At 45.6% G+C, this 140,211-nt stretch overlaps 13 protein-coding genes and 1 long non-coding RNA gene across 26 annotated transcripts in view; 5 read left to right on the plus strand and 9 right to left on the minus strand.

Moving 5' to 3' along the window:
- Window positions 1-4,458, minus strand: part of LOC8060838 (LEAF RUST 10 DISEASE-RESISTANCE LOCUS RECEPTOR-LIKE PROTEIN KINASE-like 2.1) — a 4,502-nt gene extending 44 nt beyond the window's left edge. The window contains exons 1-4 of the mRNA XM_021456912.1: window positions 3,561-4,458; window positions 1,558-1,596; window positions 194-1,262; window positions 1-103 (exon numbers count right to left, since the gene is read on the minus strand). The exon at window positions 1-103 is cut by the window's left edge and continues 44 nt beyond it. Of these exons, the coding sequence (XP_021312587.1) occupies window positions 1-103; window positions 194-1,262; window positions 1,558-1,596; window positions 3,561-4,353 (2,004 nt within the window). The 5' untranslated portion in view covers window positions 4,354-4,458. The remainder of the gene's footprint in view (window positions 104-193; window positions 1,263-1,557; window positions 1,597-3,560) is intronic.
- Window positions 4,595-6,594, minus strand: LOC110433895. The gene is made up of 3 exons (XM_021456914.1): window positions 5,472-6,594; window positions 5,333-5,386; window positions 4,595-5,244 (listed from the first exon to the last, which is right to left on the minus strand). The coding sequence occupies exons 1-3, from the start codon at window positions 5,747-5,749 to the stop codon at window positions 5,037-5,039; spliced, it is 540 nt and encodes a 179-aa protein (XP_021312589.1). The 5' UTR covers window positions 5,750-6,594; the 3' UTR covers window positions 4,595-5,036.
- On the minus strand, window positions 11,091-24,172 carry LOC110433608. The gene is made up of 8 exons (XM_021456085.1): window positions 22,415-24,172; window positions 20,298-21,389; window positions 16,903-16,983; window positions 15,377-16,254; window positions 13,023-13,058; window positions 11,804-12,869; window positions 11,577-11,722; window positions 11,091-11,500 (listed from the first exon to the last, which is right to left on the minus strand). The coding sequence occupies exons 1-7, from the start codon at window positions 23,194-23,196 to the stop codon at window positions 11,581-11,583; spliced, it is 4,077 nt and encodes a 1,358-aa protein (XP_021311760.1). The 5' UTR covers window positions 23,197-24,172; the 3' UTR covers window positions 11,091-11,500; window positions 11,577-11,580.
- Window positions 27,894-29,627, minus strand: LOC110433894 (LEAF RUST 10 DISEASE-RESISTANCE LOCUS RECEPTOR-LIKE PROTEIN KINASE-like 1.2). The gene has a single exon (XM_021456913.1). The coding sequence runs from the start codon at window positions 29,317-29,319 to the stop codon at window positions 28,501-28,503; it is 819 nt and encodes a 272-aa protein (XP_021312588.1). The 5' UTR covers window positions 29,320-29,627; the 3' UTR covers window positions 27,894-28,500.
- Window positions 36,547-39,131, plus strand: LOC8060841 (putative receptor protein kinase ZmPK1). The gene has a single exon (XM_002455185.2). The coding sequence runs from the start codon at window positions 36,547-36,549 to the stop codon at window positions 39,007-39,009; it is 2,463 nt and encodes an 820-aa protein (XP_002455230.2). The 3' UTR covers window positions 39,010-39,131.
- Window positions 42,251-51,625, minus strand: LOC8073335 (LEAF RUST 10 DISEASE-RESISTANCE LOCUS RECEPTOR-LIKE PROTEIN KINASE-like 2.4). 4 transcript variants are annotated; one of them, XM_021458039.1, is made up of 6 exons: window positions 50,887-51,625; window positions 50,715-50,718; window positions 49,424-49,463; window positions 47,024-47,655; window positions 43,219-44,306; window positions 42,729-43,125 (listed from the first exon to the last, which is right to left on the minus strand). In XM_021458039.1, exons 1-6 carry the CDS (start codon window positions 51,561-51,563, stop codon window positions 42,984-42,986), a joined length of 2,583 nt encoding a protein of 860 aa, XP_021313714.1. In that variant the 5' UTR covers window positions 51,564-51,625; the 3' UTR covers window positions 42,729-42,983. The 4 variants fall into 4 exon arrangements, with proteins under 4 accessions (XP_021313713.1, XP_021313712.1, XP_021313714.1 ...); XM_021458038.1 differs by lacking the exons at window positions 49,424-49,463; window positions 50,715-50,718; window positions 50,887-51,625 and adding exons at window positions 42,251-42,635; window positions 44,631-44,666 and having other exon boundaries at window positions 42,944-43,125; window positions 43,219-44,278; window positions 47,035-48,021; XM_021458037.1 differs by lacking the exons at window positions 49,424-49,463; window positions 50,715-50,718; window positions 50,887-51,625 and adding exons at window positions 42,251-42,645; window positions 44,631-44,666 and having other exon boundaries at window positions 42,944-43,125; window positions 43,219-44,278; window positions 47,035-48,021.
- On the minus strand, window positions 57,483-59,199 carry LOC110434215. Its single transcript, XR_002451692.1, has 4 exons — window positions 59,111-59,199; window positions 58,901-58,973; window positions 57,893-58,011; window positions 57,483-57,616 (listed from the first exon to the last, which is right to left on the minus strand). It is a non-coding gene; the product is annotated as an uncharacterized LOC110434215 (long non-coding RNA).
- Window positions 66,594-69,173, minus strand: LOC8060843 (LEAF RUST 10 DISEASE-RESISTANCE LOCUS RECEPTOR-LIKE PROTEIN KINASE-like 2.5). The gene is made up of 3 exons (XM_021458040.1): window positions 68,330-69,173; window positions 68,179-68,211; window positions 66,594-68,041 (listed from the first exon to the last, which is right to left on the minus strand). Exons 1-3 carry the CDS (start codon window positions 69,126-69,128, stop codon window positions 66,942-66,944), a joined length of 1,932 nt encoding a protein of 643 aa, XP_021313715.1. The 5' UTR covers window positions 69,129-69,173; the 3' UTR covers window positions 66,594-66,941.
- Window positions 72,284-82,228, minus strand: LOC8061344 (transcription factor TGA2.3). 5 transcript variants are annotated; one of them, XM_021457142.1, is made up of 10 exons: window positions 81,935-82,228; window positions 80,946-81,387; window positions 80,594-80,732; window positions 75,293-75,370; window positions 75,157-75,216; window positions 73,976-74,053; window positions 73,841-73,892; window positions 73,463-73,734; window positions 73,067-73,312; window positions 72,284-72,714 (listed from the first exon to the last, which is right to left on the minus strand). In XM_021457142.1, the coding sequence occupies exons 3-10, from the start codon at window positions 80,651-80,653 to the stop codon at window positions 72,589-72,591; spliced, it is 972 nt and encodes a 323-aa protein (XP_021312817.1). In that variant the 5' UTR covers window positions 80,654-80,732; window positions 80,946-81,387; window positions 81,935-82,228; the 3' UTR covers window positions 72,284-72,588. The 5 variants fall into 5 exon arrangements, with proteins under 5 accessions (XP_021312817.1, XP_021312815.1, XP_021312816.1 ...); XM_021457140.1 differs by having other exon boundaries at window positions 72,284-72,735; window positions 81,935-82,226; XM_021457141.1 differs by having other exon boundaries at window positions 72,284-72,735; window positions 80,935-81,387; window positions 81,935-82,226.
- On the plus strand, window positions 90,677-94,978 carry LOC8061345 (LEAF RUST 10 DISEASE-RESISTANCE LOCUS RECEPTOR-LIKE PROTEIN KINASE-like 1.2). Its single transcript, XM_021455234.1, has 4 exons — window positions 90,677-91,580; window positions 93,216-93,251; window positions 93,418-93,681; window positions 93,801-94,978. Exons 1-4 carry the CDS (start codon window positions 90,788-90,790, stop codon window positions 94,772-94,774), a joined length of 2,067 nt encoding a protein of 688 aa, XP_021310909.1. The 5' UTR covers window positions 90,677-90,787; the 3' UTR covers window positions 94,775-94,978.
- LOC8073336 (LEAF RUST 10 DISEASE-RESISTANCE LOCUS RECEPTOR-LIKE PROTEIN KINASE-like 2.1) lies at window positions 95,372-96,828 on the plus strand. The gene is made up of 2 exons (XM_021457590.1): window positions 95,372-96,364; window positions 96,472-96,828. The coding sequence occupies exons 1-2, from the start codon at window positions 95,383-95,385 to the stop codon at window positions 96,525-96,527; spliced, it is 1,038 nt and encodes a 345-aa protein (XP_021313265.1). The 5' UTR covers window positions 95,372-95,382; the 3' UTR covers window positions 96,528-96,828.
- Window positions 99,521-127,330, plus strand: LOC8073340 (LEAF RUST 10 DISEASE-RESISTANCE LOCUS RECEPTOR-LIKE PROTEIN KINASE-like 1.2). Of its 6 annotated transcripts, none has more exons than XM_021457587.1 (4): window positions 99,521-100,296; window positions 125,271-125,306; window positions 125,456-125,707; window positions 125,875-127,273. In XM_021457587.1, exons 1-4 carry the CDS (start codon window positions 99,531-99,533, stop codon window positions 126,813-126,815), a joined length of 1,995 nt encoding a protein of 664 aa, XP_021313262.1. In that variant the 5' UTR covers window positions 99,521-99,530; the 3' UTR covers window positions 126,816-127,273. The 6 variants fall into 6 exon arrangements, with proteins under 6 accessions (XP_021313262.1, XP_021313261.1, XP_002455236.2 ...); XM_021457586.1 differs by lacking the exon at window positions 99,521-100,296 and adding an exon at window positions 103,023-104,044; XM_002455191.2 differs by lacking the exon at window positions 99,521-100,296 and adding an exon at window positions 112,574-113,602.
- On the plus strand, window positions 128,667-129,932 carry LOC8073341. The gene has a single exon (XM_021457773.1). It carries the CDS (start codon window positions 128,871-128,873, stop codon window positions 129,288-129,290), a length of 420 nt encoding a protein of 139 aa, XP_021313448.1. The 5' UTR covers window positions 128,667-128,870; the 3' UTR covers window positions 129,291-129,932.
- LOC8073342 (16.9 kDa class I heat shock protein 1) lies at window positions 132,340-133,210 on the minus strand. The gene has a single exon (XM_002457366.2). The coding sequence runs from the start codon at window positions 133,035-133,037 to the stop codon at window positions 132,579-132,581; it is 459 nt and encodes a 152-aa protein (XP_002457411.1). The 5' UTR covers window positions 133,038-133,210; the 3' UTR covers window positions 132,340-132,578.

Genomic DNA, 140,211 nt, shown 5'->3' on the forward strand with positions numbered 1-140,211 from the left:
AAGGCTTATCTCTTTGGCCTTTAGCGTGTCACTATAAGCTTGTATTGTCGTAGTACTGCTGGGACTTGTGCTTTCTGCATTCATATTGTAAGCTAGGTCTTCGCTGAAAAAGAAAAAAAAAGGAAAGTAGTTGAATGTATCAATATGAAAATGGCGGACAGGTACATAAGTGAGTAGTGAAAAATTATCTTACAGCACTTGACTGAAGTTTTGCTTCGATGGCATCTCCAATTCATCTGAGCCACTTTCGAACATTTCTAAAACTTTGGTTATTGTAGGGCGATGCATAGGTAATATCTGTATGCACCACAGGCCAATCAAAATCATTTTTCTTGCGATTTCCTCATCTTCCTGTGCAACTTCACAAGCTACTAACCCATCATTTTGAGCATAGTGATCATAGATCCAATCTGGAAAATATTTCTGACTTGACTTTTCAACCATTACTTTTACATTTTTCCTGCCCCCGACCATCTCTAGCAACAACATTCCATAACTATAAACATCTGATTTTGTCGAAGCCACTCCAAATGTTCGTGAATGCACTTCAGGAGCTATAAATCCAATTGTTCCTCTAGCACCAGTCACTGAAAGCTTGCTCTCCTTGGTACGACACAATTTAGCTAAACCAAAATCAGCAATCTTGGGGCAAAAATCGTGATCAAGAAGGATATTTTGAGGCTTGATGTCAAAATGGACAATACGTGTGTTACAGCTATGGTGCAAATATTCTAGTCCGCGAGCAATCCCAATTGCTATTGCATAAAGCCTTTCCCATCCTAAAATTTGTTTAGGGTTCTCTGAGTAGATGTACTTATCCAAAGAACCATTGGCCATGTACTCATATATAAGAGCTTGTTTTGACCCCTCCAAACAAAACCCATATAAGCTAACAATGTTCACATGTGAGGTCCTGCCAATGCTCATAACCTCATTCACAAATTCCTCCCCCTTTGCTTTGGAGTCATGCAAGAATTTCACTGCAACTAGGCGACCATCATTTAGTCTTCCTTTGAAAACAACACCATAACCACCTTCTCCAAGCTTATTATTATTTATAGAAGATGTTATTTTTGTTGCTTCCGAGTACTTATATCTTTTTGGAGCTAGTGATCCATGCGATGATATTAAGACCTCAATGTTCCTTTCGTTTTTCCTGATAGTCATTTTACCAATGAGAAAACATGGTTTTTGCCCCTTTCTCTGACATATCAGCAGATAAATACATGGAGGAAGCAAGGTTCCAGCCACTGCCATCAATACTGAATTAAAGTACGTGTTATTTGTTATATTATGGACGGTTAAACTTCAATCATGAGAGTAAAATTTTTAAAATGCAAGACCTCAAAATTAGTATTAGCAAAGCTCCAAATTCACCAATCTTTTATCCAAAGGCATAAAGGTTGCTTCTTCTAAATTATAACATTAACTTTAATGTGGCACTTCTATGATCTTGCATTGCAGAAATTGAACTTTCAAAGTAATTTATAATATATAGAAAAAATTTGTCACAATATATGGTTAAATATAAAAATATGGCTGAACATAATTAATTACCTATCAGCATTATCCTTCTGCTGCCAGTCCTCTTATTACCTGGAAAAACACATAATATTAATCAACAAAAAAAACACATAATATTCAGTTAACTCCAGAAATTGACTCAATTTTGTAAAAAGGACTAATATTTATGACACAAAATTAGTACATCACGAAGTGTATTTTCGTACTATACTTGTTTTTGTCATAGATGTTAATACTTTTTGTATAAAATTAGTCAAACTTAAAAAAGATTGATATATGAAACTTATAAAAAGTTGGTTTATTTTGAGTCATAGAGAGCACAATGTTAATCATGGATTTTTTGTAGACACCATACAAATTTTGAAAACTGGTGTTGACATTATGATGTAATAATGGACAAAGGATCCTATATATTGCTAAAAAGAGGATCACCTAGCCAGGAGGCGCTAGATAAATTTGCACACAGAATGAAGGGTTGTTATGCATAAATAATCACTATAATCATAGTGCACAAATACCGGGATGCATTAGTTCATTAGCTGTAAGTTCGTCATAGTATTTGGTCTCTTTGCGGTTTGTATAGCAAAGAGAGCCATGCATTCTAGGAGCAACTTTAGCATACCACAGGCACCGAATCCAAAATTTAAAGGCTTAGGTAAAAAACATAATTCCAACATGATCTCTACTCAGGCCTCCAAAAGTAAACCCCCTATTTTTCAGTTTCAGTTGTGTATCACTCCGTCCCATTTGGACCAACTCTTACTCAAGCCTGGCACGTCACCGCCCGATGCTCCACCCAACACACCGCAGGCCAACACTCGACCACCTTCATATGGCCTCCTCCGTCAGCGTGGGCCACCTTCTCTGGTTGTTCCCTAAGTGGCTTTGCCTTTGCCTTGTTTTCTCCCGGCGTCTCCCTATTGGCTTTGCCTCCGTCCGGCCTGCTCGCCTCTTCGTTCGAGCAGAGGTGGTCTCCTCCTAGTGGTGCCCAACCTTTTCCCCCAATGGGAACCGTCGTCTAGCTCCTCCCCGGTGGCTCTGAATCCACTCGGTTTGGATCCTCACCAATGGCTACTACTCTTGGTTGGGTCTGACACCCGACCTCCTTGCGAGTGGGTTGGGCACATAGCTTAGTCAATGAGAGCGAGGAAGAGAGAAAATAGGGAATGGCAAGTGTGTCTATTATATTAGTGACTACTGGAATGGATTTGGGAGCCTTGATTTAAAGGCTCTTGCTCAAGTGGATAAAAAAACTAGTCCTCAGAAGTAAAAGAAGCCCTCGAATTGAAAGTAATTAAGGACATTGATTCGAGGGCTATTGCTGGAGTGGCTTTAATGCTCAACTTTAAGGAGCAAACTAAATGAAGTTGTGTGTGTGAGAGAGAGAGAGAGCACTCAAATTCTGAAAAGTCTTGACCAATAACCACTTGATTGTTAACACTCCCCCCCACCCCACCCCACCACACACACACATTTAATTAATGAGCTTTTCAGGTTAGTGGAACCCACAATATCAGCACCTAGTCAAAGTCTCCTGTACTCTGCTTAGGGCAGTCTCAATGCATAGTTTCATGACATACTTACCAAAACTATAAACTAGGTAACCGAGCCACAGGAGTTTCATGGGAATGAAACTCCTCTCTCATCTGATGAAACTCCTTCATTTAATGACCCTGCCAAGTCAGCAATTTTGCTTATGTGGCATTCTATTTAATGTGCATGACACTCTCATGAAACATGTATTGAGACTGGCCTTAATGCCATGTGAACAGAGCTAAGGTAGACAGGTCCCCTGTTTGCCTGCATGGAGACTTGCACCATGACACCATCAAACATGATCTGATGGTTTGCAATTTTGCGTCACCGCATGATAGGTGGTGACAGACCTAGGAAATGTTTTACTACGGAATCATGCTTGCTAGTTAATAAGAACCATCACTTGACTTGATTCTTCCTACCGTCTCCAAAATTAAGAAACGTATCGACTGATGACCCATACATGGAGCGTAGCGTAATTTGAACCAACTTGTACTCACCGCAATTCACTGGGTAATGTATGCCGTCGGGGCAATTGCAGGAGAAACCCAGGCCGTTGTCAGGGTACATGCATTCGCCGCCGCTTGCCGTGCACTTGGAGCAATCCCCTGAGACCACCGTCCACTCCAGCAGAAACCCATTCCTCATGCTCCCGACGTAGTTGTGCCTGCTGTCCCGATCTGTCGCCGGGAGAGTAGGCACGACAGAGACAAGGCAGCCCGGCGGCGGTGTTGCCCCGCCGTGTTCTCTGCCGCCGCCGTGGCTTCCGAACCGCCGTCTAAACCCGACGAACGAGTCGTTGTCACAAGGCATGCGCTGAAACCCAGGCACGACCTCCGGCACAGGATCGTCGCACCGGGAGAGGAACCGCAGCTCGCTGTTGGCTCTGCTGATGGCGAGCTCCGGCATGTACCCCATGCTGAGCGTGAGGTTGAAGCACGGCGCCGGGCAACCGTCGGCGAGCGGGAGGTTCTCGTCCACCACGTGCAGGGAGCTGTTCTGGTAGAAGATGTTCACCACCCGGTACGCCTGGAACATGGAGCGGCTCAGGAACGCGCCGCTGCTGTTGCACTTGAGCTGGAACGACGGCGACCCGCACGGCGGCTGCCCTCCTCCTGGCTCCTCCACCCAGAATGGGTACGAGATGTTCAGGCTCCCGCATGCCTTGGGCGAGCTGCAGCCTTGTTGTTCAGGCGGCTCTGTTGTTTGGGAAGCAGCTATTCTTGGTAGCTGTAGTAACAAGAAGGCTACAGTGTGGAGAACAAGTGATGGCAAGATCAACTGCGCAGTCATGTGTGTGTTGCTAGTCGTCGGTGTTGGGAGAGATCATGGATCGAATGGGGTCACCTCACCTGGCTATTTCATGGAGGCCACCACAACTATCTTTTGTTGTTGCCGTGCTGGATGGTGTGTTGAAGCGGTCAGATAAGTCCCCGCTTTTGTCTCCAGCACTGATCAGTAGTGGTCGCTCCGATTTGACCCCTTTTTTCCACATGTAATTAGTCTCTATTCGCTTGTCTTATAAGCCTTATTTCCAGCAATGTTTTTCGCTTACAATAAATCAGCGAACAGTATTTTTCAACTATGACAGATTCATCTCCATACTTTCATTTCAATATTACAACATCAACCGTTCAGGAAAAGACAAAAAAATTGGCTATCCTGCGCGTGCCCGACAATCCTGCACGCTTCTTAGAATCTACTGTCTCTGTCCTAAAAAATTTGCTTTGGCTGTTCAATTTGCATGTCGCCGTCGTCTTGGCACCATCCTACGTGGGAGGCACGGCGCCCTCCTTGCTGCCACTATGTGGTCGTCACGTCATGGCCAATGGTGTCGTGTGGTGTCGATGTCGGTTTAGATGGCCAACCGGGCTGCCCGGCACAGCACAGGCATGGGCACGGCCAGGCACGGGCACTATGCGGCACGGCGGCCCAGGCACGGGCCTATCAGGGTTGGAGTGTGTCATGCCGTGCCATCAGGCACGGTGGCACGCCAGTGCCCGTGCCGGCCCAGGCACTAAGCCATCTTCGGCCATGTCGTCGTCGTCGGAGTTTCCTCGGAGGTCGCAGATCCTCTCCATCTCTTCTTCCATGGCAGTGGCACTAGCCTCCACCGTGTCTTCGGAGACAGAGGGCGGAGGCCGGGGCATCACCCTCGCTTCAGCTTGACCTGGCCTCAATCGGCTTCCAAAAGAAGAGCAACATCAGTAAAGAACTAGAGATTGAAGAAGATGAGTCAAGAACATAGAAAATTGGAGCTAGGGTTTCGTACCTAGACAACGCCGACGATGTAGAAGGAGCTCTGGCCAGCACCAGCTCAGCAGATCTGAAGAAAATGGTGACGACAAGTTAGAGAAGAAGAAGAGCTTCGAGAAGAAGAGTCATGGCTGGCGGCGAGTTAAGTTTCTAACATTGTTCGTCGAAGCTCCTGAGCATCTGGTGGACGAGAAGAAGAGGTGGGGCCGGCGGCGAGCCGCTGTCGCCCGCCCCCATTGGAGGCATCGTCGCCCTTCGCCATCGTCGTTGGAGCGGGAGGCAGAGAGGAGAGGAGTGAGCGGCTACGGCTGAGGCACTGAGCGAAGCGGCTGCGGGAGCAAGGGGGAAATGATTTAGGGTTCGGGGTCGTGGCAGAGGCCGACCGACTTATATACAACGCAATACAATGGTCATATCCAACAGCTCTTATCATCCCGAACCCTAGATCGAATGGCTGCCATCCCCGAATGTCGTGCCGATAGTGGGCTAGGCCGTTTTGTCGTGCCGTGCCCGTGCTGGCCCATGGGCCAGAATGGCGGCCCAGGCATGGGCACAGTGGCGGGCCGTGCGAGGCACGAGCATGGAGGGGCCGTGGTTTCTCGGGCCGTGCTCGGGCCAACCCACCGTGCTCGGCCTAGTTGGAAATCTATAGATGTCAACATCGGCTAAGGGTGAAGAGATGGGTCAGCGGCGCTCCATGCCGGCACCAGAGCCAGCTCCGGAGACCTAGTTTGTTGCCACTTCGTCTGGTTGTGATCTTTTGTATATACAGTTTACCGGTATATATACATGTATACTGCACACAAGCAGCTCAATCAGTAACAACGTTGGCAGCAGCGTAACGGTCTTCCTGCGAGGTTTGACCTGTGGTTATTTGCGGATCTGCTAGCCAACCGCACAAATGGGGAAGGTTCGACCCGTGAACCGCTTTTGGCATGCATGGAGCGAGGGTCATGATTAGGAGCAGTCCGAATCGCACTGTTTGCAGGGCTACCTCGTCGACTGATTTTGGTATATGCAGTCAACATTATTTTTCTCTCATAATAAATCAACAAACACTACTTTTAACTATAACTTTTCAAACAAGCCTCTGTCCCTCATTTCTAAACAATCTTCAAATAAATCTGTCCATCCGCGTTCACACAAGCTGCCGCCTGTTGCAGCAAGTACGGGTGTGAGACTCACCGGCGCATGTTGACCCGAGCTGCCGGCCGAGCAGACTGCACTATGCGGTGTGCTGTAGCCTTGCAAGTTGCATGTGGTGAGTGACCGTGCACCACGATCTTGTCCACTCGTCAATGTCACCACCAGTTGGGCAGTCCCTGGCCGGCCAGGATTTTGGGCAAGGCACGTCTCAGAGCTACTACGCACAACACAAATGGGGGGCAGGAAACAGAGACCAAATGATGAAGTCTTCATGGGATTGAGACACAAATGAAGAGAGCTACACGACGCCAGTGGTGCACCACAGAGAATGACAAGAGGCATGCATGTCTCAATCCGCGTGCTGCAGTGGGTCAACAAAGTCTTTGCATGCGCTGTTCGACTTTGCCGCCCCGCGTTCACACAGCCTGACTGCTGTAGCAGTGCGTGGCATTTCCGCTTGGGCAAGTCCGGCATTTGTCGTACTGGCATGTTCATGTCCTCGACCTCGAGCCCTGGCTGGTGCTGGTGCCGGCGCGCTGTGAACAAACGGTTTCGGCCGCTGCGGCAGCACGAGCGGAGGAAGCGTTCGCGCTATCGATGGCATGAGTAACCAGTGAGTGCCGCTGAAGGCGCGCGTGTACCTGAACTGCTATAACCAGTGATTTGCTAGTTGTTGTACGCGTCGAGCAACCTGATAAGTGCCTTGTTTGATGCAAAACACAATCTACATTTGCCTCATCAGTAAGCTCTCATATCTCAACATTTCATCACTCCAGTAGTAGCTAATAATTTTATGCTGCTTGGCTGCACTTGGGAGCTGTTTGGTTATAGCAGCAGTAACGCAAATGTAATGAAATCAAAGCTATGGACATTACCGCCAACCATACACTTCTGGAAACCGACTCTTTGCCTAATGCTAGAGACTTTACCGAGTGCCAACGTCGAGCACTCGGTAAAGCCATTCTTCGCCGAGTGTCCAGTACTCGGCAAAGACAGACACTTGGCAAAGATTTTCTGTACCGAGTGCCGTGCACTCGTCAAAAGTGGCCGTAGGTGACGGCCGTCTTTCTTTGATACCGTGTGGCACTCGGCAAGTTTATTTTTAATATATTCTTTGCCGAGTGTCCTAGCTCCGGCACTTGGTAGAGAATTTTTTTAATATATTCATTGCTGAGTGCCCTGGCTCCGGCACTCGGCAAAGATTTTTTTAGTATATTCTTTGCCGAGTGCCCTAACTCCGGCACTCGGCAAAGAATTTTTTATATTTTTAATATATTCTTTGCCGGGTGCCATGGCTCCGCCACTCGGCAAAGAAGTTTTTTATTTTTTTAATATATTTTTTTGCTGAGCGCCCTGGCTTCGGCACTCGGCAATTTTTTTTTTATTTTTTTAATATATTCTTTTTCGAGTGACCTGGCTTCGGCACTCGACAAAGAAATTTAGTCTTTACTTTTTTTCATCCAAATTTTTTGAATAACCTTACCACAATACCTGGTACTGTAACTATATATTCAAATTTGGTATAATTTTTTTTTTACTTTTTAGTATATTTCTTGTATTAATTTCATTTCATTGAATTATTTCAGAAAATAAAAATTTGAAATGTACATGCATCGAATAATGAATCTAGAGATTTTGAAAAGTTATATTAAAGTTAGTGAGTGTCGTGTGAGGCCGTATCTAGAAATTGGATGGAAATTTCTAACATCTTGTTCACGAAACATGAATGTCGGGCGGTCATCAAAGGAACCTGAGCTCCTTCTACCCTGGAGCACTCACTCGAGGGGGCGAGGGGGAGCAGGAGGAGGAGGAGGAGGACCAGGAAGACTAGGAGAAGCCCATCTCCTGCCACGACCCCGGTCGAGGACGAGCAGGAGGATGAGGCGGAGGCCATGGACGAGAGGGAGCATGAGGCGGAGGCCATGGACGAGAGGGAGCATGAGGCGGTCGAGGAGGAGCAGTCTCCAGACGAGAGGGAGGTGGAGGCGGGCGAGGGCGAGGACGAGGACGAGGACGAGGACGAGACGAGAGGTTCCGCATCCTCTGGTACGTCGAGTGTCTACTTGTGAGGTCCCGTGACCCTCCCTCTACGACCGCATCCTCTTCAACGCCCAGTGATTCGGCCCGATGGGCAAAGGTAAGTTATTTACATGTTATCACTAGTACTTCATATAATATTTTTAAAATTTCATATTAGAAACTAATATGTTTTCTTAATCACTTGTGTAGGAGCTGGAAGGTTGTGTTGGGGAGTGCGGAACCCGCCATGTCAATGGCATCCTTGGTCTCCTATACAAGACACACTTCCCTGGCTTGGTCTAGTATGTGAGGAAGCTTGAGCCGGCCTTCACTTTTGCCCACTATGAGGCTGCCTCTGATATGGAAGCTGGCAACAAGGTGTTGCTTATCATTCGGGAGTTTTGGGTAAGTCTTCCTCGCACAACATGGCTCAATACAACGTATTGATTGGATTTATTTTAAAATAATTAATAGATACATCGTGTTTGTTTGCAGGAGTACTACAAACTCGAGGAGGGATTTGAGGGCACGGCGAACGTGGTGGCCGTCAGAACTTATAGAAAACACGTGGTGGACATCCATTACGAGGCGCGTGTCGAGGCATCATAAATTACTATGGGACAAAGCTTGGACAGAAGGTCACTAAGACGGAGGCAAGACAGATGACGCTGACCAAACCCGAGTTTCTTGAGATGGCCAAAGAACATTAATATTAATTTCTTTTAAGATTAGGTTTATTTTGATATTCTTATATGTTAAATACTTGATAACGTGTAGATGAGGCCATGGTGGCGCGCCGCGTACCCCGCGGCTTAGGAGGCGATGGTGGAGAGGTGGTTGGCCCTCGAGTGGGCCAAGGCGCACGAAGCTGCCCGACAACGGCATTTGCTAACACCGGGTGTACCACACCATCAAGGCAACCGTAGCCTCACCGTCCAAGCATGGGTATATGTTCATGTTTCTATTCTAGTGTTCAATTATACCTTATTTGTAATCATCTTATTGTCTTTCTCGCAGTCGGCGTCACATGGTGGCCAAGAGTGCTCTCAGTTTGCTGCATATACCATGGCCCACAAGGGCAAGGCAACGTCTAACGTCTCCTTCAATCTGGACGACCCACCCGAGGCATACACTAATAAGAACGTCTACGATCGCGTCAGTGACTACACACCGGCAACACCGTCGATCCATGGGCTAGACTATTGTCCGAGCACCAACGATATTGATGGAGAGACTGTCATGAGGATTGGAGGATGCAAGAAGCATGGACACTTCTGGCTTGGTGATGGCGTCATCGACACGGCCTCTACTCCTACACTCTCCTAGATCCAAGCACGGAGCTCAAGCACGTCCTCAGGCCCGTCCATATGCGTACGGCACGAAACTGCGGTGCACCGGGTCGACACACTATAGGTTATTCATGTTTTACTTGTTGTACATTGATATTTACATAACTTTATTTCCTTTTTCATTATTGAAACATTACCTTTGCATTATTTTAGGCCCAGTTAGAAGTGGCAGAAAAAAGGAGCGAGGAGCTGGAGGCCGAGCAGCAGAGGATGCTTTTCCAAATGGAGGCCGAACGGGCCCAGCAGGAGGCCGAGCGGAAGTCCCAGGAGAAGAAGTTTATGGACATGCTTCAGTTCATGCAGGCTCTTGGGGCCCATACAGGTGTAGTTGTGCCACTTGGGCTAATGGCTCCACCTCTACCTCCCCCTCATGCAAATGCTACTCCTATGAGTAAATCTCACACATACAAGTAATTCGTAGATTAGTTCTCTTTGTGCATCCTCCACCAGCAGGTTCGAATATTCCGTTTCACGGCACTCCTTTGTCAGGAGCATGAGGGCAATGGCCTCCTTAGTGAGTCGTTGTATTTTCATGTCTTGTTCACTTAGTGTTGCACTTGGATTTCAAATGAACTTGTTGTGATGCGCTTGTGTTATTTGAACAATTGTGATGGATTTGTTCAGAGTAATGGATCAAATTATTGGGTTATATGTGATATATATGCTGATGGATGTAATATTTATGATATATATGGTGATGGATGTGATATATATGGTGATGGATATGATATCTCATGTTTATATCGATGGAATGTAAAAAACAAAAAAACATGTTTAGGTCGATTTGCCGAGTGCATGTACCTTGGCACTCGGCAAAGTTGGGTAAAAATTACAGAAATTTCCTAGCTTTGTCGAGTGCCAAAGATGTGGTACTCAGCAAAGATTTTTTTAAAAAATATTTTCTTTGCCGAGGGCCTTATTGGTAGGCACACAGCAAAGATTTTTCAAAAAAAAATATTTTCTTTGCCGAGTGTCCTGCTGGTAAGCACTCGATAAAGATTTTTCAAAAAAAATATTTTCTTTACGGAGTGCCATGCTGGTAGGCACTCGGCAAAGCCACTGTTAACGGCGGAATTGCCGTGACGGCGCCTTTTCTTTGCCGAGGGCCGTGGCGGCACTCGGCAAAAAGATCTTTGACGATATTTTTTTTTCCGAGTGCTGCAATTAGGCCTTTGCCGAGTGCCTGGGGCACTAAGCAAAGGCCCAGTCTCCGGTAGTGATAACTTTTAAACTATTATTTCCATTTATGTTACTGCCGTAAGAACCAAACAATTCGTTAGTTGCATCATTGCCGCCACTCTAATGTACATTTTGATGAATAGTACTTGACACCAATACACAAATGTGCTCACTACAATTTCAAAATTTTGGGTGACGTAAGACTACAAGGAGTATTTGGACAATATCCTTCCACCCCAGCTGGGCCCTTAATTAACTTATATATTTTTTTTTCAAGATCACGACTTCACGTGTTTTTCATTAAAAAGAAGAGCCGAAAGAAACGGCAGGTAACCGATACAAAGAGTTCGCAAGTAATCCAAGGATTACCATTGAAACCCAGAACACAAAAACTTATATACTTCAAATGCAACAATGCAGGACACTAGTAAGCTAGTACTCTTTTTCTTTCGGTGAGTGTATAGCTAACATCATATTAGAACTTTGTCGTCCTACAATAACGAAGGTTAACATTTAGATATAACAGTTACCATAAAATGCTTAATTCTTATGCTATGGGTAGATTACCTTTTCAAAGAGTTGGCAGCCGCTGTAGGTTTTTTGAATTCATAGTGCTTATTTGTTTAATCTTTAGAACTTCACTAAAAGCTTGAGTTTGCATAAAACTGCTGAAGCTTGTGGTTTCTGTATTTAGAATATGTAGTGATTCTTCGCTGAAAAAGAGAAAATATGCAACATGTATCATCTTCACCGAAAATTCTAATGGACATAAATATGTAGAGAAAATATCTTACGGTATCTGATTGAAGTCCTGCTTTGGTGGCATGTCTAATTCATCTAAGCCTCTTTCAAACATTTCCAAAACCTTCGTTATTGTAGGGCGACTTGTTGGTAATACTTGCACGCACCACAAACCAATTAAAATCATCTTTCTGGCAATTTCCTCCACTTCACATGTGACCTCACAAGCTTCTAACCCATCATCATGGGAAAAATGGTCATAAATCCAATCTGGAAAATATTTCTGACTTGACTTTTCAACTATTGATTTCACATTTTTCCTGCCTCCAATCATCTCTAGCAACATCATTCCATAACTATAAACATCTGATTTTGTTGAAACAACTCCAAAGGCCCGAGAGTGAACTTCTGGAGCAATGAATCCAATTGTTCCTCTGGTTTCAGTCATTGAAAACTTACTCTCCCTGGTATGACACAATTTAGCTAGACCAAAATCAGCAATCTTTGGGCAAAAATCTTGATCTAGAAGGATATTTTGGGGCTTGATATCAAAATGTACAATGCGTGTATTGCAGTTGTGGTGCAAATATTCTAGGCCACGAGCAATCCCAATTGCTATAATGTAGAGATTTTGCCATCCTAAAATGTCTTTGGGATTCTCACAATAGATGTACTGATCTAGAGACCCATTGGGCATGTATTCATATATAAGAGCCCGTTTTGAGCGCTCCAAACAAAACCCAAATAAGCTTACAATATTCACGTGAGATGTCCTACCAATGCTCATAACCTCATTTACGAACTCATCCCCTTGTCCTTTGCAGTCATGCAAAAATTTCACAGCAACTAGACGGCCATCAAGTAGCCTCCCTTTGTAAACCATTCCGTAACCACCTTCCCCGAGCTTATGATTGAGAAAGGAAGTTATCTTCATTAGCTCTGAGTAGTTGTATCTCTTTGGAGCTAAGGATCCATAAGATTCTATGAGAGCCTCAATGTTCCTTTCAGTGCTGCTGCTACCCTTTCTTCCTAGGAGAAACCATAGTCTTTGCCCCCTTTGATGAAATACCAGTAGATAAATACATGGAAAGAGCAAGCTTGCAGTTGCTGTCATCAAAACTGAGATTAAAGCACATGTTATTTTTTTTCTTTAAACATAAATGTATATTCCTTTTCTGTAAAGAAGTCATATTTTTATCCAGATGAAATAGTCATGTAGAAGATCATTCCTAGCCTATTTTTTAGTTAGGTGCTAATGTATGAATTATTTACCTATTAGTATTGTCTTCCCGTGACTCCTCTTGCCTCCTGTAATAGCACATATGCTCCTTTAACATGCGTAAGAGTAATGTTGAAATTACAATATTTTGTCTTTGCAAGCAAATTAATGTATATAAAAGAAGCATATGTTTGGAACTTAAATGTTTCAGAGATAACAAGAACTATAAAAGCGAACAAGAGTACAGGCTTTAGGCTCAAGTCCATTTTCCAACCTCCAACTTGTTGCATGACAAACTGGATACCATCATACCGGACGTCCTCTAGATTTGAAAACTGAAGAAATTTGATCCTGTAGTTGGTTTCAGAAGTGTTTTTCTATCTTGATAAAAATAATAAAATCATAATAAATTTATTTTGAATTTTTGTTTGTAGTCATGTTCATTTTTTATTTAAATATCGTTTGAAGTATATCATTGGCAAAAGGATCTAGCATGCTATAAGTACGTAGAAATATGTCAAGACTACAAGAAACACTAGGTCTTGCATGGCTAGCGCTTTACTTTATGTTAATTGACCTATTAGGTTATAGGTTTCAAACAAGGGAATGCCCCAAACATCATGTAATCAACCAGTCATGTAACTAATATAAATTGGAGCACAAAACAATATTTAAATAAATAACAGGACTGACTATACAATCAGTAAAACACTAGGAATATGAATAAATAATATCCAACTAACTCCAGGTAGAGCAACAACAACTAGATAATATATTTTTTTAAAAAATCATGCTAGTTCAATATTTTCTGTTTAAGACAACTTAGTTATGAATTTTTAAAGGTTAAACCAAATTTTATTATTTTTAGGAAAAAATAAATTCACCTTTAAAACCAGTTAGAGGACGAAACTTATCCAGTTTTAAGAGTTATGGGTTCGGAATCCAATTTAATAGTTCACCTTAAAAATTAGACTAATATCCAACTACAGATAGAGCAATAACAATTAGATAATATCTTTTTTCAAAAAATCATGCTAGTTCAATATTTTCTGGTTTAAGATAATTTAGTTATGAATTTTTAAAGGTTAAACCAGATTTTATTATTTTTAGGAAAAATAAATTCACCTTTAAAACCAGTTAGAGGACGAAACTTATCCAGTTTTAAGAGTTCTGGGTTCGGAATCTAGTTTAATAGTTTACCTTAAAAATTAGGCTATTGCTAGCCTGTTCACTTGTCTGAAAAGTCATGACTAAAAATACTGTTCGCTGATTTATTGTAAGAGAAAAAATACTGTTGGGTGACAGAAAAAATACGGCTTATAAAACAAGCGAACGAAGCCGCACGCAAGTTGGAGACTGAAACATGAATTTTAACTAGACATTGCTGGTGATCTCTAGCATCAACCAATGCAACTGTGTGATTTGTCTTGTTTTACTGAGCTATTACTAATCTTGTACTCCCTCCATCTCAAATTAATTCTAAATTATAAGTCATTCTAAGATTTTTAGAGAGTCGCTTGTGATGATTTCGTCAATCTCGAGATTTATCGATCCAACTCAGTTCTTCAGAGGTACTCATAGGGGTAGAATGTGCGTGTGCGTTTATAGGGATTAGTATGCGCTCGTGTTTAGGAGCATCTGCATTTGTAGCTGGGTCTCGTAAAAAATATTAAACTTAGGCCTTGTTTAGTTCCGAATTTTTTTTGGTTTTAGGTATTGTATTGTCTAATTATATACTAATAACTAAACTCAAAAGATTCATCTCACAATTTTACAAGTAAAATTTGCAATTAGTTTTTATTTTTGTCTATATTTAGTGCTTCATGCATGCGCCGCAAGATTCGATGTGACGAAAAATCTTGAAAAATTTTAGTTTTTAGGGTGGACTAAACAAGGCATTAACCAAATTTATAGCAGTCTATGGAAGACAACTTTAGCAGTCTAGCTGCCGCTGGCCAAAGGTACCGGTGGATCGAGGGAAAGCAGCTGCCAAGGTCACTCAGGGTGAGATGAGAGCTACTCCTGAAGTCCTGCGTGCAAGCGTGCAAATGGAGACCTAATTCCATGGGGCCTACGAAGGATATGACAATGAGCTCATCTCACTTCTATGTCAGCCCTCTTCGAAGCTGAGCTGATAGATAAGATAGATTCTGTATAATACTAGGTCTCATTTAGTTTAATTTTTTTTAGATTTAGTTACTGTAACATTTTTATTTTATTTGATAATTAATATATAATTATAGACTAATTAGACTTAAAAGATTCGTCTTGCGATTTATAGATAAACTGTATAATTATTTTTTGTTTTCGTCTACATTTAATATTTTATACATATGTCTAAAGATTCAAGGTGATGAATGAAAAATTTTAGGTGGAAAACTCTATAGTTCCAAGAGCGCGAAGTTACCTGGTGGTGGCGGTGGCAGCGGCAGCGGCAGCGGCGGCGGCGACCACTGCCATGTCGCGAGGAAGCCATCCATGACGAGTTGTTCGTAGTCGCTAGCGTTCACCTTCTTGCCAGACACCCCGAGCACCGGTACCGTGGTAGCGATGCAGTCCTCCAATAAGTAGCTGCCTGCTGACTCGTCGGAACGCCCATCGGCAGCACGAACATAGGTGTTGTTGTGGCACACCGTCTCCACGAGCCCTGCGCCTTGCGGCGGCGGCTTGGTGCAGTTGTAGAAGATGAGGTTCTGATTGGCGGGACTATTCGAGAGCGGAGGAGCAAGTACGGGGATGTTGTCGGCCGTCGGGATTCGGCACCCACCGGTGCTAGAGCTAGTATTGAAATATGGATGCCAGTATCTACGCGGAGCGATGTGCAAGGAGCGGTTGTCGTAAAATATGCTGAGGATCTGCAGACTGATATCGCTCTGAGAGTATTCGAGGTATAGGGAGCTATTGTTATAGCAATGGACCTTGAACCCAATCCCGATATCGCCGCAGCTGGTCTGATTATCCAGGATGAGCCCAAACGGGAAGGAGACGGTCACGTTGCCACATAGCACGGGCGGACAGTGCTCTCCTCCTGGCCCAGGTGCTGCTGCCACAGGCTGTATCATCAGTGGTAAGGACGACAAGGCCACCCACACCGACGACGAGACTAGGAAGAGCAGCAGCGAGGATGGAACCAGCAGAGCCATGGCGGAAAGCTTCGACGACGGCATTAGCAGGACGAACAGAACAGGAACAGGTGTGGCTGAGTAAATAGTGAAGCTGAGTCCGCGCGTCGTGTGTGCCTGCGTAGTAGACCTCGGAAGACTTTGACTGGGGCATTCGGGCCGTCGTCGTCATCGGTGCACGGAATTCCGAGGTGCCCGATGGGCGGGGCAAGGCGACGACGACGACTGACGTGACCGTGGACACGCGCTCCCACAGTATAAGCAGGCACGCTCCTGCCGCCCGGCCAACGAGCTCCTCTCACTTTTGCCGGCCAAAGTGAGACTAGCTAGGCAGACATTTGGAAATGGTCGTCGCATTCACAATGCTCTATATAGATATGATTTTGGCTTGTTTGCAAAAGCTACCAAAGTAACAACAGCCTAGCTAGAGTACGTGTTTTTTTTAACGGAACTCATATACTCCTGATTTTGCACGGTTAATTTATGTCGATGCGTGGTTATTCCACAAACAAAACCTAACTCTATTTGAGCGATCGTTCATCGTTCACTCGATTTGGATTTGGTGAATGATTAGACCGCGACTTCACTGCCCGCGCGCTTTTTTATTGCTGTGACGTCACTGCTCACACAGGCTATAAAAAGCAAAATATTTATTTTAAAATATTATAACTTCTAAACTGTGTATTTATTTTTATTCCGTCTACATCAGACGCGACGAGACGAACAAACTAGACGTCATTCGTATATTCAAAGAATATTTTCTAGTAGCAATTTATATGTATTAACTTATAATATATAAGTTATAACTTACAACTTCATGTGCACGGCGGTGATGGTGACGGCTGGCTGGAGCCGGGCACAGGCAGCGGCCTGGTGGAGTAGGGTGTGGGCACTGGCAAGGTAGCAGGGGGCGGGCTTCGTGTACCAGAACGGTGGCGTAGGAGAGGTCGCCGATGTATAGCACTATGTCGCGCGAAAGGAGAATGCTCATTGGCGTGGCGGAGAGAAAATGCATTAGGGATTTAGGGGGGGGGGGGGGGTTGACCGAAGTGCACGGTTTTTTGCAAAATTTTTTAGATTTCCCGTCACATCGAATCTTTAGACGCATGCATGGAGTATTAAATATAGATAAAAATAAAAATTAATTACACAGTTTAGTTGGAGTTGACGAGACGGATTTTTTGAGCCTAGTTAGTCCATGATTGCACAATATTTGTCAAATACAAACGAAAGTGCTACAGTGTCGATTTTCCAAAAATTGCCTCAACATGAACATGTAGGCAAAGGTTAAGAAAGTAGTATATTAACAACAACTTGAGTTTTTTTTACTTTTTTATGGAACCAAATTACTACTGACTTTTGCAGGATGAGTTTAGACGTCTTTGTCACAAATTCTTTTTTGGAAAAAATGTTTCTGTCCATTTCCTAGCAGCGGAATCGGTGCCATTTGGCGGATAAGGGTGAAGATGCTCATGCTAGAAAAAAATATATCTAGTGGAATCTTGTCAGTGTCAGCCAAAGCAAACCTTTAACATTTCCACGGCATCCTTACTTGCCAGTGGAAAACAAATGCAAAACAACAACAACTGAAATATATATTTAGGTCCACTTGAGATTAGCAATAAGTATGCTACTAATAGGGCTGGGGACTGGGGAGTGCAGCCCTATTATTTTTGCTAGTTTCAGTCAAATTTTAAGAGAAATGTGAGCATTCCTAAACAGAGTGCTAGTTTAAAGGCATTATAACTACTCATCCTGCCAACAGCTTATTCGCCATACTCTGTTTGTGTGTGTTTAGTGGCCGTGGGAGGTACGCACATCTTCTTCTTGCTGTGAGAATACTGTAGCTTTTCACATCGAGTACAAATGTACAATATGTTCTCTTTTTAGTTGAATTTCCCTTTTCTCTTTTTGTTAGCATCGTGCATGGAAAATTGTTGAGATCAGACACTTCAAAGAATTTGATGGTTTGTCTCAAATGTAGAGACTTTAAAGTATGTTTTTTCACATCATCTCCTGCATTTGTAGGCGCCTGAAATCAGCCTTGATTTTCATGCCATGCCTTCCTATATATACACAGCAACTTAGGATTTAGGGGGGGATTAAGGGGATTGTGGATCATAGCCTTAGGCTAGTCTCAATGTATGTTTCATGAGAGTGTCATGCATATTAAATAGGGTGCCACATAAGTAAAATTGTTGACTTGGCAGAGTCATTAAATGAAGGAGTTTTATTAGATGAGAGGGGAGTTTCATCCCAATGAAACTCATGTGACTCGATTACCTAGTTTATAATCTTGGTAACTGTGCCATAAAACTATACATGAGACTGGCCTACAAAAGGGTTAAAGGGAGGCAGGCTTATCCGACGAAGGAGGCGGCTTGCCAGGGGCGGCGGTGAGGGTGCCACTCTCACCATCATTTGTCGTTGGTGGTCAAAAGACAACCGGTGGGCAGAGAATAGGTAGGGTGCACAGAGTCTAAGGCAATGACAAAGCTAGTTAGTGCGGCGGAGGTGGCAGCAGCGGACCTAGCGCCGGCAACACCGGGGATGGGTGGTGGAGGGCGGGAGGCGAGGGAACGTACACGGAAGAAAGAAAGAGGTAAGAAGCATCTATGACTCATGAGGGAGCAATCTGGCTTGAGAAAGAAGAAAAAAGCGAGCTATTAAATCTTGACCATATGACTCATATTCATCGTCTGATAAAACCTTTAATCAGGCATATGAATTTTAGCAACTTTGAACCGGTGAAATGGAAGGTCAAAAACCGAGTTCTTTATTGAAGGTTCTAATCTAGATGGAATTGATATATGTAACGTAAGTTTTGTTCTAGGATTTGGTTAGGGATAAGAGTAGTTGCGCTCATAGCAGTAAAATAGTAGATGTTTTTCTAAAGGCACTAACATTAATATGTAAAGAAAGTCTGGTGGGACATAAATATTTCCAACGAGTAAACCTACTTTCTTCATATAGAATTTAGATGTCGTTTTAGACAAAGTTTGAGTCAAATATTGAGAATATAAATCATCAATAACTTTTAAGTTATTGAGTTTGCAAATATAAAAATTATATAAATAGATTTGTCTTGAAAAATACTTTTATATAAGTATAAATATATTATTTTTTTTAAATATTTTTATAAAAATAAGAGGTCAAAGTAGTGTGTTTTGGATATCTTATCACTATTCTAAACGACTTGTCCGTAGAAAGTGCCTCCTACTTTGACCAGGAAGAAAATTAAAGCGGCAAATCGGTGGCCATTGTGTGTCCGTAGCCGTACGCCACTTTCTGCACCCACTTGCCACAAATGGACATGCAGCAAAGCAAAAAAAAAGTACTCAGGCCTTGTTTAGTTTCGAAAAGTGAAAAATTTCGGTACTGTAGCACTTTCGTTTGTTTGTGACAAATATTATCCAATCATAGACTAACTAGGATCAAAAGATTCGTCTCGTGAATTAATTAGTTTTTGTTTTTGTCTATATTTAATATTTTATGCATTTGCCACAAGATTCAATGTGACGGAGAATCTTGAAAACTTTTTGGTTTTTAGGTTGAACTAAACTAGGCCTCATATGCTTCCATCGATGCGTCAACCACTAATCATACGCACGATAACAGGACACGAGATTGCTAAATGATGGCAGCAGGTTGACGTGACGCCCCGCCCTCTCCCTTGTTGCTTGGCACAAATTTAGGCCAATAAAAATAGGAGTAGGTATCCAAAATTCCAAATCGAAAATGATGACCCTGATTTGGGGGGCTATTGTGGAGAAGTTGCTCTAAGGTTGTTAAAATTGTTATTCCTAATCGAATTAGAACTTAATGGCAGGATCAGAAATCATACTACTAGACTGTATCTAACAAAATCACAGAATTAACCCAACAAACTAAGATCACACGGGCATGAACACACGAGATAATAACCATGACTCCCAGCTGCCGCTGGCCAAAACTACCGGTGGATCGAGGGAACAGGGAAGGCATATCCAAGGGCACTCATGGTGAGATGAGAGCTACTCTGCAAATGGGTACCTTAATTTTTTTTATTGAACAATGGGTACCTTAATTCCATGGGCACTATGAAGGATATGACTATGAACTCCTCTCATTTCTATGTCAGCCAGCCCTGATTCGAAGCTATATAGACCAAAGCAATTATTCCTCTTCCTGCTAAGCTAATAGAGAGAGATTCGATATAATACTAGCTAGCTAATTCCAAGAGCGAAGTTACCTGACGACGGCGGCGGCGGCAACTGCCATGTCGCGAGGAAGCCGTCCCAGACGAGTTGCTGGTAGTTGCTAGCGTTCACCTCGCCAGACATTCCAAGAACCGGCACCATGGCAGCGGTGCAGCCTTCCAAAGAGTAGCTGCCTTCTGACGACTCGTCGGAACCCCCACCGTCGTCGGCGGCGGCACGAACAAACGTGTTGTTGTGGGCCTGGTGGCACACCGTCTCCACGAGGTCCACACCAGGCGACGACGGCGACGGCGGCGGCGGCGGCTTGTCGCAGTTGTAGAAGATGAGGTTCTGATTGACGGAGCTGATCGAGAAGGGACGAACAAGACGGGACGAGGTCTTGGCCGGGAAGGCGCGGCATCTTCCACGGCTACTTGTATTGAAATACGCAGGCCAGTGTCTGTCGGCGACGAGCAAGGACTGGTTGTGGTAGAAGATGCTGAGGATCTGCATGTCCTGCTCGCTCTGAAAGGATCCGAGGTAGGCGACGTTGCTGTCACTGCAACTGACCTCGAACCCGATCTCGGCGCCGCAGTCGGTCTGCGCGGCGCCGTCCGGGATGAGCCCGAACGGGAAGGAGATGGTCACGTTGCCGCATAGCTGTGGAGGACAGTGATCTCCGCCTTGCCCATCTGATGCCACCCACACCGACGACGAGACTAGTAGGAAGAGCAGCAACGAGGATGGAACCAGCTGAGCCATGGCGGAAAGCTTCGAAGATGGCGCCTTGCGCAGGACGAACACAGAAGGGTGATTATATATATTGTTGAACCGCTCACACTCTGGCCTCATCACAGGCGCACACACACACACAGAGGTGTGGCTGACTAAATAGTGAAGGTGATCAGTCCGCGTCGTCGTGTCGTGTGGCTGAGCTAGTGAGTAATAAATATAAATAGACGCAAAAACTTTGACTGAGGGGCATTCGGGCCGTCGTCGTGGACACACGGAACTTCCGAGGTGCCCATACGGGCCACGGCGACGACTGACGTGACCGCGAATGCGCGCTCCATCCCACACGGAGCCTGCATCCTGCCGGCCGGCCAACGAGCTCCTCTCACTTTTTTTTGCCAAACATATACACCAAGCCACCAAAATCTATTCTTATTTATAGATTTTCATCTGGCACTAACACGATGGGCCGGCCCGAACACGACACTAAAAAGTACGATCCAGGTACGGCACGCCCGATAGTAGTGCCGTGCCTGGACCGCAACTTCGGCCCGCAGTGTCTGTACGGGCACGGTACGGTTAATAGGCTGACACGACGCTGGCATGATTATTTTCATCGTCTGATGCTTTGATGATAGATCATGACCATTGAATGTATTTTGAGCCATGTATACAAACATCACATAACCCTTCCAAACCCTAACTCCCTAGTCGGCGGCGCAGACACATCCTTGCTGCGGCCACTCTTTCTCCCGCCTGACTATACGAGAGCGGTGGCGCTCGTCTTTTTCTTGAGGCAGGGCGTAGTGAGCTTCTCGACTTCTCCCGAAGCCATGGGCTGACACGGCCACGATGGGCCACCGTGCCTATCGGCACGGCACGGCACGGTTGCCTAAGCGGAGAGTTTGGCACGATGACCTGAGACGGCACGGCACGATAGACATAGTATCGCATAATGTCATATAGTGCCAGGGCCGGACCGCCGGTTTGGTTAAGTATATTCTTATTCGTACGTACGGCCGGGGAGACGAGCTAGCAGATTTTGGAAGTGGTCGACGCAGTAATATAATGCTCCGGGATATGGTTTTGGGCTTGTAGTTCCAACCTGAATGTGTTTGCAAAACTTACCAAAGTAACTACAGCCTAGCGTGCTTTTTTTTAACGGAACTCAACTGCTCATGACTTTGTGTAAAGGACAGCAAAAGCTTTGCCATAATTTTTTACTAAACGGAGAAAAAAGCAAACAAACTAGCTACTTAACCAAGCGTTTCAGTCTTGGTTGATGTCATCCTTGCACAAACTAGAAAGGTAGAAATAGCTACTTGCCGGATTGTGCCAGCATACTTTTTACTTGCGGGTGATTGTCACGGTCAGCCAAAGCAACAGCTCCAAGATTTTGTCGACAAACTTTACTTGCAAGTGCGCCAAGAGAAGTTACCTGGTAGTGGCGGCGGCAACGGCGGCAGTGGCAGCGGCGGCGGCGGCCATGTTGCGAGGAAGCCATCCCTGACGAGTTGCTCGTAGTCGCTAGCGTTCACCTTCTTGCCAGACACCCCGAGCACCGGTACCATGGTAAAGTTGCAGCCCTCCAATAAGTAGCTGCCTGCTGACTCGTCGGAACGCCCATCGGCAGCACGAACATAGGTGTTGTTGTGGCACACCGTCTCCACGAGCCCTGCGCCTTGCGGCGGCGGCTTGGTGCAGTTGTAGAAGATGAGGTTCTGATTGGCGGGACTATTCGAGAGCGGAGGAGCAAGTACGGGGATGGTGTCGGCCGTCGGGATTCGGCACCCACCGCTGCTAGAGCTAGTATTGAAATATGGATGCCAGTATCTACGCGGAGCGATGTGCAAGGAGCGGTTGTCGTAAAATATGCTGAGGATCTGCAGACTGATATCGCTCTGAGAGTATTCGAGGTATAGGGAGCTATTGTTATAGCAATGGACCTTGAACCCAATCCCGATATCGCCGCAGCTGGTCTGATTATCCAGGATGAGCCCAAACGGGAAGGAGACGGTCACGTTGCCACATAGCACGGGCGGACAGTGCTCTCCTCCTGGCCCAGGTGCTGCTGCCACAGGCTGTATCATCAGTGGTAAGGACGACAAGGCCACCCACACCGACGACGAGACTAGGAAGAGCAGCAGCGAGGATGGAACCAGCAGAGCCATGGCGGAAAGCTTCGACGACGGCATTAGCAGGACGAACAGAACAGGAACAGGTGTGGCTGAGTAAATAGTGAAGCTGAGTCCGCGCGTCGTGTGTGCCTGCGTAGTAGACCTCGGAAGACTTTGACTGGGGCATTCGGGCCGTCGTCGTCATCGGTGCACGGAATTCCGAGGTGCCCGATGGGCGGGGCAAGGCGACGACGACGACTGACGTGACCGTGGACACGCGCTCCCACAGTATAAGCAGGCACGCTCCTGCCGCCCGGCCAACGAGCTCCTCTCACTTTTGCCGGCCAAAGTGAGACTAGCTAGGCAGACATTTGGAAATGGTCGTCGCATTCACAATGCTCTATATAGATATGATTTTGGCTTGTTTGCAAAAGCTACCAAAGTAACAACAGCCTAGCTAGAGTACGTGTTTTTTTTAACGGAACTCATATACTCCTGATTTTGCACGGTTAATTTATGTCGATGCGTGGTTATTCCACAAACAAAACCTAACTCTATTTGAGCGATCGTTCATCGTTCACTCGATTTGGATTTGGTGAATGATTAGACCGCGACTTCACTGCCCGCGCGCTTTTTTATTGCTGTGACGTCACTGCTCACACAGGCTATAAAAAGCAAAATATTTATTTTAAAATATTATAACTTCTAAACTGTGTATTTATTTTTATTCCGTCTACATCAGACGCGACGAGACGAACAAACTAGACGTCATTCGTATATTCAAAGAATATTTTCTAGTAGCAATTTATATGTATTAACTTATAATATATAAGTTATAACTTACAACTTCATGTGCACGGCGGTGATGGTGACGGCTGGCTGGAGCCGGGCACAGGCAGCGGCCTGGTGGAGTAGGGTGTGGGCACTGGCAAGGTAGCAGGGGGCGGGCTTCGTGTACCAGAACGGTGGCGTAGGAGAGGTCGCCGATGTATAGCACTATGTCGCGCGAAAGGAGAATGCTCATTGGCGTGGCGGAGAGAAAATGCATTAGGGATTTAGGGGGGGGGGGGTTGACCGAAGTGCACGGTTTTTTGCGCGTTTAGGATGATTTTTCTAAGTGACAAAAGATTAGGACACAGAATTGTAAATTGTTGGAGATGGTTTTTTCTAACCTCAAAAAAAAATTTAGATTTAGAGATGCTCTAAGGGCAAGTATATTGCTACACGTCAACAGCCTCATATTTCGTCTCATGCAGTACCAAATTAAGACCCAATAGAAAGTGTGGACCGATCTAGCATGAAATGTGAAATTGACAAATTGCGTTTTGCCAGATGGATTCTTTAGAAAGATTCACCAATTTAATGTAAACGAGTTCACCCCGACTCCAGAAAGAAAGAACAATCTAGAAGCACAACGGAGGCTGAAGATTCGAGAGAGAGTGAATTGATTATGGTACGAAGCTAGGGTAGGATTTTTGCTAACGTGGAGGAAAGAGAGATGAAAGAGAGAAAAAGATATTGTTTTGCGAAACAACAACCTCATGAACTAAATTTAGGACTATAAGAAGTTTAACACACCAATGTACAAGTGCTTGTTGTCATGCAACTGACAAATATTCTATTATTGTATCTATAAATTAAGGACTCTAGAATTACTACAAGATAACTTAAAAACAATCCTTTTACTTGTTATTTCTTGAGTCTATCTCATAATTACGTGGCACTGCATGAGACTATGGAGACAGTATCAACGTAGGATCATCACTGGGAGAGGCAGCGGCTGCTGCGAAGGGCATATCCCAGCCAAAAATTAAGCAGGATTCCTCTCGTTCCTCTCATATTTCTAATCTCCTCGGTTCTTTATGTATTGGTACTGATGTCTGGATGGGAATGGTAGTACAACAGTGTTGCAACTCATGGTGTGGTCCGAATAGCTGATTCACTTAGTTTTTTTTTCTCGAATGCGCAAAAAATTTGTGTATCATTGCATTTAAGAAAAAGAAGTTTATCATACAAACGACGCGCATCAAGCGCGCTAGGTGGTCTAACATCTGGACCAACCTAGCAAACTGTTCCTAGCTTCAATATTACATAAATGGAACAACCAACATGCCTACATCGCAATGTACTACGAGGCTTTCGCGAAGAGCTCCTTAGAGACCCGGTTGAACTCTGAGAACAACGCGTCAAGAGCATCCACTTGGCTCAATGTCAAGTTTCCACTTCCAATGTTGTCGAGTGTTACCTTGGGCATAGGTGAAATCAGAGCTATCGTCGGCATGATACCCAACCTCTCCTTGAGGAGTGCCTCGCCTCGCTTGGAGGCCGGTATGTGTGCCAATGGTTAGGTGGCAATCCGTCTACTCTTGGCCCTGGCTGGTAGGGCCCTCATGGTTGCCGCCTTTTGCCGTGGTGGAGAGGCGAGCAAGGGCGGCCCTCGCCTGACCTGCACCTCATTCACAAACCGTGCGAGACGTCGAGCGATCTCGCCCGACATGGGTGACGCGTCACTAGGGCCAGGGGTATCTGGCCATGCGTCCTTCATCGGCGTAGAAGGGTTAGGTGAGCGGCAACCACCCCGTGTTGACGCAGGATCTGCAACGTGCGTCGCCTCATCCACGATAACGCTAGGTGCCGTCTAAGGAGGCATGCCCTGCACAAGCGACGATGGAGGCAGATCAGTCATGTCCTGAGCAACCGTTACCGGAGAACTGGTGTCCAATAGAGGTCGAGCCTCCTGATGTGAGACGATGAACTCCTCTTGCATTGGGTCAATCCACGTTGGTGGCACCGAGTCCGCACGTGACTCCAACACTAGCGGATCTAGCTCGGGGCAGTCAGCATCAATGGTAGGGGCAGTGCTATCGTAGCCACTAGCTATGATGATCCACGTCGTCGGCATACTTTGATGGCATCAGCAGCAACATCAATGGTGTCAGTGGCAGCGGGCACAACTGACATCCCCCATGGCCTTGTGAGCCGCCCCATCCTCATTGCATGATGCCTAGATGGCTAGAGGGTCGTGGCATGTTAGGTTGGCACCCATCGTCACCGTCTTCGCAAACCTTGGCCGCTTGCAATCCCTGGCGAGATGATAGTAGTCGTGGCAGCGTAGGCAACGTCATGGCAACCGGTAAGTTACGACACGATGTGAGTAGGAGAGACAGTTAAAGCATCTATCGTGGAGCTCTGGGCGGATCTGTTGGGCCTATAGGAGCTGCTTATGGTGAAGCTCAACTGCTGCGGTCGCAGGTTGTGTCTCCTGTCGTGGTAGGATCTCTCGCCACCCACTGGCACCGAAGGCGGAGACCCTACTGTGGCGACCAAGGCATTGACAGGCAGGGATACAGCCATCCAATGACCGAGCAAGAAGGTTGTGCACCAGCTGGGGGCGTGGTCGGCCGCATCCCTTTCGCCTTTGCCAAGGTCCATGTCATCCAACGTCCACCACGTCGCGGCTCCGAAACCCCAGACGAGTTCGAGCGCGTGGCAAGGATAGATGAGCCAGCGTAGCCAATGTGTCCCAATGAACAGCATCGAGGTAGGGGGTCATGGAGGTGGCATCCTCATCGGAGTCATCATCCACCCAACGACGTGCCTTGGAGCGACCCGCCACGCTACCTCCAGGATGGAAGGGGTGGCATGGGGGAAAGGGTGGACAACATGCTCGCAGCGGGGGCAGAGCCAACAAGGATGGCGTTGAGTTAAGAGGCAGCGGGGACGAGCAGGGGGCGGGGGAGTGCGGGCCGGGGGGTGAGCACAAGGAGAGAGGGAGGGGAGGGGCGGCGAAGGAGATGAAGGGATAGGGTTGAGATGCTCTAAATTTTCATTCCGGGGAGGAAGCCGACACCGCCGCCGGTAGCGGCGTAGGGGCAAACCGGGGGCAAGGTCGGGGTCGAGGGTTGAGATGCTCCGAATTTTCATTCCCAAAACTCCGTTGATTCGCTTAGTTACTTCTTTGCTATCGTGCTGCTGATGATTGGTTTTCTCTTTACTGTAAATAATAAGCTTCATCTTATATGTCAATTATGTGTAAAATATGGTGGTTGACATAATTTTTGCTTTGTCACTAAACAACTTAGCCTGCTATAGTTCTAATTAGCCTTTGGGAAAAGCTGCCGCTAAGAGGCTTGCGCCCGCCGGCTATTTTGAACATTGCAGAAAAGGAAGTTACTATTGAAATTATTTGAGAATTTGCAAGAATTCCTAAATATGAGGCTGCTATGTGTATGCGTGTTTTTTTTTGTGCAGTTGTAGAAGATGAGGTTCTGATTGGCGGCGGCGGCGGCTTTGTGCAGTTGTAGAAGATGAGGTTCTGATTGGCGGGACTATTCGAGAGCGGAGGAGCAAGTACGGGGATGGTGTCGGCCGTCGGGATTCGGCACCCACCGCTGCTAGAGCTAGTATTGAAATATGGATGCCAGTATCTACGCGGAAGAATGTGCAAGGAGCGGTTGTCGTAAAATATGCTGCGGATCTGCATACTGATATCGATCTGAGAGTATTCGAGGTATAGGGAGCTATTGTTGTAGCAACGAACCTTGGACCCAATCCCGACGTCGCTGCAGTTGGTCTGATCGGCGCCATCCGGGATGAGCCCAAACGGGAAGGAGATGGTCACGTTGCCGCATAGCTGTGGACGATGACAGTGCTCTCCTCCTTGCCCATCTGATGCTACCACAGGCTGTATCATCAGTGGTAAGGATAAGGCCACCAACACCGGCGACGAGACTAGCAAGAGCAGCAACAAGGACGGAGCCATAAGAGCACGAGAAGGTTCTCGCGCGCCTCTCGGCGACGGGAGTAGCTGGACGAACAGAAGGGGTGAACCGCACTAGAAGAATACAGGCATAGCAATCGACCATACGGTAAAGTGAGTCCGCTGCCCTGTATAGACTGTAGACTTTAATTAGCGGCTGAATCCTTCCCGGTGCATTCATCCGCGCTTGGGAATTTCCGCTCCCAGTTGCCCGGACGGGGCAATATTGCGACGACTGCCGCTGAGTCATTGGCGTGGTGACCGGATTGGAACGCTTGGTGCGTGCTTATATTCTTTCGTCGACGCGTCAGATAACTAGTTAGCCAGCACATTCATAAGCGAATTGAAGAGGAGAGACGAGATCAAGCTAAATAGTGACAGGTGAGGGTACGTGACGCCCCGCAAGACATGAAGTCCTGAACCGCACACGCGTTTACCCGGCGGGGCTCCGGCGTGTCCAGTGCGCGCCCACACACATTCTTGTCAAACTCGTCAACACCAAATGGCCAATGCGGGCATCAGTCCATTTGTCCGGACGTGTCAAAACAAGTTAGGCTACAGTAGCAGAGTACTCATTTGTCCGGACAGCCGGAATCGGCCGCTGGCATCAAAACAAGGTTAGATTACTCCGCTACTGTAGAAGTACCTACGTGTACTACGGAGGGCAGGTGAGACTCACCGGCGCATGTCGATCCCGCGCGCCTGCCGTCGGGGCAGAGGCACCAGAACTCCGCGGCGTCGTTGTCGTACCGGCACTGCCCGCCGCTGGCGTTGCAGGTCCGGCAGTCACCGACGGAGGCCACCTCCCAGTCCAGGACGAACCCGTCCTTGAGGAGCCGGCTGTAGTTGGCCGCCGTCATCACCGCCGCCTCAGACCCCAGCACCGGCATGTAGGCGTACGTGCATCCGCCCGTCGCGATCTCCGGCGGCGTGTCCCAGTAGTAAGGCCCGGCGAGGTACGCGTAGATGGGAGAGCTGCAGTTTGCTGTGGCGTTGGCGTACTCGGGGCCGCTCGAGGGCGCCGTGCCGTTGCGGCAGTGGTAGAGGAAGCACAGGGCACGGTTCTGCGGACTAAACGTGAACTGCAGGCTGAGCGCGATGCTGGAGGACACGTTGAAGTCAGCCTGGCACACGCCGTCGTCGCCGGCGACCCTGGAGTGGGAGGCGACGAAGGAGTTGTTGGTGTAGTCGATGCCCAGGACGTGGATGGAGGAGCCCTTCAGGGAGGCCTCGCGGCCGCCGTCGCCGCACCAGACCTCGAAGCCCGGGTGGCCACAGCTGGGAGAAGAAGGCGGATTGGTGCTGCTGCCGAGCCAGAACGGGTAGCTGAGGGTGAGGTTCCCGCATGCCGCCGGCTCGCAGTCTTCGGCGCTGGCGTGGCCATGGAATTGGAGGAGCAAGGAGACAAGGAGCGGGAGAAGCAGCAATGTCGGGCGGCGCATGTTAACTGATGAAGAGGGAATTGACCGCAAGGAGCGGGAGAAGCAGAGCAACCAGCAGGACGAGAACGTATAGTATAGCTGTGTAGTCGATGACTTTAAACAGTATGCTATTTGTTAGTCTTGTATCAAGTCTGTAAGCAAGAAAAGGTTGTATCAAGTCTCCGCTTAGCAACGAACGAGTCCAAGTGCACTCAATCTGACTAGTCGAAAACATTTGACTAGTCCAAATGCACTGCTATACTCATGTGTGTACCTCGATTGCAATCGTCACCCTCCTCGGCTATGGATAGCACTTGCCACTGTCCACCATCGTAGTTAATACCACTCGAACATGGATATGATGGCGAGGCTTATGTCGGATTATAAAATAATTTGATTGTTTATTTGGTTGATAAGTTATAATATAAAGTACTGTTAGTTGATTTATTGTCATAAAAAAATACTAGTAAATAGCTGACAGATTCGGTTGATAACCTCAAACGAACAGGTTTGATGCTTACCTAGAATGCTTTACTTGATATGACTGCCAAACAGCCCCGCATATCTTTGAGAGTCATGAGGCCATGCTTAGGTCACTCTAAAATTCAAAAACTTCTTAAAATTCTCTGTCACATTAAATCTTATGGCACATGTATGGAGCACTAAATATAGATAAAAAACAAAAACTAATTGCACTTGTCTATAATTTACGAGATGAATCTTTTAAGACTAGTTAGTCTATAGTTAGGTAATAATTATCAAATAAAAACGAAAATATTCCTGTGTCAAAAGTCAAAAGCTCTTTACAACTAAACAAAACCTCAGGAGAGACTATTCCCGTGTCAGATAAATCTTCAGGGGCCTGGCGGCGAGGGTGCGGCCACGGAGGAAGAAAAGTTTTTTTGGTCTCTCTTCATGTTGGTATATATATATTTAAAGTACTAAATGTAGATAAATAAAAAAAATAAATCATATAGCTCGTCTAGAAACTATGAGACAAATTTATTAAGTCTAATTAATTCATCATTAGCATATGTGGGTTACTGTAGTAGTTATGGCTAATAAGAACTAATTAGTCTTAAAAGATTTGTCTCGCGATGTACAACTAAATTGTGCAATTAGTTTTTGTTTTCGTTTATATTTAATACTCTATGTGTTTAAAGATTCGATGTGATGGATAAAAAGATTTTAGATGAGAAACTAAACAAGGCCAGGTGAGCTTAGCAAGAGGGACGACGCGTCGGGCTACTTCGGGAGAAAGGAAAAGACACGAGCGAATCATTATTTGTGTATAACAAGTGGTATGGTGAGTAATTTTCCTCAATTACATCAAACTTGGATTTAGTGGAGCATCCCCTATGCTGATGCTCCATCAATTTGGTGAATCTGATGCTGGATCCAAAACCGTTTGAGTAGAAAAATTAGATCTAGAACTGGTTAAGGTGAATCTGGAGCTGGTTGAGCTCTACTAAACATGTCTTTTTAAGGTACCGAATAGAATAAATAGATAATCAGTAGATGTGAGTTGATTATAGATCAACTGGTTGGGTTTCTTGTGGTGAAACTTGTCCACCTAAGTTGAAGTCCTTGTCTTGGTACTGGTGTTCGTATTTTTCTGAATTTATTTTAAAATTTAACGGTGGCTATACTTTTAATGATAGGCGACGTCCTAGGATTTTACTACGACTATGTTTTCAGTGGTAGATGACGTTCCAACAGTAAGATGTTGGTGGTAACTTCATGGTTCTCGAGATCTCTTGCATTAGTCCTTCAAAGGTGATCATAGGATAGAATTTACGTACTCCCTCCATATAGAATTTAGAAGTCATTTCGTACAAAGTTTGGATCAAACATTTGAAATATAAATCATTAATAACTTTTAAATTATTGAGTTTGTAAATATAAAAATTATATGAATAGATTTGTCTTGAAAAATACTTTCATAAAAATATACATATATCATTTTTTAAATATTTTTATAAAAATAAAAGGTTAAAGTTGTATTTTGAAGACCATGTCACTATTCTAAATGACTTTTGAATTCTATATAGAGGAAGTACGTGTATTTATACTGAGTTTATATATCCGTGTTGTGGTCATTAACGTTAAACTGTATAATTCTTAAAAAAAAATTAGCAGCGGGCCGGGTGAAGATTGAAGCTCTTTATTGGCTCGTTGCTATCGATAAATCTGCAGGAAGGCTACGGTATGAACAAATGATGGCAAAAGGGAAAATTTTTGAAAGAGTAGGGCGAAGGGTGGAAAAAGACATAGAACGCTGTCGTTATGCTTTTTTTTTTTAGAAATTCTCTATGCAGTTTCGGTACGGATGTGTCAGACTAGCCGGTTGTCTTCTTCAGGTTAGAGCATCTCCAACAGTTTGCTAAAACACTTGCTATCTCATAAATTATGGGTGTTAAAGTTTAATAAATATAGTAGTATTTTTGTTTTATTTAGTAATTAATATCTAATTACAAACTAATTTAATTTTAAAAATTTGTTTTTTAAATTATTCTTTAGCTGTGTTTTTTGTTTCGTAAATATGATATATTTAATACTTCATATATTTATCCAAACATTCGATAATAGACGATAAAGTTTAACGAGCCCAACCAAATAGGGCCTTAGTTCTTCGTTTAAATTTTTTTCACCAATCACATCGAATTTTTAAATATGTGCATAGAGCATTAAATGTATACGAAAATAAAAACTAATTATACAATTTGATTAAAATGAAAATACTAATTATTGAATCTAATAATTAAACACTAATTATTAAATAAAACAAAAATACTATAACAATCAAATAAAAAAATCGAAACAAAATCCCTTTCATATGAGACCAATTTTGACCGGTCCAAGGTAAGCACGCATTCCTAAGGCCATGTTTAGTTTCTGAGTGAAAAAATTTCGCGATGCTGTAGCTATTTCGTTTGTTTGTGGTAATTATTGTCCAACCATAGATGAAATAGGCTCAAAAGATTCGTCTCGTCAATTCCGACTAAACTGTGCAATTAATCTTTATTTTTGTCTATATTTAATACTCTATATATACGTCTAAAAATTTAATGAGATAGAAAAACTTAAAAAGTTTTAGATTTTTAGGTGGAAGTAAACAAAGCCGAATGCATGACTGGATGACCGAGAGGTAGACTCGGAGAAAAAGGACATTGACCTTGACCACCTCAAGTCTTACACGCGGGCGCGCACATCAGTGTAAAAATCTTGCAGGAAGGGCACGGTATGAACAAATGATGGCAAAAGGGAAAATTTTTGAAAGAGCAGGGCGAAGGGTGGAAAAAGACATGCAACGCTGTCGTTATGCAGTTTTTTTTTTTTGGAAATTCTCTATGCAGTTACGGTACGGATGTGCCACACTGGCCGTTTACCCAGGTCGGTTTTTATGGACTAATTAGGTTAAAAATTTTCATCAACACTAGTCAGTCGCTTTGTTTATGGGGTGTTTAGTTAGGGGTATTAAAGTTTAATAGGTATTGTAGTATTTTCGTTTTATTTAGTAATTAATATCCAATTATGGACTATAATTAGGCTTAAAAAATTCGTCTCGTAAATTATTCTTTAGCTATGTTTTTAGTTTCGTAAATAGTATATATTTGATACTATATGAATTTGTCCAAACATTCAATGTGATACATGGTAAAGTTTAACAGGCCCAACCAAATAGGGCCTTAATTCCTCGTTTAAATTTTTTTCACCAATCATATCAAATTTTTAGATACATGCATGAATCATTAAATGTATACGAAAATAAAAACTAATTACATAGTTTGATTGAAAATCACGAGACGAATCTTTTAAGCCTAATTAATCTATAATTATACACTAATTATGAAATAAAGTGAAAAATGCTACAGTAGTCAAATAAAAAAAATTCAAAACAAAATAAGGCATTTATGTATCCCTTTCATATGAGACCAATTTTGACCGGTCTTAAAAGTTGGAAACAAAAGGCCTTCTTTTTAAAAGTTGATCTTGCTAAAGCTTTTGATAGAATTGAATGGCATTTCATTGTTTACTGCTCTTAAAAGACAAGGCTTCAAGGATAACTTTATAAATTTAATTCACACCTGTATCTCAACAACTACTCTGTCTGTTATCATCAATGGAGATCCTACACCTACCTTTCATCCTCAACGTGGAGTAAGACAAGGTTGTCCTCTCTCACTATCTTTTTATTTTAGCTGTAAATGAATTATCCATCTGCCTGCAGCAACACTCTTCTAGTCATGATATAAATGGTATCAATCTTGGCCCTAATTGCCCACAGATTCACTCCCTTTTATTTGCGGATGACCTCATTATCTGTGGACAAGCGACTAAGGAGGAAGCAAGTAAGATCAATGCCATCCTTCGATGTTTCTATGATGTTTCAAGTCAAACACCAAATCTGGCTAAATTTTCAATTCTGTTCAGCAAAATGTTGATTATCAGAGTAAGTTGGAGGTAAAAAAATATTTTTCCGGTTTCAGATCTTATGCCCAACTCTATTTACCTTGGACATCTGCTTATTTTTAATCATAATGACCGAACAAAAGCTTATGACTTTATTATCAATAAATTTAGAGCTAAATTGACTAATCTCAAAGCACACAAGCTTAACCATGCTGGAATACTTGCTTACATTAACTCGGTCTTGGCCTCTATTCCTATATATTATATGTCCACAATTTTGTTCTCTAAAGAATTCATCTCGAAGATAACCTCAATTATCAGAAAGTTTTGGTGGACAGGAGTGCAAGAAGAAAATGCTACTTCTTCTTTCCATTTTAGGTCTTGGAATGACATATGCAGGCCTAAAAAGGAAGGCAGTCTAGGAGTGAGAGATTTACTTACTGTAAATAGGAGTCTGCTTCTAAATGCAGCTTCGAAGATTGCCATAGGTAAAAATGCTTTCCTTACAGATATTCTAAAATCTAAATATCATCCAAACTCTAGCTTTTGGTTGGCTGGTAATTGTTCCACTAAATCAGCTTTCTGGTCCTCCATCATGAGTGTCAAGGATATTTTAATCAACAACTGCACCATCCAAATTCAGAAAGGCAACTCTAGTATCTGGTTTACTCCTTGGTGTATCATTTGGAAACAAATTCATAGTCACCTAAAGTGGCCTATCACTGTACAAAGCCTCCCTAATAACATTTCTGATCTTTGGAATCCTGGCACCATTAATTGGAATTCAGATCTAATTAGCCAAATTTTTGATCGACAAGCAATACAGGCTATTCAGGAGATTATTATAGTTCCTTCTTCTAACAATGACACAGTCAAGTGGGAACCATCATCAAAAGGTGATTGCTCAACTAAAGATGCCTTTAGTTTTCTTAACAATCAAATGCAGGTTCATCCACCGCCACAAGGATCAAGAAGCATTTCACGAGGAGCCATGCACATTCTTCAAAGAGTTTGGGAAAACAAACTCATCCCCCCTAATATTAAAACTTTTGCTTGGAGGCTAATAAGGAAAGCGCTAGCAACAGGTGAAAGAGCAGGAAGTTGGACTAATAAAATAGACAAGAATTGTGCATACTGTGGAATGAATGAAAATGATTCTCACTTATTTTTTCATTGCAATTTTGCAAGGGTTGTCTGGTTCTCAGCCAAACCTCCCTTCAGATCATCTTTACTTCCTTTTGAACGGGATGGAGTACAGGAGGCTTTGGAGATTCTCATAACTCATGCTACCTCTGAGGACATCATGCTAAAGATCCTAACGACCTTATGGTTCATATGGAAGGATAGAAATGATATTCGCTTTAGACAAAGGAAATGGTCTGTTTTGCAGGTCCATTATGCTGCCCAAGCATACATCAACAAGGTAGTTTCTGCAAGCAATGAAGAACATAGGCAAAAAGAAGCCAAAGGAATAGATATAGATACTCCTCAGGTGAGAAATTTGTATCATGCAGGCAATACTCAAGAGGAGATTATCTTGGCGCCACACATGAGCCATCTCGCCATCTCCCCAGATAGGAGTTGCCTTTACACAACACACAGGCTTCCTACTCTTCTCCCAGGAGTTAAGTGCTACACAGATGCTACCTTAGCACCTGATAATGGCACTGAACAACAAAGAAAGGCTGAACTAGGTATTTTCATACTAAACCCAAAACGAAAAGAGAAGTTCTTCATCAAAGCTCACCTCCTACGATGCGGATCCGTTCTCATGGCAGAAGCTGCAGTATTAGCTTTAGCAGCAGACATCACAAGTAGACTTTGGATAAATAAGATCACCTTCCTTACTGATTTTTTTAGATAATGGATATATTAAAAAATATCCGGCCTCTACATCACCTTCCTTACTGATAACCAGACATTTGCCGATTTCTTTGCAAGCGACAACCAGAATTCTCCACCAGATTGGAGGATTAAACCCTTCACTCAAAGATTCGTCAATGCTTCGTCCAACAGAGCTGTGCAAGTAATCAAAATTGATAGGAAGGTGAACATTACGGCTCACTCTCTTGCAAATCAAGCCTACAATCACACAGACTTGTCTTTAGGAGCTTTTAATATTCTATGTACCAATCCTTCTCATGCAAGCAGCTGCTCCCTTCTTCTTCTTCTTCAGAGGCTGCAAGATGTAAATTTTGAACCTTTTACTCTTGTTGCAGCTTTATGCTGCTAATAAAATTTGGTTTTGCTGTCAAAAAAAAAAGGTACGCACGCATTCCTACGAGAATGCATGACTGGATGACCGAGAGGTAGACTTGGAGAAAAAGGACATTGACCTTGACCACCTCACCTAAGGCCTTGTTTAGTTCACATAAATTTTCAAGATTCTCTGTCACATCGAATCTTTGGTCGCATGCATGGAACATTAAATATAGACGAAAATAAAAACTAATTGCACAGTTTATCTGTAATTTGTGAGATAAATCTTTTGAGCCTAGTTACTCCATATTTTGACAATGTTTGTCAAATAAAAACGAAAGTGCTACAGTAGCCAAAAACCAAAAATTTTACAAACTAAACAAGGCCTAAGTCTCTTACACGCGGGCGCGCACGTCAGTGTAAAGTCACGTGTAATAGTAAGTGAACATTATTAGTTTATTACTACTTTATATGGAATTTAGTTAGGCGCGGAAAGTAGCTCGAAGGTCGCTAATCCTTCTGTACGAGCAACTAGCAAGGTTCGCCTAACTACTTGTCGATAAAACCACCCCTGACCACCCGGATGGCCGGCCATGCATTCACCTCCTGGCTAACATATCTTCTGGAGTTTCAATAATGCCAGCAAAACAGTGTAGAATGCTGGGAAAATCCACCTGTGTTGCCGTCCTGATTACTCTGCTCTCTCCTTTGCTGTGCCCATCGGCGTCGGCGCAGCACACGCTAGGCGCCGGCTCCTCTCTGTCAGTGGAAGACCACGGGAGGCCGTTCCTGACTTCCCTCGACGGCACATTCTCCTGCGGCTTCCAGGAGGCCGGCGAGAACGCCTTCTCCTTCTCCGTCTGGTACGCCGAAGCCGCGGAGAAGACCGCCATCTGGACGGCGAACCCCGGCGCCCCCGTGAACGGGCGGCGCTCCAGGATCTCGTTCCGCCGCGACGGGGGCCTTGCCCTCGACGACGCCAACGGGAGCACGGTGTGGGAGAGCAAGACGAGCGGGAGTGCTGGTGGTGGTTCCTTGGCCATAGCTCTCCTCGACACCGGCAACCTCGTCATCTCGAACGGCGGTCGCTTCGTGTGGCAGAGCTTCGACTGGCCGACGGACACGCTAGTCCCGTCGCAGCCGCTCACCGAGCACAACAAGCTGGTGGCTGCCTACTTCAGCCTCTACTACGACAACGACAACGTGCTGCGGCTCCTCTATGACGGCCCCGACACATCGAGCATCTACTGGCCAAATCCGGACAACGGCCCACTCAAGAACGGCCGGACAACATACAACAGGTCGAGGGTCTGCGTCCTCGACGACACCGGCGTGTTCCTCTCGAGCGATAACCTGGTGGTCCGTGCCTCCGACCTCGGACAGCCCGGCGTCAAGAGACGGCTGACCATCGAGCAGGATGGCAACCTGAGAATCTACAGCATGAACGCGTCGACAGGGGGCTGGACGGTGACATGGGCGGCGCTGGCGCAGCCGTGCTCCGTGCACGGTGTGTGTGGCCAGAATGCCATCTGCGAGTACCAGCCGAGCCTCAGATGTTCGTGCGCTCCGGGGTACATGATGGTGGACACCCGGGACTGGCGAAAAGGCTGCAAGCCCATGTTCAGCGCCGTCAACAACTGCAGCCAGCTGCCGGAGCAGCAGCAGCAGCAGTACAAGTTCATCAAGATGCCGCACACTGATTTCTATGGGTACGATATGGGATCAAACCAATCCGTCACGTTCGAGTACTGCAAGAAACTCTGCTTGGAGAGCTGCTCGTGCGTCGGCTTCTCCTACAAACCTCAAGGCCAAGGCATGTGCTACCCTAAAAGCATGCTGTTCAATGGCTATACGGCTTCATCGTTCCCCGGGACCATCTACCTCAAAGTACCTATCGATTTCAACGCCTCGGCGGCGCCTCTGAATTTCACCGCCGCAGGCATCGCCTGCAATCCTAACGTTACCACGATCCTCCTCCAAGGATCATCAGGCGCGTTCCCGAGACCCGGAAACGACGCCAAGTGGGTGTACTTGTTTGCGTTCGCCGGAGCACTGGGAGTTGTCGATTTGATCTTCATCCTGACAGGGTGCTGGTTCCTCTCCTCCAGCAAGCAGAGCATACCCAGCTCACAGCTGGAGGCCGCAGGATACAGGATGGTCACGAGCCAGTTCAGGAGGTTCACGTACCGTGAGCTCAAGGACGCGACGGGGAACTTCAAGGAAGAGCTCGGCCGCGGCGGCTCCGGCGTCGTGTACCGCGGCGTGCTCGACGGAGGGAAGAAGGTGGTGGCCGTGAAGAAGCTGATGACCAACTTGGTACGGGGCGACGAGGAGTTTTGGGCGGAGATGACGGTGATCGGGCGGATCAACCACATCAACCTGGTGCGGATCTGGGGGTTCTGCTCCGACGGCAAGCACAAGCTGCTGGTGTACGAGTACGTGGAGAACGAGTCGCTGGACAGGCACCTGTTCGACACGGACTCGGACAGCAGCAGGACGCTGCCGTGGCGCGAGCGATTCCGGATCGCGCTGGGCATGGCCAGGGGCCTCGCTTACCTCCACCATGAGTGCCTCGAGTGGGTCATCCACTGTGACGTGAAGCCGGAGAACATCCTGCTGACGAGGGAGTTTGACGCCAAGATCGCCGATTTCGGGTTGGCCAAGCTGTCCAAGAGGGACGCCGGCCCCGGCGGCAGCATGCTACTCTCCCACATGAGAGGGACGACGGGGTACATGGCGCCGGAGTGGACGCTGAACGTGCCCATCAATGCCAAGGTTGACGTGTACAGCTACGGCATCGTGCTTCTTGAGATCGTGATCGGGAGAAGGATCTACGACCAGACGACAGCCGATGGTGAGCGGCTGGAGATATCGCAGATCGCTCAGCTGCTGAGGCAGGTGGTTGATACCGGGGAAGTCGTGCCCTTGGTGGATGCGAGGTTGCAGGGGCAGTTCAATCCCCGGCAGGCCATGGAAATGGTTCGGATTTCCTTGTTATGCATGGAGGAGAGGAGCAGCAACAGGCCGACCATGGACGACATTGCCAAGGTTCTCACAGCGTGTGACGACGAGGACGAGCACCCGGCCTACCGGTCGTGAGTGACTCGTTGTGACCACTCGATCGACCCAGCAAGCGGGCAGCAAAATTGTTGAAATGTGGCTCTCTACTACTTTAGCAGCAAGTGTCTCGCTGAGTACATTTTGGTTATTAGTACCGGGAAAATTATAGAGTAAAATTAACCGCTGGTCTTTGAACTTGGCCGACGATATCATTTTGTTGCTTGAACTTTCAAAGTGATATTTTGGGTCCTTAAATTTGAGCGACTATATTATCCTAATCTATAAACTTTCAAAGTGATTACCATCGGACACTAAACTTGGCATGGTGTCATTTTAGACTCAAAATTTGGTTTTGAGTCTCCGCCGAGTCCATATAGGGCCTAACCCACTCTATACGCTAATGTGGCACACTAATTTTTAGGAAAATAGTTTAATACTTTTTCATATGAAGTGAGATGAAGAGAAGTTTTATATCAAAACTATAGCTCTCAACGAGATCTATAACTTTGTAGTGGAAAAGTTTTAGAATTAAAATTATTTAGGGTCCAAAATATTGTTGTAAGTACACATATTTTAAAATTTAAAGTTATCAAACAATTTCGGATGTTGGCATGGTCTATATGAAAGTTACAGTTCTCAATACGTTCTAAAATTTTGTAGTTAAAAAGTTTTTTATTTGAAATCATTTAGTATTCCAAATATTTCGTTGTAAATCTTTAAGCTCCATTTGTTTTAACTCAGTTATCAAGCAAAAAAGAGATTAACAGGCACGTTTGCGACTAACTAGAACATTCCGATTGAGGGCCTGGACGTGATAACCATCAAAAACTTCTGAACGACCGTTAAGATAAATTAGGAGCCTCAAATTTCTTTTCAAAATATTTGACCGTTATCCCAAAATCACTACTAAGCACAACAAGTTTTCGAATCTAAAATACTCAAACCAACTGGTGACGAGAGTACCTAGATCGTTTACTCATCACGATAGAAAGCCAACTGAAAAATACCCACACTAGTACACAGGCAGACTATACAGGCGGTTGCACACCTATTTCTACTGGCGTTTTCCAGCACCGCCTGTGCTAGAGGCCAGTAGAAATGGGCCAATTCCACAAGCGGTTTCTTATGAGCCGCCTGTAGAAAACATTTTCACATGCGGCTCTCTTAGGTAACCGCCTGTAAAACTTTTTTATAGAAAATATGAAATTGTGTTTTAAAAATAGGGGAAAAAATTTTAATTCTAGGGAAGTCGTAAGTTCCGTATCCTTCGCGTAAGATCACGCGCTGCTAGTGGGATTCGAACTTGAGACCTCGCTCTCGCGCGTAACCTCCTCTACCACTCCACTTATCACTCAAATGTGACTATACTAGAGTTTAGTTCTCCACATATTATCCTAAACTGAGCATACATTGATTACTTGAGGCTGTAAAAAGATTCAAATGGAAAAGCTGTCAACTACAAAGTTTCATAACTTTTCAAGATCTTCAACTTTTATATTGGTAGTTTCTCCATCCGAGGTCATTTACAAAATTTGAATTTCAAATTTGAGAAATTCAAACATTGTTTTCGACGACAAGATGATGTCAAATGAAAAAAATTATCAACTACAAAATTTCATAACTTTTCGAGATCTACAACTTTTATTTTGAAAGTTTTTCCAAACGAGGTCATTTGAAAAACTTAAAAAATTCAATTTCAAATTATTTTTACGGGCGGTTTTCTTAAGTAACCGTCTGTAGAAATATGATTTTTAGTGGCGGTTCCTTAGAACAACCGCCTGTAAAAATATGATTTTTAGTGGCGGTTTCTTGCCTAAGCCCTCTTCTATGTTTGACTGGCTTGCCTGGATCACCATTGAGGATAATTCTAGATGTCGTTGATGCCCATAACAGCCATACCACGTCCCGCCATCTGTCCAAACCCCAACTGCTGCATCACTTCTAGCAGGTATTTCCAACGAACATTGTCGAAGGCTTTTGCAATATCTAACTTAGACAAAAAAACATTGGAGTTTTATTTCTATGGAAGTGTTGGATTGCCCCTTGGATGTATTGGAAGTTGTTCTGAATGCTTCTCTCTTTTAAGAACGCACTCAGACTCTTAGATACTATTGTTTCCATGTTTGGTGCAAGTCTGTTCGCCATCACCTTGGCCAGGATTTTTGCCACACTGGCTTATTGGTCTGTAGTCCTTGGTCGACTGAGTGTCCTCTCTTTTGGGCAGCAGGGTAATGTTTTATTGTGTAGAGTAAATTCCAATGGCGATCTCTTAGATTGAATATTTCTTCCAATGCTTTCATCAAATCTGTCTTCACGGTGTTCCAACAATGCTTGTAGAACAATCCTATGTATCCATTTGGTCCCGATGCCTTCTCTGTCGGAGCTTCCAAGATCGCCTAATGGACCTCCTTCTCGGTTAATGGCTCATCAAGGTGTTGCAGATCATATGGCTATATGTTTAATAGGTCCCAATTTATTGTCTACACTCTCTGTGTGTTGTTGTTCCTAATAGTGCAGTGAAATAAAAATGCAGCACTTTCGCTTTGTCCGGATGAGGTGTTAGCGTTCGACCATCGTGCTAAAGATTGGGAATGAAATTTCCCCTTCTTTGGCCAGCTTAGGGCACGTTCGGTTCGAACGGAATCTAGTACCGGAACCGATCCTGTCAGGATCGGTGTTGTATTTTATATAGTCAAAGATCATCAGGAAGAGTTCCGGCTGGAAATCAGGCTAAACGAACGGGCCCTTAGATGAAAAATGTTTGTGTTAGCATCTCCCATTTCACTCTTCTTCTCACAGGTCTTTCCCTCCTCTCGTCATCCGGCAGTACTCTCTTCTCCCGCAGCCGCTTGCACCTATCTTCTCCTTAAAACTCCGTGCGTGGTTCCTGGTGGCCGTGCCCCCGCGCCCGGCAGCATGCCGGTGGGTCAAGCCGGTGGGTCAAGCCTGCACCCTAGCGGTCGAGCTCATCGTGCTCCAGCGGTCAACCATGCGCGCAGGGCTCCAGCGTCCGAGCCTGCAACACCTGGACAGCCAAGCCTGTCGCCCTGGCGGTCGAGCCCCCGACGCCACGCCCCCAGCTAAGGCACACGCAGTATTCTTTGTCTACTAGGGCCCACTAGTGGGAGATGAAGCTCGGATAAACTATTTTTTAGCTTTGATTCACCTTCGCGAGAGGTAGAAAAATAGATGGACGGATGCAAAAGGAGTTTTCAGTAATTTGCTTCTTGTCTGTATGAACGCTGATTAGTGCACTGCTGATGAAAATGACATGGTCAAGTGGCAGCATAATTGTCATGTTATGTTTATTCGTCTTTCAAAAAAAAAAAACAATTGTGGTGTATATCGGTCGAGCGCCGACAGATACATAGACAATTCCAGAGTCCTCTGTTCAGTAAGCCGAGAGGACTGGCTGGGTGGACCAGCGCCACACACCCTAACGCCTGGGTGATGTGCCCAACTTTCTAAAAACAACACCTCTGGTAGGCACTTAAGAAGTTATGTCCATAGGAACATGCCGAGCGTAGACCATTTAAAAAATGCGTGGAAATTTTGTCGGACAGATTATATGCCATCGAGTTGCTTGTTGCTGTCTCACCGCTGAGATGCGAGGCAGCTGTAGTGATCGTGGCTGGTGCCAGCCATCTCCATAACTCCATTATTGTCTAGAGTTTCCTACAACATGTCAACATGTAATTCATGTTTTGGGAGATTATGGGTGATGGGTGACTATAGGGCCATAGGGGGTGGCGCATAAGTGAAAGAAAGACAAAAGTGTCTATTAACAGAAATATATGCATGTTAGGAGGATACCAAATATCCTATGCATACTTGGACAATAAGACTTTACCTCTTAAAGCGTTAATCTTTATCACTTTGAATGAAAGATATTATATTAAGCCAGTGGCCTTTTTGTTTTGAAATAAATATTCTAGTAAGTTAAGATTTCGCCCTCTGTCATAGAGATACCTACACAAGTTGAATGCCCAATTCCAGTGTTGTAGGTAACCATTTCATAGAGTTGGCAACCGTTGTAAGATTTTTGAATTCACAATGCTTATCTCCTTCATCTTTAGCACTTCACTAGAAGCTTTTGTTTTGGTACCACTGATCATGCTTGTGCTTTCTGCATTCAAACTGTAAGCTGGATCTAAGCTGCAAAAGAATGAAAAAAGTATTGCTATATCAACATTGTTGTGAACGATAAATAATTTCTGAAATATATATGTATCTCAAATAATATCTTACAATATTTCACTGAAGTTTTGCCTTGGTGGCATGTCTAGTTCATCCAAACCTCTATCAAACATTTCCAAGACCTTTCCTATGGTAGGACGATGCATTGGTAATATTTGAATGCACCATAGGCCAATCACACTCATTTTTTTGGCGATTCCTTCATTTTCACTTGTCACTTCACATGCCGGTAACCCATCATCTTGACCAAAGTGGTCATAAATCCAATGTGGAAAATATTTTTCACTTGACTCTTGAGCCACTGATTTAACATTTTTTCTGCCTCCAACCATCTCTAGCAACATCATTCCATAACTATAAACATCCGATTTTGTTGAAACAACTCCGAAGGTTCGAGAGTGCACTTCAGGAGCTATAAACCCAGGTGTTCCTCTAGCACCGGTCATAGAAAGCTTACTCTCCTTGGTACGGCACAACTTGGCCAAACCAAAATCAGCAATCTTTGGGTGAAAGTTTTGATCAAGAAGGATATTTTGAGGCTTGATGTCGAAATGGACTATGCGTGTATTACAACTATGGTGCAAGTATTCCAACCCCCGAGCAATCCCAATTGCTATGGTATAAAGCTTATCCCATCCTAAAACTGCCTTAGGATTCTCTGAGTATATGTACTTATCCAAAGAACCATTTGGCATATACTCATATATTAGGGCCCGCTTTGAGCCTTCCAAACAAAACCCAAATAAGCTAACAATATTAATGTGTGATGTCCTGCCAATGCTCATAACCTCGTTCACAAACTCCTCACCATCACCTTTGGAGTCATGCAGGAATTTCACTGCAACAAGACGACCGTCATCTAGCCTTCCTCTGAAAACCATGCCATAACCACCTTCCCCAAGCTTATTATTCAGGGAGGATGTTATCTTTGTTAATTCTGAGTACTTGTATCTTTTTGGAGCTAGTGATCCATGTGCTAATAGTAGGGCCTCAATGTTCTCTTCTATGGTGCTGCTGGTCTTCTTGCATAGGAAAAACCTTAGTTTTTGTGTATACCATATCAACACATATATACATGGTAGGAGCAAGCTTGCAGCTACTGAAATCGAAACTGAAATTAAAGTAGATGTTATTTTCTTCTCACAAAACATTGAGGTGTTATAACATGAACATTCAGATTTAGAGGCCATAAACAATTCAAATTGTAACTGTGAAAATAAATTATAAAAAGCCACGTATTTTGCTCCAAGCCATATAGTTTTACATTGAAAGCTATAAATTGTGGGCTGACAGTATTTATGTGCAAAATACATGTATATATGTTAGAATTTTTGTTATAGTTCTTCTAAGATCTTCCAAGTTCCAATAACTGAAACTAACAATTAACTTATTGCATTAAAGAACTATATATAACAAGTGGAATTTGGATTATTAGCTATGAAAGAATGTCAAAAGTAGCATACCTATTAGTGCTATCTTCCTGCCATTCCCGTTGACACCTAAAATAGCATGGAAATTAATTTAAAAATGAAATAAGTAGTGGTATAAAGATTATTGCTTTTGTAAAGGAAGGAATGATATTAAAGGATTCAATATTTTGCATATGAAATTTGAAGCATGCAACTACCTTATGTTGACTTGTACTATATATGCTACTGTCTAAAGTTGATCGTTGTATCCAGAGGATGCTTGAACTTATCAGCCATTATACAGTGTACTTTTTAGCATCAGCATAAAGGTCAAACGAATAGGGATGTATGCGATATATAATAAGCTGGCTGGTTTGGATAGGTAGAAGACCGGAATAATGACGAAGTTGATTCTTCTTAACTGTAATAAAGGTGACACATTTTTATCGATAGCGACTATATGTCACTATATTAGCCAACTTTTTGGATGTATGTGACACCTTAGGTCTTGTTTAGATCCAAAAACTTTTTTGATTTTGATACTATAGCACTTTCATTTTTATTTGACAAACATTGTCCCATCATGGAGTAACCAGACTTAAAAGATTCGTCTCGTGATTTACAGATAAACTGTGCAATTAATTATCTTTTTAATCTATATTTAATATTCTATGCACGTTTCTTGTAAAATTTTGGGTTTTTGGGTGCATACGCCAGTTGCATAGTTTTCAATACATAATCTAATAAGAATTATGGTAGTTCACAAATAAGATGAGCAATAAAGCAGAAGCCATTGTTACTCTTGCTTGATCTATATGTATCTTTTGGTCTCCCTATTCTCGAAATAATGTGTGTTTGACTGTTTTGACATCTCTTCCAATTTGGTGTATGGTAGGCCAACTTTACTCCTACTTCCAGATTAGCAGACTAATGCTATTTCCAATAAAGAACACTAGGCGAAATTGCTGGGCGTTTTTAATTTGCTGAACTCACCGCACTTGCCACCAGAGCAATCACAGGCGAACTTGGTGCCGTTGTCGCCGTCGTAGCTGCATTCCCCGCCGCTTGCCATGCACTTGGGGCAATCCCCTGGCACCCCGTTCCACTCCACGAGAAACCCATTATTCATGCTAGCGATGTAGCCATCCCCATTTCCATCAGGAGCCCCGAGAACCGGCACGACACTGAAGAGGCAGCCTTGTGGGATGCCGCCCTGGATGCCGTCGCTCGAGAACTCCCGGCCGTCGCCGAGCCGGACGAAGGAACTGTTGTCGCAGGCCAGGCTATGGAACCCAGTCGAGTTCGCCGGCGTAGAACCCCCCGTGCACTTGCCAAGGAAGAGCAGCTCCTTATTGGCTCTGCTGAAGACGAACGTCCTGGGCGAGAAGATCGAGATGTTCATCGTCGGCGGTGGGCAGCCGGTGTCGAGCGGGAGGTTGTGGTCCACCACATGGAAGGATTTGTTGCTGGGGAAGATGCTGAGCACCTGCCACGCCTGGTACACGGATTTGGTCAGGAACGCGCGGTTGCTGCTGCACTTGAGCTTGAAGGACGGCGGTCCGCACGGCGGCTTGCCGGGCTCCTCCAGCCAGAACGGGTAGGTGATGTTGAGCTCCCCGCATGCCTTGGGCCAGCAGCCTGACGACTCTGCCGCACTGGCCGCCGGCGGAGGGAGGAGGAAGGAAGCGAGTAGCAGCAGCAAGAGCGGTTGCATAGTGGATTGGGGATGGAGGGGTGGCAGCGGCAGCCGGCAGAGTGGTTTGGATGTCGGAGTTCGGCCAGGGACTGAGGCTGAGGGACCTCTCACCTCCGGACCCGAACAGTGAGCAAGGACGGGAAAGGAACGAGAACCGGAGGGCGAGGGATCTGATCTTATGATGACGACTTTGACGACGGGAGAAAGGACGGTTGCGAGTCACCGGTCGACGGTCGTGGTCCGTTATATAGTTGGTCAAAGTTAAGAAAAATTAACTTTCATTAAGCGAGAATGACTTCTAGCTTGTTCGCTTGAGCTTATGCAGTTATTCAGCAGTGTTTTTCTCTCACAATAAATTCGTCAACAATACTTCCTATTATGGCTTATTAGCCAAACGAATAAGGTTCACAGAGAGACTATGCTATAGTAGTAGTTTTAGATTACTGCCAACTTATTACCAGCTAAGCCCCTTATCAAGTCCCTTATCTAGCAATTTTTCGCTAAGTCCCTTATCAAGTCAGCGGGTTAACAAGCTGAATCGGTGGTTTGGGTTGCCAGGTCCTTTGCTTCTCGGTCTCTCCTAATTAGGAGGCTCATGTTCTAGCTGTTGGACACTTTTTTTGCGCCGGTGCCCAACGAATGAAAAATTCTCTCTATATGCCATATATAGTACTCCGAGTAGTGGTTTTTAGATGAGTCCTAACTGCGAACTTATAGTACTCCGAGTAGTGGTTTTTAGATGAGTCCTAACTGCGAACTTACCGGCTGCTGACGGCGGCGACGGTGGCGGCAACGGCTGCTCTTGCCATGTCAAGAGGAATCCGTCACTGATGAGCTCCTTGTAGTTTGCTGGGTTCGCTTCGCCGGACCTCACAAGCATCGGCACGACGGTAGCGTTGCAACCCTCCATGAAGTAGCTGCCAGGCACGTCGGGACGTTTGGCGACGCCAACCAGCGTCTTGTTCCCGCACGCCGTGTCCACGAGCCCGCGGCTCTGCCGCACCGCCTGCGTCGGCGTCTCCTCGCAGTTGTAGAAGATTATGTTCTGGTTAGCAGGGCTGATCGAGAACGGGTAGCCGAGCTTGGCGGAGCAGTTGTTCTTCGGGGAGTAGCAGGGTTGTTTGAAAGAAGAAGAAGCAGAGGCGTTGAAATCTTCGAGCTTGTGGACGTCGGCGATGAGCAAGGAGGTGTCGCCGTAGAAGATGTCGAGGATCTTGAACCGGTAGTCGCCTTTGTAGGACCCGAGGTAGGGGGTGTTGTTGGTGCAGCGGACCTGGAACCCGAGCACCCCACAGTTGGCCTCCGTTGCGTGGTCGGCGATGTTCCCGAACGGGAAGGAGATGTTCACGCCGCCGCATACCACGGGGGAGCAGAGCTCTCCTCCTTGCCGGTCCGCTGCCGCCGCCGCGAGCATCACCCATGCCGTCCAGAGCGAGGAGACGAGGGAGAGCCCACGACAAGGACGGGGCCACCGCCATGGGAGGAGCATAGCATCACAAGAGGTGAAGGTGATTCCGAATCGGTGATGGCAGAAGGGAGATAGAAAAGAAAGAGATGACGAGGGATTGAGGGCGCAAGTGGCTGACTAATATTAGGTGAGTCCGGGCGTCCTGTGTGTGGACACTGGACACTGTAGGAGGCCGAAACCTTTGACTGAGACGGCAATGGCCGTCGTCATCCGCGCACGGGAATTCCTGAGGTGCCCGATGGACACTGGTGGACAGTGGCAGCCACTAACATGACCCAGCTCCGGCCACTGCCATGTCGCGAGGAAGCCATCCTCGACGAGTTGCTCGTAGTCGCTAGCGTTCACCTTCTTGCCAGACACCCCGAGCACCGGTACCGTGGTAGCGATGCAGTCCTCCAATAAGTAGTTGCCCGATGGACGGGGCAATATTGCGACGACTGTCGCTGAGTCATTGGCGTGGTGACCGGATCGGAACGCTTGGTGCTCATATTCTTTCGTTGACGCGTCGTCAGAGCACTAGCTAGCGAGCACATTCATAAGCGAAGAGGAGAGACGAGATCAATCAAACTATATAATGGCAGCAGGTGAGGATACGTGACGCCCCGCAAGGGAATAAGACATGAAGTCCTGAACCGCACACTCGTTTACCCGGGGCTCCGGCGTGTCCACTGCGCGCCCACACACATTCTTGTCAAACTCGTCAATGCCACCAACACCAAATGCACTCAGTCTGACTAGTCGAAAACCTTTGACTAGTCCAAATGCACTGCTATATGCCTATCCCCTATTAAATCCTCGTTTGTCGGTCTTGAATTCTCAGAAAATGAGAGTGATCTCGTAACTCGTTACACTAGACGTAGTTCAACTTGCTAGACTTTTTCATTATCGAACTTGATTATTCATATTTAAGTTTTTGATATAGGTAATTATACTTTTCATGATGGAGGAGCCCTTCAAGGAGCCCTCTTACTCTAGGCCTTGTTTAGTTCCAAAATTTTTGATAAAATGGACACCGTAGGACTTTCGTTTGTATTTGACAAATATTGTCCAATCATAGACTAAGACTCAAAAGACTCACAAATTACAAACAAACTGTGTAATTAGTTATTATTTTATTCATATTTAATGCTCTATATATGTGCCGTAAGATTCGATGTGACGGAGAAACTGAAAAAATTTGCAATTTTTCTTTTAGAACTAAACAAGGCCCTAATGTCTCTACGGCTATGCTGGTGGTCTCGTCATGTTCTCTAGTGGAGTACCAGGTGACGTCCGGTACTCTAGCTGTTCCAGTTTTTGTAGCTATAATAATAGCTATTCTACACAAAAATGATTGGGAATTTGGTGTTTCTGTCCCTATATCAAACCTCAATAGTGATTTTACCCCTCCTTTTCTAACGTTGTAATTTTACTCTTGCTATTTTGAAACGAAGCCACCGTCTACCCCTGGTTTCTAAGCCCGTTAGTAATTGCTGGATTAAATGGCAAAAGAAAATAGAAAAGAAAAGGCAGGCGGGAGAAAAGACAGCAATGCCCCAGTTCGGAAAAAAAATGCGTCGGTCCTTAGGGTTGCGGCTCCCGAGGTTGGCGGCGCTCCCTCTCCCAGGTGCGGTTCCGGGCGGCGGCCCTCTCCCCAATCCGTCTCCAGGCTGCGGCGCTCCCCCTCCTCGGCGTGGCTCAGACTTCCGGCTCCTGGCAGCAGTGCGGCTCCCGACGGCGGTGGCTCCGAGCAGCGGCGCCCCCACATACGTGGTAATGTGGGGAGCTAGCTCTCAAATTATAATTAACAATTATAATATCGCAGCTAAATGATTTTCTAATCGGCAAGATGGTCTTTGCCTAAGAAGCCTCAGTCGTGCTCACTATTCTTTGATGACGACCTGGGCTGTAGCATGGAGGGTGTTCGATGAAGGCTTTGTTTAGTTCCGAAAAGTGTTGGAATTGTAGTTTTTTTTGTTTGTATTTGATAATTATTATCTAACTATAGACTAAGTAGGTTTAAAAGATTCGTCCCGTAAAATACAAATAACTGTGAAATTAGTTTTTGTTTTCATTTATATTTAATGCTCTATGCATGTGCCGCAAGTTTTAATGTGACGGAGAATGTTGAAAAGTTTTTGAACTTTGGGTTATCTAAACAAGGCCGAAATGTCTAGCTGATCAATTTACAGTTCAACCAAACATAAATTAGTGCATGAAAGTCACTATGCACATCCAAATTGTTGATTTTCTCCAAAATGTTTGCTGCCAACTTGTTAATATGAAAACACAGGGTAAAAACACAATATAAAAATAAAACATGGGTAAAAACGCATGGACAAAGTTGTCTATTTATCTAAAAGTTAACACGTTAGAGTCATTTCACAGATAGTCTTCCTTCCTTTTGAAATTACAGGGTAAAATCACAAAGTTAGAAAAACGAGGGTAATATCACCATTTCGCTAAAAAACAAGGGTAGAAACGCTTAAGCCCCAAGATGATTTATTAGTTCCAAGGCCTTGTTTAGATGCGAAAAGTTTTTGGATTTTGACATTGTAGTAGTTTCGTTTTTATTTGACAAACATTATCCAATTATGGAATAACTAGGCTTAAAAGATTCGTCTCGCGATTTACAGTGTGCAATTAGTTTTTGTTTTCATCTACTCCCTTCGTCCGTCCCTGAAAGCTGCTATTCCTAGAGCCAAAATTTGTCCATTAAAAAATGAATTCGTAGAGTACTCCGTCCACCACCCGGTTTAATATCTCATTGTGTTCCTATCTAATTATTACGGAGTACTACTCCTTGACCGTGCCTTCTCTCATGTCTCTCATCTGGACCACGCATCCTCCTCTCATCGCAGGTTAACAGCCGCTGGATGAGTAAATGACTGCCAGCACATAGCCCGAAGCAAGTTAAAAGAGCATGGCTCCAAGCAGAAAATCAACGATTCATGTGCACTTAATGAGGGATAGTATAGTCTTTTGGCAGCTCTACTAATCTGTTGGAATTTTACTAGGAATAACAGCTTTTAGAGATAGAGGAAGTATATTTAATGCTCTATATATATGTGTCATAAGATTCGATGTGACAGATAATTTTTTAAAAAAAATTGGTTTTTTTGGTTGAACTGAACCAGGCCCAAGAGTGAAGCTTACTTTCGGTCGGCGTCTTCCATGTCAAGAGGAAGCCGTCACTGATGAGCTCCTCGTATTTGCTTGCGTTCGCCTTGGCATAGTTTCCAAGCACAGGCACGACAGTCGCACCGCAGCCGTCCAAGAAGTAACTCCCGTCGGACTCGCCGTAATGCCCTCCGACGCGAGCAAACGTGCTGTTGCCGCATCTCGTCTCCACAAGCCCCTCGTCCGCCGCCGTTGCCGGCGCCGGAGGCGCCAGCGCCTTGGTGCAGTCGTACAGGATCAGGTCCTGATTGACGGGGCTGATGGAGAACGGAAGGGCGACCTTGGTGGAGCTGTTGTTTGTGGGGATTCGGCAGCTCTCATCGTCATCGACCACGGAGCTGCTGTTCAAGGCTCCGAGCTTCTGGAGCCTGTGGGAGTCGGCAACGACCAAGGAGTCGTTGTTGTAGAAGACGGTGAGGATCTGGAACCAGTGCTGGTACCGGCTGTATCCGAGGTACGGCGTGTCGTTGACGCAGCGAACCTGGAACCCGATCGCGCCGCAGTTGGTGCTCGTCGCCTGCTCCTGGACGATCCCGAACGGGAAGGAGATGCTCACATCGCCGCAGAGCACAGGCGGACAGTGTCCTGCTGATGCTGCTGAGGCGAGCATCAGCGGCAACGACAAGACCATCCACACCGACGAGAGGAAGGAGGTCGAGGCCATGGGAGGAGGAGCGTGGTGGGGTTTCCACCATTGCAGTAGCAACGAGCCAACGAGACAAACAGGGGGGGAAGGGGTGATAAGGCACAAGCGGCCGCCAGTCAATGGTGAATTCCTGGAGGCACTGTATGTGGCGGCCGCAACCTTTGACTGGGGACATTTCGGATTCGGAGGTGACCAATTGACGACGGGGGCACAAGGCCAACCTCAACGGCGTTTCAAGCAACACATCTATATTTTAAAAATAGCGTAAAAAAGTTTAGTTTTTATGAAACTCTCTCTACTTTTAGGTCAATTTTATTAGTGTTTCATAAGGAGTTTCATGCACATTTAAATAGGACACCATATCAGCAAAAAGAAGCTTTCTGCATGAAACTGGAAAAAAAGAGAAAGAAATTGTTTCATCCCCACAAAACCTTTCAGCGGTGTTTCCAAAACGTCGGAAACGGTATGAAACCCACACTGAGAGCTTCCTTCGTTTGTTCTTGTTTATCGTTTCTTCATCACGACCCGCTGGGCAAGGCTCCGCAGGCACGCCATCAGGTGCAGAGTATCGCCACAGGCAAGGCTGCCTCCACCGCGGGCAAGGCCGTTGGTCCGCCACCGCATGCTCCGTTCAATGCGGGCGCCTGCTCCGCCGCCGCGAAGCGAGCACGAGCGCTGCCGCGACACGCGCAGCTCCTCCGCGGACTCATCGCCACGGGCAAGGCTGCCTCCACCGCAGGCACGAGCATGAGTGCGAGTGCGAGCGTTGCCACGGGCGCAGCTCCTCCGCGGACTCCGTCACCGCAGGCGCAGCTCCTCCACGAGCTCCTTCGCTGGGCACCAACGAGGAAGGAGGGCGTGAGCTCCATTGGGCGCGAGCATGCCGGCCACGGGTGCGAGGGGATGAACGGTGGGGAAGAGAAGGAAATATAGAGAGAGAAGCCTATGGGACCTACCGAAGGTTAAATAACCCTATGAAATTGTGTATTGAAACTATCCATTGTGAGAGAGACCTATTTCATGCATAAGTTTTGCTTTTTGAAAACTGAGAAGTGAAATCATGCATTGAGACTGACCTTATGAAACTCATATCATCTCTCTTTTTATTAATACGATGTCACATAACATATTTAATGTTCATAAAACTATAATAAAATTTTATTAAGACTGGTCTAACTAAGCAAGGCCGATGCCGGATGCGCACTCTGATGGGCTAGACGCGCTCGGGCGCTCCTGTTGGCCAACAATCTTCTCTCGCTATTGTTTGTATCCCTGAAAAGTTGTCTAGAACCGTACTCTCTCCATTCTAAATTATAAGACACTCTAAGAATTTTGAGAGTCAAACCATCTTAAGTTTGATCAAAATTTATATGATATGATAATAACATTTATTATATCAACTAAGTATCATTAGATTCTTTATTGATTATATTTTCATAGTATATCTATTTAGTGTCATAAATTTTTGTAATTCTCTCTATAATTTTAGTCAAATTTGAAATGTTTCGACTCAGATCCTTCAATATCTTATAATTTGGAATGAAGAGAGTAGCATTTTTATGCCATGAGGCTAGTCTCAATGTACAGTTTTATGACACAGTGTAAAAGAGGTAACCGAGCCAGATGAGTTTCATGGGGATGAAATTTCTCTCATCTGATGAAACTCTCTCATTTAATGATCTTGCCAACTCAGCAATTTTACGCACTCTATTAAATGTGTATAACACATCAATAATAACATGTATTGAGACTAGCCTGACAACCTACTGCATGTATACCAGGCATGTGGGAGAAGAGGAATCGCTTAGGCGAGGGCACAAATGAAGTGAATCGTGGACCAGTTAAGAAGATGAACCCGTCAGGCTGAGGCCTTGTTTAGTTCCCAAAAATTTTGGGAAATAGACACTGTAGCATTTTCGTTTGTATTTGACAAATATTGTCCAATCATGGACTAACTAGGCTCAAAAGATTCGTCTCGTCAATTTCGACCAAACTGTGCAATTAGTTTTTATTTTCGTCTATATTTAATATTTCATGCATGCGTCTAAAGATTCGATGTGACGGGAAATGTGAAAAATTTTGCAAAATTTTCCGGGAAGTAAACAAGGCCTGAACTCAGATAATGTGACTAGTGGACTTGTTAAGCAGGTCCACCCGTCAAAGCAGAAGCACTGGGGCGGAAGTTGTGCCAGCCTGTCAGCCTTCACACGTTACCGTGTCGCACCGCCGGGACAGACAACTACTAAATTTCAAGAGTTATTTATAAAATCTGTTGAAAACGTTTTTTTTCAACAATAATCAAATTTATTTTTAAAAAGTAATTTGACTAACCACTTAAAGATGCTCTCAGCCTTCACACGCAAATGGATCCCTTCACGAGCGGTAGCCACGGCGGAGCCACCATCACAAGAGTTCCAAAGTCACCGACCGATTGAAAAAGGAGTTTTGAAACAGTTTCAGTGATTTGCTTCTTGTCTGTGAAGAATGCCGATCAGTGCACTCATGAAAATGACATGGTCAAGTGCAGCATTTAAGCGGAGAGGACTAGCTGGATGGACCAGTGCCACACGACCTAACGTCCACTCTCTATAGCCTTGTTAAAAGTTTTTTAAGTGTCACGTTAGATGTCACATGGGGGTGTCATATGAGAAGTTCAGATACTAATAGAAAACAAATTACAGAAATTGTTAGGAAACCTCAAAACGAATTGTCTATTTGTTTGGTTGATAAGCTATGACAGAAAATATTATTCGTTGATTTGTTGTGTTCGTTCCGAGAGAAATAGCTTCACATCATATTGTTGCGGGTACTTTGGGCATATTAGCGGGCCTATTCCATCTAAGTGTTCGTCCGCCTCAACATCTATACTCTATACGTATGAGCAATATTGAGCCAACGGGTGCTAGACCAAGTGGTCAAGCACTTTCTGCGGCACCCCACGTCCCAAGTTCGATTCCTAGGTGGGACGAATTTAGGAACCGGCTGGTGGGTGGGTGTGTGTGCGCTTCGGTGCCGCTTCACTCACTGTGCCGGCTGGGTAAAAAATCCCCCTCGTTGCTGGGGCAGGGTTCGGGGGGTTTCTCGGTCGGGGACTGAGGTCTGGTCCAGTCTATGTGATCGTTGTGGAAGCGCTATAAGTGCCGCACAGCCATAGGATATGGCAGGCATTTAATATTGTGAGGGGGGTCTTCCCCTCACCGGCCGAGGTTTTTTTTTTACTAGGTAGTGTGCCCGTGCGTTGCTACGGGATAGCTAACAATTTATACTAAAAATACACGGATCACACGATAAAATAACAATACCGTAAAAGTTAAATGTTAAAGTGTTATTTAATCTAAAAAACAAGGTGGTGTCGCAGGCTCACGAACTGCACTTTATAGACCTTTTTCGTGATGCGGCTAAGATATTGTTTTACATCGGCATTTCTTTCATGTGCCAATAAATTCACAAATGAGTTCCGCTGCATCTCTATGCTATCCTATACGCAGGTTCAAGTACATATGTAAACATTCATGCGTGTCACATGTGTAATATTGTGTGCCTTGAAAATTATATCGTAAAACCTAAAAACAAAGTATGTACCGTATAAATATGTGTGGCTTTAAGAGTATTCCACGCGGAGGCTACCTGGAGAGGCCCGCGGCACTTAGTTCCCGTCACGGTTGCGCCATTCCACGCCTCCCCAGCTAGCTCTATATGACACTGTGAAACCCCCCACACAAATGGATCAAAACCCGCGTCAAATCATAGCCATGGAAGAAGAGGTCTTTGAATTTCACAATATATTTTTGAACAGGTTAGAGGGTTCCACCATCTACAAAACAAATACACATAGCAGGCCATTCTCATACATGAATGCTTAATATTTTAACTGAAGTAAATTTGCATTGTGCAACTCAGACTTCGGTGTTTTTTTACCTTGAAATAGATAGCAGTTAGCACCTATGCATTTTATCTGATACTTGTTGTGGATGAGAGCTGAATGGAAAGGATGCCCGTGCATTGTCAAATAATATTTGTAAATGTAATGTACACATGCTCAAGTAAATACAAATATTCATGCGCATTATGATTTCAAATAATATTTCTCAAGCTCTCCGTCATAGATAATAAACTGTATACAATAGGTAGATAAATTGTGTACCACCTACTACTTTACAGAACTTATTTTTCCCATAGGTCACCCAAATTACACAACTTGATTCACTCACTAACTCTAGGCATTAAAATGGATTACATTTCTCTGGTCATAGTGCTGAAGTTTGTAAAATGTTTGACTAATCTGACCATCATAGCATTGAAAACCATTTATACTGCAAGTCATCTCTCCCACCAATTTGCATTGGCTTCACCACCACACCATCAGGAATGCACTATCAGTTACGGTCACAACACCTTGATAGCCATAAGAAGTTTGCAGTTAGATAGGTAGGCTTTGAAATGATGTGTCTATTATTTTCAAGCATGTGTCCATTCTCATGCTGCTTAAGCTGCTGGAGTACGGAAGAGCGAGTGCTTGACCCCCATAAAGGATTTGTTAAAAGGATAAAATATTAGCAATATTAACCACTGTTAGAAACTTGGAGATCTCAGGAGAACCTAACTTGGGTAACTAAAACAGCTACACTATGTCAAAGTTGTAAAAGAAAAAGGTATATGAAATAAATTAAAAGATGAGTCAAAATCTTTAAAAACTGTATATATGGAACTATTCCAAATGGAAAAAGGTTTGCACATGACTTTTTCTATTTTTCTTATAATTATCTCTATCTTAACAGTAATGAGAAAATCCAGCCCCTTATATTTTCAAAAAAAAGAACACAACTTCACATTATCAAAAGGATATAATTAACCTTGGCAGGCTGCTACACATTATTAAATGGCACGTGAGAATAACATTCTCGAAGAAGGATGTATGATTGAATCAGTCTCTGATGGAATACTCCAAAATGCACTACAAGTACAATTTTCTATATTTTATACCTTGAAGCTACCGTATGACTCCTGCAAAATATAGCGCTTGTCTAGCATGACCTGCACAATCTCTGCAAGAAGCGTCAGGAAATTGTCGCAAGCCACTGGTGACCTACAATGGCAACTAACATCCTTGTCAAGTTCAGCTTATTACTACAATGTAAGCATCAGTATAAACCAAAAAAAAAAATTTGGCTTATGAGAGCCATGCAAAACATCAGCTGCAATAGAACATGTAATAAAAAATGGTTATAAGCTAATACTGGCAAATTCCAAATATCTTAAAAACTCTAAAAAATAAAGACTTATTCATGGAAGAAAAAGTAAGTTTTAAGGGTATTCTTCAGTCATGTGCTTTTCAGAAGATGAAACCAACAAAATGTGCATAATGTAAAGTAACAAAAGCTTTGCTATAATATTGAATCACACTTTTAGCTAAAGAAAAATACAAGTGAAAATAAGTTTACTAATGACATCAGAAAATACATATGGCAAAAGATGTCAGAATATATTCATTAATTATCAGCTTCTACTCTTGGTACTTTAGGATTTATACTGATTCATGGAAAATAAAAAATAGATTAGGGATACTGATGCACAGACAAGATGTATTGAGATTTATGTACAACAATTTTATTTACTATGGAAGATTATTTTCATTTTTTTTCTAAAATAATGGATCATTGAGAAACATCAGCTATGTCACGAAATAGCCAGCACATTTTTAGTACTCCAAAAAAATTTCACTATTACGCCATCGCTAAAAGTACATCTTCGTAGTCTTTGCTCCAAGCTATTCCAATAGCTCCATGGTTGTGGTTACACACTGCATTAGAATAAATATTGTCAGTGATTAGTATATAGTCAATTCTAAATAAAAATATTTAGATGGCATGTAGATGATGATAGTAAATTATTTTAAAATTCATAGTCCTCAATCCACATCACCGCAAGGCCTGAACACGATAGTTTCTTCTCTTTTTCGGAGTTGGAAATCTAAAAGAACATCCAGAGGTTATTCACTACTCTCTTCTTCATGGTAGCAAGGAGCCTTGGACTGGGTAGGCATTTAATCCTTTTATTTTTCTCATGAAAATCTGAGATGATTAAACAAAGTTTGAGACAATGATTAATGGTAGTCAAGCAATGTGTGCAACTAAAATATTGCAGCCATGTTCAGAACTCCATGTTACTAAATAGTAGCATATTGCATTTCAAATTGGTTTAAGTTGGAGAAAATAAATATGGATCATGATGGTGGCAAGACAAGGAATAAACCCCTAGAACAGTAGGCTGGCCACACTCCCCTGCGTGTGTCAAACAATAAACAGTAGGCCCTTGAGTATTATAAATAGTAGGGAGGGAGGGATAACCTGGACAGGCGGCACAGCGACGAGGAAGTAGAGGCGGCGAGGACTATCGATCGTTGCTGCTCAATTGTACAGTGGGTGTGGGGTGCGTCACGATAGTCGATCTGTTGCAGGCTCCGGGACTGGAAGTGGTGAGATCAGCGATGTTGCAGAGAGATGGCAACACAAGCACTGTGGTGAGTAGTCATCAGCAGCAACATCCAAAGTGCAGGATGCTAAATTCCCAAAATTAGAGGATAAGTAGTAAATCTTTACAATGAGAGATAATTTCCTATTAAGTTTTTTTTAAAAGTGGCTTGCTATTAACATGAATATAAAACTGATTCAGTAAGCAAGGCTAGGAGTCTATTAACTCGAATTTGCACAGGACAAAAAGGTGGAGGCACAAAAATCATGTAGCATTTCACTATGATTAGTAAACAGAACAAATGAAGCTGATGTACATCGATTTAAACACGAGCAGTCCTTACATTCCATAGTGTGTCACTAAGCTTCTCAATCGATCTATCAAGCAGATCATACTGTGACAAAGTTCTTTAAGGAGATACCAACTCAACTGTGAAACAAAATTTTGGCTCTTGTAAGTATTGCATTAAGAGCTCATGGTGCTGATATCCAATAAATTAAATAATATCAGGAAGCACTGAACCTCGACTCATTGTGTCCAAAATTTTCTAATAAGCAAGCAATAACATCGTAACACATAGATGAATTGTATTTCATGCCTCAAAATTTAATAAACAAATTTAATAAGCAAGCAATAACCAGACCTCTCTGTCCAAGCATTTAATAAACAAATTTCATACTGAAACATGCAACCATGCAAAGAGCAAAAGCCTTGTATGCGACATACAAAAGAAACTATCGGAAGCATAGCATTTAATTAACATAAGTAATCTGAGATACTTAATATATGTCGCACAAGCAAGGATCTAATCTTTAGTTAGTCTATAAAGTTAATTCACTATCGCACGCTGCAGTGAATTTGACAAATGTGAATACATGCTGCACCTGCATCATGAGAATGAATTGCACAAGGATTGCCTCCACGCTCAGGTACCTAAACTCCATGAACCTACATGACCTGTTACAACAGCTAGCTAGCGATTAAACAAGGATTAAAATATGTCTGAGAGCAATCAATAATAAACCCAATAACACACCAATAAGAGACCCATCAAACTGCTCCTGGTAAACTGAATTGCAGAACAGAAACTTCACCTGGCATCAGGGCATGAATCAGCAAGCCCCGCCTAGCAGGTGAGGGCAACGCTCGTTGATGGAGGCGAACCGGCAGCCAGGAGGCGAAGGACGCATGGCCGGTTGAGGAGGAAAAGAACACGACGTGGGTGCGTAGAGGTACCGCGCCGCAACTGCAGCATTTGGCCTTCGTTCCGTGGATCTAGTGCGAGTTCGCTAGAGCTGCATCTTCCTCCATCCTTTGCACACCCGCTCACTTGTCATCGTAGTCGCTCACCTGCACAATGGATCCAGATGCTGCTACTGGAGCCGGTTGGGCCGCGTGCAATCCCATCGCATCCTCGGGTGGACAGCCAACATGCGCTCCTCCAGGCGGCCACGCCCTTCGACGGCCAACTGCTGCCACGCTCGTTCCTATCCCGACGGCGCTCTCGTCCAGGTAGGGGATCTCACCACGGCCGAGAACAGCGCTTGGCGGCGGCCCCGACGCTACTCTCGTCGCGATTGTGGTCTCGACGGAGCTCTCGTCCAGGTACGGAATCTCGCCACAGCCGAGAGCGGCGGCGCTTGCGGATCATGGCGCTCGGAAAAGGGGGAGGGGAGAAGAGCGCTTGGCGGCGGCGCTCGGAAAAGGGGAAGGGGAGAAAGAGCGCTTGGCGGTGGCCCTTGCGGATCACGGCGCTCGCGCGGACAAAAGGGGAAGGGGATCGCAACCATTGGTTGTTTCCTAATAAGCGCGGATGCGGACGCACGGCCAGCCCAAGAGAGGCAAGACGAAAGCAACGTCGCACCAAAAAAATATCCATCTTTTACTATTTTTAGTTGTAGGAGATGAGCAATATTAAAACGGTACTTTCTAGTAGTATCGTTGCTGTTTTTTTTTTTGCTGTTGCTTCCGTTATTGCTGCTGGATTGGCAGTAGAGCTTGCTTCTATTGGGCCTGGAGTTGGTCAAGGTACTGCTGCAGGATAAGCTGTAGAAGGCGAGACATCCAGAAGCAGAAGGGAAAATACGAGGTACTTTATTGCTTAGTCTAGGCTTTGTGAGTTCATTCTTCCGTGATGAACTGTCGGCACTAGTTTTACATTTTTTTTCTCTGTGGACCGAGGAGAAAGAGGGCTCAACAGGAAGAGGATTGTACCATAAGAGAAGCACAGAGATCAACCCGCTTCAAATATGGAACATGGATTCTGGCAATGCAACAGAGTTGGATCCTCATATCGATCCGAATGAATTAGTCTTTCTACATAGGTCAATCTTTGCCTATTAGGCAAGAGGATAGCAAGTTTGAAATTCATGGCTAGAAGACAGATAAGCTCAAGCCGTCATTAAAACCTTCATCTCGCAAAATCCAATTAATATGTGTAATTAGTTTTTACTAGAAAAGGGACGCGGCGTTGCCGCGTAGGCCAGTATGAGACTGTTTAGTGTAATAGGTTTAACTAATTGATTGATAATTTATTTGAATACAATTTAGGTATAAGTATTGGTTCGCTTGCTGTATTTCCCAAAGAGGCCAATGTTAGGAGAAGTGGTCATTCCAATAAATTTCAAATAATTATATATCATATGCAACAGTTTATAGTACTGAACTCTGAATGACCAAATTATTCTTGAATAGGAGCATGTAACAAAGATTAAACAGAGCAAGTATTACTTGAATTATTTAAATTTACAAACTGAGCTATGCGCACATGGTTTCGTTTATTAATTATGTCTTTTTTGCACTATATTGTTATTTGGGGTAATATTACGTGTAGTTGAATACATATTTTTTTAGGATCATAAAGCTGGTGAAATCACTCAATCGTTTTATATTATGCATGGTATGGGTAAGGTACCATAAAAATTTCATAACAATTCTAATCAAGACAGTAACACTATTAAGTATTTATATAAAACTCTAGAGGAATCTAGATCCACATTTATAGAAATAAAATTGTACTAAAACATGTTATGTTATGTGTTTACAGTGCAGTATTAGTTATATAGACATCGTGGAGTGAACCAGTTGTTCAGTCCACAGTATAACACGTGGTGAGCTGCCAGTCTATATTACTTATTCGTAGTGTTTAGTTTGTTTGTATACTATTTAGATATAGTGATTTTTAACTATTTTTTCTTTTTGTATATTATTATTTGTTTTCCTATTTTTCTTTGAAATTTAAGGATATAATATATTATCCTAGGTGTTCAAATAGAACTATTATATTTTTTACTAAGAGAGAGGAGCATTAGTGTAACACGCGGTGAGCCTGCTAGTCTATATTTAGATGCAGTGATTTTTAATTATCTTCTCTTTTTGTTTATTATCAGTGATTTTTAACAATCTTTTTTTTTGTTTATTTTTTTTGATTTTGTATTTTTATTTGAAATTTGAGGATATAATATATTATCCTAAGTGTTGGAAGAGAACTATTACATTTTTTTTATGAAGAGAGAAAAGCATTTTTTAAGTAATTTTGATATAGTAATATGGATATCGTACGATAGATTTATATTTAAACAAATTAAATTCCATGAAAATATGTGATAATATGTATTTAGAGTGTAGTGCTAGTTGTGTAGAGCACAACAAACTTGGTTTGGTATTTTTTTTGATTTTTATTTGATTTGTTATGATTTTTATAATATTTCAGCCGGTTTAGATAAATAATAAATCCGCTGGAAAATGGAAAAGGCCATTGGGCCCAATTCGGCCCAACGCCGAGCGGCGATGCGGGCCGAGGCCCATAACGTGGCCTGAGCAGCGGCTGGACCGCGGGTTCATTTCTGAACAATTGGCGGGTTTTTTTGCAAGAATATATGAGAGAGGGAAGTGGACTGCGGGTTGATTCGTATAAAGTTAGAGGGCTTTTTTGCAAAACGACCAAGGAGAGCACGATCTCGCCCGTTCATGAGCCCGATCCGACGGCCGAGAAAGGTAGGCGACGTGGCCACGCTCGGCGGCCTTCTTTTGGTGCGTGAATCGTTTTTTAGAGATTTTATCTACATTTAATATTCGATGCATGTGTCCAAATATTCGATAGGATAGGGTGAAAATTTTTACTTGGGAACTAAACAAGGCCTTTGTATCCAACTTTAACAACACCTTGCTAGGCACCTTGTCAAGCAGTGATTGTCTTTCGGAACGTGCAGCTACACTATTCCATGTTTCTACATTGTCAGATAAATGGTACTTATGGTATATGGCCATCACAGGCACAAATTAATCGGACAAATTTCAAGTGGCACACTCGTACATGCAGTAGTGTCTGGGCCTCAGGCCTTTTCAATGATGGGCCCTTTCCACTATAAGGGCTTAGTAACATGGTGGATTAGTTCATGGAGATCCACCTATGCCGGCGGTGTCTTTAAACTGGCCAGTCTCAACTGAAGTTTTGTCCATATTTAATAGTGTCGTGTAGGCATTTGTAATGACATGGTAATATTTTTAAATATAGATGAGATGAGCTTCATGTAGATAAAATCTACTTAGCTCAACTACAAATTATAGATGAGTTATAAAATTAAATGTTACAGAGAGTCTATGAAACGACAAAATAAAACTATGTATTGAAGGTGGCTATTTCATTCATATTTCATTGCATTCCATTCTCTCCATTCAAAATTATAAGTTTTCTAGCTGCATAGATTTTGCTACGCACCCAGATATCATTAGAACTTTTGGAACCCAGATATCATTGGAATTTATAGCCATTGGAACGACCTTTACACCCACGGACAGACAACGCTTCTCCATCTTTTCCTTTGCATGCAATACCAAACAACTAGGCAAAGAGCACAACAGAATAAGATCCAAATCCTCATCATCATAATCTACCTCTATAGCCTGTAGATCAGAAACTATCTCCTTAAAGACCGAAAGATGGTTAAGCATAGAGCCACCCCTCTTGCAACTTATATGTATATAACTTCATCTTTAAATATATTTTGCTTATCAAATTTTTAGACATGCAAATTAACTCTAACTTGAGCCATAAAACAGCTGCAGTAACAGAGAAGCAGCAGCAGACCTGAAGACCTTCTGCGCTCAGCACCTCCTTGATTCTCGTGGGCTTGCACGAGCTTTGCTATGGTACACCCTTTACCTTGGAGGAGGTAAGATATCAAAAAATCACAACCGTTGATTTTTCAAAATAAATAGAACAATTTAATAAATTAATAGTGACAAAATAGTAAAGGAATTCACAAAATCTCAAACATATTCCCACGTAAACTATCTTCCTTGTTTGGTTCTGCATGCAGAACACTTTTTAAAGTAAAAATATGGACACATCATCTTCATAAAAATATGTTACATGGTGCTATTAAAAAATATTGAATATATGTAATCAATTCAACTATCACTCTATCACGTACATGTCATGATATATTACATATTAGTTTGTCACATTATAGAAGTTATAAATTTATACTACAATAGATACATGTTATCTATAATACCTTGAAATAGCTTTACAACATTCTAAAATAAAAATTATAATAGAGAAATACAAAGAACTATATATGTATTAGTTCTATCTACAAATCACCGTCTTTATAAATAAAATAAAATAAAATACGGTTACACAAGCGTGTGTCCCATCCCAATACTATGCATGTGTGTGTCTATGCGCATGTTATAAAATACTATTCAGATCATGTTAGGAAAAGTTAGATCATGCATTCATATTATATCTAATAGAAAGATATTTTCCTTATATAACTATTACCTCTTAGGAGGTAATATATGATAATTGCTATTCAGATCGACGGTCTATAGTTATTTGAGTGTATCATAGCAAAGTCCGGCTTGCACAGGCAACAGCCAACTGAAGACAGCAGGGCCGTGTGAGGCCTTGTTTAGTTGGCAAAAAACATAGTTTTTGGCTGTAGCACTTTCGTTTTTATTTGACAAATATTGTCCAATTACGGAGTAACTAGGCTCAAAAGATTCATCTCACAAATTACAGGTAAACTGTGCAATTATTTTTTATTTTCATCTTTATTTAATGTTCCATATATACGACCAAAGATTTAATGTGACGGAAAATCTTGAAAATTTTTGTGAAGTAAACGAGGCCTGAATTCCGCCGCAAGCGACGCCGGACAGGTAGCAGCAAATCCGCCGGTCAAATTTGCGAGAGGCTGAACGCCGACGTGACGTCCGCGAGTAGATCGATTCCAACGGCGGCGGCGGACCAAGGGAATAAAACCTTTTTTCAATCTGCTCTAGATATCACTTGTTAAGAAATAATCTAATAACAGGTCAAATATAAAACACAGATTTTTACATAGAAAACTCTTGCGAGAAAAAACCACGAGCATCAACCGACGATCTTCACTATGAAAGAGTTTACACAACGTAGGGAATAATGAGTTATATCTTTCTCAACTCTTTCTATATGACTTACAAGATGTATTTATAGGACGGATTGACTGTAGTAAAATACGGAAATAAATTCGCTAATAAACATAACCCAAACTGCAGGCCCTCCAGATGTTCTGCAGGCCCTCCAGATGTTTTTATAGGACTCACGTTATAATTCGGATCATATTCCAACAAGTAGATGAAAGTAAAGTTTCTTTAATACTACTTACAAAATGGACATTGTAATCTTGGAGGACCATATTTCTGTGACAAAGTAAATTGCGAGATTTCCATGGATTGATTTGTGACCAGTTAGGACACGATAGCTTTGCTTGATGAGAAGATTGAGAAACCCCAAATATAAGACCACCGATCAGCATGCTGCTGAATGTCAATATTCAGAACCAGATTCTCTAGTTCTTGAAACTGAATGTGAAAGTGGAAGATGAAAGAACGGATAGTCTTGATGCAGAACTCGGTTATTCCATAGATCCAGCCAAAAGAGGCAGGATTTGTCATCTTGGACATGTGCTGCAGCCATACCTTTGAAAGAAACAAGATGTTTTAAAATATCTCTACCAACATGAGCTTTAGAGGTTGCTGTTAGGCATAGGCAGCCGGCCATCTTCATAGAATCTGCTCCAAACTAACTAAATTCATGGGATAATCCAGACGATTATAAAATTTGTGCAACTGCTCAAGAAGCAGACATTTATTGTGAGTCTCTATATTAAGCACTCCTAAGCCTCCTTACTTCTTTAGAATGCTGACCATCGGGCAAGTTGCTTTAGGAGGTTTTCCATTTTCATGGGACCGTCCATCAAAAAAGCTATGTTAACGAATTTTTCGACTATTTCACCGAGAACAGCGACCGACTTCTATACAACTAAGAGCTCGTTCCGTTAGGCATTCTTAATCTAAAATGGTCCGAAACATTTTCAGCTTAGTATAAAATATCAAATGATTTCAGACCCAAAACAGTTTCAGACCATCCTAGCACAGAAACGAATGGTCCCCAAAGATTTACATAGGAAAAACAGCTGACACCGAAAGACCGCACTAAGCTGTTGGAGTACTAGAGTGGACGACCTGCTCGACCGAAGCACCAAAAGTTAGCCAAGATGTTAGTTGCCGCTATGCAATTTTGATTATCATCTTGCCATGGAAATATGGAATCTTGACCAACATACGCAGCAGGGTCAGGTCAAACTTGGTGGCCCAACGACGAACAGCGGGAATTATAGCAGAAACTATCCTGCAGGTTTAGTGGAACGTCTAGAAGGAGTGCGGTGATACCTTGACAGATTTTCAGTGTGCAGGCCGCAGAGTCTGAGGATTGCCACTCGAAGCAATACGGCAAGAGGCAGCACCGAGGAGACCGAGAGACCGGCATACCACATATTGGACTCGCGTCTGCTAATTTTATCTTATAAGTCAAGCTATTTTAAATTTTACTAAATCTATAAAAAAATTTATAATACTTTTTTTACTGTCAAGGGAGGGGAGACGGTTCCCACCTGAAAATTTTTATTGATGGCGCCAAACGGGCAGATTACAGATGAGCATCGCTTACACGACCACACAGATCATGGTCCTCCACTACCAAAATGGTGGAGTTCTCCTAGTATTTTTAGTTAGTAATAAAACACTATCACTAGTCAAAACACTAGAAAATTCTCACTAGGAGTCATTTATTAGAGAAAATTTATACTAAATTTTGAATGTTAAAACACTAACAGAATCCCACATCGTTAGAAAAAATTATAAAATCTGGTTGTGCTCAAACATCGTGTCCTCAAATATTTATAATACTAACTAGGAATACGTTACACGAATAGTTCTATAAAGCTTATGCGAAATTTAGTCACATCAAGGCTTTTGAGGTTGAGGGAGTATACATGTTTATCCTTTCTGCTGCTCGAGTTTGACTATACTTGTCGCAATCACAGTACATGGTCAATTTTATTGAACTTTAGAATCGGCTAGTACGAACTATTTCTAAATTTAGTAAGGGTGATGCTCTTAATTCTTTCGTTCTAAATTATAAATTATTTTATTTTTTTAATATATTTATTTTACTATGCATATAGACAAACGCTAGATTTAGATGTTTAGTAAAATAGATGTATAAAAAATCAAAATAACTTATAATTTAAAATGGAGAAAGTACTATTTCTATAGATTTATATGCGTACATCTCGCTAAAAGCGGTAGTGGTGGTTACATGTACAACTCAAGGAACACAACTGACTAGAGGGGTTTTTAACGAAGGCATGTTTAATTCCGCTCTCCTGAGTTCTAGACTCCTGTGACAACTAGGGTACATACGCTTTCATTTCGATGTGCATCTTAGAGTACAGCCTTGAAACTTTGAAGAAGTTATTAACATTGTTACTTTGAAAAGTTACACATATCCACCACAGCACCAGGCAACAAAGTAATAAAGAGAACTAGAACTATCCTGCTGTCAATTTTATGCCACAACAACCATGTCGATCATCACGGAGACATCGAGACCTTGACTGTTGTAATGGATGAAGCATTTGCTGACTGCAATGGGGAATAGAGGAATGGCCTCGGTGGCAACTCGAACTCGCTGGCGCTCTTCTCCAACATCTCTATGACTCTGCTCATGGAAGGGCGGTCATCAGGTGCCATTTGTATGCAAAATAAACCAACCGAGGTCAGTTTTCTTGCAACCTCTTCAGTTCCATATGCAACTTCGCAACCCTGCATGTTCCCCGCGAGATGATCATAAAGCAAATGTGGAAAAAATTCTTCACTTGAGTTGTCTGCAGATCCTTTCATGTTGGTTTTTCCCCGGACCATTTCCAGGAGCATCATTCCGTAGCTATAAACATCTGATTTTGTTGAGACAGCCCCAAAAGCTCTGGAGAACACTTCTGGTGCAATGAAACCAATAGTCCCTCTTGCTTCTGCCGTCGAAAGGATGTTGCTTCCATTGAGACGGCATAGCTTTGCCAGGCCAAAATCTGAAATCTTCGGACAGAACTCATTGTCCAGAAGGATGTTGTGAGGTTTGATATCGAAGTGGATTATGCGAGTGTTGCACCCTTGGTGTAAATACTCCAATCCTCTTGCAATGCCAATGGCGATTTTGAGCAGCATTTCCCATCCAAGAACCAGCTCTGAATAAATATGCTTCTCCAAAGAACCGTTGGGCATGTACTCGTAGACAAGCGCCCGCTTTGATCCTTCTAAACAGTACCCAAGTAGGTTAACAATGTTTATATGAGATGTCTGACTGATGCTCATAACTTCGTTCACAAAATCCTCCCCATTGCCTTTGGAACCTTTTAAGAGCTTCACGGCAATGATTCGGCCATCTCGAAGGCTTCCCTTGAATACCACTCCATAACCTCCTTCTCCTAGCTTTTCCTTGAAGGATTTGGTTATTTTCTTAAGCTCCGAGTACTTGTACCTTTGTGGAGCAAGAGAACCACACCTTATTATTACTTCTTCTTCATTTGATTGGTCGGTAGCTCGCCAGAAACTTGATCTGAATTTTTGCTTCCGACGGTAAATCAGCCAAGCTAGACAAATGAAAACCAAGGTAGTAGCCACGATAGACATCGACACTGAAAATAAAATTTTTTAGAAAAAAAAAAAGATTCAGCAAACAACAGAGAAACTCAGCATGCATGAAACCACTAGATCATATACATTTGATTATAGATTATATACTCTGTATGGAATGTTGCAGAAATATACTTACCAATCAGAGTTAAATTGCGCGTGCGCTTTCCATCTGTATGAAAAATTCAGTGAAAGGTCATGCTGAGAATATAAGATTGTGAATCACCTCTGTACTTCTGCGAAAAAAAATGCTCTTTTAGAACTTTCTGAGTGTTTAATTCTTAGCTCACCGCATGTCGACGAACCCAAGATCCCGTCCGAGCAAAGGCACGCGAACGCCGACGTGCTGTTATCGTAACGGCACCGGCCGCCGCTCTCTTCGCAGGCGTTGCAGTCACCGACAGGTTCCCACTCCAGCCGGAACCCACCCCTTATGAGCTGCCGGTAACTGGCAGACGTCGCGCCATCCGCCTCCGACCCGAGCACGGGGAACACCGCGAGCTCGCATCGCTCGTCGTTCGCCGGCGGCTTGCCCGTGCCGTACCCTCCGCCGAGGTACGCGAACGTGCGGCTGCTGTTGCCGCTGCAGTTGGTCACGGGGACGGCGCCGAGCGGCGGCAGCGTCCCGCTGCACCTGGACATGATGTAGAGCTCCCGGTTGCTGGCGCTGATGGTGAACCTGTCCGTGATGGCGAAGGCGGAGGACACGTTGAAGATGACGCTGCAACCGGCGTCGGCGGCCATGAGGATGTGCACGGCCACGAGGGAGCGGCTGCCGTAGTCGATGTCGAGGACCCTCATGTACGAGCTGCCCAGGAACGCGCCGCCGGACGCGGAGGAGGTGTTGCACGTGAGCTGGAACGCCGGCGGGCCGCAGGAGGAGGACTTGCCCTGGCCGCCCAGGGTGAACGGGTAGGTGATGGTCAGGTTGCCGCATGTCACCGTCGGGCAATCGGAGTCTGTGGTGGTGGTGGTATCGACGGCGGTTGCCGGCTGCTGCAAGGAGGCTACTAGGATTGCCAACATGAGCAACCTGGGAGGGATGCATCGCTGTGGCTTGGAAGTTCTTGTGGAGCCGAAGCTTTCCATCAAAAACTGGGACGAGAATAGTTCATCGCAGCATGGTTGGTGCTTGGAAGGTAAGGTAGTAAGGTTGGCAAATTTGATGGTGCAGTTTGGACTTTTCTCACCTCACGCAAGCACATACACATAGCTGCGGGTTGAACTTTGGCATTAGTAAATGGAAAAAAAAGGGTAGTTGTCTAGGAGACCGAAGAATTGGTCATTTGGTCAGGACCGGCATTGTAAAATTTGTCATCATATTCTCTACCCGCTTATTATAATACACTAGGGCCAATTTGTTTCCTCCGGAAATGATCGCCAGGAGGACTTCCGATGGGAATCGTTAGTCAATTTACATAAGCTTTTAGAATATTTTTATAATAGTTGGAGAGGCGATGAGAAGCGATTAATATATTTATGGTCAGTGGGTCCAAAACATGGAAAGCGATACAGAGACGATGAGAGTAAGGCGATGGGAGGCGATAGGTGTGTCTATATATGGTCGGTGGGCCATATGCGTCACGTCGTCTCACATCGCCTCTGAAATCGAGGGAATTGGAACCCCAAATACAATAGTGGTAATTCTTTTTTTGTAGTTCTTTTATTTAATAAAGGGTAAAAGGGTAAATCTATAATTACGAAAAAAATATTTTGAGTAGTATAGTTAGGGTGCATAGTTCAAGTAGTATGGTTAGATATATATTTTCTTGTTAGGTTCGTTCTCCGTCTTTGGTGCAGATATTATAAAACGTCGATGTTCCATTCCACCATTTATCAAATGGAGACTTCTGACTCTTTGAAAGCTGTAGCTAACTCAGGTAGCCACGGTTCAGGCGCTAGTATGCGATGCCTAGAGTGAATGTTGTTTGCTAATTTCACTCTGTTCACGCAAAGATTGCTACCATCATGTAATTTATCAACTCGGGGCATGTACCTAGATTCTAAAATCAAAACCATTCATTGAACTAACAAAACTATTTATGATGTAAAACAATATTTACTCAGTATAAAAAGAAACATTTTTTACTCTACTATCATTCAGTGAAACAAGAATGCCATGGTTCAAATATTGAAGTAACACAAGAAATGTGAGACGGGAATGGATGGAGAAGGAAACAGGTAGGATAGAGGAAATGCCTCCAGTGTCTGCTTGAGGGGACTGGGGAGTCATCGCATCTCTGCATTGTCTCTACAGGTGATGCTAGCTGCTGCTAACAAGTAATAATTTTTGGTTGCTTGTGTTCTGCGATGAGTGTGGGAGACAGCAGGCCGGCGGCGGCTAGGGCACGCGATGGCGGTGGCAAGGGGGCCGGCGCCTAGTGGGAGGGAGTGAACAGGGCGCAAACGGCTGATTTGGCGAGGGCGATGGTGAGCCGGTTCTATGTCAGGCCATCGGGGGAGGGAGGAGGGGAAAGAGGGGGTGCGGTGGGACAAGGCTTGGGGTTTGAGAGGACCTTGCACAATGATGATATTACCCTTCCACGAATTAAGTCAACAAAAAATGTTATTTAGTGGAGCGATGGAAGCATAGGAAGCGATTCCAACCATTGTAACCGTAACAATTCCTGGTGTCAAACTGCCTCAAACGAATGGGCCCTAATTGTGATGGCTCCTCTCCACCCTACCACACGTCACCATGGCTCCTCTCCTTGATCTCCTCTCCCATGGAGCTTCCTAGGTTTGATCTCAGACCTGGGAAATCGGTAGAGGCTGAGATTGGTCGTCGTTTCAACCTGCCGATCAGTTTTGATCATGCTATTTCTTCCAAGGAGTTCTTTCTGTTTCTGGTCATCTCAATTGGTCGATGTAACGCGTCTCTCAGCCGATTCAGTGGCACTTATTCTAAGCAGTGTTAGGTAGTACTCCTGCAGCCTTTGGGGTTACCGGCTTACCGCTGTTGGCGATCGTGTTTTCAGATTTTCAGTCTATTCTTAGAGTGCGGCCTTCAAAGGGTTTTTTTTCAATTTTCGGCTCAATGGTGGAGCCAATTTTCGCTATGAATTTCAACGGTAAGAAGCTGAACATTCTGCATAATGGGTGAACGTAGTCAAACGTAACTCCAATGGGTACTGTTCCCTCCATTCCGGTACGTCTCTCAGGTGCCAATGCAATTCCTATCTCGAATTCTTGCCCTTCACAGAATGTTCATGTTCTTCTCGATAATCCTCGTTTTTCAAATTTTAAACAATGAGGTGACACGGGGAGGTATTTCCTGCTTAAGATTAAAAGAATTATATACTCCCTATGTTTATAGTCTCTAGAGGACTTGTGCTCCAAGTAAATATAAAAGAAGTTCTTATAGATTTGGACTTCTCTTTTTCTAGCAAAATGATCTTATTCAATCTTATTTTCTAAACAAACTCTATTTCTATTCTTCTTTCCTTTTTCCTATTTTCTCATTTAATCTGGATTTTCCCCTATCGTCAGGCGTTTGTGAACAGGGTACTGTTCACACCAGCCCTGTTTTGGGCCGAACTGGGCGCCTCTCTTAGCCCGCTTGGCCCGACTTGGGTGCCTCTAATCGGACGTGTGACAACTATTACTAATTTTAGGAATAAAAAATTGGATCAGAAGCTATTATGCTGAACTTTTCAGGGCAGTCCTTGGTAATTTTACAGGAAATGATTTCTCATGATAATATCAGGATCCTTTTTTCAAAAAAAAAAATGTCAGGATTGTTCATGCATTCTTTTCTTCCCTGCTATAACTAAATAATGAATATGCAGATGATATAAAGTAGTGCGAGACTACATATTAGTAATGGTATTATTTGATCTGGATTGCCAATTGGATATTCTTTTGCTTGTTATTTTATGTCTACTTGTTTACTGCCATTGCACCGTCTCATGGATTATTAGAACTAATGAAACTTTTGAAGTCATTGAGAATGAGACACATCTGAGGCTACGATATTCTAATTTTAGAAGTCTTTTGAACAAATTTTGATCAGGTGGATCAACTTGAAGGTACCTTTCCAGCAAGTGTATGGGGATGTCCGCTGCAACCTGAAGGAGGCAGTCCAGTTGGCTGGCCTTACATGGGAGGGGCCACCGCGGGCTTGATGATGCCCGAAATACTGCTCACCTCCTGGCAATTATGCGCTCCATCTTTTAATACGGTGGATCAGCCATATACCCTGGTTAGATGTTACTGGCAAAGCATTATACTCATGCTAGTGTTCCTACAGAGTGAACAAAAATCGACTGATCAACATCAATGTGCATTTTAATGACACGCTGCAAATCAGGGGCATACAGAGTGAGAATTTTACAGAAGTTGGTAATAATACATCATGAACCATGAACTGAACACTTAACTACATGGCTAAGCAGCCTAAGCTACATCAACATCCCCCTTCCATTTGGATTATAGTATGTGCAGATTTTGTCCAAATCAAGTCTGTCGCAGCCCTGTCAAATCTCCTGGTGATAAGATAACCATTGAAAACCAAATTGTGAAAGTATTGCAGTCAAATTGCATGTTCTTGCTATTCCTTCGGCCGAGCAAGCCAGAGAGAGCTTAGGGCACGGAGACGTGAAGAGTAATCACTTATCACAAGCAGCGCCCGAGCTGACTGTCTAGTGGTCAGGATCCTTTGCATCTGTTGTAGGGTCTGCAGCCGCAGGTTGTCAGCCTTGATACATACAGCAAAGAAAAGTAGCAGGATTTAGGCACTGTATTCACATGCACTCTACTTCTCTAGTCCCTTCCCAAAAGAATGCATATACTTCTCGAGAATCAAACCTTTTTAAGTTTCACTAGGTTTATAGAAAAAAGCATCGACACTTGTAGGCCCAAATAAATTTATTATAAAAATATATTCCACAATTAATCTAATGACACTTATTACACATCATACACAAATATTAGTACTTTTTTTATGTGTCTGGTCAAACTTAAAGGAGTTGTCCTCGAAAAAGTGAGATGTGCATTCTGTTAAGGCATTTGGAAAAGAGGGTTAATACCTGACGAAGGAAATTCTCAAGCGTTCCGAGCTTTCCCATGGCCATGGCCATCTGACCCATGTAGTTTGCCACATTTCCTGTTGATCCAGAAGACGAAAGAGACCCGGCCAAGGTTTCAGCCAAGGACTGCTGAAGGGCCTCCATTCCTTGTGAAAGAGCATCTTCAGCTTGCTGTGAAGATTGCTGAAGGTTGCCTATCCCTGACAGCTGCTGCTCGGTGAGAGGTTCAAGTTGTGTCGAAAGAAGCTGCAGTTTGCATATATTTAATCAGTGACCCAAACAATGAAATCACCACTACTTGAAAAGAGAACAAATTCCATGTATTCATAAAAGGCACATTGCTACTCTACTAGGAGGGCCCAAAAGATGATAAACACATTGTAAGGCATTGCACACCTTTAAAACCTCAGATGGTCGGAAACCTCCTAGCCACAAGAAACACCTCTCTGCTGGTGTCTTCCACATGCCTGATAAGACGTGAAAGACATCTGCCTTGGCTGCATTTCCTTTGAGCCTGAAAATCTCATCATAGTGTGACATGATCTTATCAACAACACTGCGGAGATCAGTATCACTTGCATGAGCGCTGACACCAGCCCTTAGTTCACTAATTTGCCGATTGTGCTCTTCCAACCACCTCGCATACTCCATATCAAAGGCCAATGCCCCTGTACGAAAACACATTTCCCCCATAAATAAAAAAGCAGGAATTACTGCCTGAGTGCTTCTATGGTAATGAACAAGCAAACATTATGCAAAGGAAGTAATGATTACCATTTCCACTCATGGAGTGTGACTGATCAACTGAACTAGATATAAAAATGCCCTGTGAGAGAGAACATCTTAAGCAAACTTCAATTTAGTCAATAGGACACAGGGCTGTAAAATGTGACATGCAATAGGAGTAACCTGCTGACGTGCTCGTTGCAACTCTTGCTCTAGTTGGGTAAGTTTTAGTCTGCTATTCTCCAACTGTTGAACATATGCCTATAGGAAGAGCAAAATTACCCATCAATACCACAGCAATGTCCATTAGCAATCCACATCAGAAATCGGAAAGGGGTTCTTGCCACTTGCTTGTGCAATCCTCTTACAGAAATCTTAAAACAAAAGTAGTTATGACAAGGGTAAGTCAGCACTGATTTGTATTAGTTCGCTTGATTGGATTCTCATTATTCAAGTTTGAGTTAACAAGCGTGTGAGCATATTAACCAGATCTAACGATACAACAGAACTTGCAGTGAGTTCATAATTGGTTGAGACCACGTAGTGTATGATCAAAGAAAGCAAATAATATTCATCACAAGAACATCAGTAATGACTTAATGAATGAATAAAACATGTTCTCTATTAAGATAGAAGTTTAATCTAGATGGCTCCATCAGCTTACTGCTGGTGCAGCCGCCAGCTACTGAACATATCATATTGAATTATGCCTATTGTGCGAACCCAAGAGTTCCACCGTAAAGGCTGGATCTTCACAAACAGAATACATCCATTACTAGGATGGCAAGGTGCATAAAGAGATTATGGATAATAAGGAATAGACTAATTGTGCTAAGGAAATAAATTTGTCCCTAGTTACAAGTTACTAGTCATGCTGTAAGATTCATCAACTTCTCATATAAAGGACCACTAGAGCAAACCCCAGAGGAAAAAATCAGCTCTGAGAACTGAAAATGAACATGTAAGAGTTAAACTATGTCAAAAATAAAATGCTAACGCTTCTTAGAGTAAGCGTAACTTCCATGGAACTCAACTAAAGCTCCATATGGAAGTAAACTGATAGAACCTTTTACACTTCCCTTTTGCTGGATTTACATTCCAGCCTTTAGCAATCACAGCTTTCAATGCAAAGCACATATACAAATAACAACGATAAAAGAAATGCTATATACTTTATGTACAATGATACCAGCAACAAGTCCTGAAGAAAAGAAATCTTATTCCTGAACATAAAAGCACTGCTATAACAAGTAGAGGTCTATAGAAAACCTTATTCCTGAACATAAAAGCACTACTAAAAACAAACATCCAAACAAGCACAGCTTTATTTTAAGTACAAAGATGTAAAAACTAAATCCACACACCTTCTTCCTTAATCGGCTCTTCCTTGCAGCCTCACGATTTTGAGCAAGACGACGCAGTGTCTACAAAATAAATTATAAGGAAAAGAAACAGCAGAAACATGAAATGAAAACAAGAGTGCTACTTCAAAACATGCACCTTTTGATCTCCATGTTTGTCCTTGGATCTGTCACTGGAGTCAGAAGCAACACCAAGAGCACCTGGGCCTGGTTCAAGCTGCCAATGAAAGTGTAATCATCAAGCTCCCATGATTCATTCATTCCTATCTGTACATCACAGATTTTTCCCCTCTTTCCAAGGTTTTACTTAAAAATCAGAAATATTTCCCACACTTCATTTTAAAGCATGAGTAGTCAACGCCTGGTAATGTTTATCCATCACACCAATTTTCTCTTTAAAATAAAAGCTTTTAGCCCCCCTCCCGTCAATTATGCTTGGAAATACCACATGTTAGATTTTGCATTCGATACAAAGGTTCCTTGGCTTCCTTTTGATAGTGTTTGCATGCATCAACTACTACCAAATCAACTAATCAGACGACCTATGTTGCAGGTAAATTGAGAAATCACTGTCTGTGTTAGTGTATATGTTATGTTCGGGAAAACATACAAGCGTAGGGATCGTGGCTGACCAGGCCTGTGTGCGGTCACCACGAAGGGGGTGCCCTGGTCGTTTACGACTAGGAGATAGTTAGGAATATTTATCAGATTTGGTTAGTTATATTTGTTAGGAGATCTAGTTTGTGAAGTCGCCGTTATGGAGTCATGTAAGGACTATAAGAGTCCCCCATTAATTAATGAGAAGGCTTAGCCCAGGATTGAGATACATATCTCCCTACGGGCGCCTGGCTGCGTTCCCTGTCTGCTCCCAGCTCTTGCTGCTCGGGAATTGATCTTGATCACGGCGCATTCTAGCCGCAAGACCTCCCGCGCTCACGCTCCAATCTCGCCACCCTACTTCCTGCGATCTAAAGCCCGACGTTCTACCAACTTGGTATCAGAGACGATGGCCACGTCTGGGGAATCTTCCGCTCCTGTGCCGCCGCCAACGGGCGTTCCCACGGTCGGCGTTACGGCCGCCCCCACTCTGCCCCTCGTCACAACCTCAGGCGCCGTCAGCGCCTCATCGTCACCACCACCAGGCATCTCATCAGTCGCCGAGGCCCTCAATGCCTTGACGACGGCCCTCACCAGCATGCAGTTGCAGATGACAGCGGTAAACCAGCACCTGGCGAACCAGGCCGCGCGCCTCTCGGCTATTGACGGACAACCCGCGTTCACTCAATTCGGGTTGCCCGGGTTCGGTGGGGTCCCGGCGCTGCCCGCTTCCTCGACACCCGTGATCTCTGAAGTCTCGGCGGCCTCGGAAACGGCCTCGTTCACGCCGTCGTCATCGGCCTAGCTCACTGCGACCGGACCACCAGGGGCGGCACCTCGAACGCATCTACCGCCGGGAGGTGTTCCGATCAACCAGATTGTCTTTCCCCCCTCGCCGTCGCCGCAGCCTGTTTTTCCCTCGGCGGGTATGCCATACTTCGTCGCACCGACGTCCCACCTGTCGACACGTCCACCGGCGGTTCCCCCCGCCGCAGAGCCCGACGGGGCGGCAGTCCCAAGGTACCACAAGCTCACGTTCGCAACTTATGACGGCACCTGCGACCCTCTCGGCTGGCTCAACAAGTGTGAGCAATTCTTCCGCGGCCAGAACACGCGGGAGGTGGACAAGACTTGGCTCGCGTCGTACCACCTCCAGGACGTCGCCCTCCAATGGTACATGGTCTTGGAGGCAGACATGGGTCGCCCGACGTGGCCTGACTTCCGCCGCATGTGTCAGCAACGTTTCAGTCCGGCGCTCAGCACGAATCACCTGGCCGAACTGGCGCGGCTCCCGTTCGGCGGCTCAGTCGACAAGTATATGGCGGCGTTCCAGGCGCCGCGCCGCTCGCCGGCGACCTCTCCACCCTGCAGAAGGCTCGCTTGTTCATGGGGGGCTGCCCGAATACATCCGAGTCGATGTCGAACTCATGGACCCTCAAGACTTGCAGCAGGCCATGCGTCTGGCGCGGGCTTATGAACGCCGCAACGCTGCACATGCCCCGGCTCCAACGGGCCAGCGGCCAGCACGGCGCCCCCCTGCTACGCTGGCTGCCCTGCCGGCGCCGGCGGGTTCTACAACCGCATCATCTACACCTACGCGACCCTTCAAGCAGCTGACCCCGGAGGAGATGGCCGATCGACGCAAGATGGGCCTTTGCTATAATTGTGATGAGCCGTACGTGCGTGGACACAAGTGCGCACGCCTGTTCTTCTTGGAGGCAGCCAACTATGTGGTGGAAGAACCGGACGATGACACCGAACCTGCGGACGCCTCTTTCAATTCCGAAAAACCCATGATCTCCCTGGCCGCAATCACTGGCATACGGGTGGAGAAGACAATGCAGCTCCCTGTCCAGATCGGGACGCACAGGTTTACTGCCCTCCTCGATTCGGGAAGCACACACAACTTCATCGACGTTGCCGCGGCGCACCGTGCCGGACTCCAAGTGGACGATCACCCCAGCACACACGTCGTCGTGGCCAACGGTGACCAGGTCGCCTGTCGGGGCCTCAACCGTGCTGTGCCCCTCCAGATCGGGGACACTCACTTCGCGGTGGACTGCTTCGCCGTACCCCTGCCCCATTACGACATGGTCCTGGGGATCTCGTGGCTGCGAACCCTGGGCCCCATCCTGTGGGACTTCGATGGCCTCCGTATGGCGTTTGTCCTCCAGGGTCGCCGGGTGCTGTGGACGGGCATCGGCTCGCCCAACGCGGCGCCCAACGCACAGCAGGCTGACGCCAGGCTCGCCAGCACCATCTACATCGACAAGGGTGCTGAGCCAGCCCTCCTGGAGCGCTTGCTGGATCTGTTCTCCGATCTCTTCACCGAGCCGACGAGGCTTCCACCCGAACGCCCCTGTGATCATCGCATCCACCTGAAGCCGGGCACCGAGCCGATCGCGGTGCGCCCCTATCGCTACCCACATCTCCAAAAGGACGAGTTGGAGCGCCAATGCGACGCTATGCTCCAACAGGGGGTCATTCGGGAGAGCATGTCCCCCTTTTCAGCGCCGGTCTTGTTGGTCCGCAAGCACGACGCGTCCTGGCGTTTTTGCGTCGACTACAGGGCGCTCAACGCGGTGACGGTCAAAGACATTCCCGATCCCGGTCGTCAAAGAGCTGCTCGACGAGCTCCATGGCGCCAACTTCTTCACCAAGCTGGATCTCCGTTCAGGCTATCATCAGGTCCGCGTCCACGCTGCGGATATTGAAAAGACGGCCTTCAGGACGCACCACGGCCACTTCGAATTTCTGGTCATGCCCTTCGGCTTGTCTAACGCACCTTCGACGTTCCAAGCACTCATGAACATCGTCCTCGTTTGCTGTCGGGGACTGGGTCTTGCTGCGCATGTTACATCGCCATATGCAGGCTCTAGTTCCTGGCGGGCGTGGCAAACTCAGTCCCAAATATGCAGGTCCTTTTCAGGTGCTCGAGCGCGTGGGCGACGTCGCATACCGTCTGCGTCTTCTAGATGGGGCTCGGATTCACGACGTCTTTCATGTGGGCGTGCTGAAGCCGTTCCGAGGTCCACCTCCCCAGGGTGAACCGGTGCTACCTCCTCTTCGTCATGGGAGATCACTTCGGCAGCCTGACAAGGTGCTGCGCTTGGAGCTTCGTCGGGGAGTTTGGCATGTTCTGGTGGCTTGGGCTGGCATGCCGACGTCTGAAGCTACTTGGGAACCAGTACCGGCATTTTGTGACGCCTATCCGTCATTCCAGCTCGAGGACGAGCTGTTTCCTGAGGGAGGGAGAGATGTTATGTTCGGGAAAACATACAAGCGTAGGGATCGTGGCTGACCAGGCCTGTGTGCGGTCACCACGAAGGGGGTGTCCTAGTCGTTTACGACTAGGAGATAGTTAGGAATATTTATCAGATTTGGTTAGTTATGTTTGTTAGGAGATCTAGTTTGTTAAGTCACCGTTATGGAGTCATGTAAGGACTATGAGTCCCCCATTAATTAATGAGAAGGCTTAGCCCAGGATTGAGATTCATATCTCCCTACGGGCGCCTGGCTGCGTTCCCTGCTCCCAGCTCTTGCTGCTCGGGAATTGATCTTGATCACGGCGCCTTCTCGCCGCAAGACCTCCCGCGCTCACGCTCCAATCTCGCCACCCTACTTCCTGCGATCTAAAGCCCGACGTTCTACCAGAATAAAACTGTAAATGCACATATAGGGGGTGTTTAGTTCTCCATAAAATGCAAAATGCAAAATGCCAACTACTTTGGAATGATGAAATGCAAAATGCCAAAAATTTCAGGGTCATGTTTAGTTTAGTTCCATCCAAAATGCAGAATTTATTGCCCTCATGAGGGCCTCTTGGGGCTCTTTTGGGTTTTTTTGGCCTCTCGAGGCCAAAATCCAAAATGGAGAATATCCACCTTTTTGCCAAAAAAATTGCATGGTGTTTAGTTCCATTATGCAAAATGATGGACCAAAACCCAAATTTTTTTGGGATTTCAAGGAGAACTAAACACCCCCATAATGCAACAAGCTTATAATGCATGTGATACTATAATACCATCAGAGAAGCTACTGGAAAGAATGAAAAGCTTATAGGGGAAAGGTTGGGAATTTTTTTTAAGAAAAAAAGGTCAATCAGTTTTAAGGCCCAAATCAAGAAATTATGAATTTTTTTCTCAGACAGAGCAGGAAAGCTGTCATTTCATTTATAAAGAAAAAAATGTGTTCTTTAGTGACCAAATTAATAATTAATAGTGACATGGAACTTTGCCAGCTATATACAAATCCAACTGTTCACGATGTTGTTTCAGTTTCAGGACTCCCTAATTTTGTGGATTATGTTACTTGTCCATGCACTACACAATGCTATAGGAGTCCCAAAGTTTTATTCTAGAGATGTACTCAAGAGCCCTGAACTCCTGATGCGATTTACATGTACCTTGTGTTGCAACAGCAATTCCGCAACACAGATTTTTAATAAGAAACTAAACGAAACTGATACTTCCTACTTCCTAGCATAGACCACTGTCAGTACACACACGTCGTCCTCCATCTTAACAAATAATTGAAGGAACAACAAGCTATAGAACTGTCTTATAAGAAAACATATATGTCCATCGTATATGTTTGGTCCATCTTGCCTGTTCAACTTTTTCTGCTGCTCTTTCTCAAATCGTTTACCTGTGATAGTGGATTTCACATAACTACATGGAAGCATTGGTACATACATGGTTTTGAACTGAAACTGGTGTTTGGTATCATATTGTAAACACTAATGATGATTCACACAATACTTTAGACATATTATTGGGTCACATCACATAGCCAGAAAATAGTATTTGCATTGAACACCCAGATCAAGATCAACCAGACTTACCCCATGATTGTCATCAGTATCATCTGTTGATGTTTCTGTTCTAGGGCTGGCATCTGCCATTGTAGACTACACTTCGGTTCTTAAAATGCGTCCTTCAGGCAAAATCAGATTATACAATCTTCTTGTTAAAAAATGGAACCTATCAAAGAGACATAATATCAATATTAAGATCTAAAAATGATGAAACTTGAGCGATAGTAGGTATGATCGCTCAACCAATTCAGTTTTGAAATACCCAATAGGAAAATGTGTACACACTACACGCAATATCTAATTTGATGAATTGATTCAATGTGAAGATTGGATAAATAAACAACAGGTCTCAACAAACAAGCAGGTACCAGTTATGTACCACTTTGTTCCAAAAAGCGGCACTAAACGCACGCTTCAGTGCGCTGAAGCGCTAAGCAGACGGGTAACGCTTCACTTTGGGGCATAAATGAGCAGCGGCTGATGGCTCCCGCTGCCCGCCGGCTGCGGGCGACGCACAGCGCAGCTGCCGGGGCCGGGCGCGGTCGATGGTCCACCGGAGGCAGGAGGGGAACAGGAGGCGCGCACGCAGGGTCGCCGGCTGGTGTGCCGAGGACCGGAGGTGAGGGCGCAAGGCGACTGGTGAGAGGCGGGAGAGGGAGCCTCTGACGCCGCCGCCAAGCCTGGGACTGCCCTGTAGTCGCTGAGAGCCCGAGCCTGAGCGCCACCACGGTCGCCTATGTGCCGAGCGCGAGTGGGGGAGGGAGCAGAACAGTGACGGACCCAAGATTTAAATCCAGGGTATGCCTCCAATTTGGTATAATCTAATAAAAAATTTGTAAATGGTTCTGTTAAAAGTACAATATAGCTACAAATTATCATAATACTTTAAATTCAACAAAAAAATGAAATTTGCATAAATAACAATATAAATTGTTCAACTGTAGTATAAGGTCTGACATAAATACTAGAAGATTGCAATATTAATCTGCCAACACATACAACAAAACAAGCAAAAGAGACACATTCATCAGGCATATGCTCCCCCAATCGACCAATCCATCTAGCGGCAAATCAGGGACATGGAGATAGGGAGTCACCACTCAGTCACCAGTGAAGACTCAAGACTCCAGGGACAGGGGCGGACCCAGTAAAGGACATGGGTGTACACATGTACACCCAACAATTTTTGCAAAGCAAACGAAGTTAGTAGGCATATACATGCATATACACCTGTAGTTAGATTCAGATCGGATTACAAATAGTATGTTAGGGCTTGGGCGCACGATTTTTTTTTTACCTATGAATTACGTTGAGGTTTGGGCGCACGGTTTCGCACAGAAGGAAGGGAGGACCAAGGGGAGGGAATACCTAGTGTCCCGGTGGTGCTCGTCGCCGGGCAAAGTGGCCAGTGGCGAAGTAGGACAGCAGCGACGGTCGCAGGGACACCGGGGCTGCAGAGGGCGGACGCCGTGCCGGAGATGGTCGCGAGGATGCTGGGTCCCAGGTGGTGCTCGACCGAGCGCAGTCTCCTCTCCGGGTTGCGGCGCGGCGAGCGAATGGAGGAGATCGGCCGCGGGCGAGACGAGTCCAGGCGGTGGGCAAGGGGCGTGCGGGCAAGGGCAATTTAGTCCAGCTTGCTTCTCCCTCAGCTTCTAGCTTACCTCTCTGAGTTTCTTGTGCCCAACTTCATGTGTGAGGATGAGGATACAGTACACGTCATCGGTGTGCCGCGGCAGTGGTAAAATTGAAAAGAAAGAGAAAGAAAATGAGGGAGAAGATGAAACCAATTTAGTTTAAAAATTATAATAAATACACTGGTATATTTTAGAGATATGAGAAATTATATTGACACATTTCTATATTATAAATAGTAATGGTATATCTTTTCAAACATACATGGACTATCTGCTGGGCTCATCACTAGAGCAGAAGATATAGCGGCCAACACTGCGAGGATACCGGCCTATGGTGCAACATAGATAATGGGTTGGGTAATCTATCGCTATCTTGAATTCTAGATCAGATACCTCGAGTTTGGGTTAGGATTTGGATAATTCAGGTATGAATAATTATTAGCAGGTTTTTTGTCTAGGCCTACATAAAATATAAAGTATAAAAGCAATTTTATTACCATATTGAATTGGCGATAGACACTAGTGATAGATATGCATGTGAAATGTTACCCTTTAGAGGGTTTGTACACCTAGAATCCCTTATAACTTTAGACAAATCCGAATGTCTAGATACTTATATTATAGGACTTAGCAAGTATAACTTTCTACCTTTTCAACAACTTTGTTATATTTTATACATATTTTGGAGAGCAGTCTCAACTCTCGTCTATGGCTACAGAAAAACCAGGAATATACAATGGAAATATTTAAAAATCTAGTTAGTGAAATTGTTGGAAGACTTTTCTTTCACTAAAATCGGATGGAAGGATAAAAGACATGCTTGGAGTTACTCTAACCATTTTATGTTGTTTTCTAAATGATTTTGCCCGACATAAAATACTCCTTGTCCATGTTGTTTGTCTAAATCTCTCTGCTCAACACAAAACACTCCTCGTCTTTCCATGCCAGTTGTCCCTTGCAATCAACATTTGGCGCCACAGAGAATTGTGACCATTTACTTTTCTCTTGCATGGTGTATAGGCGCTGCTCTCCTCATCTTGTGTATTGTCAAAGTCATTGTTGTGTAGACTGTTGGAGATGTTATCTTGCCACACCAAGGTCATCATCACTCGCTTTGTCTCTAACGTTGAAAGGTCCTTGTTTGGTTTTGGTAATTGAGTGACAACTTAGGTGGACTAATAGTGTTTATGTGAGATACACAGGAGATTAGTCCACAGGTGATGATGTGATGATGGAGGAGCTCATTTCATATGAGACATGACATGGAGTCATGTGACCAAGGTGGAGAAGATCAAGATGAGGCTTGGCTCGATGGACCGGTTGCAAGAGTGAAGGGCAAGTCGAAGGCTTTGAAGCGAGGGACCGTGTGTGACGGTGAAGCTTGAGCAAGACTTAGCGCCGATGGACCGAGGCAACGGAGAAGAGCAAGTGAGGTCAAGATCGATGAACCAATACGGTCACGTGATGATATGAAGTGGATCATATCATTTGGTGATTGGTTGGTGCATGTGTTGCATCAACATCGGAGGAGATGGAATGGAATGCGCAAGGCAAAGGTATAACCTAGGGCATTTCCATTTCACCGGTCATAGGTATGTAGAGAAGTTTATGACCGGATTTAGGATAGATGGCCGTACTATCAAGAGGGGCAAACTTGTTTGCATATCGGTCATCTAGTGCCACTTGAGCGATCTAACTTTGCATACGTGTTAGGATCGAGTGGCGTGGCAAGTTTGAGAGGCTAACTCCTTTGGGAAAAATGTTTGTGAAAATGCTAACACACATGCACAAGGTGGTGTACACTTGGTGGTGTTGGCACATTTACAAAGGAGGTGGAGTTCCTAGGGTTGAGAGAGGTGTGGGTTTCTCTCTCCCTCCCGCCGAGCTTGTGAGGCGGGATTCTGCGCTTTTGAGAAAATTAAGTGTATATTTTCTATTGCGCCGGTGGGAAATTTGGAGAAGTCGCGGGAGTGTTTCTCTCACCGGACGCTGGTCCAGAGCGTTCGGTGTGGTGTCTGTGGTGCAGGTGTGCACCGGACGCACCGGAGTGAGTCCGGTGCTCAGCGTCCGGTGTGCGGGCGGTTTTTTGCAACCCTCTCTGCGCACGAGTCCGGTGAGCACCGGACCGTCCGGTGCCTAGCGTCCGGTGAGGTCGCGAGTTTGACAAACTCTCTGCGCATGAGTCCGGTGTGCACCGGACACGTCCGGTGTGGACTAGTTGAGCGTCCGGTGGTGCTGTGCAGGCGCGCGTGCGAAGTAGCCGTTGGCGGCAACGGTCGACTTCAAACGGCTAGTGACACGTGGCCGACGCCTGAGCACCGGACGCTGGGGGTTGAGCGTCCGGTGGCTCCCTGTGAGCGTCCGGTGCCCACGTGTTTTGCCCAGTGAAGGGGCAACGACTAGTTTAGCCCTTGGGGCTATAAATAGAAGTGGTGACCGGCCTTGGCTGGTGCTGAGCACCCTTGGGACTTAGTGTCCATGCTTGGGGAGTGCTAGTAAAGCCTCTAACTCACATATGCTTGATAGTGATCATCCGATTGTGTGAGTGAGCGATTCTAGTGCGTTGCATTGAGAGATTGCATCGAGTGGCACTAGGTGTTCGTGTTGCAAGCCGGTGGTGCTTGTTACTCTTGGAGGTTGCCACCTCCTAGACGGCTTGGTGGCTTGTGACTCCGTCGAAGCACGCAAGGAGATTGTGCGGTGCTCCGGAGAAGAGATTGTGAGGGGTACGGTGCTCACCCCGCGGGGATAGCGAAGAGCAACTCTAGTGGATTGCTTGTGGCTTGGAGGATCCCCATCTTGAGAGTGGATGTGCGGCACCCGCTGAGGGTTTGGCTTTGGAATGCCAATTAGCTCGTGATCCGTCAAGTGGGTGTATCACCACAACGAGGACGTAGCTTGGTGGCAACCAAGTGAACCTCGGTAAAAATCACCGTGTCAACATTGTCTACTCTTCTCGGTGGTTTGCATTCGCTATACACGAGCTTGTATTTACATTCTTTATATACTTATGCTTGTGTAGTTGCTTTTGTAATTAGTTAAGCTTGTGTAGCTTGCTAGTTACCTTCTTGCTTGTGTAGCTAGAAGTAGTTCCCCTTGCGTGGCTAATTCGGTTTGTGTAACCTTGTTAGTCACATTGCTTAGTTTGTGTAGCTAAGTAATTTGTGCTCTCTAATTTGGCATTGGTTGCCTTGTTATTGAGCTTGCTAGTGAGCTTAGGCTTTGTGCGCTTTGCCTCACTAGTTTGTGTAGGAGCTCCCCCGGTTTGCAAAGTACTAGTTGCATAGGTTTGTGTGACCTTGCTCCTAAAATTGTTTAGGTGAGCTCTTACTAAGGTAGCACCTTGTTTGCTCGTTTAGAATCTTTTCAAGGTGCTAGAGAACTTAGATAGAGGGGTGTAGTCTTGGCTAGACCGATAGTTTTAATTCCGCATTTGTTTCGGTTAGCCGACGCGATAAGTTTTAGAAAGGACTATTCACCCCCCCTCTAGTCCACCATCTCGACCCTTCAAACGTCAAAACACATTCTTGTTCTACAACCACTCTAGCTCCTCATCATTGTTGTTGTAGTTGGTCGCCTTAATTCATCTCTAGAGCCGGCAAGAATCGACCTTAGCTTCATCATCTTATGACCAAGAATCAAAGAGTAGCGAAAGAACTCCCCCTACCCTCCAAGAAACACAGACTGAATGAATAGTCCACCAAAACTTGAGTACAACCTCATTTGTAATTCTGTGTTTTGGTTGCTTGACGCTAAAACTGCACATTGAAAATCTGATCGGTTTAGATTGTGATCGCGGGGCACAAGATCATGCGGTACTTCCCTATATAGAGGACCTACCAGACAACTCCGGAGATACATCTACTAAAGTTAGGATTTTGCCTCTTTCCGTTGTTGCATTGTCTACATAGTTTCTTCACCCTTAGCATTTGCATACACCAGTGATCAGGAGAGCAAGTTTCTAGAACTACTCGTTCTTACGATCAAGCACCTAGAGAGAATGAATATGATGTTTAGGAAGCACCTTCATGCGATTGTTCACGACCTTCACAATGGTTCGTTTTCCATCTAGGTCAGGTGGTGTCGACCAGTCTTCACCAGCATCATGAACAATATTGTCACACCTTCACCAGCAATGGCTCTTCCATCACCAGCCACAACATCTACATCTACAAATAAGAAGTACTTTCTTCATATCTATATAGAGAAAGTTATTTAGGACAGTGACACGGTCTCTAAAACCTAACTTTGACTCCTTATTTTTATAAAAATATTTATCAAAAAATAGTATATGTATATTTTTATAAAATATTTTTCAAGACAAATCTATTCTCAACAACTTAAAAGTTATTCATGATTTATATTTCTAATGTTTGACCTAAACCTCGTTCAAAATGACTTTATTTATAGCCATGGAGGGAGTATGTATGTTGTAATCCAGTGTATTATTTTTAGTACGCCTGATGATTTTGTCATGTTATTGTTCATGTTAATGATGCCCACTTCAACTAGTATGTTTGAGATTCACACGCTAGTATTTGCTCTTGGCAAGATTTATATTTTTTATATTTATATTCTGGAATTAATCACGGATTTTTTTACTTACTCAACAAAAACTTCATTTCCTAAATAACACTATGGATGGCTTTGTTGATGCAGCGAGGCTGGAAAAATTACTGGTGTGCACTTTAAGGGTGTGTTTGTTTCTAGACCACGACGCCCATGGCTTGCAACTTAGGGTATTTATTTGTCTTGACTCCCTTCCCAGCCCGCATGGCCCGTTAAAGCAGGCCTCAACTAGGCTGTAGGGGAATTTTTGTTCCTCCCAGGCTTGGCTTGAGTAGGCGCAAGGCGTGCGCTAGCCCCGCTTCTCATCACCTCCCTCTTGTTACCTCCCTTCTAGCTTCCATTCGTCAAGCGAGCTGGCATCGCCATGGCCATGCCTTCCTCCCCTTCAGCCAGAGAAGTGCCAACTAACTATCCTCATCCTCTTCCCCCCTCCCCTTCCTCGGAAGTTGCCTGTCTACGCCCGCCCCCTCCGCCAAGGGTGGCTAAAGCGGCTCCCTATGGTGACCCCGCTGTCGTCGCGCCTAGGCCCACCGCGCTCTACTCCGCCTGTGGCATCTCCGTCGCGCAACGCTCATGTGTCCCAACGCACCAGGACCACCCCATGCTTGCGCCCCTTCTTCGTCTACCTGTCTTGTGCCGCCAAGGTCGGGCATGACCTTCTCCTTTATGTTGGTGCCCAGCCACTGCTTGTGTGTGGGTCCTCCTCGTCATGGCGCACCTCTTGCATGACACCCTTCTCGCTACCGTGGGAGTGAGGAAAAAGAAGATGTGGTTTAGTTGTTCATGCCAACAAGGTACTCGATGAAATGCCTATGAGGTGAGGAAGGAGAAGATGGGGTGGTAAGGATACCTGATTCCTGATTCTGTGTAATCATACACACTGAGCCAGCCAAACAAACATTATCTGGTCCTCAGTCAGTCCCCATTGCATCTAGGCAAACAAACAATCCTAGTTACACCTCCTGGGGCTGCCTCCAAACTGCCTAGGCCCGGCTGGTACGCGCCGACCACCCTAGTGTAGTTAAACAAACAAACCCTCAGTGAATTACATGCAATCAATGAACTGTACATCATGAAGGGCTTCTGTAAGTGCAATCAAGCTCTATTGTGGGTTTTGGTGTTAATGACAACAAAATTAGAGGACTAACAAGTTTTATCGAGTTAATGAGCAGGGGATCAAACTACGGAAGTGATGTACAGGTTGCTGGTATTCTGAAAAGTTGTTTGAGCTGATCCAAACTCAAGGACGTGTTACTTCGTTTTATATTCTTTATTTGAGTTTAGGAAAAGCCGTACTATTAAGGGGAATTCTAGAATTGTTGGTCAACTGTGCAACCAGATGCTCATCTTCACGAAACAACATCCTCTTTCTCAGCCAAAGCAGCACGCAAAACAGTTTCCTTCTTAACCTGCTCTGGCCAGGGCGGCAGTGCCGCCCTCTTCTGACCGTTGGGACCCAGGGGAGGTCTTTACCTCTGGACGCTCCTCACAACGGTCATCACTGACCTCAGACGACTTATCTTTTGCTCAGACAGACCAGAGCTCTCTCTCTCTCCTCCATTGTTGCTCTCCATCCCTCAAACAATCTTTGATTGAAACCGTCAATCCTTGAGAGAAAAGGCAGCAAAACTCGGTTGGAGAGTAGATCCACTGCTTCCCAAAGTCTAAGAGCATTTGGTTCATGTTTGGTCGGCCGTTCTAGGGTTTGTTACTCTTGGAGCTTGCTCCTAGCCGGCTAGGCGTCGCCCATGAGCTTGCCCTCTTGTGTGGCAGCCTTGGGAGGTTTGTAAGGTTGTTTTGCAGCTAAGAGATCACCCCTCACTTCAAGAGTTCACACTCTTGGCTTGAGAACGAGGGTAGGGCAAGCCTTTGTGGCAAGCCTAAGCCTTTTGTGGCTTCCTCAACAACGTGGACCTAGGCAAGCCTTTGTGGTGAGCTGAACCACGAGATAAATCTCTGAGTCTTGTGTGCTTCTTGCAGATTATATCTCAAGTTTTACTCTTCTAGGGTTTGGTGGCCCGATCTAGTCTTGAGAGACTTTTCTGTGGTATCCAGTCTTCGTACTGGATCTTATCTTTGTTTTGCAGGATTGTGTTCTTCACTATCTAAGTTAACTTCCTGCAAAGTTTTACCTTCTTCGGTATTTTATTTGGAGGCCGGCAGTGCCGCCCTCTGTTCTAACAGAGTTTTGAGTTAAATTTTTAACAGGCCTATTCACCTCCCCTCTAGGCCTCTTTTACTTCCAGGAGATCCTACAACTTCCATAACTACAAGACGATGAGAAACCATTCTAGTCGAGCAAGCTCATGAGATACACAATGCATTGTAAAGAAACTCAAACTTCTTAACTCTGTCACACCTCACAAGTTTGTGGTTGGATATATTATTAGAAGGTTGCCTACTTCATAAAGGGGCTTAATTTCGCCACTACTCTCAGAGATAGGAAATATTCATTTAAAAACTCTCTTCATATGGAGTAGAAGGCTCATGATAAAGATAGTAATGATAGTGGGACCGACACCCATTCCAGTCCCAACATAGGTCAACTTGTATCACGAATTATTCAATACAAAGACTAAGATTTGCGAAAGGGTCTTTGGTTTGGTGGTAGGATTGTCCAGTGGGACACTCTACCAGGGTTTGGTGTTACTTTTTTTTTGAATTCATAAAAATCGTGATTGACTTGATAGTTTGCATTTTGCAAACTGTTGCGTTCTAATATTTATTTATATTACTCGTGCACCCCCGCCGTGGAAGCCTATGCTTCTTGCTAGAAGGCAACATATTTAACGTTTTGTTTGCAAGGGTGGCCAAGAATAACAGCAAAAAAACAGAACAAAAAATGACTTACTGAACATCCTCAATCTACCTTGAACCTTCATTTCCAGCATCGCGAATTCTTAAAGGTGGGACCGTGAGCCAATGAAGCAGTATTTCGGAACTCCTGTGCTATTACGTGTAGATGTGAGACCTTGGTTTTATAAGTTATAACAAATCAAGAAGAAGAAGAAGAAGAAGAAAACTTGTTGGACGCCCGATGCTCGCCAGTTTTTGTCTTCACCGATGCGCAGTTTTTCCACAGGCCGGGCCGGGTAACCAAGTTCGTTCACTATTACCATTGCATTATCATCATCATCGTCCAGAAGGGCATGCATTTTCAAAAGAAGATAAGGACACAAACGGTCAGTTTCGCCGCGCGGAAGGGAAGCAGAGCCCGGAGCGGGTGAGCGCCTGGAGACGCACGGACACGTATGCGTTTGGAAAAAACTAAAGTAAACAACCGCTTGCGATCGCCATGCCGCGGCGCCGTCGCTTCCACGGAAGAGACGACGGAGACGGGAGACTCAAAAATTCAAGATCGCATACCTCGTGTGCACGGTTTTCAGTAGTCTACCAGTGAACAAACGGAGAAAATCGCTGGCCACGGGCCCACACCCGGGTGCCGCAGCTGACCCCGGCGACTCCCTTCTCTTGGTAGTGGTGGGGAAGCATTGCTCCCAGAGCATATACCGGACGCTGCTGCAGTCGTGTGTTTTAGCAAAAGCACATCATGCCCATCATCAGGTCTTAACACTGCGACGATGGCCATGTAATCACTCACACGATTGGTGCTGCGAGGTATATCAACATGCACGGACACTCCGTTAGTTTCCCGGAACCTTCAACTCGAAAGCCAGACAGACAGCTAAACACAGAGCCGGAGCTGGGGACATGAGAATTCGATGCTCCCGGTTTGAGACCCATCTGCTACGACCGCTCGATCCAACGGTTCTTGAGCCGCTTCCATGATCCAAAGCTCCATCGCAGCCGTTGAAGGTTTCTGTCGCGAGTGCGTGGCGGAACTGTCCTGGGAACATGAACAAATTCCGGTCCAAGTATCTGACCGTGACCGCAGCTGCGTGCGTGCGTCAGACGCCCTCTTTTTTCACAATCTCCACCTCACAGTCCACCCTCCCCCACCGCGCGCGCACACGCGAACAAGAACCACCACCACCACCTATTCTTTCTCCTCCTCTCGATGCAGATCGCCGCTGCCGTCGTGGTGGTGGTGGCGCTGCTGCTCCCCCTCTCCACCTTGCTGCTGCGCTTAGGCTGCTTAGCCACGGCCACCGCCGACGCCGACACCAACCGGACCACCAGCGGCGGCAACGACACGAGCTGCGCGCCGGCGAGATGCGGGAACCTGAGCGTCACGTACCCGTTCTCCCTCGCCGGCGTGCATCCGCTGGAGTGCGGCTACCCGGCCTTCGGGCTGACATGCGACGCCGCTGCTGGCAGGACGTACCTCAGCAGGACGTTCAGGGTGAACCTCTACCGCGTGCTCAGCATATCTTACGACAGCCGCTCCATGGTCGTGGCGGTGGAGACCGCCTTCTCCGGCGACGGGGCGTGTAAGATCCCGGACTTCAACGTGTCCTCTGGCCTCGGCCTCTTCCCGGTCAACATCAGCGCCGCCAACAGGGACGACCTCACCTTCGTCTACAACTGCAAGATTCCTCATAACGAGCAGCTGACGGGGCCATGTTCCAAGCACGGAGTTGGAGCTTACATCTCCGAGAGGCCGGCCGACGAGCTGCAGAGCACCCTGCCGCCGCAGTGGGTTCAGGCGAACTGCACCTCCGCTAGCGTGCCGGTGCGCGGGTTCCAGGATGGGATGAACCTGACTCGTGACTACGAGCGATTGATGAGCGATGGTTTCGTCCTGGACTGGCCGACGCTTGGAGACTGCGACGCGTGCAAACGGAAAGGAGGGCAGTGCAGGTTCTTCGAGCTTTCCTTCCAATGCGTCAATTCGTCGACTTCTTCTCGTGGTAAGCATCGTCTACTACTAAGGGGTACTTTGGATTGGAGAAGCAATACATTAGTAGATGATGGACAACCTCACCATTGCTGCTTTTTTTTTTTTTTTGCTTCGTATTTTAACCCGTTCTTGTGAATTTGCATTAAACCTGAATTCCTACTATGACATCAAGCAAGCGAAACAAAACAGCAAGTGTTGTTCGTAGATAAGATGCACTTGACGCGAACAAGATAAAACAATCACTGGAAGCCTCAAGTTTGAATACTGCTTCCCCTTTGACTTGTCTAGCTCTAGCCCGGTCGGCAGCACCAATATGAATTTTGAAGTGGTCAGTTCCTAGACTTTTTTTTTTTTTTTTTTGAAATCGGTCAGTTCCTAGACTTGGATGTACTAACTCTGAACTTTCAAGCGCTTCCTCGCATCACTGGCGGCAAAATTGTTCTGCACTTCTTCCTTTCCTATCTCTAAAGCCTCTAACAAGCCTTAGAAGTGGGCTGCAAAAAGTAGCAGGAGCGGCCAATCCTTGTGTATTCAGTAATCGTTTTTTTTCTATTTAGAAACTCTAATCAAATCAATGGTCAATGGAAAGCAGCAGGCGGTCAGGCTGCTCTATCAATTTGTGCCTTCAGGTTTGATGCGCAGGCCGTTTTCTGAAAAGACTGTTCAACATTTTGTCAGCTAGGAGATTCGGTCCAACCATATGCTTGATGTTTTCCTGACTAACACGCATATATAGACATAGTAGAGGCATCTGCCAGAGTTTTCAATTTCTTATCTCCATAACTGGTATCAGAGAACGGGGTAACAAGTAATCCGAAAGGGACTGATACCGTTCATATTTAATCTCGAACTGGTAACAGATGAGGTTCAGCTAAAAGTTGACTCAGGTCTACCAATAGTACCTGATCATCTTCAAGTCTTCTCCCCAAGTCTTCCCTGGATAGACTACCATTCGTTTTCATTACATATTTCGTGCATGCTAGGAATACCACAAAGTGACCTTAGTGCAAGGGCAAGGATAGGAATATTCTCCTCTACAGAACTCAGAAGCCTTTGATCGTGCACAGTGCTGTCCTGTTGTTTGAACATCTTGACTGCTTCCTCCTTTTTATTGCTCTGTGTATCACGTTCTCCACAGATTCATTGGATGCAATGTCATCTTGATGTCTACTTGTTCGGTTGAGATTGAGATCATGTCTTTGTCTTTTACTTTCTCAGTTGTCCCAACTCATATAAACTATATCACTATATGTCCTGTCAAAAGCTTCACTTTGTCTTGCACTGACAAATGAGGCGCACTTGTCGTTAAGTAGAGTAATCCAGAAGATTAGTATACTACTAGAGTTTTTTGCATAACTCCAACAAACAATCTGTCATTGTCTTTGCAACTTCGTTTTATTGCCTAATCTGGATTTTTCTTTCTTTTAATATAATCGACAGCTCTCCTGCCTAATTTGTTTTTTTTTAAAAAAAACAATCAAACAGACCCTGATGTAATGATGTGCCCAAGTAAGTGGCATGCAACAATTTTTTTTCTCTGATCGTTGTTAAGAGTAAAAAGATCATTTTCTCATTTCTCTGAAACTTTATGAGTTGGTTTATTCTCATGATCTCATCTCCTTATGAAACTTTTCTGAAAACGCAGGTGGCACAAAGAGTCTTGGGCTCAAAATTGCAGGAGGTAATGAAAACTTTATTATCAGAATGAAATACCAGACCTTATTGTGCAAATGTGCATGCTTGCATTTGGCTGAGCATTGGGTCTTTATTATCCTTGGAGCCATATCAGTTTACTATATGGCTCATGACGTGGTTATCCTTGTGGTTTCAACCGGTGTCACAAGCAGGAATCGCAGCAGCTCTTCTGTGTGCCATCATACTAAGCATTGGGCTTCTTCTCGTGCTACACAAGAGAAGGAAGAGGAAGCGATCTGCGTCACTGGCCGGGCTCATCCGTGATGGGTCGCCATTGGCATCGCTCCGGAAAGAGTTCAGCATGACCGGGTCGCCCCGTACGCACATCTTCACTTACGAGGAGCTCGACGAGGCCACCGACGGCTTCAGCGACGAACGCGAGCTCGGCGTCGGCGGCTTCGGCACAGTGTACAAAGGCACGAAAATTAAAGGGTCTTCAGTACTTTCAGCTTGTCCTGTCCGATGCATGGTTTGATTTCATCATCAGAGGTTCAAGCTCAGAAAAAAAATGGCGTGCATGTTGACGGCTGTGCAGGGACTCTGCTGGACGGCAGCGTGGTGGCGGTGAAGCGGCTGTACAAGAACAGCTACAAGAGCGTGGAGCAGTTCCAGAACGAGGTGGAGATCCTGTCGCGGCTGCGCCACCCCAACCTGGTGACGCTCTACGGCTGCACCTCGCCGGGCAGCAGCCGCGACCTGCTCCTCGTCTACGAGTACGTCCCCAACGGCACGCTGGCCGACCACCTCCACGGCGCGCGCGCCGAGGTCGACGCCTCCTCCCGGTCGTCGACGTCCCCGCCGCCGCTGACGCCGACGCTGTCGTGGCCCGTCCGCCTGGGCATCGCCGTGGAGACGGCGAGCGCGCTGGAGTACCTCCACGGCGTGGAGCCGCACCAGGTGGTGCACCGCGACGTGAAGACCAACAACATCCTCCTGGACGCGGCGTTCCACGTGAAGGTGGCCGACTTCGGCCTTTCCCGGCTGTTCCCGGCGCACGCCACGCACGTGTCCACGGCGCCGCAGGGCACGCCCGGGTACCTCGACCCCATGTACCACCAGTGCTACCAGCTCACCGACAAGAGCGACGTGTACAGCTTCGGCGTCGTGCTGGTGGAGCTCATCTCCTCCAAGCCCGCCGTGGACATGAGCCGCGCCCGCGGCGGCGACGTCAACCTGGCCACCATGGCCGTGCACATGATCCAGTGCTACGAGATCGACCGCCTCGTGGACCCGCGGATCGGGTACCGGACGGACGGCGGGACCAAGCGCGCCGTGGACCTCGTCGCTGAGATGGCGTTCCGGTGCCTGCAGCCGGAGCAGGACGTCAGGCCGCCCATCAGCGAGGTGCTGGACGCGCTGAGAGAGGCGCAGAGGATGCAGCAGGATGGGTGCGCCGCCGTCAAGGCCAAGGATGACATGGGGTTGCTCAAGAAGAGCAGGGACGGCTCGCCGGACTCCGTCATGCATCAGTGGACCAGCCCATGCACCACCACCCATAACAGCAGTTGAGGGTTGTCAGAAAACGAAAACATGTGAGTAACCTGTGTGCAGTGTGCTCTATCACGTAGTATTAGGTTAGGTAACCTGTAAATTGATGCGTTGTGGAAGAGAGTGTTTTTGTTCAGAAAATTTGCCTCGCTGAAAGCTTTGTTTGTGATAAAACAATTCAGCTTCTGCGCCAACTGAAGCATCCATTCAGAAAATATTGGTGTACAAGATGGAATGCCGTGCTGCATACTTGCGATTGGAGGAATCTTTCAGCGACATTTCCATGTTCACACTTGCACAAGCACAACAAACTTTGTGTGACTTCCCACACCTTCAGGTTGTTGTCCACGGCTTCTGCTGACATGCAGACAAAAAGACCAGTCTATTTCATTTTCAGAATAATATATAATGTCGAAAGCATACTACTGTATCTTTCAGTCAGCGAAGCAAGACTCTCTTCTTTTTTTTTTGCATCCCCAAATTATAAATTTTTTTTACTACATCCGTCCCAAGACAAATGCTTTGGTAATCTTCTGTTGGACGTTCACACACCTTGTGTGAATCTGAATCATCCGCAGTACAGGGAGTCAGTCGCGCTCGCGCAAGGTACATCCAGTGTCAAATTTTTCATGATCTCCGAGCAACAAGAGCACCCAAATTTTGGTCAAAAACATACACTGATCTTCTCTGCAATGCTGGTTGGGCATGCAGAAAAATACTCTCGGAATACAGTACAACAATCATCAACAATGCCCCTAGTACGATCTCCTCTGCACCTAGTGCTCTTCTTCTCCAACCTCGCCGCGGCGTCTGCAGCCACAGAGCGGATAATCCCGAACTCCACCACGCCGTCGTCGTCGTTGTCGTGCCCGTCGTACCGGTGCGGCCACGCCGTGGACATCCGGTACCCGTTCTGGATCGACGACAACGGCAGCGCGAGCGCCGGCAACGCCTCGTCGTGGTCGTCCTCCCAGTCCCACTGCGGGTACCGGAGCCTGCGCCTGGAGTGCCGGCGGGAGACGCCGGTGCTGCCGCTCCCGTCGGGGGACTACGCCGTGACGCGCATCATGTACGGCGACCGCACGCTGTCGCTCTTCGACCTGGGCGTGTTCTCGCTGTCCAACACCTGCCCGCTGGTGGGCCGCAACCTGTCCCTCCCCGCCGGTTCGCCGCCGCCGCTGTCGCTCACGCCGCGGGACGCCAACCTCACCTTCTTCGTCCACTGCTCCTTCGTCGGCATCCCGGCCCACCTCGTGGCGTGCCTCGAGGGCGACGGCAGGCACCACTCGTACGTGTTCCGCGACGGCGACGAGCTCGCGCCGTATGGGTACGCGGGGCTGTGCCAGAGCGTCGTCGGCATGCCCGTGCTGCGGAGGTCCCTGCTCGGCGCCGGCTCCGGGGGCAGCAGCAGCAGCCCGCTGGACGCCGTCGTGCCGGCGCTCAACATGGGGTTCGAGCTGAGCTGGACGCCGGAGACGGACGGGGAGTGCGGGCAGTGCGAGAGAGCCGGCGGCCTGTGCGGGCGCCGTCGGCAGGCCGGGCACGGGACGTGGACCTTCGCGTGCTTCCGGGCTGCGGCGAACACAGCGTGGATTCCTTCGAAAACCCCAGGTACGCATGCATATATTCCTCTCCTCAAGGCGTGTTCTCTTGAGATTTGCTAGATTTTTGCTGCGTCCAGGTTTAAATGGGCTTACGCTCTTTTTTTTTAAAAAAAGGGTTAACAATATCGAGATGCGTCGTTACGAATTGGCCTGACAGCAAGTTAGGCTAACTATAAAGGATGGCCCAAGTACACTGGGCCTTAGCCCGTATAGGGCCGGTCTCCGGTGGACTTAACTTAAGATTTGTTGAATGGGTCCAATCGGCATGCTGAGACGTGACACCCAAGATGAAAATATGTGTTGCCAAGGTGTCAATTTCTTGCGCGTGTGTACGTGAGTTATACGCGTCTAAAATTGTACGGTAAAAAGGTGGATATAAATTACCTGTGGGTACAGGTGTGGTAATATGTTCCCATATACCCACATACCCGATGAGTCGAGATTTTTACCTATTAGTATACCATGGATGAATTCTTCTTATATCCATTTTTTTATCGGGTGAAATCAATTGGATGTCAGATTTCAAGTACCCATTGCCATCTTCACGTGAGACCTCAAGGCTCAAGCCGATCAGGCGATCACTATAAGCAGCTTTAGCAAAAAGCCAAACCAAATATCCGAAGAGGATGAGCTGTTCTTTTTTGCGATCACTATAAGCAGCTTTAGCAAAAAAAGCCAAACCAAATATCCGAAGAGGATGAGCTGTTCTTTCTTTAGAAGGAGGACTTGGAGCTCTTTTTTAACGAATGAGCTACTTCATGAGACTTCTGCTCCGGCTCCAATTACAATGGACTTTTGAGAGAGAAGCCGTGGCGACAGTGCATGTTTGGGCCTTGTTTAGTTCCCCAAAAATTTTGCAAAATTTTTCAGATTTCCCGTCACATCAAATCTTTAGACGTATGCATGGAGTATTAAATATAGATGAAAATAAAAACTAATTGCACAATTTGGTCGGAATTGGCGAGACGAATCTTTTGAGCCTAGTTAGTCCATAATTGAACAATATTTGTCAAATACAAACGAAAGTGTTACTATTCCTATTTTGTAAAATATTTTGGAACTAAACAAGGCCTTGGTTCCCCTTGCTAAATTTTAGTTAACTAAACTTTAGTCACTTTAGTAGCTAAAGTTTCAAATATATTGGCTAAAAAGAAGCTAAAATAGTTTAGAAGACACTAGTCTGAGTAACTAAAATAATTTTAGCTAGCTAAAATTTAGCAAGAGGAACCAAATAGAGTCTAAGATTTGACCTTATTGGTTGTTTGGTCCATTTCCTATCACATCTATTTCGGTTATTGATCCTAAGAGCAAGTCACCACCAGTGGCGGAGCTCGCTTAAAATTTTAGGTGGGGCAGACAAAACAATGAATAGTATAAAAATCATGTACACACTCTACACATAACACACTTTTACTGAGATAAAAAAAATAAAATTCTAAGTGGCTAATAAATGGCAAATTCAAATATTAAATGCAGTACTTTCCCATTCAAAGAGTTAAGAGAACTAACATGCCAATTTAAGAACAAATGAGTTAGTGTATGATATATGTGATAAATACATTTAAAAGCAGTGCATAAGCATACAATAATTAATATATACGTATAATACATATACTGTTCAGTTGTGCACTTTGCGTCTTACCTATGGCCACACTGTAAGAAACATTGTACAACAAATGAGATTGAATTATAACAGCCTATTAGGTTTTGGGCTGGTATTGCCTTGGTGAGTGTAAAAGTCCATGGCCCACAACTAACTACTAAAGTAGCCAATGTGCAGCACTCCCCTGAGGCCTGACCTTTCATCTTCCTTGGTCGACCAGAAGCACACACCCAGACACAGAAACACTGCCTGACGTGTGCGATTAGGGAGGAGAAATACGGGGGTATAGGGTCTCCTCACCGCAGGCTGTGTGCTTTTGGTCTAACAATGTTAGACCATAGGGCATAATTTATTCAATCTAAATCCTAACTACTATGACTAATGATAGAGGGTCCCCATCCTCCACATTCATGATGAGGCCCTTGTACATGAAGAAGGGAGATCGACCGTAGTGTGGCTGTCAGATTCTGATACTTATGGTGTCATAGCCAACAAATCCTCCACACCCTTATGGGAGAGCATCCTCCACACAATGAGCCGGCAAATTCCATAGCTAGCACAAGACGTCCTCGGCTAGTGGAAACACCTGCGGACAGCATGGTCCAGCCAGCAGTATAATGGTTTTCACACCCTTTTTCGTACGGCCGGTGTCGTGGTAACTGGTAACTATAGAAAGAGAGGAATACAATATGCTTCTGAAGTTTGACCATGATGACACAAGCTTTGCTCCTGATGATCAAGGCCAAAGCCGATCAATGGATACAGAAGGGAGCGCTAGGACTAAAGTTGCTTTGATATTGGTAGGGGTGGATGTACCAGTACGGCGAGGTCTAACAATGTTGCCTTGTGAGTAACTAATTATTGAGATCATCTCAGTAACTAATTCAGAGAGCCTGATAAAAAAAACTAATAGTTCACATTCAACAACATAGAAAAAATAACAAAGCTTCGATTGATGATCTTTCAGTAAAAAAAATAGAGAAAGTTTAGAGTGAATAGTTTAGAGGTTCAAAATTTTGAACTTGGAATTTTTCCACCGTTTCAGTATCTTGACATTTTTGCCACAGTTGGTTGACATTTTTATCTTTTGCATGCTACCTGACTTTTTTTTTCTTACTTCTGAAATCCTATTGGATCACACATGAACCAGTGAGTACTGTCATAATCACGCATACAATCTCTATCCCCCAGACATTGACACCATGCATTTTTTTTCCATTTCAGTAGCTCATACATTTCGATTGCATACATTCTATGGTATCACATCTGTTCTAGTAATACACATTCCTAACACATGAAAGTCAAGCTGAGAAAATTCTACTCCTACTAAACGACGGTGCCGTATCAAGACATATTCTCGTTGACTGTACTATGTAGCGTGAATATCCCTCGTAAATCGTAATCAAGCGGCCAATGTCACACAAATCGGCTCCTCTCTCCATCCGCTATCTACTAATGCCTCAACGCTAATCCATCCTGACAAGCCACAAACAAAATGGCATAAATAAACCGCAAGCGTTCATACTCCCTTCGTCATTATTTGCTCCGGTCGACCTCCGACACCCACAAAATGCGCGCTCCGGCCGTGCTAGCAGTAGCACTAGCGCTGCTGCTGCCGCCTCTGCTCGCCGCCGCGCTGGAGGACGCGAGCTGCGCGCCGGCGACGTGCGGGAACCTGTCGATCAGGTACCCGTTCTGGCTGCGCGGGCAGCATCCTCCCTACTGCGGCTACCCGTCCTTGGGCATCGCGTGCGACGACCCGACCGGCGGCGCGCCGCCCGTCCTGAACGGCTCCTACCTCCGCGTGCTGGACATCCACTACGGCAACAGCTCCGTGGTGGCGTTCCACACCAGCCTGGCCGACGACGCCACCGGCTGCCGGGCGACGAGGTTCAACGTGTCCGCAACGCTCGCGCTGTCGTCGCAGCTCGCCGTCAGCCGCGCCAACTGGGAGCTCTTCCTCTGCTCCAACTGCTCGCGGACGCCTCCGGCGGGGTCGGTTCCGATGAACTGCACAGGCCACGCCGCCCCGTGGATCGTGTACCTGAGCCGCCGGGGCTACGACACCGGGGGCCCCGTGCGGGACACGACGTCGTCGGCGGGTTGCAAGTACTCGGCCGTGCCGGTGTTGCCCGGGTCGCCGGAGCTAAGAGCGATGGATGATTACGCCAGGCTCGTCAGGCGTGGGTTCCTGATGGAGTGGACCGTGCCCGGGGATTGCACGGCGTGCAACGCGAGCAGAGGGCAGTGCCGGCACGACGATGGCGGCGTCGATGCGTTCAGATGCCTCTGCCCCGACGGCCGCCTGCAGCCGGCGACGTGCGCGCGCGGTGACGGTTAGTTTACTGATCCCGCCATTCGTTACAAAGCCTTGCATAACTAGGATATGCTCGAATACACGATACTGAAAAGTAAGGCTCGTTTTTTCTTTCACTGGAACAGACAAAAAGAATTAGCCTGAACAGACTAGTGTAAAAATCATTTATGGGGCCAGGTTTAGATGATTGATCATGCATATAATAGATTGCACATCAACGCGTAGCCGCCGATCTAAATTAGTCTGACAAATGCTGAAACGTTACAAAACACTAGCCGTTTTCTGTGCGGCCTGCCATGCAGCAATTTGACCACCAATGTCAGCGCATGAACACCAAAGCGAGATATTAACTGTCCAGATTTCTATCCATGGATCAAATCATTAGTCTGTTCAAAGGCGAACAAATCCATACGTTTGGTATCATGGGATGGATGTTTCTGTTCCCTTTAGTAGATGCCGTTTTGCTTTCGAAAAGCTTCTGCACGAAATGAGAACCGATGTCAGTTGATGCCATCACAACAAATCAGCTAACAATTCTCAGCTACAGTGTTTTTTCTTACAACAAATCATCCAACGGTACTTTCTGCCATGACTTATCAGCCAAATGAATAAGACGCCACCTTGAGGCATCTGCCATCGATCACTGCCATTTTGTTTTACTCTGTACAAAAGTCAGATAAGTAATGGACTAGTCTAATATTTCTGCTGATTTTCGCCTTCATCTCCCGGCTTCTGTTTGACCATCTGATCTCTACAAAAGTCATATTTCTTTCATGTAACTCTCTGCCTCCAACTCTTTCTCTCCTTTGCACCTTTTCTTTTATATATAATCCCGCTCGCTGATTGACAGCTAATATAGTTCTATGGTTAATGTGTCAACTGGAAAAGGCTTGTTTTACTGTACTTTGGATAAATCTAGTACTACCAACGTTTCAGAATTGAAGCAAAGGATAGGGGACTCGACCAATTAACAGGATAGCATGAGTCTCCACGCTCCTTCAGGCCACCAAACACAGCACAATGCAAACTCGTTAAGGGGCACCAAGTCTTCAAGAGACACAATCTAAAAAAAAAAGGAGTCATCAATAGGCACATCTTCTAGTGACGTGTAAACCACGTCAGCACAAAATTTGTGTGGTTGTTGTTCGAGGTAAAAAATGATACCGTGATATCGGGCCTAATTTGAATTAGATCTACAGTTGCTAATACTCGCTCCATACTTGAAAAGAAAGTCGTTTTGGACAAGGACATTGGAAATTCAAATCATGAATAACTTTTAAGTTGTTGCTTGTTTAAAAAAACTTTTAAGTTGTTGAGTTTAGAAATGTGAAAAACATATGAATAGATTTGTCTTGAAAAAACTTTCATAAAAATATGCATATATATTTTTTTGATAAATATTTTCACCAATATAAGAAGTCAAAGTTATATTTTAGAGACCGTGTTGTTGTCCAAAATGACTTTTTTTTTGAGTATGGAGGCAGTATATGTTTACAAGAGACCACGGGGGTTTGTATTTGGACCAATTACAAGGTCTTGTTTAGTTCGCAAAAATATTTTTGGGTGTTACATCGAATATGTCGGGACATATTTGAAGAAATAAACGTAGACTAATCAAAAAACAAATAACATAGCTCGTCTAAAAACTGCGAGATGAATTTATTAAACTTAATTAAGTTGTCATTAGTACATGTTAGTTACTGTAGCAATTATAGCTAATCATAGATTAATTAGACTTAAAAAATTCGTATCACGATTTACAATTAAATTGTGCAATTAGCATTTAATGCTCCATATACATATATTGAAAGATTCAATAAAAATGTGTGAAAAAAATTTTAGGTGAGAACTAAACAAGGCCTAAGTCATATAGAGTTCGTACGAGAACCTAACATTTTACTCAACGTGTATCACTCGATCTTCCGGACGCACAATCATGTGCCGGTCGGGGGCACGAACATATATATGGCACATTGTGCGTGTTGGCTGAATATGGCGCACTGTGTGACATAAGTGCTAGGATGTCGAGCTAGAGAGAACTGTCGTGGGTTACCGTTTGCTGGGTTGTGAGTGTGTTGGCCAGACAAGGATGATGTTGAGCTAGCTCATCGATGGTTCTAGACTCACATGGCACTGTGTGACCTAATTCTTACTAAACGAAACGTATGTATTATTCACTTCTATTTTGTTGTTTCCATCTAATTCATGATCACGATTTTATATTAAAAATAAAAAAATAGGTTACTCATATGGCATGTTTTCCCCACGCCAACAATTGTGTTTGTTTGGTTGTTTTAGTTGAGATCTTGTGCGCCAACAAAGGTCCACGCATCTAAAAAGGTAAGTACAACTGTACAACTAACACAAATATGATAATTGATAAATAAATAAATAAATAAATAAATAAATAAATAAATAAATAAATAATATATATCACGGGAGATATAGAGGGTAGCAAAAGCTACAAAGCTTTTGTTAAAAAAAAAAGAAAACAGAGAACTCAAAAATTTGACACTAGAAGAAATATATACTAGCACCTTGGCTTCACTTGGTATGACTTCACTTCATTAGTACAACTATTTTTAAAACTTCAAACGACTTTATCAGTGGAGTAAAAACCATTTTAATAAATCATTTAGCAAAACAGCTCTACACTAAAGCTAGGCAAAATAATTATTGTTAACTCTACCTCACCTCAAGCAAACACGATTTAAAGCCTATTTATTGACCCGTAGTAGCAGGGGGAAAAAAAAAGGAAGAGTCAGTGATAAGACAACACTGACTTTACAACTCCTGTTGTCCTGTTGATTAAAAAGGTCCAACAAACCGGAAAGAAGACTAGTCAACTCATCAAGCAAATACAATTGCTTGTTTTTTAGATAAAGGAAAGCAAATACAATTGCTATTTCTCTTTCGACCTTCTCCTCCTCTCATCACTCATCTAAAGTCGCCTCCATTATTTCTCGTGCTGGCACCATCTCCATTAATTGAGATGCATCCCACCTTGCTGTTCCTCCCGCTCTTGGCCTCCTTGCTAGCGCTCCTCCAATTCCATGGCCACGCCAGCGCCGACGACTGCGAGCCGGCGGCATGCGGGAATCTCACCCTGAACTACCCGTTCTGGCTCGGCAGCAGCAGCAGCAGCACCAGTCCGCCTTCTTCTTCCAGCTGTGGCCACCCGGGCTTCGAGGTCTGGTGCAGCGGCGGCGGCCGCGAGGCCTCCTTGAAGGGCTCCTCCATCCACGTCCTCAGCATCGACTACACCAACAACTCCTTCGTCGCCTCCCACTCCAGGGTCGCCGGCGACGACGGCGTGTGCAAGACAGACTTCAACATGTCCTCCAGCATCGCGCTCAGCCTGCAGTTCACGTTTAGTCCGCAGAACCGTGCCCTGTGCTTCCTCTACCACTGCCGCAACGGCACGGCGCCCTCGAGCGGCCCCGAGTACGCCAACGCCACAGCAAACTGCAGCTCTCCCATCTACGCGTACCTCGCCGGGCCTTACTACTGGGACACGCCGCCGGAGATCGCGACGGGCGGATGCACGTTCGCCTACATGCCGGTGCTAGGGGCGGAGGCGGCGGTGATGACGGCGGCCAACTACAGCCGGCTGCTCAAGGATGGGTTCGTCCTGGACTGGGAGGTGGCCGGCGTCGGCGACTGCCGGACCTGCAACGCCAGCGGCGGGCAGTGCCGGTACGACAACGACGCCGCGGAGTTCTGGTGCCTGTGCCCCGGCGGCAGGCGCGCGGGGCCGACATGCGCCGGTGAGTCCCCCACTTGCCCTCCGTACACGTATTGTGTGCCTCAATCTACAGTAGTCAGCTTGTGTGGACGCCGGCGGCCGACGCGGACTCCGGGACTCGGCACTTATTACGTGCTGGTCGTTTTAGCCGCACGACTTTTTGTTGGTCCCCCGTTGCATCATGCAGATTGCGGCGTGGCGCTCTAGTGGCGCGTTGGCGTCGCGTCAGTGCTGCCCACTAGAGCGATCGAGCTTATCCTTGCTAAAGCCCCCCCATGCATGGAGATCGATCGATCTAGGTGCTTAGTGACACTAATTGCACGAAGCACGTACTAGCTCTCATGTCACTCTCAGGAACCTTGGCCAACTCCCCGGCCTCAATTCGCCTGTAGCTGTTGCACGCGACAGCTGCAGTGAATGACGCTGGTCAAAAAAGTCATAGTCAAAATTATTGTTGACTGATTTATTGTGAGAGAAAAACACTGCTGACTAGTAAAAAAAATACAGTCAATAAGACAAGTGAACGGACTCGATCCTGTTTGTCCGGTGTTTCTTTCACAATAAATCACTATCAGCAAGCAAACAGGGGTGACTAATTTGACAAGTTGCCGGGACTGTGTGGTGCGCGCACTGCCCACGCTGCGATCTTAATTTGGTCTTGTTTAGTTCTAAAAAATTTTACAAAATAAAAATAGTAGCACTTTCATTTGTATTTGACAAATATTGTCCAATCATAAACTAACTAGGCTCAAAAGATTCATCTCGTCAATTCCGACCAAACTGTGCAATTAGTTTTTATTTTCGTCTATATTTAATACTCCATGCATGCGTCTAAAGATTTGATGTGACGAGAAATCTGAAAAAGTTTGCAAAATTTTTTTAGGAACTAAATAAGGTGTGAAATCACTGTGCCTTCTTCCCTGCCGGCGTGCCAACTTCACCTGCCATGCCAGTGCCATTAAGGTCTTGTTTAGTTCTGAAAATTTTTGGGAAATCGACACTGTAGCACTTTCGTTTGTATTTGACAAATATTGTCTAATTATGGACTAACTAGGCTTAAAAGATTTCGTCTCGTCAATTCCGACCAAACTGTGCAATTAGTTTTTATTTTCGTCTATATTTAATACTTTATGCATGCATCTAAAGATTCGATGTGACGGGAAATGTGAAAAATTTCGCAAAATTTTCTAGGAACTAAACAAGGCCTAATTAGCTTTCTCGTGTCATCTTTAGCGTATGATTGTTCTCGTTAGTGCTCTGATGACCGAATCAAACGAAAGAATATGAGCACTTGCCTGGAGGTTCGGTGGGTGCCTTTGCCGTTATCCAAACTTTATTGCTATTCCTGGTAGTAGGTTGCCGCTAGCATTGCCAAAATGCCCATTTGAGGCAAGTGGGTCCACAACTTGTGTCGTATGGCTACGGCAGTGATAAAGTCCACAACTTTGATGTTTTTTTCTATTATATAATATATACACTTTAGTGATCTAACTAATCTACCATGTAATGTAACTAAAGACTAAATAGACTCCCTATTGACATTTGCCTCTCCTAAACTAAGTTTTAACTTTGCCACTGGGCTAGTGGCCATCTATTTGGCACTTTTGATTTTCTTATCAAAACCGGAGGCACTTTTTATAGACAGGAGTCCCATATAGTAGCTTTAGTTTGAAAGTCGTTGGATCCCAACTCGAATTACAAGCAAATACTTGTCCTCCAGTGTCTCTGTCTTTCTGATTTAGAAATATGGAGAAATATCTTTTAGTGAGGTTGAGCCTCATGATAGAATTACAAGTTTGGTGATGCCCTTATGATCATATTTGCTTAGAGGGGGATCTACTACTTTGCTGTTATGGGTGCAACTACTCTCTTCTCTCACCAGCCCTCTCACTAAAGCGGAAAATTGCACTTCCATATACCAATTCGACCATGGCCTCAACTTTATTTAAGTGTGAGAATTAAATGTCTCAACTAGGGTGGCCATTACTTCAAAGTTCAAACTGAACAATGACAACTCTCAACTAGCATTCAACTTTCAATGGAGACAATTTTTAGGTTTGACTACTTAGCACTTTTGTTTGTATTGGCAATTATTGTCCAACCATGGACTAATTAGGCTCAAAAGATTTATCTCACAAATTACAGGCAAACTGTGTAATTAGTTATTTTTTTTATCTATTGTTAATGCTTCATGCATGTGTCCAAAGATTCGATGTGATGGAGAATCTTTAATTTTTTTTGAACTAAACAAGACCTTAATTGAACTTTCAATCAAAGAACCCAAATTTTGACCTTTCCACTTTCGCCGTCACTTGAAACTAATTAAAAGTCTCTACATATAAGACAAACTATCAACTTACTTTTAAGTGCACTGCTTGATTCAACCCACAATATTATCAAGGAGAAAAGTGAATTCAAAGGGAAAAAATATTAGTCTAACTCCCTCAATTTTAAATTGTAAGTTGTTTTACATTTTCTATATATATATATATAGTATTTGCCTATATATATATATATATATATAGTATTTGCCTACATAGTTATATCTAGGTGCATAACAAAAACTATGTACATGAAAAAGAAATCCAAAATGACTTATAATTTGGAACACATGGACTATTTAATATTGTTAATGTATTGTAAATTGTCTCTATATTCTCCATCAATTTAAACTTATAGATTGAACTGGTTAGTACATGTGGTTTAATATCAAATCATAGTTAAAGATACCAATTTTGATTCTTAGTTATCATAATTAAATAAAAATAATTATTGCTCGCTTAGATTCTACCACATTCGAGGCTTTAGGAGGCTCCACATCAGCCTAGCTTCGTAGGATCCGCCGTCTCAAAAAAAAACACGCATACACATAGCAGCCTCATATTTAGGAATTCTTGCAAATTCTCAAATAATTTCAATAGTAACTTCCTTTTCTGCAATGTTCAAAATAGCCGGCGGGCGCAAGCCTCTTAGCGGCAGCTTTTCCCAAAGGCTAATTAGAACTATAGCAGGCTAAGTTGTTTAGTGACAAAGCAAAAATTATGTCAACCACCATATTTTACACATAATTGACATATAAGATGAAGCTTATTATTTACAGTAAAGAGAAAACCAATCATCAGCAGCACGATAGCAAAGAAGTAACTAAGCGAATCAACGGAGTTTTGGGAATGAAAATTCGGAGCATCTCAACCCTCAACCCCGACCTTGCCCCCGGTTTGCCCCTACGCCGCTACCGGCGGCGGTGTCGGCTTCCTCCCCGGAATGAAAATTTAGAGCATCTCAACCCTATCCCTTCATCTCCTTCGCCGCCCCTCCCCTCCCTCTCTCCTTGTGCTCACCCCCCGGCCCGCACTCCCCCGCCCCCTGCTCGTCCCCGCTGCCTCTTAACTCAACGCCATCCTTGTTGGCTCTGCCCCCGCTGCGAGCATGTTGTCCACCCTTTCCCCCATGCCACCCCTTCCATCCTGGAGGTAGCGTGGCGGGTCGCTCCAAGGCACGTCGTTGGGTGGATGATGACTCCGATGAGGATGCCACCTCCATGACCCCCTACCTCGATGCTGTTCATTGGGACACATTGGCTACGCTGGCTCATCTATCCTTGCCACGCGCTCGAACTCGTCTGGGGTTTTGGAGCCGCGACGTGGTGGACGTTGGATGACATGGACCTTGGCAAAGGCGAAAGGGATGCGGCCGACCACGCCCCCAGCTGGTGCACAACTTTCTTGCTCGGTCATTGGATGGCTGTATCCCTGCCTGTCAATGCCTTGGTCGCCACAGTAGGGTCTCCGCCTTCGGTGCCAGTGGGTGGCGAGAGATCCTACCACGACAGGAGACACAACCTGCGACCGCAGCAGTTGAGCTTCACCATAAGCAGCTCCTATAGGCCCAACAGATCCGCCCAGAGCTCCACGATAGATGCTTTAACTGTCTCTCCTACTCACATCGTGTCGTAACTTACCGGTTGCCATGACGTTGCCTACGCTGCCACGACTACTATCATCTCGCCAGGGATTGCAAGTGGCCAAGGTTTGCGAAGACGGTGACGATGGGTGCCAACCTAACATGCCACGACCCTCTAGCCATCTAGGCATCATGCAATGAGGATGGGGCGGCTCACAAGGCCATGGGGGATGTCAGTTGTGCCCGCTGCCACTGACACCATTGATGTTGCTGCTGATGCCATCAAAGTATGCCGACGACGTGGATCATCATAGCTAGTGGCTACGACAGCACTGCCCCTACCATTGATGCTGACTGCCCCGAGCTAGATCCGCTAGTGTTGGAGTCACGTGCGGACTCGGTGCCACCAACGTGGATTGACCCAATGCAAGAGGAGTTCATCGTCTCACATCAGGAGGCTCGACCTCTATTGGACACCAGTTCTCCGGTAACGGTTGCTCAGGACATGACTGATCTGCCTCCATCGTCGCTTGTGCAGGGCATGCCTCCTTAGACGGCACCTAGCGTTATCGTGGATGAGGCGACGCACGTTGCAGATCCTGCGTCAACACGGGGTGGTTGCCGCTCACCTAACCCTTCTACGCCGATGAAGGACGCATGGCCAGATACCCCTGGCCCTAGCGACGCGTCACCCATGTCGGGCGAGATCGCTCGACGTCTCGCACGGTTTGTGAATGAGGTGCAGGTCAGGCGAGGGCCGCCCTTGCTCGCCTCTCCACCACGGCAAAAGGCGGCAACCATGAGGGCCCTACCAGCCAGGGCCAAGAGTAGACGGATTGCCACCTAACCATTGGCGCACATACCGGCCTCCAAGCGAGGCGAGGCACTCCTCAAGGAGAGGTTGGGTATCATGCCGACGATAGCTCTGATTTCACCTATGCCCAAGGTAACACTCGACAACATTGGAAGTGGAAACTTGACATTGAGCCAAGTGGATGCTCTTGACGCGTTGTTCTCAGAGTTCAACCGGGTCTCTAAGGAGCTCTTCGCGAAAGCCTCGTAGTACATTGCGATGTAGGCATGTTGGTTGTTCCATTTATGTAATATTGAAGCTAGGAACAGTTTGCTAGGTTGGTCCAGATGTTAGACCACCTAGCGCGCTTGATGCGCGTCGTTTGTATGATAAACTTCTTTTTCTTAAATGCAATGATACACAAATCTTTTGCGCATTCGAGAAAAAAAAACTAAGTGAATCAGCTATTCGGACCACACCATGAGTTGCAACACTGTTGTACTACCATTCCCATCCAGACATCAGTACCAATACATAAAGAACCGAGGAGATTAGAAATATGAGAGGAACGAGAGGAATCCTGCTTAATTTTTGGCTGGGATATGCCCTTCGCAGCAGCCGCTGCCTCTCCCAGTGATGATCCTTGATACTGTCTCCATAGTCTCATGCAGTGCCACGTAATTATGAGATAGACTCAAGAAATAACAAGTAAAAGGATTGTTTTTAAGTTATCTTGTAGTAATTCTAGAGTCCTTAATTTATAGATACAATAATAGAATATTTGTCAGTTGCATGACAACAAGCACTTGTACATTGGTGTGTTAAACTTCTTATAGTCCTAAATTTAGTTCATGAGGTTGTTGTTTCGCAAAACAATATCTTTTTCTCTCTCTTTCATCTCTCTTTCCTCCACGTTAGCAAAAATCCTACCCTAGCTTCGTACCATAATCAATTCACTCTCTCTCGAATCTTCAGCCTCCGTTGTGCTTCTAGATTGTTCTTTCTTTCTGGAGTCGGGGTGAACTCGTTTACATTAAATTGGTGAATCTTTCTAAAGAATCCATCTGGCAAAACGCAATTTGTCGATTTCACATTTCATGCTAGATCGGTCCACACTTTCTATTGGGTCTTAATTTGGTACTGCATGAGACGAAATATGAGGCTGTTGACGTGTAGCAATATACTTGCCCTTAGAGCATCTCTAAATCTAAATTTTTTTGTGAGGTTAGAAAAAACCATCTCCAACAATTTACAATTCTGTGTCCTAATCTTTTGTCACTTAGAAAAATCATCCTAAACGCGCAAAAAACCGTGCACTTCGGTCACCCCCCCCCTAAATCCCTAATGCATTTTCTCTCCGCCACGCCAATGAGCATTCTCCTTTCGCGCGACATAGTGCTATACATCGGCGACCTCTCCTACGCCACCGTTCTGGTACACGAAGCCCGCCCCCTGCTACCTTGCCAGTGCCCACACCCTACTCCACCAGGCCGCTGCCTGTGCCCGGCTCCAGCCAGCCGTCACCATCACCGCCGTGCACATGAAGTTGTAAGTTATAACTTATATATTATAAGTTAATACATATAAATTGCTACTAGAAAATATTCTTTGAATATACGAATGACGTCTAGTTTGTTCGTCTCGTCGCGTCTGATGTAGACGGAATAAAAATAAATACACAGTTTAGAAGTTATAATATTTTAAAATAAATATTTTGCTTTTTATAGCCTGTGTGAGCAGTGACGTCACAGCAATAAAAAAGCGCGCGGGCAGTGAAGTCGCGGTCTAATCATTCACCAAATCCAAATCGAGTGAACGATGAACGATCGCTCAAATAGAGTTAGGTTTTGTTTGTGGAATAACCACGCATCGACATAAATTAACCGTGCAAAATCAGGAGTATATGAGTTCCGTTAAAAAAAACACGTACTCTAGCTAGGCTGTTGTTACTTTGGTAGCTTTTGCAAACAAGCCAAAATCATATCTATATAGAGCATTGTGAATGCGACGACCATTTCCAAATGTCTGCCTAGCTAGTCTCACTTTGGCCGGCAAAAGTGAGAGGAGCTCGTTGGCCGGGCGGCAGGAGCGTGCCTGCTTATACTGTGGGAGCGCGTGTCCACGGTCACGTCAGTCGTCGTCGTCGCCTTGCCCCGCCCATCGGGCACCTCGGAATTCCGTGCACCGATGACGACGACGGCCCGAATGCCCCAGTCAAAGTCTTCCGAGGTCTACTACGCAGGCACACACGACGCGCGGACTCAGCTTCACTATTTACTCAGCCACACCTGTTCCTGTTCTGTTCGTCCTGCTAATGCCATCGTCGAAGCTTTCCGCCATGGCTCTGCTGGTTCCATCCTCGCTGCTGCTCTTCCTAGTCTCGTCGTCGGTGTGGGTGGCCTTGTCGTCCTTACCACTGATGATACAGCCTGTGGCAGCAGCACCTGGGCCAGGAGGAGAGCACTGTCCGCCCGTGCTATGTGGCAACGTGACCGTCTCCTTCCCGTTTGGGCTCATCCTGGATAATCAGACCAGCTGCGGCGATATCGGGATTGGGTTCAAGGTCCATTGCTATAACAATAGCTCCCTATACCTCGAATACTCTCAGAGCGATATCAGTCTGCAGATCCTCAGCATATTTTACGACAACCGCTCCTTGCACATCGCTCCACGTAGATACTGGCATCCATATTTCAATACTAGCTCTAGCAGCGGTGGGTGCCGAATCCCGACGGCCGACACCATCCCCGTACTTGCTCCTCCGCTCTCGAATAGTCCCGCCAATCAGAACCTCATCTTCTACAACTGCACCAAGCCGCCGCCGCAAGGCGCAGGGCTCGTGGAGACGGTGTGCCACAACAACACCTATGTTCGTGCTGCCGATGGGCGTTCCGACGAGTCAGCAGGCAGCTACTTATTGGAGGGCTGCAACTTTACCATGGTACCGGTGCTCGGGGTGTCTGGCAAGAAGGTGAACGCTAGCGACTACGAGCAACTCGTCAGGGATGGCTTCCTCGCAACATGGCCGCCGCCGCCGCTGCCACTGCCGCCGTTGCCGCCGCCACTACCAGGTAACTTCTCTTGGCGCACTTGCAAGTAAAGTTTGTCGACAAAATCTTGGAGCTGTTGCTTTGGCTGACCGTGACAATCACCCGCAAGTAAAAAGTATGCTGGCACAATCCGGCAAGTAGCTATTTCTACCTTTCTAGTTTGTGCAAGGATGACATCAACCAAGACTGAAACGCTTGGTTAAGTAGCTAGTTTGTTTGCTTTTTTCTCCGTTTAGTAAAAAATTATGGCAAAGCTTTTGCTGTCCTTTACACAAAGTCATGAGCAGTTGACTTCCGTTAAAAAAAAAGCACGCTAGGCTGTAGGTACTTTGTGCCTTGTTTACTTCCAAAATTTTTTGCAAAATAGGAATAGTAGCATTTTTGTTTTTATTTGACAAATATTGTCCAATTATGGATTAACTAGGCTCAAAAGATTCGTCTCGTCAATTCCGATCAAACTGTGCAATTAGTTTTTATTTTTATCTATATTTAATACTCCATGCATACGTCTAAAGATTCGATGTGACGAGGAATCTGAAAAATTTTGCAAAATTTTTCCGGAACTAAACAAGGCCTTGGTAAGTTTTGCAAACAAATAGTTACTTTTGGGTTTTTGGAACTACAAGCCCAAAACCATATCCGGAGCATTATATTACTGCGTCGACCACTTCCAAAGTCTGCTAGCTCGTCTCCCCGGCCGTACGTACGAATAAGAATAGAGATTTTGGTGGCTTGGTGTATATGTTTGGCAAAAAGTGAGAGGAGCTCGTTGGCCGGCCGGCCCGCCGGCAGGATGCAGGCTCCGTGTGGGATGGAGCGCGCATTCGCGGTCACGTCAGTCGTCGCCGTGGCCCGTATGTCCGTCGGGCACCTCGGAAGTTCCGTGTGTCCACGACGACGGCCCGAATGCCCCTCAGTCAAAGTTTTTGCGTCTATTTATATTTATTACTCACTAGCTCAGCCACACGACACGACGACGCGGACTGATCACCTTCGCTATTTAGTCAGCCACACCTGTGTGTGTTTGTGCCTGTGATGAGGCCAGAGTGTGAGCGGTTCACCAATATATATAATCACCCTTCTGTGTTCGTCCTGCGCAAGGCGCCATCTTGGAAGCTTTCCGCCATGGCTCAGCTGGTTCCATCCTCGTTGCTGCTCTTCCTACTAGTCTCGTCGTCGCTGTGGGTGGCATCAGATGGGCAAGGCGGAGATCACTGTCCTCCACAGCTATGCGGCAACGTGACCATCTCCTTCCCGTTCGGGCTCATCCCGGACGGCGCCGCGCAGACCGACTGCGGCGCCGAGATCGGGTTCGAGGTCAGTTGCAGTGACAGCAACGTCGCCTACCTCGGATCCTTCCAGAGCGAGCACGACATGCAGATCCTCAGCATCTTCTACCACAACCAGTCCTTGCTCGTCGCCGACAGGCACTGGCCTGCGTATTTCAATACAAGTAGCCGTGGAAGATGCCGCGCCTTCCCGGCCAAGACCTCGTCCCGTCTTGTTCGTCCCTTCTCGATCAGCTCCGTCAATCAGAACCTCATCTTCTACAACTGCGACAAGCCGCCGCCGCCGCCGTCGCCGTCGTCGCCTGGTGTGGACCTCGTGGAGACGGTGTGCCACCAGGCCCACAACAACACGTTTGTTCGTGCCGCCGCCGACGACGGTGGGGGTTCCGACGAGTCGTCAGAAGGCAGCTACTCTTTGGAAGGCTGCACCGCTGCCATGGTGCCGGTTCTTGGAATGTCTGGCGAGGTGAACGCTAGCAACTACCAGCAACTCGTCTGGGACGGCTTCCTCGCGACATGGCAGTTGCCGCCGCCGCCGTCGTCAGGTAACTTCGCTCTTGGAATTAGCTAGCTAGTATTATATCGAATCTCTCTCTATTAGCTTAGCAGGAAGAGGAATAATTGCTTTGGTCTATATAGCTTCGAATCAGGGCTGGCTGACATAGAAATGAGAGGAGTTCATAGTCATATCCTTCATAGTGCCCATGGAATTAAGGTACCCATTGTTCAATAAAAAAAATTAAGGTACCCATTTGCAGAGTAGCTCTCATCTCACCATGAGTGCCCTTGGATATGCCTTCCCTGTTCCCTCGATCCACCGGTAGTTTTGGCCAGCGGCAGCTGGGAATCATGGTTATTATCTCGTGTGTTCATGCCCGTGTGATCTTAGTTTGTTGGGTTAATTCTGTGATTTTGTTAGATACAGTCTAGTAGTATGATTTCTGATCCTGCCATTAAGTTCTAATTCGATTAGGAATAACAATTTTAACAACCTTAGAGCAACTTCTCCACAATAGCCCCCCAAATCAGGGTCATCATTTTGGATTTGGAATTTTGGATACCTACTCCTATTTTTATTGGCCTAAATTTGTGCCAAGCAACAAGGGAGAGGGCGGGGCGTCACGTCAACCTGCTGCCATCATTTAGCAATCTCGTGTCCTGTTATCGTGCGTATGATTAGTGGTTGACGCATCGATGGAAGCATATGAGGCCTAGTTTAGTTCACCCTGAAAACCAAAAAGTTTTTAAAATTCTCCGTCACATTGAATCTTGTGGCAAATGCATAAAATATTAAATATAGACAAAAACAAAAACTAATTAATTCACGAGACGAATCTTTTGATCCTAGTTAGTCTATGATTGGATAATATTTGTCACAAACAAACGAAAGTGCTACAGTACCGAAATTTTTCACTTTTCGGAACTAAACAAGGCCTGAGTACTTTTTTTTGCTTTGCTGCATGTCCATTTGTGGCAAGTGGGTGCAGAAAGTGGCGTACGGCTACGGACACACAATGGCCACCGATTTGCCGCTTTAATTTTCTTCCTGGTCAAAGTAGGAGGCACTTTCTACGGACAAGTCGTTTAGAATAGTGATAAGATATCCAAAACACACTACTTTGACCTCTTATTTTTATAAAAATATTTAAAAAAAATAATATATTTATACTTATATAAAAGTATTTTTCAAGACAAATCTATTTATATAATTTTCATATTTGCAAACTCAATAACTTAAAAGTTATTGATGATTTATATTCTCAATATTTGACTCAAACTTTGTCCAAAACGACATCTAAATTCTATATGAAGAAAGTAGGTTTACTCGTTGGAAATATTTATGTCCCACCAGACTTTCTTTACATATTAATGTTAGTGCCTTTAGAAAAACATCTACTATTTTACTGCTATGAGCGCAACTACTCTTATCCCTAACCAAATCCTAGAACAAAACTTACGTTACATATATCAATTCCATCTAGATTAGAACCTTCAATAAAGAACTCGGTTTTTGACCTTCCATTTCACCGGTTCAAAGTTGCTAAAATTCATATGCCTGATTAAAGGTTTTATCAGACGATGAATATGAGTCATATGGTCAAGATTTAATAGCTCGCTTTTTTCTTCTTTCTCAAGCCAGATTGCTCCCTCATGAGTCATAGATGCTTCTTACCTCTTTCTTTCTTCCGTGTACGTTCCCTCGCCTCCCGCCCTCCACCACCCATCCCCGGTGTTGCCGGCGCTAGGTCCGCTGCTGCCACCTCCGCCGCACTAACTAGCTTTGTCATTGCCTTAGACTCTGTGCACCCTACCTATTCTCTGCCCACCGGTTGTCTTTTGACCACCAACGACAAATGATGGTGAGAGTGGCACCCTCACCGCCGCCCCTGGCAAGCCGCCTCCTTCGTCGGATAAGCCTGCCTCCCTTTAACCCTTTTGTAGGCCAGTCTCATGTATAGTTTTATGGCACAGTTACCAAGATTATAAACTAGGTAATCGAGTCACATGAGTTTCATTGGGATGAAACTCCTCTCTCATCTAATAAAACTCCTTCATTTAATGACTCTGCCAAGTCAACAATTTTACTTATGTGGCACCCTATTTAATATGCATGACACTCTCATGAAACATACATTGAGACTAGCCTAAGGCTATGATCCACAATCCCCTTAATCCCCCCCTAAATCCTAAGTTGCTGTGTATATATAGGAAGGCATGGCATGAAAATCAAGGCTGATTTCAGGCGCCTACAAATGCAGGAGATGATGTGAAAAAACATACTTTAAAGTCTCTACATTTGAGACAAACCATCAAATTCTTTGAAGTGTCTGATCTCAACAATTTTCCATGCACGATGCTAACAAAAAGAGAAAAGGGAAATTCAACTAAAAAGAGAACATATTGTACATTTGTACTCGATGTGAAAAGCTACAGTATTCTCACAGCAAGAAGAAGATGTGCGTACCTCCCACGGCCACTAAACACACACAAACAGAGTATGGCGAATAAGCTGTTGGCAGGATGAGTAGTTATAATGCCTTTAAACTAGCACTCTGTTTAGGAATGCTCACATTTCTCTTAAAATTTGACTGAAACTAGCAAAAATAATAGGGCTGCACTCCCCAGTCCCCAGCCCTATTAGTAGCATACTTATTGCTAATCTCAAGTGGACCTAAATATATATTTCAGTTGTTGTTGTTTTGCATTTGTTTTCCACTGGCAAGTAAGGATGCCGTGGAAATGTTAAAGGTTTGCTTTGGCTGACACTGACAAGATTCCACTAGATATATTTTTTTCTAGCATGAGCATCTTCACCCTTATCCGCCAAATGGCACCGATTCCGCTGCTAGGAAATGGACAGAAACATTTTTTCCAAAAAAGAATTTGTGACAAAGACGTCTAAACTCATCCTGCAAAAGTCAGTAGTAATTTGGTTCCATAAAAAAGTAAAAAAAAACTCAAGTTGTTGTTAATATACTACTTTCTTAACCTTTGCCTACATGTTCATGTTGAGGCAATTTTTGGAAAATCGACACTGTAGCACTTTCGTTTGTATTTGACAAATATTGTGCAATCATGGACTAACTAGGCTCAAAAAATCCGTCTCGTCAATTCCAACTAAACTGTGTAATTAATTTTTATTTTTATCTATATTTAATACTCCATGCATGCGTCTAAAGATTCGATTTGACGGGGAATCTAAAAAATTTTCCAAAATTTTTTTGAACTAAACAAGGCCTGAACCTACAAAGCCAAAACTTTATCTACTACCTAGTGCATTCCGTTGACCACCTTACTGTTAGTCTCCGTCCAAAGTAAAGCAGTAGTAACATCTTCCGGCGGTTTCTACGTGAGTTGTTGCCGTTCGCTAATAGCAGTTCTGGGTTTTTGACAATAATTGAGAAAGTTTTCACATCTTATTAAGGTCTGACGATGGCTTAAATGCCCAGTCAAAGGTTTCGGCCGCTACAGAGCGCGCGGAGACTTTACCTTCAGGACAGAGATCACCATTAGTCAGCCGCCTGTGCCGTTCCTTATCACCGATTCACCGCCCCTCCTCCTCCCCACCCCATCCCACCCATGCTCCTCCTCCCACCATGGCCTCCACCTCGCTCGTCTCGTCGTCGGTGTGGACGATGGTCCTGTCGTTGCCGCTGATGCTCGCCTCAGCAGGACACTGTCCGCCAGTGCTATGCGGCGACGTGACCATCTCCTTCCCGTTCGGGATCGTCCAGGAGCAAGCGACGAGCACCAACTGCGGCGCGATCGGGTTCCAGGTTCGCTGCGTCAACGCCACGCCGTTCCTCGGATACAGCCGGTACGCGCACTGGTTCCAGATCCTCACCGTCTTCTACGACAACGCCTCCTTGGTCGTCGCCGACTCCCACAAGCTCGAAAAGCTCGGAGGAGCCTCCAACTCGAACGCCTCGGTCGTCGATGAGAGCTGCAGAATCCCCAAAAACAACAGCTCCACCAAGGTCGCCCTTCCGTTCTCCATCAGCCCCGTCAATCAGGAAATGATCCTGTACGACTGCACCAAGACGCCGGCGCCGGCAGCGGCGGCGGGCGAGGGGCTTGTCGAGACGAGATGCGGCAACAGCACGTTTGCTCGCGTCGGAGGGCGGCGCTACGGCGAGTCCGACGACGGGAGATACTTCTTGGACGGCTGCGGTGCTACTGTCGTGCCTGTGCTTGCAAAGTATGGCGAGGCGAACGCAAGCAACTACGAGGAGCTCATCAGTGACGGCTTCCTCTTGACATGGAAGACGCCAGGCGAAAGTAAGCTTCACTCTTGGAACTAATAAATCATCTTTGTGTAGAATAGCTATTATTATAGCTAAAAAAAAAACTGGAACAGCTGGAGTACCGGACGTCACCTGGTACTCCAGTAGAACATGATGAGACCACCAGCATAGCCGTAGAGACATTAGAGTAGTTAACAGACCTGTAAGCCCAAGCCAATTGTAATCAGTCAGACACTAACAGTTTATCTATTATTCGACCTAAATGGCTACTTGAACTGTCTTAACGGTTGTTCAAACAGGCTAAACAATTTATTAAACAGAAACCTTGTACCAAGGTGTAAACGATCGCTTAGGCCAATGACCTTTATATTGAGAAAATGATATATCATTTAGCTTTTGCCTAGCGCTTAAGTGTTCCTAAGGGTTGCCTAGGCAATTCCAGGTGTTGTACCTTTTCCTCTCAAAGTAATTCTCACTTTTAAACAAAGAATTTGATAGTTTCACAAATACACGACTTACATGGTCATACTTAATCTTCCACCATCTCCATTTGTCCCATTTGGCCATTTAATTATATGCGTGGGTCAAGTCCTAAACCACTCTAGGTAGAAAAACTTGGGGAGGCAGTGTTGTTTTCACCTAGCGCCTAGGCATTACCGACCACCTTTTGAAACTATGCAGCTACTCTTTTTTCCTTTCTCACCGGCCGGTACATAATACCAAACTTACACATGGCAATTTGACTTTATGAACTTTAAGTGATAGAATTCAAGTGTTCAACTGGGGTGAACCATGACTTCCAAGTTCCAACCAGACAAGGACAACTTTCAACTAGCATCCAACTTTCAATGGAGCCTTGATTGCAACTTTCAATCAAAGAACTAGAATTTTGACCTTTCCAATTCATTCGTTCATACTAGGAAAAGGTATACTTTAAAGTCTGTACATTTGAGACGAACCATGAAATTCTTTAGCATTTCTGATTTCAACAATTTCCATGCACAATACTAACAAAGAGGAAAAGGGAAATTCAATTTTTTTCAGAAAGAAAGAATTTTTATTCTGGCCTCTGCGGAAGTTATGCACTTAATTAACCATCTCTTATTACAAGTCTAGCTTCCGGCTGAAATAAAGCAAGCTCTCAAAGAGACAAAACAAAGAAAAAACTCATGTACCAATTTAAGCACCAAGTCTATTAGAAGACAACAACCCATACTTGGCGAAAATCTCCATTGATACAGTCTCTAACATACGACATGCCCACTTTAGAGTTGTCTTATCGTTCTCCATTGATGCACTCTGTTTAGGAATGCTTACATTTCTCTTAGAATAATTCACCATTAAGTGTTTTTAGTGAAATAGTAAAATTTGAATGCAACTAGCAAAAGTAATAGGGTTACACTCCCCAGCCTAGTAGTAAAATATGTATTGCTAATCCTAAGTGGTCGTATATATATATATATGATTTCAGAGTTTCTGCATTTTTTCACTGGCAAGTAAGCATTCCACAGAAATATAGTAGAACTGTCTCTTTCGCTGACACTGACAAGATTCCAACAGATATTTTTCCTAGCACGAACATATATTCGCCCCTATCTAGACACACAAAAATGCTATTGCTACCTTCGCAAGCCCCGATTCTGCTGCTAGGAAATCGACAGAAACACATCTGTTTTAAGAATGAGTTTGTGGCAGACACATCTAAATTCACCCATGCAAAAAATCAGTGGTAATTGGGTTTTTAAAAACCACTTGAGGTTGTTGTTAATACACTTTGGCCTTGTTCAGTTCACTCAAAACCCCAAAAATTTTCAAGATTCCCCGTCACATAGAGCATTAAATATAAATAAAAATAAAAATTAATTACACAGTTTGCCTGTAAACCGCGAGATGAATCTTTTGAGTCTAATTACTCCATGATTGGACAATGTTTGTCAAATAAAAACGAAAGTACTACAGTGCCCGAACCAAATTTTTTTGCGAACTAAACTAGACCTTTCTTAGGTTTTGCCAACATATATTCAGGTTGAAAGTTGAAACTGCAAGCCAAAACTGTATCTAGCACATTCCATTGACCACCTTTTCTTTTGAAAAAAGAGTCTGCTAGTCCACGCTGAGCATTAGAGGTTTGTGTGTACAGTCGTCGCCGTTTGACGAAGAAGTGGGACTACGAGTTTGTTGGCCGACAGTAGCGTGCCTTACCCGGTGGCCGGAGCTGGGTCATGTTAGTGGCTGCCACTGTCCACCAGTGTCCATCGGGCACCTCAGGAATTCCCGTGCGCGGATGACGACGGCCATTGCCGTCTCAGTCAAAGGTTTCGGCCTCCTACAGTGTCCAGTGTCCACACACAGGACGCCCGGACTCACCTAATATTAGTCAGCCACTTGCGCCCTCAATCCCTCGTCATCTCTTTCTTTTCTATCTCCCTTCTGCCATCACCGATTCGGAATCACCTTCACCTCTTGTGATGCTATGCTCCTCCCATGGCGGTGGCCCCGTCCTTGTCGTGGGCTCTCCCTCGTCTCCTCGCTCTGGACGGCATGGGTGATGCTCGCGACGGCGGCAGCGGACCGGCAAGGAGGAGAGCTCTGCTCCCCCGTGGTATGCGGCGGCGTGAACATCTCCTTCCCGTTCGGGAACATCGCCGACCACGCAACGGAGGCCAACTGTGGGGTGCTCGGGTTCCAGGTCCACTGCACCAACAACACCCCCTACCTCGGGTCCTACAAAGGCGACTACCGGTTCAAGATCCTCGACATCTTCTACGGCGACACCTCCTTGCTCATCGCCGACGTCCACAAGCTCGAAGATTTCAACGGCTCTGCTTCTTCTTCTTCTTCTTCTTCTGAACCCTGCCACTCCCCGAAGAACAACAGCTCCGCCAAGCTCGGCTACCCGTTCTCGATCAGCCCTGCTAACCAGAACATGATCTTCTACAACTGCACGGAGCCGCCGTCGCAGGCGGTGCGGCGGAGCCGCGGGCTCGTGGACACGGCGTGCGGGAACAAGACGCTGGTTGGCGTCGCCAAACGTCCCGACGTGCCTGGCAGCTACTTCATGGAGGGTTGCAACGCTACCGTCGTGCCGACGCTTGTGAGGTCCGGCCAGCAGGCGAACCCAGCAAACTACAAGGAGCTCATCAGTGACGGATTCCTCTTGACATGGCAAGAGCAGCCGTCGCCGCCGTCACCAGCCGGTAAGTTCGCAGTTAGGACTCATCTAAACTAAAAACTACTACTATATATGGCATAGAGAGAGATTTTTTCATTCGTTGGGCACTGGTCTAAAAAAGTGTCCCAACAGCTAGAACATGATCCCTCCTAAGGAGAGACCGAGAAGCAAAGGACCTGGCAACCCAAACCACCGATTCAGCTTGTTAACCCGCTGACTTGATAAAGGGGCTTAGCGAAACGCGTGTCGTCGTCGTTCCCAACCGCGGTGGCCGGTAGGCGTTTTAGCTTAGCCGCCGCCAGTTAGCCGTCCAGGGCAGTCGGCAGGTCAGAAGTCAACGAGAAAACTGGAATGGAACAGAAACAAGTTCAGGAAAAAAAAAGAGAGAGAATACGTACAACAAGAGTAATCAAACGCTTGGATGCGTGGACCACGACCGGTCAAAGGGCTCGCCAGTTTGCCACCGTCCTCTGTCCTCTTCTCCCCTCGTCACCATCATATCCTCCCGTCCGGCCGTCCCCCCGTTCCATCCCATTCCCTTGTTCACTCTTCGGTCAGACGGTCAGGAGGTCCCTCTCCCTCCATAGTCCATCCCCAATCGGCTATGCAACCATTCCTCCTCCTGCTACTCGCTTCCTTCTCCTTCCTCCTCCCGCCGCCGGCGGCCAGCGCGGCAGAGTCGTCAGGCTGCTGGCCCAAGGCATGCGGGGAGCTCAACATCACCTACCCGTTCTGGCTGGAGGAGCCCGGCAAGCCGCCGTGCGGACCGCCGTCCTTCAAGCTCAAGTGCAGCAGCAACCGCGCGTTCTTGACCAAATCCGTGTACCAGGCGTACGAGGTGCTCAGCATCTTCCCCAGCAACAAATCCTTCCATGTGGTGGACCACAACCTCCCTCTCGACACCGGCTGCCCACCGCCGACGATGAACATCTCGCTCTTCTCGCCCAGGACGTTCGTCTTCAGCAGAGCCAATAAGGAGCTGCTCTTCCTCGGCAAGTGCACGGGGGGTTCTACGCCGGCGAACTCGACTGGGTTCCATAGCCTGGCCTGCGACAACAGTTCCTTCGTCCGGCTCGGCGACGGCCGGGAGTTCTCGAGCGACGGCATCCATGGCGGCATCCCGCAGGGCTGCCTCTTCGCAGTCGTGCCCGTTCTCGGTGGAAATGGGGACGACTACATCGCTAGCATGAAGAATGGGTTTCTCGTGGAGTGGAAAGTGGATCCAGACGATTGCCTCGAGTGCATGGCACGCGGCGGGGAATGCACTTACGGCGGCGACAGGGCCACCAAGTTCGACTGCGATTGCTCCGGTGACAAGTGCGGTGAGTTCAGCCAATTAAAAACGCCCAGAGATTTCGCCTAGTCTTCTTTGTTGGAAATAGCATTAGTCTGCTAATCTGGAAGTAGGAGTAAAGTTGGCCTATCCCAAACAGTACAAAAAAAATGATGGGGACTGAAAAATCAGAGAAGCTTAATCACAATTAAGGCCTTGTTTACTTTTAAAAATCAAAAAATTTTCAAGATTCTCCGTCACATCGAATCTTTAGACGCATGCATAAAGTATTAAATATAAAAAAAATAAAAACTAATTGTACAGTTTGGTCAAAATTTACGAGACCAATCTTTTGACCCTAGTTCGTCTATGGTTGGACAATAATTACCACAAACAAACAAAAATGCTACAGTGTTGCGAGAACTAAACAGGGCCTAACTTAGGATTGCTTTACTCCTACTCTCCTATAGTAGTCAATTGCCACTTTCTTTTTTTCTCGAACAAAACCACTAGTTCTTAGTTCACGCAATGCAACTATGCAAATCATATTAGCGGATTCAATGATCCTGTAGTGTCAATTTGGGTGCCAATTACAGTCCTGCCAGTGACATAAAGTCGCTATCCGTACTGATTGAAAAATAACAACAGGTCGTCTTCATACAGTTTTAGCGTGATCACTGCAACATGGAATATACAATGTTTGATTGGAAAAAAGTTTGTCCTGCTTTTACGTGGACAGTCTGCTTCGACGGCAAATTATCTTTTAATTAGTGTCAGTTATTCCATTGATTGGGACATTGAGGCCCACCGTATTATAGTCAAACACATTGGTTGAAGTATTCAACGTACTACAGTATTTGAAAAAAGATGCCGTACCAATAGTCCTTATCCCTATTTTTCTTCTACTAGTGATAGCTGACTAGTGAACTGTTCTAGCGTCTGCTAACCAATGCACTATATATTTTTTTTAAGCAAACAATTGAATTTATCTATTGTGGAATCAAGCTTCTAAAGTTGATATGAAAACACTGCAGTGATTTTTTTTTTGCAAGACCCAGTTACAAACACAGATGCTCACATACACAAGCGCACACTTACTCCTATGAATGCACGCACGCACACCCTACCTCTATGAGCACCTCCGAAGAACCGAGTTGGACCGACAAATCTCGAGATTGGCGAAGTCACCACAGCCTCGCTGTCGACGGGCAAGTCACCTACCACTGAAAGCATAGCGCCGTTAAATCCTGGAATAAATCCAGGAAAATGCGAGCACCTGTATCAAGTCGGGGACTTGAACCCGGATGGGCAGGTTTCACCACAAGGAACCTAACCAGCTGATCTATGATCAGTTCGGACACTACAGTGAATTTATATGGGGGCAATCATACCCCTGTGATGTGGTTGTCATATTTCGGCAATCATACGCCTGTGATGTGATTGTCATATTTCAACTGCACAAGAGTGATATAGTCTGCATGGCATGGACAAATTTTTTTTGTTGATTTGTTATTCACAGGATTCCTTGATGTTGTTTATTTTGATTCTCATGTTTGATGTTTCCTCGTTGCATCATATTGCTCCTGCATGCCTTTTGTGAGCATGACATGTCTGTGCTATCTTCTTCCACCAGGACTCTTTGTTTTATGGCTTCTGTGAAGAGTCAGTTTGCGTAAGGATTTGCTTACTTTCTGGCTACTATTTCTGAGGGCTATTTTTCTAACTCTTTATATATCTGCACCTTTGGTTCTATGTAGAGATTAGAGAACCTAGGAATCAATGGTAGGTGGTACCAAGACCTTGGCTTAAAATTTGAAATTAGATTGATCTCAAAACCCTCCCATGCTCATCTTATGCATCTATGTTTGGAGTACTGCTTTACCCTTTTAGGTTCTTTTGATGACAGAAAGTTTACCCTCTAGTCATCCCCCATTTTAACATTTCTTCCATTTGCTGGTGATGTATAGATAGTTTGGGCCACAATCATGACTAAAGAATTTTATGACTCTTCGATGAATTCAAAGTCAAAGTCAATAATGGTAACCGACAGTAATGCAAGAAAGTTTCAAACAAGACATAGCAAATTTTTTTGGAGGGGCTATAGGGGGGCTCCATGGGATCAGCACTTCAGCAGTGGTAGGGGGGCTTGACCTCCACCCCAGATATGCTTCAATCTTCAATGATGGTTTTTTGTCTCTCCTTTTTTTTGTCGTGTCTGAGATATTTTCTTAACAAATGTTCCTGTTTTCAGCAGTTACAAAGACCACATAACCTATATGGACATACAATTTTGATGTCATTATGGTCTAGAAGTCAAGATTATTATTTCTTTTACTTCTAACAAGCTGATACTTAATGTTGTTGGTACCACCTTCAATTAAGAATCTGAATCCAGCTGTTGCTGCATTTTCTTGTGCTGTCTTTGTCAACTTTACACCTTCAATTTCTTACCATAATCATTTATACCTAGACAATTTATTAAGATTTAGGTTGTAACATAGCCATGCTTCTGCTTTTCCATGATGTTTCCAGAGATCAGAGAGAGATATTCAGTGCGTCAATGTATATATCCTGCTCTGATAATTGACCATTTTATATGGAACGGGGGAAATGGTAGTAAGAATCTTTTGCCTGTAGAGACCAAATAGAGTGGCTTTGTCTACAGGATGACATCATGTTTGATCTCTGTTGTTCGCTTGAGCTTATCATCCGAATCTGCCAGCCATTCAGCAATGTTTTTCTCTCACAACAAATCAGCCAACAGTACTTTCTGCCATGGCCTATTGCTAGAAATGCTCATTAGCATTCGATGGCCAGCAATAGGCCATGGCAGAAAGTACTGTTGGCTGATTTGTTGAACGGTTCTTTTTATTTTCCTTGTTCGCTTGAACTTATCAACACGGCTTATCAGCACTGTCATGACTCATATATTAATTGACAGCCATGGAAGGCTATAGATTAATTTAATCTGAAAATATTACATTTAAATTAGCAAGCTATTCACAGTTACTATTCTTATGCAGGAGCAAGAAGCAGAAAAAATATGGTAATCGGAATTGGTGAGTACCAACCATGTATTGTATTTTGTATCTATTATATTGGGTCCCATTTCATGCACTACATGAACTTCTTAGCATCTTATGTTTCAGAATGTCTAGGATCAATTGTTTACCACATATTGCTAATGTTGATACACTATTATGGGCAGTATGTGGAGTAGGAGGCGGCATTCTATTGGTAGCATGCTTCTTTTTTGTGTGGCACAAGCGCAAGAGGAGGAAACAGGCCAGAGCATCAAATGGCTTCATGCGTAGTGAATCTTCAATGCAGTCATATAGCAAAGACCTTGAGTTGGGTGGCTCTCCACATATTTTCACTTATGAGGAACTTGAAGAAGCTACTGATGGATTTAGCGACTCGAGGGAACTTGGTGATGGTGGTTTTGGAACTGTTTACAGAGGTGGGAACACTGTTTACCGAAATCCCTTGTCATTCTTAACTCTGCAGCCTGCATCTCATCATTTGCACATAAACAGATGAAACTGTGAACATAGGAGTATGCATAAGGGTATTATTTATCCTTTTCTTAATGAATTTAATGACAGGGTGGCCTTTTTTATACTTCAGGGAAACTCCGGGATGGGAGAGTAGTTGCAGTTAAGCGCCTGTACAAGAACAACTACAAACGGGTTGAACAATTCATAAATGAGGTAGACATTTTGTCCCGCCTCCACCACCAGAACCTAGTCATCCTATATGGCTGCACATCTCGTAGCAGTCGTGACCTTATGCTCGTGTATGAGTTCATCCCTAATGGGACGGTTGCAGACCATCTTCATGGATCCCGTGCATCAGAACGTGGTCTTACATGGACTCTAAGGATGAACATTGCCATAGAAACAGCTGAAGCACTCGCATACCTCCATGCAGTCGAAATCATACACCGTGATGTTAAGACCAACAACATACTGCTGGACAACAGCTTCCACGTCAAAGTTGCGGACTTTGGGTTGTCACGCCTGTGCCCTCCTGAAGTCACCCATGTATCAACTGTCCCACAGGGCACACCAGGCTATGTCGACCCAGTGTATCACCAGTGCTACAAGCTAACTGAGAAGAGCGATGTGTACAGCTTCGGTGTCGTCTTGGTCGAACTCATATCCTCTAAACCAGCTGTTGACATGACCAGGAGCCACAGCGATATTAACTTGGCCAACATGGCTCTCAACAGAATTCAGAACCACGAAGTCGATCAACTGGTTGACCCTGAGCTCGGGTACAAGACTGATGATGAAACAAAGAAATCGATAGATCTCGTTGCTGAGTTGGCATTTCAGTGTTTGCAGCTAGAAAGGGATTCACGGCCGTCAATGAAGGAAGTAGTGGAGACCCTCAACTGTATCAAGAATGGGGATTCCCCAGAGACTAAGATGGATAAGACCTCCTCATCTCCCAAGGAAGATGTACATTTGCTGACGAATAACATACAGTTTTCGCCTGACTCGGTAATCCACAGATTCCATAGCCAATCAACCACGCATTCGGTGGCATCAAATGCTAGCGGATGAGATACCTTGTATATATACTGATCCTGAAGAAATAAAGCCCTATTGGACGAACTGTATACAGTATAGAGATTTGTTAATGAGCTGATTCATCTGGGTAACTTGTTTCCTTTTTCTCTGTTGACTGGTTCGTGGTGTAAAGTCATGTTGTATGTAGCCACAGCAGGTGCTTGGCATAAATTGAAACATTAGGCAAAGTAGTAGAATCAGTATGAGGCCAAAAATTGTACTATAGTGACTGTTTTTTCGTTTTGAGAAAAGAAGGGGGACTGTCGAATGACAGAATTGGAGCAACACGAAAACGAAGAAATCAAGCTGTATACTGAGTACTCTAATTGGCTGACAGGCCAGTATTTGGTTCACTATGTTTGAGTTTGTGGTGACCATGTACTTTGTGGTCTGTTAGGCACAATCACTCCCATTTGATATGATCAACCGCATTCGCACTTGTGTGCAGTCAATTTGTGTGAGAGGGGACATGATCATCTGAATGCATGTATATATGGGTGATTTTGGCATTCCTGAGTTTGCGACATTGCTCCTGTTTCTAGCAGTCTTAAGATATGTTGTATCACAATTCACATGTTCTATTTAGCTATCAGTAGGGGATCTATCAGGCATACCTTCTGACGCTTAGGCAATACATACAGGAATGCATGTGCGTACCTGAACAGGAGACAACCAGCCGTCTCGCCACGCGAGGCGGCAGCTTGAGCGACGCCACCGCCGCGACGGGCAATCGCCGCCTCGCCGCTGTCAGACGTTAGCGCGCAGGTTTGCCGCCGGCCTGTCTTGGCCTCCTGGAGTCGCGGGCCCTGAATGGCGAATGGAATCGTCGTCCTCCTCGCCTAGGCCATCTGCGGACTGTGGTTGCGGGGCAGGGCAGGGAGGGGCGGACTCGGCGCTGCGGCGGCGTGCGTAACGGCGAAATGGGCACGGGGCGCGGGCCGGATGGCGTGCCACGTCTCTACAAGTCCACGGGCTACTTCGGTAAAGAAAGTTGTTTACCGGGCCAAAGTGTTTCTTTTATATATATATATATATATATATATATATATATATATATATATATATAAAAGAAACACTTTGCATTTGTGAGTATAGTCCAAAACAAAGAAAGTCAACAAACACTCCCCCACACTGTCACTAGAAATATCCATTCGGTTCACGTCATTCTGAACCAGTCACAGCACCACCCCACACTTAATTTAAAAACGAACGCGTCAAATCCCATCGCCCAACAACGCACGCATCCCGTTTTTGTCCCGGTGCAAAAACTGGGATCCGACAGCGACGTACCCACAAGTAAAAATAAATAAAAATACAACGCTCCGACGATAAAGAGACGCCATTAGCCATGGCGGCGACGCCGACCCGTTTGGTCCGGGCACGACCACCGTACCTGGGGTCGGGTCTTCTCTTCTCCTATATCCCGCACCAAAAACCGCGCGTGTCCTCTAGCGCCCGGGTAGTTAGCGTCCTGACGGTGATCCTGATGCGGACGCTGGCCCACGCAGTTGTTCTCTGGCCTAGTGGGCAGACAACAGCCCCCGCGCCGCTCTCCCGCCCTTCCAAATGGCGCTGCGTGGCGCGTTCCCGGCCCTCCCAAGCTACACGTCGTGTAAATAAACAAAGAAATCAGGGAATTTGTTTTTGCACTCTGAACCTCAACACCCCTGCAGTGTGTGCGAAGCTGCCCTGGATGTTGTCTGTCGGTAGCTGTTATACTACTACACAGTAGTCAAGGGCCACGTTGGAAATGGTCGCGTTTAACAGGGACTGATGCAGATAACTCTCCTGGAGAATATCATATGCGTCCATGACGAAACTGATAGATAGGCGTTCCAGGTTCAACTTCAGAATCCTAGACTGGATCATCTAAAGCGGCCAGTAGCTGACAGTAGCACACCAGGTCACCAGCGCCTAAAATGTGAGGAAGAACACGGTTAGTATATAAGTATAATAACAGCACGTCCACTATCCGGCCACAACACTGTCACTGATCAGACATTATCAGAGAGGGGCCAATTATTGGAGCGACCGACGAATTGGAGAATAATGGCCGTAGCAAGGCTGCTCACCAAGCCGCCCAAGGCGAGGAGCTTGTGGATCCTCGTGCGCCGCCTCCTTCTCCGCAGGAGCCGCAAGCCGCCGCCGGCCGCGGCAGAGGAGGACGGCGAGGGGGAGAAGAGCGGCCTCCTCAGCCGAAGCTCCTTGGAGCAGCTCCTCGTGATGACGGATCACGACTGCGGCTCGCCTGGCGGCGACGATGGCGGGGCGGCCAAGAAGCACGGCCAGCCTGTGGCGATGCTGCTGCCGGCTCGGCCAGACGCGGCGGCGGCGTCGCCGGCGGCGGGTGACGCGCACCACCGTGGCGCCGCGGCCGTGCACCACCGGAGGTTCATGTTCGGCGGGTTCCGCCGCCGGCTGCTCATGCGGCGGCCGTGGCGGCCGATGCTCGTCGCCATCCCGGAGTGATCGATCCATTGATCGCAAGTCTGATTATGTGAATTGCAAGCGCTGGGATATGATTCAGCTTCAGCATTCAAGTGCGTCAGTCAGTCCGATCAACTTCGTACGGCGGTATCCCAGTGTTTCAATTTTTTTTTTTCTGAGATGCACTTGTGCCCTGTAACTTTGCGTGCTCGCCGGGTCGTCTCTGTTCTTTCCTACCAGCGGACGATCTGCTTTTTCTCGCTTTTGAATAGAATGTAACCTGTTAGAAACGTCTGTGGAGTGAAATCGCCGTTTGGACAGCAAACCATGAATTACAGCCAAATGTCTGGCCTCATAGCGACACCCTAGAGAGGTGGTGGACAGCCACATCAGACGTGCCTAGTGTAAACAAGAGAGGCCTCCGGTCGATTATCATCCTAATTTGTTGGGAAATTTGGAAGGAAAGAAATGCTAGAATTTTCCAACGAGCGGAGTCCACAAACTTTGGGGTTCTCCAAAAGATTAAGGAGGAGGTGAGAGTGTGGATCATGGCAGGAGCAAAGCACCTGGACGATTTCGTGAATCACCACCGTCTACGGTTTTGATTGGCACTCCTGTGTATATTTTTCTCCTTTCACCCTCTGCGGGTTCTGTTTTTTTTTCGTGTTTGTATTTTGCCTGTCTTGGTACTCTCCTCTTTTTAATATAGCAGGCAGCTCTCCTGCCGGTCCGTTTAAAAAAAAATACATCAACTTGAACAAGTTATTTGATCCGGGAAAGAATCTGCCCAGTATGGGTGAGAAAAACAACGGCTCCTAGTGTGTGTTTATGAGTTGTATTAAAATGATCTGCATCTACGTCCTCGGACTCTGAGAAAGCAAGCCCAATGATTAGTCCAACTTCTTTGCCAATATTTCAGTTCAAATTTGTAAAATTTCTCAAACGGTGTGACTGACTGACTGAGCTTCTTGGCAGTATCTCTGGATAGCCGCGCCCAAGCTATGAACAAAACTACTCCTAGCAGCTTTGCTTTAGCGCGCACAAGTCGACAAACGTTCAACGAAACCGGGGTCATGTCCGTTTGGATCTTCGCTATCTTTGCTTTCGGCGACGAGGAAGACTGGCCTCTTTTGCAGCCATCATGCTGGGCTGGGCTGAACAGCTGCATTGGACTGAAGATTGGCCCGCCTCTGTGATAAACCTTGAGGAATCGAGGCCTATCCGCTTATTGGGCTTATCTGTATCAGGAGGCCATTGGGTTCAGGATTTGAAAACGTATACTGATCGGAAAAGGCAAATCTGTGGCCTCACGTGCTATTTCTCGAAGAAGCTAATTAGCGAACGTTCATTAAATTGAGCAAATAAATTTCAGATATGGCAAACTTTCTTTTTTCAACAAAAAACATCAATTCCACCTATACCTTTTTTTTAAGATGGCCGGTGCTTTGAGCGGTACGGACATGTCCCTCCCTTGCTTCCTTTTCCCGTGGATGACGTCATCATTTAAAAAGCAGAATACTTATTTTTTTTTTCAAATCTGTACTCCCTCTATCCCACAAATAATTATATTTCTTTAACTTCTATGATTCATGTTAGCCTATTCATCTTATTCAAAAAAAATTATAAATATTATTTATATTTTTATGACTTATTTATTTTTAGATATATTTTTATAATAATTTATTTATTTTATTATTTGTATAAAAATTTAAATAAGACGAATGATCAAACATAAATCGTAACAGTTAAAGAAATACATTTATTTGTGAGACAGAGGGAGTACACACTAGCGTGTTTTATTCCATAAGACGAACAAAACTAGACCTCCACTTGCATATATTTCAAAGATTTTTTTTAATAAAAATTATATGTACTAACTTATAACATATAACTTCTAACATATGCGAAAACTTAAAATGTTAAACATAAAATTTGCAAACAAAATTTAAGCATATAATTTAATTAAACTAATTTTAATATACAAGTCAACAACTACAAGTTATGTACAAATATAATAACCCACTTATGTGGGGAAAGTTAGACATAAAAGTTAATAGTTATAAGTGATATTTACTAGTTGTGTGTAGAAAGCAAGATATAAAAATTGTGTAGAAAGCAAAATATAAAAGTTACGTATAGAAATTTAGACATAAAAGTTACATATAGAAAGTTAATAACTAAAAATTATGTGGTAAAATTTACATCTAGTATTTTAAAATAAATATTTTTATGACATCAGCCATGAAAAGCGCGGTGGAAGGAGACAGTGTGATCGTTCGCTACATCAAATCTGAGTGAATGATTGCCTAAATAAAATTGAGGTTGGCAGCATACATAAAAAGGAAAAAATGATAGATTATTATAAAGAGAGAGAAAATAAAAAAAATAAAAAATACTTTATAACTTTTATGTTTCAAGGTTCGTCCTCGAGGTGAAAGGTCGTCGAGGGACTCGGTTCGGTGGAGGACGGGGGCCGATTTGCCTGCAAAGCATGGCAGATGGGCGGGAAGTGCTGAAGCCTGAAGGGAGGGGCGGTCGCCGCGCGACTGCAGGCGGGGATGGATGGATAAGAACGATGGATGAAGAATGGGGAAAACTCGAGAAAAATTAATTATATAGTTTATCTGTAAAGTAAATTATAAGATAATTTTTTAAACCTAATTAATTTATAATTAAATAATAATTAACAAATAAAAACAAAAATACTACCGAAAAAACCAAAAAGTTTTCTAGTAACTGTCGGTAGATAATTTAAACGAACAAACTAGGCCATATTAAATTATACAGATTCGTCTTTTAAGAGGCGTTAGAGCAGCGAGATATGCGTTTATTCTATGATGGTTGAAGTATGTATTATTTATAGTTTAGTAGCTTTTTTAACTCATAATATATGTAATTATTACTGTTAGGATAACTTTGGTAATTTTATTATTAGTAGTCTAATCTCTCCAACAAAACTTAGAACCAATAAAAACTTAGGTAGAATTCCAGATCAGACTGAGAGGTCTCCACAAAGACAGTCAAGCCCGAAAGGTGATAAAACAGAGCAAGAGCAGGAGCAGGTGATTAGTATACTAAGTACACGCGACAATATCTGGTTAATTTTTTTTTATTTATTCACTCCCAGAACATACTGAGCCGAGCTCAACATACAGGCAAAGTACACGACAGACACTGCTAGGAAGCACCATGAAACACTGAACAGTACACACCAAACATACCGAAGCTCAGAGTAACCACGCACTGACACACACACACACACACAAGTCGCGTAGCTGAAACTGAAACCGGAGATCCGACGCCGCGAGCTCTCACCGCCCCCATGGCTCTTCAACCGGAGATCTGGATGCTCTTCACCTCGGGCTTCTTGACCTCAGCCTTGGGCACGGTGACCGTGAGCACGCCGTTCTCGAGGCCGGCCTTCACCTCCTCCGTCTTGGCGTTCTCCGGCAGGCGGAAGCGCCTCGTGAACTGGCCGCTGCTGCGCTCCACGCGGTGCCACTTGTCGTTCTTGTCCTCCTTCTCCCTGCTGCGCTGGCCGCTGATGACGAGCACGTTGCCGTCCTCCACCTCCACCTTGACCTCCTCCTTCTTCACGCCGGGGAGGTCGGCCTTGAACACGTGCGCCTCGGGCGTCTCCTTCCAGTCGATGCGGGCGTTGGCGAAGGCCGCGGTCTCGGAGTCGCCGGAGGCGGCCGACGGGACGATGGAGCGGAACATGTTGTCGAACGGGTCCCAGAGGTCCATGGAGAAGGGGTCGAACACGTTGCTGCGCCTCACCAGCGACATTACTGCTTCTGATTTGCTATGCTAGCTGAGTGCGAACTGGGAAGTGAGTCTGTGGGTTGGAAGATTTCGCTGTGCTGTTCTTGGTCTGATTGCGATATTTGCTGCGGATTGGGATGAGTGGTGGTGATCTATTTATAGCATCGTCAAGAGCGGTCGCTGAATCGTCTGGAGTTCTCTCCGCTCTCCCCTTGGCCTTCTTTTGCTTTCCAGAGCGACGAGAGCTTTCTTCCCGTTGTCTCTGTCTCTGTCCCACATTGTTCCAGAGCAGTCTACGTCGTGCTCGCTGGATGCCACGTTTCCAGTGTGCCACCTGTACTCCCATGTCTAAAATAAAACTGAAAATCTAGTTTTCCAGAAAGTCAAATAATATAAATTTAATAAGTTTATAAAAAAAGTCTATTACCGTCTATATCTTTGACTATATTTTTATATTAAAAAAATTATAATTAATCTGGTTATATTATTATGCAAATAAATATTAATATTTTGTATATTTCAGATTGCTATACTCCTCGAGAAATCAGATTTTTATTTTCTATGATCAGATCATCAGAAGGTGCATGCTGACGAAATGTAGGTTTGAACGGTTAATCATTGGAGGCTATAACATTGAACTTTAAGTATCAATAAGAAAAGTTTAAAAATCCGGTGATATGATGCAATAATAAAAATTTAAAAATCCATCTCTCTTGCTCCACATATCAATCCTTCTCTCTCCAGAGGGAGGAGCAGGGGCGGAGCAAGGAAATTGATTTTTTTTTAATGTTAGGAGCGACAACGGTGTTGAATGTTCAACATTTATTTGAATTCTTTTTTAAAAAATAGTGGAAATTCACGTTCATAGAGGGGCCTAGGCCCCTGTCCGCCTCCTTGTTCTCCGCCCATAGGGAGGAGAATCCAAAGAAGAAGAAAAGAAAGAGGAGGAGCCTCAAGGTGCTACAACAATATCCACAAGCATACCCATAGCTAGAGTGGAGCAAGAAGTGCTCTCACCCTCCAACTTGTGCAAGGAACAACGAGCAAGAAGAGGAGGCAAAGGAGAAGAAACCATCTAGACCAATTATACCTAAAAGAAAGGCAAAAACATCTTTGATACCTATTCACCTGTCGCTAGATTGACCACCATTCAAGCACTACATTTTCTTGTTGCCTCTTATGGTCTTCTTGTTCATCGAGTGGATGTGAAGACAACTTTTGTTAATGGAGAGTTGGATGAGGAAATGTATATGGATCAGCCTAATGGGTTTGTAGTAGAAGGTGAAGAGAGTAAGGTGTGTAAGTTACTAAAATCTTTATATGACTTGAAACAAGTACCTAAGCAATGGCATGAGAAGTTTGACAAAACTCTAACTTTGCCATTGATAAGGCTGGTAGATGTGTGTACTATCGCCATGTTGGGGGTAAAGGAGTTTTATTATGTTTGTATGTGTCGAGGGTATCAACAAGGGGTACCCTCACCAATGCGTATAACGAGACCATCCGTACATAAAACTAGCTCCTCGATTCGACGCTCCGTCCGCACACACGCGCGGCCATCGACGGCCGTAGCCTCGAAGACGGAAATAGCGTCGAGCGAATCGATCAAGGGTCGAGCGACAACTGCCGTCGAATACGGAAGCGGGCTCGAGCGAACCGAGAGGCGTCGAGCGCAAGGACACTGTCCGCCGCCTGACGCGCGCACGAGAGCCAGGGCATTTAATGCACCTGACGCTTCCCCACCTAACACACGGGTCACGGGAGGCGCGATAGGGAACAGGCTTCTGTCCCATCGTTCTTTTTGCAGCCTTCCCACCGGACGACCCAGGGCGTGTCAGGACGCGGGAAACAAGGATGGAACGTCAAATCGGGACCCCCTCGAGACACCCAAGGTCAGCGCTCTAGATATCGACACCTCGTACGACGTCCGACCCTCGACTTCACCAGGCTCCTTCCTGGAGACGAGTCGGGGGTCGACTGACCACGCCGTAACCGCTCCGCCGGATTTGCCGCCGAGCCATATAAGCGTGCATCTGCCAGACCAATCCAAGACGGCGCGCAGAGCAGAATGCAGGGGCACGCGTAATTATCACTAGGCTATCAAGATGGGACGGTTCGAGGCCATGCCGGTACGGAAGCCTTGAGTAGGTCAGCGCTCCATGCTGCTATCGACCCCTACTCTGACATCTATACATGTACCCTGAGTCACTCCTTGGAACTATAAAAGGAGGGACTCAGGAATAGATCAGGACACCCATACACAGTAGAACTCACACACTCCATACCATGCTTGTATTCACCCCTGTACAAGCACTTCGGTGCAAGATAATACCAACTCTCTCCCCCCCGCTGGACGTAGGGCCTTCTCTTGCCCGAACCAGGATAAATCTCAGTGTCTTCTTGCATCACCATCTGGGAAAGGGAGCACGCATACAAATTTACTCGTTGGTGTGACCCCCAGTGGGGAAAACACCGACAGTTGGCGCGCCAGGTAGGGGTCCTGCGTGTTTTTCATCGATTTCCCACTCCTTTCCAGATGGCAACTCTCGCCTCGCCGATTCCGCGCTCCACGGTTATTTGGTTTGGGAGTCTCGAGTTCATGTCTACGGGCTCCGGCTACGACATGATTTTGCTCTCAGTCAGAGGACCAGGAGGAGCCCGCGTTGCGCCAGCACGGTTGAGGGCCCCGAGACGCCCTCACCACCACGCCTCCCCGCCTAAGAAGAGGCGCAGACAGCACCACCGCGGTCCCTCTGCTTCATCACGACCAACAACTCGTGCGAAGCAGGAAGCGGGCCACAAGTCGGCAGCGCCATGTGTCAAAGCAACGAGCGCGACGGCTCAGCACCGTACAACAACGAGAGGGGACGCGTCTCGCGCGCCCTCCCCCCCGCTACTAAACTACTTCCACGCGGGTCGTCCACTCCAAGAAGGGCACTGCCATTCGGATTAGACAACGCCGCGGCGTCGCTCGCCAGAGCGATATGCCCAAATGCTCAGACGAATGGGGAGAGACCAATGGTCCTCCCACGCGACTCCGAGACATTCCGACCGACGTCCGAACTGCCGGATTTCTCCCAGGTGCGAGGCCTCCGCCGCCTAGGCCCTGGGCGATACACAATCACCTCACTTAGGCAACGACTGCTGGAGGAGGGAGGTGGGTGTTTCTACGCCGCCAAACCAGACTCCGACTCCGAGACTGATAGTTACGACCCTACGAGGGAATGCTGTCACATCGACAGGGCGGTAGAAACTACCGACGAGACACAAGATGCTGCTGCGGGCGGTCGAGCCCCCGCGGCACGAGAAGACCCCAGGACGCCTGGGAACGACGGATAGGTCGACCCCCCTCCACAGGAAGACAGAACCGCGCGTCTCGCGCAGCTGCGGGAGCTCAAGATGAAGCTCGACGAAGACCGCGAGCGCCTCGTCCTGCTCGAACAAATCCTTGAGCAAGACCTGCCCTACCCGTCGGGCGGAAGTGTCCGCAGACGCGCTCGAGAAGTACATCGACAGATCATCGGTGACGCAGAGCCAGAGCAACCTGTCAGCCGTTTCCCTCGAGCAGGCCAGAACGTAGTGGCAGCAATGATGCTGCTGCGTAACATGCCAGAGCCATCAAACTCCCAGGCTCGACGCATTCGAGATGAGGTACAGACATTGCTCCAGGTGGCGGCAGTTCAACAAGCCGAAAGCTCGGCTTCTCGACGGCGAGGAGCTGCCACTGAAAAACGCGACGAGCAGCCTCAAAATGAAAAGGAGGTATCAGTCCATCAACAACCTCCTCCTCGAGGCAGAAAAACCACTCTCGTTCTCCCCGTCGACAATCAGCGTCGGCACGACGTGCGGCATGACATCGAAGAAAATCGACGCCGTCGGCACGGAGATGCGGAAGAGCGCGGTTACAGCGCACATCGCGGTGGGAGGTACGACAGCGACGAGGACCGGGTGGCCCCCGAGCCACCGGGCCCACGGGTGTTCAGCAGGGCGATCTGCAGCACGCCCCTGCCCAGTCCATTCCGACCCCCGACCAGCATCGCGAAATATAATGGAGAGACCAAACCAGAATTATGGTTGGCTGATTTTAGGTTGGCCTGCCAGCTAGGTGGCGCTCGAGGGGATGATCGAGCTATCATCAGACAACTACCGCTCTTCCTCTTCGACACCGCCCATCGATGGCTCGAGGAACTTCGAGCAAATCAAATTCACGACTGGGTCGATTTGGTCAAAGTCTTCGAGGGAAATTTCAAAGGGACCTACATACGGCCCGGGAACTCGTGGGACCTTAGCAAATGCAAGCAGAAGTCAGGAGAAACTCTTCGAGAGTATGCTCGACGCTTCTCGAAGCAGCGCACTGAGCTTCCGCACATCCCTGACCATGACGTCATCCTGGCTTTTGTCTCTGGTACCACCAGTCGAGACTTAGTGCGGGAACTGGGCCGAAATCGCCCTCGATGAGCTGATGGACTTAGTAGCAAACTACGCAGCGGGAGAGGAGGCAGTCGGCGCCTTCTTCAGCTGTGAAGGGGGGAAAGGCAAGCGGCCTGTCGATGAAGATGGAACCCCCAGTCGAGGGCTCAAGAAGAACAAGAAGAAGCTGAAAGTGCGGCAGTACAAGCAGGAGAACTTCGACGACGATCTCGTCGCCGCCATGGAGCGGAAGAAGCCTAGAGGCCCCCCAGACGGAGGTATCTTCGACAAGATGCTCGAAGAACCGTGCCCTTACCATAAGGGAGGCGCCAACCACAAGCTCAAGGACTGTCGAATGCTGAAAAGGCATTTCGACAGTCTAGGGCTCAAAAGGGACGAGCGTGACGACTCGAAGAAGGACAAGGGCGGTGACAAAGAGGGCGACAAGAACGACGACGGCTTCCCCGCCGTCCACGACTGCTACATGATCTATGGTGGGCCCTCGACTCAGTTAACCACGAGGCAGTGCAAAAGGGAACGTCGTGAGGTCTTCGCGGCAAGAATGGCGGTGCCCCAGTACCTCAGCTGGTCGAGCACCCCCATCACTTTCGATCGAGAGGACCACCCCGACAAGGTAGTCGCCCCAGGCGTCTACCCGCTCGTCGTCGACCCTATCATCGTCAACACCCGGCTCTCAAAGGTGCTGATGGACGGTGGCAGCAGCCTCAACATCATCTACCTGGAGACCCTCGACCTCCTCGGCATAGATAGAGGAAAGCTCCAACCAAGCGCCGGCGGTTGTCATGGCGTCGTACCAGGAAAAAAGGCGCTGCCAGTAGGTCGAATCGACTTACCGGTCTGCTTTGGCACAGCGGCCAACTTCAGGAAGGAGACCCTCACCTTTGAAGTAGTTGGATTCCGAGGCACGTACCACGCCATCATCGGACGCCCAGGCTACGCCAAGTTCATGGCTATACCCAACTACACCTACTTGAAGCTGAAGATGCCAGGTCCCAAAGGCGTCATCACCGTCAGCTCCTCTTTCGAGCATGCGTACGAGTGCGACGTCGAGTGCGTCGAATATGGGGAGGCGGTTGAAAACTCCACCGAGCTCGTCGCGAAGCTCGAGGCCCTGGCCGCCGAGGCTCCAGAGCCCAAGCGCCACGCGGGCAGCTTCGAGGCGGCAGAAGGAACCAAGAAGATCCCACTCGACCCCAACAACTCCGACGGCAAGGTGCTGACGATCAGCGCCGATCTTGACCCCAAATAGGAAGCTGTGCTCGTCGACTTTCTCCGTGCAAACGCCGACATGTTTGCATGGAGTCCCTCGGACATGCCAGGCATACCGAGGGAAGTCACCGAGCACTCCTTGGAGATTCGAGCCGGTTCTAAGCCAGTGAAGCAGCGGTTGCGCCGATTCGACGAGGAGAAGCGCAAGATCATTGGCGAGGAAGTCCACAAGCTTTTGACGGCCGGATTCATCAAGGAGGTTCATCATCCCGACTGGTTAGCAAACCCTGTATTAGTTAAGAAAAAGAATGGGAAAATGAGGATGTGTATCGATTATACTAGTCTAAATAAAGCATGTCCAAAAGTTCCCTTTCCATTGCCACGTATTGATCAGATTGTCGATTCTACCGCGGGATGTGAAACCCTTTCTTTCCTTGATGCGTATTCTGGTTACCACCAAATAAAAATGAAGGAGTCCGACCAGCTCGCGACCTCTTTCATCACACCTTTTGGGATGTATTGCTACGTGACCATGCCATTTGGGCTTCGAAACGCGGGAGCCACATACCAACGTTGCATGCTCCACGTATTTGGCGAACACATAGGGTCAACGGTCGAGGCCTACGTCGACGACATTGTCGTCAAGTCAAAACGGCGAGGGGACCTGATCCAGGACCTCGAGATCGCTTTTAGCTGCTTACGCACCAACTAGATCAAGCTCAATCCCGAGAAATGCGTTTTCGGTGTGCCTCGAGGCATGCTCCTAGGATACATCGTTTCGCAGCGCGGCATCGAGGCCAACCCCGAGAAAGTCTCGGCCATCACAAGAATGGGGCCGATCCGAGACATCAAGGGTGTGCAGAGAGTCACGGGATGCCTGGCGGCTCTGAGCCGTTTCATCTCGAGACTAGGAGAAAAGGCGTTACCATTGTATCGACTCCTGAAAAAGGTCGAGCGCTTTTCTTGGACCCCCGAGGCCGAGGAAGCGCTCGAAAGACTGAAGAAGACGCTGACCTCGGCACCAGTCCTGGTCCCACCTCAACCTGCAGAGCCGCTACTCCTCTACGTCGCATCGACGACCCAGGTCGTCAGTGCGGCGGTGGTGGTTGAAAGACAGGAGGAGGGTCATGCGCTGCCGGTCCAAAGGCCAGTCTATTTCGCCAGCGAGGTGCTTTCAGAGACCAAGACGCGTTACCCCCAAATCCAGAAGCTGATCTACGTCGTAATCCTTGCCCGTCGCAAGCTGCAGCATTACTTTCTCGGCCACGCCATCACGGTGGTCTCGTCTTTCCCTTTGGGCGAGATAATCCGGAGCAAGGAGGCCGCGGGAAGAATAGCTAAGTGGTCAGTCGAACTCATGAGTGAGACTCTTACTTACGCGCCTCGCAAGACCATCAAATCGCAAGCCCTGGTGGACTTCATCGCGGAATGGACAGACTCCCAGCTCCCCCCGACCCAGGTCCAGGTGGAACTGTGGACGATGTATTTCGACGGGTCACTCATGAAAACGGGGGCCGGGGCTGGTCTGTTGTTCGTCTCACCCTTGAGCGTCCATATG

The sequence above is a fragment of the Sorghum bicolor genome, chromosome 3 (assembly GCF_000003195.3).
Source record: "Sorghum bicolor cultivar BTx623 chromosome 3, Sorghum_bicolor_NCBIv3, whole genome shotgun sequence".
Taxonomy (NCBI): domain Eukaryota; kingdom Viridiplantae; phylum Streptophyta; class Magnoliopsida; order Poales; family Poaceae; genus Sorghum; species Sorghum bicolor.

What these genes read in the sequence shown, in the direction of transcription:
- LOC110433895 (XM_021456914.1), bottom strand. Translation starts at nt 5,749, where the DNA reads ATGATAAGAGCTGTTGGATATGACCATTGTATTGCGTTGTATATAAGT. An exon ending in CAGGAGCTTCGACGAACAAT is followed by an intron (nt 5,387 to 5,471) that starts GTTAGAAACTTA and finishes CATTTTCTTCAG; the next exon opens with ATCTGCTGAGCTGGTGCTGG. An exon ending in ACATCGTCGGCGTTGTCTAG is followed by an intron (nt 5,245 to 5,332) that starts GTACGAAACCCT and finishes TTCTTTTGGAAG; the next exon opens with CCGATTGAGGCCAGGTCAAG.
- LOC110433608 (XM_021456085.1), bottom strand. Translation starts at nt 23,196, where the DNA reads ATGCCGTCGTCGAAGCTTTCCGCCATGGCTCTGCTGGTTCCATCCTCG. An exon ending in ACCGCCGTGCACATGAAGTT is followed by an intron (nt 16,255 to 16,902) that starts GTAAGTTATAAC and finishes CCGATGACGACG; the next exon opens with ACGGCCCGAATGCCCCAGTC. An exon ending in CAGGACTTCAATCAGATACC is followed by an intron (nt 11,723 to 11,803) that starts GTAAGATATTTT and finishes TCTCTTTTTCAG; the next exon opens with CGAAGAATCACTACATATTC.
- LOC110433894 (XM_021456913.1), bottom strand. Translation starts at nt 29,319, where the DNA reads ATGCGCCGCCCGACATTGCTGCTTCTCCCGCTCCTTGTCTCCTTGCTC.
- LOC8060841 (XM_002455185.2), top strand. Translation starts at nt 36,547, where the DNA reads ATGCCAGCAAAACAGTGTAGAATGCTGGGAAAATCCACCTGTGTTGCC.
- LOC8073335 (XM_021458039.1), bottom strand. Translation starts at nt 51,563, where the DNA reads ATGGCCTCGACCTCCTTCCTCTCGTCGGTGTGGATGGTCTTGTCGTTG. An exon ending in CAGCAGCCGGTAAGTTCGCA is followed by an intron (nt 44,307 to 47,023) that starts GTTAGGACTCAT and finishes ATGTTTTGTGAG; the next exon opens with AAGAAAATAACATCTACTTT. An exon ending in CAAAACTTCAGTGAAATATT is followed by an intron (nt 43,126 to 43,218) that starts GTAAGATATTAT and finishes ATTCTTTTGCAG; the next exon opens with CTTAGATCCAGCTTACAGTT.
- LOC8060843 (XM_021458040.1), bottom strand. Translation starts at nt 69,128, where the DNA reads ATGGAAAGCTTCGGCTCCACAAGAACTTCCAAGCCACAGCGATGCATC. An exon ending in CTTGGGTTCGTCGACATGCG is followed by an intron (nt 68,212 to 68,329) that starts GTGAGCTAAGAA and finishes TTTTTCATACAG; the next exon opens with ATGGAAAGCGCACGCGCAAT. An exon ending in GCGCAATTTAACTCTGATTG is followed by an intron (nt 68,042 to 68,178) that starts GTAAGTATATTT and finishes TTTTATTTTCAG; the next exon opens with TGTCGATGTCTATCGTGGCT.
- LOC8061344 (XM_002457365.2), bottom strand. Translation starts at nt 80,653, where the DNA reads ATGGCAGATGCCAGCCCTAGAACAGAAACATCAACAGATGATACTGAT. An exon ending in AGAGCCGATTAAGGAAGAAG is followed by an intron (nt 74,054 to 75,156) that starts GTGTGTGGATTT and finishes CTCTTCCTATAG; the next exon opens with GCATATGTTCAACAGTTGGA. An exon ending in TTGAGAATTTCCTTCGTCAG is followed by an intron (nt 72,736 to 73,066) that starts GTATTAACCCTC and finishes GTATGTATCAAG; the next exon opens with GCTGACAACCTGCGGCTGCA.
- LOC8061345 (XM_021455234.1), top strand. Translation starts at nt 90,788, where the DNA reads ATGCAGATCGCCGCTGCCGTCGTGGTGGTGGTGGCGCTGCTGCTCCCC. An exon ending in TGGGCTCAAAATTGCAGGAG is followed by an intron (nt 93,252 to 93,417) that starts GTAATGAAAACT and finishes TGTCACAAGCAG; the next exon opens with GAATCGCAGCAGCTCTTCTG. An exon ending in CTTCGGCACAGTGTACAAAG is followed by an intron (nt 93,682 to 93,800) that starts GCACGAAAATTA and finishes ACGGCTGTGCAG; the next exon opens with GGACTCTGCTGGACGGCAGC.
- LOC8073336 (XM_021457590.1), top strand. Translation starts at nt 95,383, where the DNA reads ATGATCTCCGAGCAACAAGAGCACCCAAATTTTGGTCAAAAACATACA. An exon ending in GATTCCTTCGAAAACCCCAG is followed by an intron (nt 96,365 to 96,471) that starts GTACGCATGCAT and finishes TTTTAAAAAAAG; the next exon opens with GGTTAACAATATCGAGATGC.
- LOC8073340 (XM_021457585.1), top strand. Translation starts at nt 121,396, where the DNA reads ATGCGTGGACCACGACCGGTCAAAGGGCTCGCCAGTTTGCCACCGTCC. An exon ending in TTGCTCCGGTGACAAGTGCG is followed by an intron (nt 122,297 to 125,270) that starts GTGAGTTCAGCC and finishes ATTCTTATGCAG; the next exon opens with GAGCAAGAAGCAGAAAAAAT. An exon ending in AAATATGGTAATCGGAATTG is followed by an intron (nt 125,307 to 125,455) that starts GTGAGTACCAAC and finishes TATTATGGGCAG; the next exon opens with TATGTGGAGTAGGAGGCGGC.
- LOC8073341 (XM_021457773.1), top strand. Translation starts at nt 128,871, where the DNA reads ATGGCCGTAGCAAGGCTGCTCACCAAGCCGCCCAAGGCGAGGAGCTTG.
- LOC8073342 (XM_002457366.2), bottom strand. Translation starts at nt 133,037, where the DNA reads ATGTCGCTGGTGAGGCGCAGCAACGTGTTCGACCCCTTCTCCATGGAC.